Below are 111,917 nucleotides of genomic sequence, written 5' to 3'. Positions count from 1 at the left end.
TATGTTGCTTAACTGTTTTATTTGAGGGAAACCTGTGTGATTTAAACCTTATAGCTTTTGCAACTTTATTACTGGTTATATACATATGGCAATTATAATGTGCAAGCAATTGGAAAAAGTCAAGTAAATGCTTGTTTTTATAGTAGTTTGTTCATGTTAAACTGTTCATATGATAATGTCTGTACACAGCACCACTGATTACAGTAGATGTTGTTGTAATAAACTGTTTAATGGGGCTGATGTGTAAAGCTGTTCAAGTTATTTGATGTTTACACCTCAGGGAAAGTCTTGTGTTCAGCAATATTTAAAGATAATGTTACAATGAGAACATTGATGCTGTCTTTAAAAACATCGCAATAGTTCTTGCATATGCCTCAACCTAATCTTGCATTCAGTGAGTTAAACATACTAATGTTGCTCTCTCACATTCAATTTTGATATGAAAATAGGTGGATACATAAAACCTTTAATGCTATTTTGCTTTCTAGCAGTGTTTATCTAGGTGGCTTGTGAATTTGCTAATTGACATATAAAACTGTAAAAACTGCAGCTCTTTGGTCTGTTTGAGGAGAGGTGGTCCCAGGTTTGCAATTTTTAGCATGCTGAAAATTTTCTCTCTCATACAGCCTTGATCCCGGTTGACACTACAGTTAAATAAACTTAAACTGTTCATATGAACTTAAAATGTCCATAATAAGGGGTGGAAGGGTTAGGTTTAAAAAAGAAAACAAAACCCTGCAGTTGTTTACAGTTTTATATTAATAGTGCTTGTGTGTGTTCCTTCTCCACCCCCAAGGCCGTAGCAGACTGTACATAGTTGTATATTAGAAATACGCCAGAAGAAACCAGATGTTTCCATTTTTCAGAATTTATGGGTTTGGTATTTTTTTAGTCTTTCGGGGTTTATTCATACGTGCATATAAAGAGAAGGTACACTTGTATGTCCTTGTTCAGTCATGGGCAATATTTACATGTCTTAGCAAAAAGTGGCGCTAATGAAATCTGTCAGATGAGGTTTTGTAAATTTACCTAAAAACAAATTATTGGAGCTCACAGTGAAAGTTGACTTGAAATTTAAGAATTTGCTTTAAATTTCATTGTGTGAAATGCAAATTAATAGAAAGTTCATATAAGTTGCAAAACTTAGTTTCTGGCAGCCTTGTACAAAGGCAAGGCTCACTTTTAGTCTATTGTAAATTGGTATGTAACAGATTTATTCTTGGATTTTTTTTCACTTACTCAAATAGCTGCACTTGAATGTTTTAAGTTAAGTTTCAAGACCTCAGATGGCTTTAAGAGGCAACTCTTAGACAACTCTTGATTTCTTTTTTTACCCTTTTTTTTTTTTTTTTGAAGATTTTGCAGCGACCTAAAATGTTACCCTGTTCAGGAAAGCACTTAAATCCATTTGGTTTTCAACAGCATTTAAAGCATGTGCTTACATTCCATAGATTTCAAGAAATGTAAACGTATGCTTTAAGTACCTTATTTGCATATGTGAGTGATTTTTATGCTTTACTGAGTTGGGACCGGTAGCCTGTGCAACTGCAAAAGCTTTGCATAAGTCTGAAATGCTCGAATATTTTTGTCACCTACCAGTCAGTCACACTACCTGCAGCCAGGTTGATGCTGTTGGACTTGGCTACATACAGCTTCAGACTATCCCCTCCCTTTTTTTGCCCCCCCCTCCCCCCTTAAATTGTGTACCTCAGTTCCTCATGCATGGGATCACTGGTGTTTATTGAACTATTTGCTACTGAGAAGCTATTTGACATGTTTGTTTAATCCTGTTTAAAAATGAAAACTGCCTTTTACAATTTTGTAAAACTGAAAGTTGTATCAAACAAGTCATGATTCATTTCCTGCTTTTTGTGAATAGGTGTTGGTTGCAAACAGTACTGTTGTAATATTTTTTTCTTTACTTAAAAATTGTTTACTGATGTGTGTAATAAGTTTTAAGGAAGAAATAACCTGCCTGTAGCTGTTACATGGGGAATAGCTAATACTGGAGAGGCAGCAGGTAAGTAATGTTCCATTGCATAGATATATTAAATCTTAAAATAAAAAAGTAAATTTGCAAGCATTTTATGCAGGAACTGATATTTTACACCACATTGAAATAGATTTAAGGAGACTGTTACTCTTTTTACACAGAGTGTAATTTCTCACTCGCATATAGATTTCCATTGCTGGCAATGGAACTAGCAGGGAGGGAATAGCAGCGGGGAAATAACATAAGTTAAACTGAGTGATCGTTGTGACTTGAGAGATGAGGTCCTTGTATGAAGCCCCTTATTTCTGCCTGTTCTCTGAATATTTAGTTTTAACTGATAAATGTACCGTGTTGCAATTTATATAATACACTCTTGTTATTGTGAGTTTAGTTAGATGATTTTTTTTTAATGAAACAAAAAAAATGTACAGAAAAAAGTCCAAAGACCCTGATAGACACCAAAAAGGAATATGCCTAATGCGCATCATGTATAACTGGCTCTGTAGAATTTTTACCAGGTTTTGGTTTATTAAACATTACTGGCAATTTCCTGCACGTGCTCAGGAAATAGCAGTTTCATAACTTACTGACTGGTGATGATGTCATGATGGCTACTGCTGTGGTCTTTGATATTCATCCGGTTGTATTTCATCTCCTTTTGCTGATGAAAGGACAAAATAGTCTGTGAGGAAATACTTTATTTCTTTCAAACATTGATTTTATAAATAATGTTGAAAATAATATCTTAAGGCTGTGTCCTTTACTTTATCTTGAAAGACAAAACCAACACGTTGCAGTGCTTTAGCAACAGAAGTTGTTTTACTGGAGGCTTGTTTTTCAAAAGTAGAGGGTTGGTTTTTTGGTTTGGGTTTTTTTTTTTTTTTTAGGTATAATTTCTATAATTTCTACTGGACTATGTGTTTTGACAGGTCAAAATTATTTCTCCAGAAGAGCAGCATTTTGGAAACTGCAGTCTTTTTTTTCTTCCTCATTCCCATTTTGCTTTCCGTGCCAATAATTTTAGTTCTGTTTGCATTTTGGAAAATGCTTATCAGAACTTCTTCAGATTTTATTTACAGTGTGGTTTATAAGCTTGGATAGCTGTTGTTTTTGTGTTAAACAAGATATCTCACTAAATTTAGGCATTAGCTTGAATTTTTTTTTTTTTTAAGGAGTGAGTGCTTTCTGGTTTTGTTCCTTTGAAATTGGTGAGGCTTAGTTTTTCTAACGTATTTTTTTACCTTGTTGTTTAGTTGAATACCCAAATACCCTTGTAAATGTTTTCCTAGTTGTATGTGGATAATTGAAGATTTAAATGTTGTATATACTTGTCATCTGCGTTTCTAGTAAAAATACATGGCATTCTTTATATAAATACTTACTGATTTCCTTTTCTTATCCATTTGCTCTCTGTGTACAGGTTAAACAGACTTTGCTCCTATTTTTATTTATAGAATTTTATACATAGCCTCTTAAAGTTGTCTTTGGTTCTGGTGTAAACTGAGATACAGCCTTAAGTTTCCAAACATAATGCTCATTAAGATAAATTTAAACCATGTGTTTAAGACTGGTACCCTTCAGAGACCCAAGACACTAAATTGCTTCTGCGTTGAAATACAAACCTTCAAGATCTTAGAGGAGGAAATTGTAGGTCAGTGTGCATATACTTAAAGAAAATGGAATTCTTTACAAAATAAGTATTTTGACATAGGAAAGAAGCAACATGGGTTTGTTTTATTTTGGTAATTGACTGCACAGGTCTTAAGCATAATGGTTGCAGCATGCTAATTATAGTCATTGTGTTTATGCAGAAATACTGTCTCTTGCAACTGTTTACCGTGATGCCTTGCAATTAGTATTGCAGAGAGGCTTGAGGTGGGGGGAGTTGTTGAGGTGTTTTTTTGGTTTTGTTCCCTATCCCATCCCCCCAGAATTAAGATACGACATGCTACGTACTTTTAGATTCATTTTAGCTTTAGAGGATGAGTTACAGAGGAGCTGTTCTGAGCATAGAGGTTCCGCAGTTCGAAGTTCTCGTGGGATTTTTTTTTACCCATGTTGGACAAAATATGATAAAGCATTTCATTTTATATGTGTATTATGTACTTGTTAGTTCTTGAATCCTTTCTGTAGCCCCAGTTATTGCAGCAGGTTTTAGAATCTGGTATGACCTATGCCGGTGTTTAAGTCTTTTAAAGCTTCTTTCTTTGGAAATACACTAGTTTTACTGAAGTCTCTTGAAAATAGTAAACAGTATACCATTGATCCCAATGAAATGGAGCATCTAAGTTGTAAAAACTCCCATCTATTCATACTGTGTAATGTGATTTTTACATAATTCAGTGCTAACACTTTGGAGTATATTCAAGTAATAGACTTTGGCCTCACCCTCTTGTATACTGTATTTTGTAATAGAAAATATTTTAAACTGTGCATATTATTACTACATTATGAAACAGACATTCCCTTGATCTTCAAATGTAAGAAAATGAGGAATGTGTGTGGCTTTTATAAATACAAGTGATTGCAAATTCAGTTTCCTTACTACTGCAGGTGTCCTTTTTTTAAAATTAAAAAAAAAAAAAAAAGGGGGGGGGAAAGCCAGGTGTTTTAAAGGTGAAATACATTCCTATTTGGTAAACCTTTACATTTTTATGAAGATTACCAGCACTGCTGACTTTCTAAACAAAGGCTGTATTGTCTTCCTGTACCATTCCATTTCCTGATTCCCATTTTGCACAAGGATGTATGAGTAAACTATTCAAGAAATGGTTTTGAAATACAGGAGGGGGGCTTGCCTGAGTTGTAACGCAGAATTTCAATGTAAAATGTAAGGAAATGGATGTCTGTCAGAATGCCTGACTCCAAAGGATTTTATATATTAAGTAAACAGTTTCCTGATACTGGCAGGCCAAAGAGTCTGTTGAATACTTGAGTTTCTGGAGACCTATATTTCTCAACAAGGTAAGATGGTATCCTAGCAAATGCGGATTTTAATACATTTTCAGCAGAGGTACTTAGTTAAGTTTAGGGATCATTTCATCTTTTTTAGATGTTATACTTGAACAGTTGCATAACTTTCAGCTTTCATGGGTTTCTTTTTTTTCAGCCTTTAGGAGACTGTTAAGCATTTTGCTGTCCAACTTTTGTGTTGGTCTTAAACTGCAATAGTAGTTTACCTTGTATTGAAGAAATAAAGACCATTTTTATATAAAAAAGAACTTTTGTCTGTCTTCATTTCAGCTTGTCTGATATCTTTACAGTGCTCATTATGTCAGTCTTACCAAATACTCAGACATTAAAACTCAGTGTGGACATTCTGATGTAGTTGTAGCTAGATTCTGTGCTATAATTATTTCTGAATCTAGATTTAGTTTTGTTCATACTAGCTCTTGTCCTTCTCATCTGGTCTTTATTAAAATCAGTGAGAAGTGCAGAGTTTTTTTAGTCAACCCATGTGTAATGTGTCAACCGAAGAAAAAAAAAAAAAAAAGCCTGCTGTGTCCGAATTACATTTTTCAGAATCAAACATGTACGAATATTTGGATCCGTGGACTTGCTATATAGGAGGCATTAAACCAATGATGGTAAACCTTTGTATTTTAATCTGGCTTCTTGAGTTGACTAAATCTGCCAAATGTTAATCATGACAAAGCATGTATGTGTTAAACACAGCAGTGGTAAAACAGCTGCATGGCAGGTTGAACTGTTGTCTGCTCATCTCATGCAGACAGTTGGTCTGGTACCAACGTCAATATCCATCCTGTAATAATTTAAAACTACTTTGGGCACTGTGGTTTGATGGCCAAATGTTTTACTATCCTGCTAAATCAGAACACTGTATATGTGAAACACACCTGTATGTTACATACAAAAAGTCAATAGCATTGCCATAGGTACTACGTACCATACTAAGGGTGAACTATTCATAATATTTGTTGAAGTTCATTAACTGTAGATCCATTGTACCATCTTAGATCACTGGTGTCATTTTGCAGTGTTGTTGGCTGCAACTTTTGTCTGTGACAAGCTTCCGGCATTTGGCAGTGGTAAGATTCTGTGAGAGTGCTGATTTTTCACTTGGGAAATTTTTTTTTTTTTTTCTAATCTTTACAGCTTCAAAAAGAAATCTGAAATGCAATCTGGTTGTTTTGGAAAATCACAACATTCATGATTTTATTTAAACATGATTTTTGAATGAATGAAGGTGGGTGACGGTATAGGTGTGTGTAGAGGAAACAGAGCTCGTTAGAAAATGAACCTGAATTTCTTTGGCTAGTGCTCTCAACCTGTAATAAAAAAAATAACATTCGTTTACTCTAAAGGGCTCAAATTTTACTTGTTCAAAATAGCAAGCAACAGGATAGGAAAACTAACTTGGCCACTGATTTACTGGACTATGTCCGAATTTCACAGTTAAGCTGGGTTTGTAACAAGATGATGAGTTGTAGCTCGGCCTCATTGACAGGGCGAGGGTTTGGACAGAGATAGAAGGAGTGTTGGGCTGTGGCTGGTGGGTTTGGGGGATTCCAGGCTTCCTTCTGGGTGGAAAGGACAGGGAAAATCACTGTGAACTCTCTTTTAAAATAACTTGTTGCAATTTTCCTCTAGGTTAGGGTTTTTCTGTTGCTGATTAGGAGAGAGTTGTAAAGCATCCCGTCCTCAAAATACAGGATGTATACTCTGAGATAAATGTGAGGATTCAATAATACATGGATGAATTTCTTGTGGAAGCATTCAAGCGTAGGTTAACTAGCCAGGATGCCAGATCATCAAGGTCTGATCTGAAATGGTATCAGAAGAACAAGGAAGGTAAGCACTGAATACGGATTGTTTTGTTTTGTTTTTTCCCATGTAAGCACTGGGGAAGATATCATCCCTTGAATTAGAGACAAGGAAGTTGATGCTTTTTAGGAAAACTGTTTCTTGTTCAATTCTGTTTAAAAGAACCTCGCCTCCAGTCTTGTTAAGTGTCCTCTTCATAGCTGCTGCAGGTTGAAAGGCCTGGAACCTGAGGTGAGCTGAAGGGTGAGATCCAGCTGGAATCCAGGCTTCAGCAGAAGAATTACTGTCCTTGCTTGTTCTGCCCCCCTGCTGCAGTGCCCAGCAACGTGGAAACTGGTGCCAAAGCCTCCTCTGTGCCACCTCTTCCTGCAGGCTGACTGGCCTCAGACAAGAGAACTAACCCTTCCCATCTACCCTATTCTGTCAGGGTTGCAAACAAGAAGAAAAAAATGTCAAAAACCAAAATGACCCACACCAGGATAAACCTGTTCTTGAGCACAGCTGTACTTGGCTGAGTAACATCACTGCGTGGCCTTTAATACTGACTGGGAGTTTTTGCGGAGGAGAGGGAGGTGGAAGGCATTTGTGGAGTTTAGCAGGGGAGCCTAAATGGTTGCTTGTGTGAGATAGCTCTGGAGTTTTTGTGCTGAGGTCTGCTGGTTTTGCAGCCCCAGCAGTGGGACAGTGAAGTCCCCAGGATGTCTTTATGCAGAGAGGAAACCTTGCCTTCTGCTGCTGCACCTGTTTTGACCCAGCCTGGCTGAAGGCACTTACTGAACTTTCTCTTCTTGCAGAGCTTGCAGCTTGCTTCATTTCCTGCCCATAGAAGAGCGCTACTGATCAGGGAGAGGCTTTAGTTTTTGGAATTTGTCTCTCTGGAAATGAAGACATCTAAGCACCTGCTGGGAAGCAGACATGGAGTAAGCAGTTAAGAAGTGTCCTTTTTGACCTGTGTTATGTTTGGGGTGGGAAGAGATTTTCAGGTTCAGAGTATTAGTGCTGTTCTCCTTCCTTCTTCTCCCCTCGTTCATCTTTCAAACCATTTCATAGTACTGTAGCTGGTTCAGGGGAGTTTGTAAGTTGAGGAAAATGAGCAGCAGAAAGCAGATAAAATGCCAAAATCAGCAAAGCAAAGTCTATGAAGCTGTGAAAGATAAATTTGTCTGTTTCAGGCTGAGTATGGGAAGATAGAGGTATAGGCGTAGCTTATGATCACAAAGATACATTTTTTTTAACAAACGTTATTACAGGAAAACCAGATGCGAGCACCGGAGAGTTTTTTAATACCCAATTTATCAGGAAATGCTAGACCATAACAAATCATGACATGCCAGACAAGGAAACACTGATATTATCATTTTGGGGTCAGAACCTCTGTTTTGCATTGGGAATTACCTGAATCCTCTTCAAGACCTGTAGCATCACACTCAGAAATAAAGTAGTCAACTGAGAGAAGATGTTTGCCAAGTTCACATCTGCATTTTTTCCAAAGATAACTGCCTGATAGCACAGTGTATTTGTTAAAGGAAAGTAGTGTGCACACTCAACACCTCTGACAGCAGGTTTGGCATATCCTAAAATAGTTAAAGCATGACACTACTTGACTTTCTGAATGCACCTTGGCTAACAATAGAGATTACTCCAAACATAGGGAAGAGAGAGATTACTCCAAACATAGGGAAGAGTGCATTGATGCTCATTCATGCCCTATGAGAGCAGGTAAGGCCACTGCTGCTCATGAGAGCATGTCAGTTTAAGAGATGGACAGATTGGCTGGGACTGCAAGAGGAGAAAATGTATTGGTCACATTGAATGTTTATCTATTTTACGTCTTAGAACGTAAGGTAAACATTGCTTTTCTGTCTTCTGAAAAATGTGAGTAAATGGCTGGAAGTGGGGAGACAATAAGCCTGTTCCACATCCAAGAAAAGTAACTTGTTGGGAGATGTACAAGAGAGCCTTTAGAGAGGCAACAGAGGCCAACGTGAGGGGGAGGTGGGAGTGAATGGATTTCCTTTCAGGCTGGGGATGCAAGGAGGTTTTGTGAAAGGTGCAGAAGCAGTTTGATGGCGTGGCAGCTAGAGGAGGGCAGCACATTTTGTTTCAAGGATGTTGCAAGCTGAGAGGTGCAGTGCTGTCTCTGTGTCAAGGGAGCTAAATGGCTGGTACTAAATGGAAAAGGTTAAGTTTTTTTGCTGGACAGATTTTTGCTAGTTAAGTTTGATCTGAAAGTGAGAACAAACTCTTACTATCTATTTAACATTATTATAAATATTATAGTAAACATGTTTATTATAGACTCTATTATATGTCTTTTATACATATGTAACGTATAATATTACAGAAAACATGCTGGTTGGTTCATGCTTTTAATGCTGAGACACAAAGTATATGGTGTTCAAGGAACTGATCAAAAGTTTACTGCCTTTGTTACTCTGCTTTTTTTCTGCTCCTGAAGAGATGGTGTGAGAAACGACTGAATACCATTTTTATTTGTAGAAATACAGGTCTTTTTCCACCCATAGAAGATTACTATCCCTTTTAATTGTCTGAATCTTTTTATTCATCATTTCTAAACAATCTGCAGAAAATTGTTAGCACTCTGCTTCCCATCAGTCTGCAGTAGCTGTAAGTCTTGTAAACCTTGTGCCCTTTGTATAAGTGGGAAATAGAATTAATTTATTCTCAAACACTGTTTTCTAGCTCTACAGAAATTACCTGACCCAGGGTAAACATGTGGGGTTTTTAAAACAAACAAAAAAAAAATACATTGCTGAACATTTTCAAAAACATTTGAATCTACTTAGCACTGGCACTCATTGAGTAGATTTTCTCTCTTTATCCTGTATATTAATGGCAAAGTTAGGCCCCTAGTGTTGTCACAGAAGGAAGGATACATTCAAAATGGTGCAGATGTGCCGAAGTGGTGTGGGAGGGTCTCTTCCTGCCATCTAGTGTCATGAAAAAACCTCTTCACTGCTCTTTGCTTAATTCATTATCTCATTGTTATGCCTGTGACCCTTGTTTGTCCAATTCCTGTGATATCCACACATTGATCATTTATCCCACGTATCCACCTCCTTATGAGTTTGAGCTTTGCCAGCAGAACTAGATGTGATAATCCTCAACCGTCTAAATTTAAGAAGATGGCAGTTGCATCTTTGCCTTTTTCCATAAAATAAACAAGCTGTATTTTTTTTTGTCCTTGCTTCTTGCCTTATTTTCTACATATTTTGAATGCCTTGTGAGTGTGCTGCTCTTAAATTCCCATGCATGTTTTCCTATATAATACACTTGGAGTGAAACAAATATTTCAATACTCAGAAGCCTTTCTTTGACCTTGAAAACACTGGAAGATCCCATCCTCACAGGCAAAGAAAATGTTGGCTGTTGAACACATCTCCAAAACCCAGCCGAAGATGGGTGGGTTCCCGAGGGAACTCTGTAGAGTTACTGTATTTCAGAATGGTGAAACATATTTCTAAAGCTTGCTGGTATTCCCTTTCCCTGTTTAGCTGACTACTTCTTGACAGGCAGCTACCCTTGCCACCTTCTACAATCTGGAGACTGTGCTTCATTTAAAAATATGTGGTTCTGCCTGGATGTGTTACAGCTCCACATTGGTGGGAGGGGATGAAAACAGAGACCATTCATCCCAAACAGAATCCTTATTCATGGATCAAGCTGTAAGGGACTTGGGCTCCCACCTCAAAAAGTTAATTGGAGCCTATACATAATTAAAACTGCAGTTCTCACTTTCCTAAATCATTTAGCCTGGAATCTTTGCAAGATGTAGGTCCACAGCCCTTGTTTTCTCAAAGACCTGTAGTATAAGGGTAATGAAAATGGTCAACAGTGTAGAATGGCCAGTAGAGCCCTGCAGAAGAAACTGCTGGAAATAATGTCTCAATTGTGTGGTGGGTTCTTTTTTAATACATAAACTACTTTCAGTGAAAAAGGTCAGAGAAGGCCAATGTTTTATTAGCAGTTATAAAAACAGATGAGAGTGATTAGCCTTTTTCTCTGCAAGAAAAGCTGTATTTTGAGCTTCTTTGTGTAAGTATAAACTCTCCATAATGATTAAAGCTATCTGCTGTCTGGATTCCATCACGGCTGGAGAATTTTCTTGGGGTTTCTTTTACAGTGGTATCAGTATACTTCAGAAAAGTAACTTTTTTTTCTTTTTTCCCTGTCATGTGGGATTCCTCCTGTGCCCTCCTAATTTTAAGTTATCCCCTGACTGTTCCATTTAGTTATTTATAATATTTTAAAAAGTAATTTTATGGCTTTTACTTAAAATTAATTTAGAAATAAAATTCTTGACCTCCTTCAGCATTTTTTGATTACACCCATAACTATCTTTGATTTTTAACTGTGAGGGGCTTGAGTGCATTACTTGAAGTTTTAGAAACCTTGCCTTCTTCAATTCTTTATTTATAAAACTGGCAAGTTACCAAAACCAAAATGCATTACCACAACACTGAATTAATGGTCTGTTAAAACCATTGGGGCTAGCAAGAGGGCAGCAGCACAGCGTCCATCGCTGGAGCCAGGTTTGCGCTACCTCCAATTGCGCCTGATCCTTGGAGCGGGTGACCTCTTCCCCCACTTAGGTCTGTCCTTTCCAGGACTGGAAGAAGCTTGAGGAAAGTCTTACATGGCACTTCTGAAAGGTCAACCCTTGTGAGATTATGTGTAATCCATTTACAAAGAATAAAAATATTCCCACCTCTCTTTAACTTGGAAAAAAATGGCAATTTTAAATACACAATTAGATCTTGCATCGACCTAACCTGGGAAGGATGCCAAGGCACCTGCTCATTTTACTGAGAGTGTGGAGTTGGAAGTTGTTTTTTATTGAATGTGCCAGTATCCGTGTGCTGTCCGAGAGAGCTGTGAAGTGTAAAGGTGGCTGGCACGGGAAGGACTCAGCTCTGTGAGGAGCAGCCAGCAACCTGTGCATGGCTCATTTCTTTCACTACAGTGGCATATGATAAAGCTTCACCTAAACTGCACACTTGGGTGGAGGCTGGGTGGCAGATCACGTGCAGCAGCCCCCAAAAATAGATAGGTAGAAGCAGGTTCAGCACCTGTGTTCAGGGTGGTCCCAGGCCTTTGCTAGAGACAGGAACCAGAGTAACATGGTCTAGTTCAAAAAATACCATTCATTTCCAGTCCTTCCACCATCATCTCATTACACAGAGTTTTTTCATTCTATTTGTTCCTATAAATTTTTTTTTCCCCTGTAGCTGCCCCTGTGCCACAACTTACTTGTGACTCTGAAAGTGACTGCTTTGAAGACTGCCTCAGTTGAGGTGATTTCCTTTATTTCAGTAGGCATAGAGCATGCGTCCAGTGCCAGGTTCTTCAGTTCCTCTAAACTAGTGCTTCCATCTTGGTAAAAAAGTTCAAGTAAGTAGTCTCTTGGTGATCAAATATTTGCATGAGGTTTAAAAAAAGGAAGTTATTTCTTTTTCATTCTTCCATATCAGTCTTCTCTAGGACAAGTCATGTCCCACATGGCAAATTAAAGGTAAAAGGGGTTGGGAGTGGGGTGGGTGTCTTCTACCCTTGCACACCTCATTGCAAGGCCACCAGAGAAAGCAAAGATGCAATACAGATGGGAATATATTGCCTAGGATATGAAGTTCCATCCTATTCTGGGGCAGCAAACTGCATCTTACAACCCCTTCTGAGATTTATCTTACAACCCAGTAGGGTCTGACTGGAGTGGTTGCTCCTGCTCTTGCTATGGGAAGGCTGTCCCACTCCTCCTGTGCTCCGGGGGTTAGAAACCTTCTATGATGCTGCCTGATTTTTTTCTTGGCTAGATTACGTTAATTGTGCTGATACTGTTCCCCATCTAGTTATTTCCCTTCACCTTGTACTTAACCCCTTAAGGCATTCATGAAACTAGTTAATACATCCTCTGCCTTTATTCTGGTAAATTACTTTAAGGAAGCTCTTGCCTTCTTTAGGACAGATGGTGTTACGCTCACTCGTCCCATTCTTGCATATTTGCCTTTCAGTTCATTTTTCATATAACAGGAGAGAATATTTATTCACTTAAGAGAAGCATGGATGCTTTTCCAGATGGGGCCTTAACAGGGTTTGCATGGTAACATTAGCAGGGAAATTATCTTCCCTGCTACAGCCTCCTGTAGATACTGTCATCAGTTGGGGTATGTAGTCCTACTAAGTATTTCCAATAGAAAAGTTTGTGATGCTCTTAAATCCTATTCTGTTCCTGCTATGCCATTTTCTAGATCATTCAGTTGTTCCTATATGAAATCCTTGTCCTCTACTAATTCTAAGTTTTTGTATCTTTGTCAAATACTAGCCTATTTTTATGTTGTCTTTAGCAGCCCTTTAATTCTTCGATCTCTTTTTCCTCATGTTCTGTTGATAGCACTGCAACTGGAGTTGCTGCAATTTTGCCCTGAAAGATACTGGCTGAAAGCCTTCTGCTACTTGCTATTTCTGCCAGTTCATCTTGCTGTTTGGAGTAATTTCTAAAATACTATAGAGAAACATCCTTGTCACTGAGTTTGTGCATTTTATTGTTCTTGCTATGTAGTTACTTTGAAATAACCCATAGACTCTCTAATAAATTCTGGTGGGGTTTCCAGCACGTCTTTGTCCTTCACAAAGCTTGTTTGAAGTATCACACTTTTTTATAATCTTGGCAAACTGTTCAGCTGTCCATCACAAACCAAACAGGAATGTTTGGGGGGGGCAGGCTGACATCAAGTGAGAGACAGATGACATGGTTATCTGGCTCAACAGAGCTAAGAAATAAGAAAGCTGCAGTGAACAGTGTTGCAGGGTTTATATAGGCACACCCTAAGCAGTTTGCCAAAGCCACTCCACAGCATTTCATGTGTAAAACAAGTTGTAATTAACCTTCCCCATGAATTGCCTGCAGAATTGTCATAGAGTTTCTTGCTGCTTTACTACAGTGAAACGATAAAGTAGGAGACAGCAGAGCACTTGTTGCTCTAGGTGCTCTGCTGTCCAAGCAGTGCCTGCACTTGCGTCTGCACACTCAAAATGAGGAATGCTCTCTGCTGATCGGTAGCAGGGATGGTGATGTTTGGTTACTGTTCTGCCCGTTCACTAACGTCACCTAGGAGTGCACCAGCCCATCCAAAGAACGTGCCCAAGGTGAAGCAAAGCTGCTTATTTTCTTTACATCATCAAGCTTTTGCTGCCGATCTGACTGATGCCTCCCAGGTGCTTCCATGTAATTCATTACATCTTTATTTGTCTGTGATTTGGAGTCAGAACTGCCAGGTGCAAAGGGAACGTGTAGTCAGGAATTTATCCATTAGCTCCAAGGCCAGATCTTCCTTGAACGATGATGCTTCTTGCGAGCTTTTCTTTGTGAGTGAATGTAGAATTGTTTTTGCTGTTTTCTGTCTTTTATGCACTCAGGAACGTTTTCAATAACAGAGAAAGAGAGGAGTGCTCTTCTAAGCACAGGGAGAGTTGTCACACCTACAAAATAAAGGATGAAGTCCCAAAGGTTCATAGCCTCAGGGTCTGAAAGATGGTCAGAAATTGCTTATTAGGCCTCTTTAAATGCAACTTTTGAAAAAGAAAGTTGTTCCTGGCCTAAGAGACTACTAGGTAGTATTCTCATGGTACGAGAGTGTTAGACTGACTGGGTGAGTGACAATAAATGAAGTCAGTTTCTCCTCTTTTGCTTTCCTTTCTGAGCCCCAAAGAAATGAAGGAGAAAGTGGCATCTTCCATCCATCACAAAGACTAAGGCTGGAAAATACTCTATGGCTTCAGCCGCAGGATTGACTTCAAGTGTCTGTGGGCAGTGAATGCAGTTGCTTAGCCATGACAAAAGCATATTCTTAATAACATTTCAGGTTTATAGAATCAACCTGAACTGGAAGCAAAACTAACGCTTTCAAGTATTATTTCCTTTGGGATGTGTTGGGGTTATTTTCCAGCTCAAAAGGTAAAGTAGAACAACTATACAGAAGACCTGGAAAGGGTTAGTTCCCAGATGACTGTAGTTGGAGATAATTTTGGGGAGATTTGCCCATGAACATTACAATTTTTAGTCAGTGCTCTGGTGGATAATTATATTTTTGCTTCAGCTTTCTGAGCTTTCATTGAGAGACAGACAAAACCTTCCTTTGTATCCCCCCAAAAACTGTAGCTTCCTGAGGAGTATGAATATCCTAAAATAATCAAAGTTGTATTGTTTTCCAGAATTTCCCCACAGCCTGAAACAACAGATCTGAGTTGAATGCTGAAGTTTTAACATTATGTTTAAAACATTAGTATTATTAATTACTTTAAATGTTCCTTATTTCAGTGAAGTTTGCAGCCAGTGTGCTTACCCTGCATTCTCATACTGAATTTTTATTGGAAATGTCTGTAGCTACCCAGACCTCCAGTTCCTCCCGTGCAACAACTCTTAGGGCAGTTGTGATGGGCAGGACAGGACCTTTCTTAGAGGTGACCCTTTGTGAAGGAAAACATTACTTTTTCATTAGAGAAAAAATTGGGAGAATAGAGATGTATTTAATTTTCTTCAACAGAAAAGCTGTTTGAATTAAAAAGTGGTTATAAAAGTAGAAATTAATAAGTACCTGCTACAGTAAGAGAGAGAGAACAGGAGCTCTAAATCTATATGGAGGACATGCCATTTTTAAAACAACTCGATGTGTAGTCCTTTACTGCTGTTTCTCTCCTCAAAAATACTGCAACCTGTGGCTGGCGTGAGGCGGCTGATGGCCACTCTGCAGCTACTGTACTTTGAGCTTTTTGCCACTGCAATGACAACTGTCCCCGGGGTTGCTCTTGGGGCGTGTATCGCTGCAGATGTGCCACCACCAGTCCCTCCTAGCCCTTTCCCTCACCAGTAGCCAGAGTGTTCCTGCTGGTGCGCTGGGTGAGTGTCCTGAAAGCCTCTTCCCAGCCCAGCTCACGGCAGGGAGGAATGGTCCTGGCAAGGGAGCATGGAGCTCTGCTTCCCACCACCAGTGCTCACCGACCCTGCTTCGGGAGAGCCCTTCTCCCTCTCCTAGCCGCAAGCACGGGCTGAGGGATGTCCAGCCCTGTGAAGAAACAAGGGGAATCCAGTTACCCGTGAAATACCAACAGAGAAGGGACAGATTAGAGGACGACCCTGCAAGGCAACTCCCTTCCACTGCAGCGCTGGGGGCAACAGCAGGGTAAGACCGAGCAGTTTTTGCAAGGAGGAGGTAAAAGGGCCTCAGGCCACGGGAGAAGGTCCTGATGGTGGTAATGGGCTGGCACAGAGGGAGGAGGATAAAGGAGGTTTGGGGGTGTTTGTTTCCTTTTAATTTAAGCAAGTGTGGGCAGGATGATCAGAGAGCATCACCCTTGGAAGGTTAACAAGAACATGCTTCATGGACATTGTGCAAAAATTCCTGCCACACATCGCTGTTTCAACAGACTTCATAGGAATTTGCAGCATCGGTTCAAACAGGAGTCAAATTCCTGCTGGGGCTGTGCTTATTCACCTTTGTAATGGGCAAGGTGTTTCCCCTAGTCGTGCTGCAGGCTGTGATTTAAAGGCATTCATTCCTGTTTGTGGCCATAGCGGGTGAGGAGCGAAGCAATCTCTGATTACAGACGTTTGCAGGTTGGCAGAAGGCGAGGTCACGGGCACCAACTGAAACACAAGAGGTTCCTCTGAACACCAGGAAACACTTTTCCACTGTGAGGGTGACCGAGCACTGGCACAGGCTGCCCAGAGGGGTTATGGAGTCTCCATCCTTGGAGATGTTCAAAAGCCATCTGGACACAGCCCCACAACTGGCTCTAGGTGGCCCTGCTTGGGCAGAGGGGTTGGAGCAGATGACCTCCAGAGGTCCCTTCCCACCTCAACCATCCTGTGATACCCTAAAGTTCAAAGCATGGCTTCAAGCACCACATTTGTTACTTTGCAGTAAAACCAGCACATCAGCCAGGGTTGGTACATGTGCAGTTGGCAGGCAACCACTGGCAGGGGAATGAGGCAGTAACGGTGAGTATTTCTGTCTGGCCAGTAAAAAGCTACCATTTCTGCACTGGTATTTAGAAATACTAATTGTGGATTGCAAGACAGGTGACAGCACAGTTCTGGTTATTAGAGTCAACTTATGAGGATAAAAATAATGAGGATAACATTTAAGTTTGAAGACTAGGGTTTTAGCTGCATTGTGAAAAAAAATTGAGACCTTTACTGGATAGCTATGGTATTTAGGTGTCCCTTTCCCTAGTTACTTATTGCCCTCAGCAGAAGTCAGATAAGAACACAGGTCTCCCAGGCTACTTCATTGACTATGAGGTAATGTTAATCCTCAAAAAGAGAAAAAAGTACACTTTACAGTTGTTAAAGTGACCTAGCTGATACCGTGATGCAAACAGTATCATCAAGGGGCTTGGCATGGAAGGTGGCGTCTAGGGGCAGTAGTAGAAGCTGCTGTTCTCTAGCAGATTTGCAGTTTGAAGTGGGACACATTGGAAGTCTGAACTCTTAGAGGTTGCTGAACATGACAGAGACTATTTTCCAGCCCACCCATCAAAGCTTCTGCAATTCCCTGTGCAAAGGTGTCCTAACAAAGCAAATCAAATAAGACTGTATGCCGGCATATTGTTTCTTGCCAGGACTCACCTTCTGAAATGAATTTAGCAGATCCGAATTTCAAAGTCTTAGTCAAAAGTAACCAGATTTGAATGTCATTAGAAAGCAGATCTGTTTGTGGTAGTTCAGCTTCCTTATGCCCACTGAAACAAAAAGCCTGTACAAGCTGAACCTCGGGGCTCCAGATTAGCTGTAAAACCCATTTCTCCATATTAATTCCACTATCAAAACATGAATAATACATAGGTGCTGGTGGCTAGTGCAGAGAGGTTTTCATGCTTCACCATTTGGGGAGATCTTAGATGAGGGTTGATTGATCATGGCTGTTCAGGAGGCTGCATGTGCTGCTTCTTCCCCCATTGCTCGTGTGTGATGCGACTTGCTAGCGACTGGCTCCACGGCCTCCTTGCACCCTGAGCCCTGATAAGCCCAGCACTGCTCCCAGTGCTGTGTAAGAACGCACAGCAAGCAGCATGATGAGGCTGCTCATATTGATACGCAAATGATGTATTGCCATACTTAAGCACTCGACTAGAAGAACCACCTTTGCAGAGCACAGGGTAACGTAGTAATTATGCCAATTAAAATTTCTTTATTTCCTAGGGCTATTTTTGTTAGGTTGCTAATGGCGATAGATTTGTGGTGAGCAGTAACTGTTCAGTAAGACCAGGACTCTGATAATAATTTCCTAACAAATCTGAGTAGCAGGGTTTAGATAGCCAACTCTCTCTTTGGTAGGCATTGCCAGAGTTTAAACAAAATTATTCTGAGATAACGTTACTCTGTTCTCCTGTTGCCTAACACATTCTATAAGAAATTTGTCAACTGTGGAGTGATGCTTTAAGTACCAAGAAATGCTCGTGTACTGAAGAGGCTGCGTTCCTGGTTACTGCAGAGCAGAGGAACCAAAGGGAGGTGGGAGAAGGTTGAGATGAGACAAGCACAGGAGAGCCTGTGGTCCCGCTGTTAAAGGCTGTGTGCATCACCCTGGCAACATCAAGTCTCTGCTAATCCTTGCATTTTGCCTCCTACCATTGGCTGCCCTGGGGAAGGTCTGTGAGAGGTGTGATCTGGCAGCAGCTATGAAGTGTCTTGAACTGAATAATTTTCGGGGACACAGCCTGAAAGTCTGTAAGTCCAGGAGGCACTTGGGGTGGGAATTTCCATTTAGCAAGCTTTGTTAAAGTGAGCAGGTCGATGTGAATGCCGGAGTTTAGAGGTTAGGATTCCACTGGGTTAGTCCATCTCTGCAGGCACAGTCTGAAGCTATTTTCTACAGCTTTTCTCTTCACCATCTCTTTCCCTGCCATGTTTCCACAGTCTAACTGAGCTACAGTCATCAGGAAGCCTTTCCTAGAGGCAGCCCATCATCATACCTCCCCAGTTCCTAATTGCTCTGCTTCTACTTGCTGCAGTTCCTTCCTCTGCTTGCCATCTGCCAGTGGTGGCTGCGCTGCTGGAGTGGGGCAGGAGTGGGAGGGGAGGGCAGAGGCACTGCTGTGGGACCTAGCAACAAGGAGTAGTGGGCAGTGGCAGTTGTTAAACCCATCTCCTTTGGCCCTAGGGGAGGCTCACGGCCTCTGATCCTGGGTCTGGGGAGCAATCTGTGTGTTGGTGATGGGACATCCACATTTTCAACAAGAATCACTGTCCCCATCCCTCTTCCTTCCTACTGCCCTGACACAGACGCAGTGACGTGTCAACAGGACAAAATAGGGCAGGTAAGTCCAGACAGGAAAGGCAAAGCCCTGAACACAGCCTCTCATCAAAACCTCTGCTCTTGCCTCTGTGAGCAAGAAGCTCCGCAGAAGCATGCGTGGCAGCGGGAGCAAGGTGAGCAGGTCTGTTTGGACACGTCTGCAGTGGCCAAAAGCACCCCCCCCGGGGTCAGCCGTGAGAGCAGCTCTGCCTGCTATGACTACTGACAGCTTCAAAGCGTGCCAGGAGCTGCCACTGCAGAGCACACCCTGCCTGCCACAGCCCACCCACCAGTCCACATCCCTGAGATGCGTGTGCAGCTGGGCCACCCACACCCATGGAGGCAGGAGCCGGCAAGGAGACAAGGTTATCTTCAGCAGAGTATTTTTTTTGGCCGTTCCCAGTGTCTGCATTTTTACCCTTAGGGCAGTAACAATGACGAGAGGGCCTCAACACTGAGCTGGTTTCCGAAGTTTCCTTTGTGAAGTCTTACTTACACTTCATTTCTGTCCAGAAGGCCAGCATTGATTAAATACAGTCAGAACCACTGCATAAATTGGACATGGTAGTATTTTCCTCAGTTGTTTTTGTGGAAATATATGTTGAGTTTGATTTGTGCTTCTATATAGAGCGAGTAATGTAGAGAAGCATGCTGGAATTTATTTTCAAGAGTAGAAATCCTGTGTCGGGTTTTCCAAGGACATGTTGAAGTTAAGACATACTGCATGTGCTTTTCATATTTGGTTGGATTAAAGAACAAAAGGACCAACCCCCCCCCCCATCATGTTCATTCCCTATACAATCATCTTTTTGATTTTCTGTATCAGAATCGCGATCTTACAGAACAGCAGCTGCTGGGTGGTGCAACGGTGGCAGGACCCCAAGTGCCAAGCACACGTGCAATATCCCCTGCTCAGGTGAGCTGTTTCTACAGGTGGTGCTGTGATGGGCTGCCCTCTCATATTCCAGCTGCAAATAGATTAGCACAGGTTGGTCACGCCTCTATCTTTAAAAAACAAAGCAGAACAAAATACAAAGCAGAAGAACATTCAAGCCCACCCTTCCCCCTTTCCAAAGGGAGATCTGCAGAGCAGTCATGTACATGTGGGAGGAAAAGGTTTCTTTAGAACAGGAACTGCGTCCTTCCCTTTTGTCCATCTCAATGTTTCCAGAGTAAAAAGGTTTCCATAGAAGCTCTTCATTAATTAGAAGTTACACTAACCTCAGGAAATCTAATTTTTCTTTGAAGACAGTTAGAGGCTGACCACTTGAAAAAGACTGGTCTACATGCCGGTCTTGTCAACTTGCTTTAAGAGCTATAATACTTCTGAGCTGAGCAGCACTGTCCATGTGAGATCTATTTTGCACAAGGAATGGGGTAGGGAATTTTTGCTTCCCGGGAGTGGGTTAGGCATGGCATTTACCGTCTTCTTGTCACTGTCTTCTTGTCTGCCAGGAGCCCCAGCACATGCTCTGGGTGGCCGTGGGATGGGGGCTCTGGAGAGTGGTTTGCAGGCAGGGTCTGGCCACAGCTCCCAGGAGGAGCCCCCCAGGTTCTCCCATCCATCACAGGAACTGACAGAGCTGGGCTGACTGGAGGGTGCAACTAGGGCACAGAGCAACCCTGTAAATCAGCAACCCCGTAAATCAGCAACCCCCTCAGCCTCATCTCCTCCTGAAACTGAGGAATTCATTACCCTTGGGTTAGCACAACCCTCCCATGTGTGACGCTGCTTAGGAGCCACATGGGCATCACTCCCCAGTCACCTGCAGTCCAGAGAGAGCTGGTGGCCTTATTCAGAGATACCGGCACAAAACCATGCCAACATGGACCTCTGACTTCATTCAGCCCAACAGCCAGGCACACTCCTTGCCCCAAAGTGAATCAATAATGGAAAGTAACTTCAGATGGATGCTCTTCAGGCCTGTCACTTCTGGTAATTAACGTGGTTTTAAGAGTCTTCTGTCCTCTGTTGCCGTTCAGAGTATCATGGGAAGCTGTCTGCCTTCGTACAAGAACAAGAAAACATTTCAAACATATATTCTGTTATATTCAGCTACGCAGGAAAACAATGTAAATAACAGGTCCTGCTAAGACAACTTGTTTTGACAAAGACAAGAACTGCCAACACAAGCTGCTCACACCTAAACAGGTGAAATGGTGTCAGTTAATTTTTAATACCTTGCTCACCCAAAGAACCACCAAGTTCACAGAGCAAACAAAATGGAAATAACCGCAATCTTTCCCTCCCATGTCTTTTTATATATTTTTCATTATGGGTGTTACTTGTGGACAACTTTGTACCAGAAATATAACTTGTTAGCCAGAAGGGTGATACACCTTTTGCTGCACTACAGCACAACTGAATAGTTATCTACCAAGAAGACCAACTGAAAACACACTTCTTAAGCCATGAGCAAAGGAGCTTGGTTACAGATTAACCATAAAATGGTGGCAGAAACTAGTTTGTTGTCACCCCAGTAGCCTCATTCTATATTTCAAGCTTATCTCGTGAAGGTAAATGCAGGAATATGCATCCTCTTGCAGCCATTTGTTTTGCATCATATGTAGAGTTGCTTCACTGGACTTACTCTGCTCATTCTTGTAACTGAAAGTTGCCGGAGGAAAGGCCTTTGCTTTTCCTCAGAAATCAGAAGCGCAGAAATTGCCACGCATCTCTGGCTTTTGGATCTTGTCTAGAAGACAGATGATGTCTTACCAAAGAAGGTGATAGCCTATATATTCCAGAGATGTACAAAGATTTCTGGAGCAGTCAGCCCACAGATTGGATACTTTGAATTTCAGAGCGGCTGCACACCTTTTAGCATGCTTGCCACTTCCTTCTTTGTGTCCTATGTGGGCTTTTTCCCTCCCAGCGTGGGAGAGCAGCAGCACCACAGGCGCCTCAGGCGGCGCGAGCCGCCGCCATTTTGCCTACGCCACGAGGAGCGCCTCACACCCGGCGGGCAAGGGAGAAAGGAGGAAAGAGGGGGAGGAAGGGGGGGGGGGGGGGGGTGTGGCGTCACTCCGCCCCGCCGCCATGACGCCACCTCACCGCCGGAAGTGGTGGGAGGGGGAAAGGCAGGCTGCGGGCGGCGGCGGGGCCGGGCGGGCGGGCGCGCGCGGCGCGGGAGCTGAGCGCGGGCGGCGCGGCTGCGGGCGGCGCCCCTCCGGCCGGGGCAATATGTTCAAGAGAATGGCTGAGTTCGGGCCTGACTCGGGGGGCAGGGTGAAGGTGCGGCCCCGGCGGCGGGAGGGGGCGAGAGGCGCTCCGCGGGCTGCCGACGGACACGGGGAAAACGCCTTTCAAAACGCGTCATCTTTGCTTTTCTTCCTGTTTTGTTTTGGTTTTTGTTTTTTGTGTATTTTTTTTTTTGTTTGTTTTGTTTTGTTTGTTTTGGGTTTTCTTTTTAAGGGAGTTACCATTGTGAAGCCGATCGTGTATGGAAACGTCGCACGGTATTTTGGGAAGAAAAGGGAAGAAGATGGTCACACTCACCAGTGGACGGTCTATGTCAAGCCTTACAGAAACGAGGTAAGGTGTTAAACCGTCGCCGGCCTCACCGTGGGTCGTGGAGAGGCTTAACCTATTGTGTTGATGTAGCATACTTCGCACTTGCTGGTAGCCATGGTTAATAACTGTGCCGGTAGCTATAGTTACCGTGCGTATGGGGACAGTTGCGAGGCTCTGAAGTTTGTTTGAATTGAACTTTGAATACTGATCGAGATGACCTTAATCAGCCATAAGGCTGGAAAATAGATAGACCATCATAGATCATAAGAATATCTGGGACTGACTGTGTTAAGTATGAGTTATTTGACAACCTGGCAAAGTGACTATTCAATTAACTAATTTAGCAACCAAACTTAACTTTTAAAGTGTCCTGAAGTGAACTACCTTCATTGTAATGCCAAAAACCACACCCACAGGTCAAAAAGACCCCTGCCCAGGTCAAGACCCTTCCCTGGAGCATGCGTAGTAGCAGAAGTATTGTGTAAGCAGTATTATAACTGAACATTAATCACTAACCAATCAGTATCTAGTTGGCATGTTTGGAAAAGTAGTAGTCTCTGATTTTCGTGTATAAAAGAAGCACCAAAACCTGCTGTTGGGGTGCTTGATTTGTGGAGAAGTCCACCGAGCACCCAGGCCAGAATAAATACAGTATCTTTCCTGAGCATGTTAAGATGGGCTTATTGAACGTGGGGCACAAATCAGCTTTTAGGGTGAGGATGTCGTGCCTGGGACTGCAGGGCTGTGGGGGAGAGCGGGAGAGCGCGGCACCTTGCCCCGGCTGCTGGGCGCTGTGCAGCACGCTGTGCTGATGAGTTAGGGTTTTAAAAAGCCAGGATTTGAGGAGAAGTTGTAAGAGGAGAAAATGCATAGCCTGGGGGAGGGTTCCAAAAAGGAAAAAGAGGGAAGACTCTTTTCCTCTTACCTTTTTAGAGGGACCTTTCCAGGCCAGGTGAAAACTGGAGCGTGTTCATGGGAACAAAATACTGACAGACTTGCATGCCAGTACTAATTCTTGGATTTACCATCTTGCTTTCCTACTGTGCTTAAAGTCAGTAGAAATACTGTGTTTGTGTCAGAAGAAATGATAGACAAGCAGAGTGGATGAATAAGCAGTAGTTTGGTGTGCTGTATAAATAATCGGAAATAATGTTTCTGTTTTAGGATATGTCTGCGTATGTGAAAAAAATTCAATTCAAGTTGCATGAAAGCTATGGTAATCCTTTAAGAGGTGGGTTTTGCATCTGGGGATTTGTTCCTAGAACTGGGATTTTTGTTAGTTCCACTGAGGTTATATCACGCGTATTAACACCTCTTTGTTTCCTACTGCAGTTGTTACCAAACCACCATATGAAATCACTGAAACAGGCTGGGGTGAATTTGAAATAATCATCAAGATATTTTTCATTGATCCAAATGAAAGACCTGTAAGTACATTGAACTTTTAACAACACATAATTAATTATGGTGGCCTAAAAGCTGCAGTGTGGGATATTGCTGATCAAAATAAGTCCTATCAGCCATAGAAGTAATAAAGCCTGTTCTTGTAGGAAATGTTTTTAATGCTTGGCCATGTTTTCCTTTTTCTGTGCTTTACTGTTGGCATTCGTGACTGCTTTTCCTGCACTTGGCTTCTGTGACATTAACTAATATGTGACTGCATGTTGCACCTTACGGGGTTGAGCACATACTGAGGATTTCTCCTGTATGTAGTTTCCTAGTTCTAGGATATTTGAATTTAATATTTTTGGTTGGTTGGTTGGTTTTTGCTTTTTGTCTATCAGATTTGTTCATAATCAGTTAAAAAGCAGCAAAGATACTCTGCTAGCATTAGTCTCTCCTAAGAAAACCAGGTTCAGACACTACTTTAGTTGAATAAAGCATTGGAATGAGTTTCTTTCTTCCCATCCTGTGTTTTAGACATACCTTGCAGTTTTATCCAAGTTTAGGTAGGAAACTTGATTAGGATATTTTAGGGGAAGGGGGTGTTTATTTCTGGAAGGACTGAGTTCCTTCTGCCACACGAACTACAGCGATCCTCTTGCTTTAGCCTTTTTCTGCCAAATGAGGGGAAGACTGAATTTAATGTTTTTCTTGAATATGTGAAAATTGACACCAGACTAGAAAGGGCTTCCTGCGCTCTTGTGCTCAGTAGCATCCTGACTTGTCGTGTTAACTCCATTCGCAGCTTGACCAAGCTGTTTTAAAGTTGGTTGGGTGTTTTTTTCTTTGCAGCTGTTCTTGGAAGGCTGTTTCGGTGCCTGTCATGTTCTTCCTTTCCAGGAAGTACCAGCCGGAGAAAGGTATCACCCTCTTCCACGGCCATTCACGGGCCCCTTCGTGGAAGGGAAGAACTGTGGGCTGTGTGTCCTCTTCCCGGGTCGTGGTCTGAGCGGTCAGCCCTTCCTCAGGGCTGGACAGGGGGCTCCAGTGCCTCTCCAGCTCCTGCCATTTGCAGTATAGTAATGGAAGAGTAGCTCTGCAGAGAGAAATTTCAGTGAAAAGCTATTCACAGCTTCCTCCCGGGTGGTTTTTCTTTCACAAGAAGGGATGATAAGGTCACAGAAAGCACTTTCTGACAGATTAGTTGGGAAAGTTGAACTAAATCGTCTATTTGGAAATGTTTACGAGAAGGTGGTCTTAGTGTATACACCAATACTAAACCACTTGTCCAGACATTTTTCAGGTATCAAGAAGCCTCTGGTGTGTTGAACACTGAGTATTAAATTTAAGTTATTCTGTTGAAGTTATATGACGTTGATGTTTCCATTCCTAAAAGATTTTTAAATCCTATACAATTGTTTGGTAAGAACAAATACTGCGTGTTGATACCTGGAAGAGGATTTGTATTTTTCTACAATTGTGAAGCTAATAAAATTCTGTCTTTGTATAGGTAACCTTGTATCACTTGCTGAAGCTTTTTCAGTCTGATACCAATGCCATCCTGGGAAAGAAAACTGTAGTTTCTGAATTCTATGATGAAATGGTATGAGAATTTTTAATGTAATCTTCACTTTATTTTGAAGAGTATCAGTGATACCCTGTATTTTTCTTCTTCATTAGATATTTCAAGATCCTACTGCAATGATGCAGCAGCTGTTAACAACATCTCGTCAGCTAACACTAGGTGCTTATAAGCATGAAACAGAGTGTAAGTTGAAAATTAAAATATTTTAATTTTAGAAATTAACAGTAGTTGGGTTTGCTTTTAGTGATTTTTCTGGGCTGTGACAGTACAGTGGATTTGGATGTTGCTGAAAAGTTGTATTTTTGCAGTAAGTTACCTTCAACTTTTGCAAAGTTACTAATATTTACTTGAAGACTTTTAAGATGTTCTGATCTGTATGTCTGCTGAAAAAAAAAAAGAGGAATTATGAATTACACAATATGAAGAGTTATGGCATGATCTGCGCTTAGTTTAACATCTTTAAGATGAGTTAAAACAGAACTAAGGCCACTGTATTCACGGTACAGTTCTGTTCAGCTCATGGGAATGTTAACTGCAAGCAAAGATCATGCTTTAAGCACCGAAATCCGGAACAGTTTAAGTCAAAGCAGCAACCCTTTGGGGATAAAGAGTAGCGTCTGAAAGCTCTTCAGGTCTTTTTCCCTTCTAACTCTTTAACTGTAGGTCGTTTCATAACGTACTCCTTCAGTAGAGCTTAAAGTTCTTTGCATCCATTTTATCTAATCTGTATTCAAATATAAACCAGAATATTAAGGGAATTAAAGAAATTAAATTAAAATACACTGATTCGTAAAATATAATGCATTTAGTGATAATTTCTGTTCTGATCTTCTGGATTTCATCTCTTCTACCCTCAGAAAGCAAATGTGATATTTACTGAGCCCAAATCCTACCTTGTTAGTTACAAACTCTAATGTCATTGTATTCTGGCTCACCTGGCCTTTGGCTAATCTGTGTGTTCCCCTGACAACAAAGCTCAGGTATTTTTAGTCAGTGAATTACTGGAGCTAAGGGTGGTTATGAGTTTGAAACTCTGCAGAGTTAGGGTTCCAATTTGCCTTATGTCTCTTAGGGTGTGTGGACGTGTGAGCTACTTGGTTTTTCTACCTCAGCCAGTCTTGAGGTGGATTTTTGTTACAGTGCATGTTGTTATGGTTTATGTATAGAAAATGTTTAATAATTCAAGTCATAAAAAAGTCTTGTCCCAATTTAAACTTTTCCCACTTAAAATTTTTGAATGTTTCTCCTGAGAGCAGATAGAAACTTTTAGTGGATTTTTTTGTATATTTCCTTAGAATGTGCTGCTGAAGCAGATAAAAACTAAGATTTTTTTGTCAGTGCCCATGATTATGTAGCATATGGGATATGAAGAGATATCCATAGCCTCCATGGATTTGTTGGCTTACCAGCTTAGTCCAAAAACATCTGTACGAACAAATTAAAAAAAAAAAAATTATCTCAGTAAACCAGATTGAGATGTCCTAATGTCAGGTATTTGTAAAAGCAGAGGTAGCACTACTAAATCTTCTAGATACATAGAATTAAAACTCCGGTGGGATGGAGAGTAGGAAGTGGTTATAGTACGTGGAAAAGGGACCCCAGGACGGTTGAGGTGCGGAGGCATCTCTGGAGGTCAGGTCGCCTGCCCCTCCCGCCCTAGAGCCAGCTGCCCGGGGCGCTGCCCAGGTGCCCTCTGCCCGTCGCCGGGGTTGGAGCCCCCACGGCTGCTGCGGGAACCTGTGCCAGTGCTCCCTCACCCTCACAGTGGGAAAGTGTTTCCTGGTGTTCAGAGGGAGCCTCCTGCTTTTCAGCTGCTGCCCGTGGCCTGACATGCTGTCACTGGGCATCACAAATACATTATTTGTAATTCTCTGTAATCTCCCATTTATTTGTGGTCGCCAGGTCAGGGGTTTTTTTCCCACTTAATCTTTCAAAAACTCTGCAAAATGATTGGGTTGAATGAGGCTGTGAAACAAGCTGCTTTTTTTTTTTTTTAATATTCTAGATTTTTATTTGCATACCATTTTGACTACAATTGTTGAATCTTTAAGACTAACAGTAATACATTTTTTTTCAGAACACACACCATCCAAATTAATGTTGCAATTAAAAAAAATAATTTCGACTTTTCATGGTACTTAAATATTTCTTTTTTTTCTCTTATCAACACCACAGTTGCAGATCTTGAAGTGAAAACCAGGGAAAAGCTGGAAGCTGCCAAAAAGAAAACTAGTTTTGAAATTGCTGAGCTTAAAGAAAGACTGAAAGCAAGTCGTGAAACCATCAACTGTTTAAAGAATGAAATCAGAAAACTTGAGGAAGATGATCAGTCTAAAGATATGTGATGAGTGTTGACTTGCTAAAGAGCCTATAATGAAAAAAGGACTTCAGTCATGGAACTGTACATGTTCTCTTCAATTCTGTAACTGAGACTACGTTGATTTCACTTGCAAATGAGTGAAGTATGTGGCAAATAGCTTTGTAAATAGAAGAAAAAAGAAAGGATGTATCCTTGTTTTATAGTTAAAATCTGTGGGTACTTAACAAGTGATTTCAAGTAGAAGGCATCTTGGAAACCAGACTACTTTTTTTTTTTTTAAACTGCATTTGAGTGGTATATGAAAACCTTGTATTAAGTCTTGTATTAGTTCAATGTGATTTTACAAAATGCTGGTGTTTACTTTTTTAACTTGTTTTTTCTACTGATTATATTTAGAGATGCATCTTTAAAGCTAAAAATAAAGTATGTGGGTTTTTTTTTAGTATCTTTTGTCTCTGTCCACTTACAAGATTCAAGAAAAATTGTAAATAACATACCCTGCTTTAAAGCAGGGGTTGAAATACAATGGCACACCACTTGCTTAAGTCTAGTTACAGTGGTTTCTGCAGGTCTGTCCATTATCAGCTCTACAAAGATGTGATTCCAGACAAATAGTTACAGTTTGTGCTTGCCGGGGGTGCTAGCTTAAACACCAGCAATTTATATTGCTGAGACTGACTTTAGACAGTGGTTTTATCCCGGGTGGTAATTGTGAAACACAGATGTATTGAAATTTGCTTTGCAAAGAAGCGGGGGGAGGGGAAACCCCCTTACTGTGCTATAGGTACAGTTTGGTATCGCTGAATTGCACGGTAATTTGTCCAACTGCCTACACTGAAGCTTTAGGCTCCGCCTGAAGTAACCCTTTGGTAGGTAAAGATAAAACGTTGCTTATCTCAGTTTATATTCTTACTGTTATCACTTTTACCAACGAGGAATGTTTACTTCAGGCATCAAACGTGCAAAACTGGTAGTTACTGTCATTGCTGCTTCCACTATAAAGACTTGGGGGTTTTAAGTATTTTAGCTAAGACACATTAGTAGTCACCACAGTAATTTCAGACACTGACTGCTTACTCATTTACTACCAAGTATTATTTATCACTAAATCCTTTTTTTACCTAGGTCCATCTCATTTAACTGCTTTCCTTTGCCTTTGGGTTTGGCACACTGCAGTTTACAATTAGTCTGAAGTTGTTTAAGGCTGTGCCTGGGAGATTTTGCATCAGTGTCATTATCATCTCACAGGAGATGTGTAAATACACTTAATTCAGAGATGTACTTGAGAGTTCTTGTGGTTAGTAGGGATGGGACTGGAAGGAACATTTAAGTCACCCTGTTCCTTTTCTTTCTAGAGAGATGCTGGTAATAATACCAACCTAAAGACATTTTTGCTCCATCTACGTTTAATCCATATTAAATACATCAGTGCTTGTTTGCTTCTTAATGGGAATACAGCTTTAAGAGAATTTCAGGTTGTTTTCAGATATGAGGTTGTTTTCCAGACACCAGGTGGCAGGTATGTCCAAAATATTCTCCAGTCTCAACAGCATTTTAATTGCTGGGATTTTGGCAGATCTGTGATATCTTTGGTTGATCTCATTTGCTTTGAGACTTGATTACCTAATCAGACAACTTGTATTTGTTTCTGTAGAGATGACCAAATTATCTCTTGCATGTTATGAAACTGTTCAGCAGCCTTGTGAGCAAACTGAATGTGCTGTTCCAGGAAGCGCAAAAAAAAAAAGTGTGAATGTCTGTTTGCAATTTTTGTTCATTTGGCAAAGGAAGCAGTTTTCAAAACGCAAATTTCTGGGGTTGTATTTTCGTTGGCTTTTTTTGTTTGTTTGTTTGTTTTTTTTGCTTTTGCAGGCTGAGATTATATGACAATATGAATGTACAAAACATAACTTAGGTACTCTGTTGGACTGCTTGCACTCAATTGCAGGTGCAAAATGGCAGGATTTTCCACAACTAAAAGTAATTACTTTTTTAAGCTTAATGTTGATAAGAGTTAATAAGCTTTTTTGATTACTTACTGCTTAATGAATATTACGAATGACCCTTTGGTTTCCAAGTACGTCAAAACTTTTAATTTTCCTGAATACAGTAGGGAAGAACAGCTTAAGTAAGGGGAAGGAGAGCATTATGGTGGTAAAAAATAATAGTAACAATAAGAAATTCTTGTTACATATGCATCATGATATAATTAGTTGGGGTTTATTTTCCCATTCATTTATGATACATTTATACTATTTCCATTTTTAAATGTTTTAAACTAGAACACGAAATCATGCAAGTTTCTACTGACAGTCTTGCCTATGCAAATAGCTAATACACATCCAAAATTAAAATTTACATTTCAATTTTCATAGGAAAAACCTCCTGAATGCCTAGTGATTCGGCCATAAAAAGAACTCATTAGCATTGGAATATGCAGTATTTGTCCTCCTCCCTCTCTGATAATTACTACACTTTTTAAGGTGTTCATGTGTTAAATGAGTGGCTGGCACTTCTTATTCCCACAGTTGTGGAGAATTCTGTACTTTAGGACAGAAACAAATTTTATCTGATCTACTGGTTTCTGCTTTGCGAATACTTTCACCTGAAGTGATTAACAGCTTTTCTCTTTTATGCCAAATTCTGCAACGTCTGGCAGATGTCACATTTTTTCACACTCTACAATTCAGCTTTAATTCAAACAGCATATTTTATTTAACTCCTGATATGGAATGTTATTAAAGTGCATGTTTTTTAAACATGCTTCTAAGTTTCTCAGAGAAACATTCTGGTATCTTTATTCATAGGATCAAGAAACAAGACATATCGCTAATAAAGGTCTTCTTCAACGGCTGAATTGCTCAGACAAAACTGCAAAATACAAAATCAGACAAAACATTTGAAATAATTTCACAGTTAAATTATACTTTCTACGCTTGCATCTTTAAGCACCAGCATGCTGGGTAAATACAGGTATTAAGAACTGGCAAAACCAACAAGGGTTTATGCCTCTATACATGTAGCGAGGGTGACAGAAGCTAAATATTACTGAGAAGACTGAGTTTGCATCTCACAGTTTTAGAAGTTCTTCACCATGAGGTCATGAGAGTAATCTCCATGGCTGCTATTCCCAGTGGGCTGTAGACAGCTCTGCCAGACTTCTCTAGGACTGGACAGGGACCAGGCGAAGGGAAACCATAACCCCATTTCATAATGAGAGCATTGGAGAAAACAAATTGAGTGCTTTTTTCCAAGCTGAATACAATCACCATCTCAGAAAAGGGTTAGATCCTTAGAAAATGAACATGCCTAAATCAGATGGAATTAATTTCCCATTACCTTCAGAAATTACACACCTTTTTAGTGATTGTAGAAGAAATTTACATATTGGACAACTTGGAACCCTCTTCCTTCTTGCTGCAGGTCAGGCGCATTTGCATGGTGAGGCACGACACAGGACAGGCACTTAAACTAGACAGACGGGACTCCACCACCCTCCTACCTTGTGTTTGGAAATGATCACAGCATCCGCTGCTTTGCAAAGCTTTGTGATTGCTCTGAATCTTCCTCCTTTAGTCCTTATCAGCAACAGCCAGGAACTGCAGCGTTAGATGCACACGGGCATGGCCCTGGATCACGGCAGAATGTCGTGGGCACCGTCACAGGACAAAACTGGTTTGGTACGCGCTCAACTGCCGGGCCCGCGAGTCAGCCTGTGGCTGCTCCTCTTGGGTACAAGTCTGCGCTCTTTGAGCAGCTCATCACTGATGAGAAACTCTTGTTTCCTTCTAGATTAATTTTATAGCATTTAAAAGTCATGAGTCTACAATTTCAAATAGCTAATGCAGTCTAGCCAAACTTAAAATAAATTGGTTTTAGAGTTTTGCTTACTTTGTATTAATAAACAAGCAATGAGTCCTAGTCCTTGTGCATTTGCTGAAAATTGAGAAGATACATTTCTAAGGCTGTGGATTCTTTCTGGTGTTTTGTTTGGTTGTTTTTTGTGTTTTTTTTTTTTTTTTTTTTTTTTTTTTTTTTCCCTCAAGGATAAAAGGCAGAAACAAAGTCATGGCTGTAAAGACGATTAAATTGTGTGAGTTTCAGTGTTACTTTCTTGGAACAGGGTGACACAGTATGTGTATTTTAAAATGGAAAAGCAGTAGAACTTTTCATGGTTTAATTGTTTGAAAAGTGAAATTTAATTAAAGTTTGTTCATCGTCTAATGTGACCCTGTACGGTACTAAATGCTTGCAAGTGCCCTGCGTCTGCATTTGGAGCTCGAAATGCTTAGTACTTCACTAAATAAACCTGACCTTCAATCCTTGTGAAGTCAGTGGGTTTCAGTCAGACCTCTGGTGAATGAAGGTAATAAATCAGTAAATGAAGAAGCCACATTTTCTTAGTAGAAGGGCCACTTGAGAAAAGGGCCACTTTAGTAGTGTTTTACATTTCATGACAGGCATTACAGCAATCTTTTATAAGTATCAGACTAAGGCTTTTGGAAGTCTGATAGATACCTAAGCATAAATTTAAATAAGCCATTTTTTTAATTTGTCACCTAGCCACTGCTACTGTATGCCCTCTTGATGACTCTGCAGTAAAATTACTTTCTTGTAGCACATTTTGTACATTTGCCCAAAGATTTGCCCTTTATAAGTTCCATCTCCTCAGTTTTATGCTACAGCTCCTTCACCACTCCACAAGGAGTAATAAAGTCAGACAAATGCTTTATAAGACAAAAAGCAAAGTATAACTCGGTTCTGCTGCTGCTGTTACTTCCAGAGCGTTCTCTGAAACTGAAGCCATGGAGTGCTAGCTTCTGAGTCTTACCTAAATCTAGAGTTTGTGTGACAACTCTGAATACATTTTGTAGTCATAACAGCTATCTGCACACAAGCATGTTGAACTTGGTTAGTGGCCATTATACCTGGGTCACCCCTCCCTGGTCTTGTGTAAAAATGCCCCCCAAAACGAAAACCTTGTGGCAGAACCGTTACTGTACTGTTCCTGACAAAAAATAAAATTTCCTGATCTATAGTATTTTAGTAATAGTAACATTTTGTAAACTGCATCGAGTGCTAAATCATTGATGCACTGTGTCAGACACTTATCACTACAGCTTTGGCTGGAATTTCTGCCTAAAAAACCCCACCATCACATAAATCAGCTCAGTTACTTGGGTGCATTCTGATCTCTTTACTGCTCCACAGTCATACCTGGGTTTTGAGGCCTGACTGTGGTTTATTCTACTTGGACTAGAATTGCATCCAAACTAACTTCAGTAAAGACACTTTGTAATTGTGAAGCAGAACTGGATTTGAAATAACATTCTCATGATCAAAGATTCTAAGAAGCTTTTGTAGTAATTGGAGAATAACAACTATATAAAATGTGTTTGCTTCTCATATTTAAATTAAGCATAAAGATAAAATGCATGAGAGGCTTATTAAACGAACATACAGATACTGCATCTGATAAGATCAAAGCAATTGAGTGGTATTTTAATTTAGGCATTTGACTGACTTTGTCTAAAAAAAAAAGTTTTTGAAGTAATGCTGGCCTTGTTCCATAATATCACTCAGTTGTGGATTGCTCCACCGGGCTATACCCTCCACTGCTGATATATTATTATTATTTATATCATATCCTGAGAATACTGTACATGTAAAATGCACAGGCGGAGTTCCAGGCCCGAAGGCCTTCAATCTAAATGGGCAATATAGGATGGGTGGTATAATAAATCGCAGTTCTTTACTTGAACTGTAAGCAATGTCTTTCAGCTCTAAAATTACACCATTCACTTTGAACTGAAGAATCATTCGGTACAGTTCTCATCCAGTGGCAACACAACTCAGTCTGACTACACTGGATTGTTGTGGTTTGAGCTCAGAGGGCAACTGAGTATCACGCCGCCGCTCACTCCCCCTTTCCCCTCCAGTGCTGAGAAGGAAAAAATAAGCAAAGGCTTGTAGTTTTGAGATAGGACAGGGAGGTATAAATCACCCATTATGGTCATGGGCAAAAGGCAGACTCGCTAGGGGAAGAAAAAAAGAACAGAAATTTTTTACAGACATTAGCAACACCACCACTTAACAGAGTAGGACAGTGAGAAGCATTGCCACATCTTGAGAACACCTTCCCCCCACCCCTCCCTTCTTCCCGGGCTCAGTTCTGCTCCCGATATCTCTACCTCCTCCCCCAGTGGCGCAGGGGCAGGGAGTGGGGGGGTGCGCTCAGTGCTGCTGCTTCTTCCATCTTCAGTGGGGGGAGCTTCTGGAACTTCTTCCCCCTGCTCCATCGTGGTCCCCCTCTCACAGGAGACAGTCCTCCACAAACTTTATCCAACGAGTCCCTCTCATGGGCCGCAGCGTTCCCCACACTGCTCCGTCATGGGTCACTAACTTCCTCTGACTGGATTCCCTCCCACGGCTGCAGCCCTTCCCGAGCTGCTCCGGCGTGGGACACCCCCACATGCTGCAATCCTCCCAGTGCTGAATTACAACAGCGGGGGCTATGTCTTCCCACAGGGGCCCAGCTGCCTTTGGGCACAGTCACCTTAACTGTGCATGCGATGCCCCTCACAGGCCATAAATCAATGTCTGCTCCACCGCAGATCTCCATGGGTGGCAGGGGGGGGCCGCCCTGCTGTCTCCCCACAGGATACAGGGGGGTCTCTGCTCCAGCACACCTCCCCCCTCCTTTCTTCCTCTGTTCCTCCACTGACCTTGGTGTTCACGCAGCTGCAGCAACTCCTTCACACAGGTCCGACTCCTCCTGACCATGTCCCTTCTTAAAAACATTATTGCTGATTGTCTCAGTTTTGGTGCAGAGGTGGAGCTGACTTGGAGCTGTGGGAGCTTCGAGAAGCTTCTCACAGGGGGTCACCCATATAGCCCCCTCCCCTGCTATAAAAAATCCCACCACTCACTCAAACCTAGGACATGCATAAGTGAACTGACTGCTGTCTATGGGTTTCCCCATCTTTAACAAAATTGGCTTCTTTTAAAAAATTAGTATTCCTGGAATGCTTGCATGAAAATTGTTCTTATGGGTTTAAAAAAGGAGAGATGAAAATAAGACTTGGGCCTCTCTGAAATTTCTCCGAAATTCTCCCGCTTGTATCAAAAAGGGTTTGATTTGAGGGTTGGAGTGGGCATACAGTTGTTTGGTACAGAACTAAGTAGCCTTTCGAAGAAAACTGAAGAACAAAAGCTCCAAGCAGCTTGCTTCATTACTTTGACAAAATAAGCCTGTACCTGCCAACTGTGAATGCAGAACAAAAAACTCAAATAATTCAGGCTGCTTCATAGAGGTTTGCAGTGACAAGTGGGTCTTAAATAAGATCAGAACACGCAGCCTCCCCTGAGCTCTAACACAAAGAGCAACTATTTGAACATCTCAGGGAAGGCCAAGCATATGACAGGCAGAGAAGGAAAAATAAATCAGAAGTCATCTACAGTCCACAGTTACCAGTTTGATTCTTTTGTCATAATGAAGGTCTCTTCTGTGAGAGGACTACAGCTTTCTCATCAGTGGAGTGAACCTCCCCAAGTCAGACTCATAAACTTCAACTTCTCTCACTTCACCTTTCAGGTCTATTTCTTTGGGGTTCTTTAATGTAAATATAAACCATTTTTAAAAATGCCTCATTAAAGCAAAACCTGTTCCACTGTCTTTCTATCCTGCCAAGGGGCAGTATGGAATAAGAAACACAACTGGAATAAATACGTCTCTATAGTAGTTAGCTAGTCCCATCTGAATCAAACTGCTTTGGGAAAAACTTCACGCGCAGGACGTCCTTGGTGCCTATCCTTCAGAATCTTCCCCATACTTGTGTCTGTGTGAGAGAATAATGTTGGTATACATTTTGATTCTCTGTCCCTGATTTAGTTTACAATATATGCTATTAGATGTAATTGAAGGGAAATTAATTATTTCTGCTTAAAATCATTATTGCTTAAAATACCATTAAATTAACAAGTCTGGTTTTATTTCCATTCTTTCAAGTAATTATGTAGTTGGCTTCTACTGGCTTTATGTGTGAATTTAGACAGTCCTAAAAGTGAGAAATAATATGCTGGCTGCAAAATGAGGCACTGTAAAAGCAGCTTTATATTCCATTACTAATAATTCTGCTTTGCCATACTTCATCTTTTCTTCATCTATGCCTCTTCTGGGTGAACATACCCAAAGTTACCTCATAGACTTTTATGTTGGCTGTCTCAGCAATAAATTTAAAAGTTATTTTTTCAAGGGCTAGAGTGATTCCTCACCTTGTTACCCTCACTTAATGGTTTCTGCCCACACTGTAAGAAGGTTCTTGCTTTCCTGAAGAAGTCCACTCCCTATATACTGGAAAAAAAAATTTAACCCCCCCTTGGCGTTTCTGTTTTTCTTCTCTTAAAATGTCAGGCTACAATCAGTAGTTCAGCCACAGCTTCCCCCAAGCAGGGGTGAGAACCTTCAAGAGAAGGGTAGGTGATACCTTTCACAGTCCTCCAATTTTCATTTGTTTGTATAAATCACAGTACCCAGTTATCCATTCACATCTAGATGTGATTTTGGAGTATGTGGGACAAAGGCACATGAATGAAGGAGAGTGAAGCCTGCTGTACCAGTGTTCAGAACTGTTGATCTTGCACTTTATTTGACCACTGTTTTCACTAACAAATTATGATTAAGAGGTAGGAAAGAAGAATAATCCTGCCAGTGTGAGCTTGGGTTACCTCTGCAGATTTACTGCTGAGTAGGCAGAGTTGCTTTGGAAGACAGAAAGAGAGTGGGTTTCTGTGTTTTTCAACATGACAATTTGACTTCTTCAGAAAAGCTTTTATTTCTTGCATAAAGTAATATATTGACCCCAGAGAAACTGCACAAGGTCATTGTGGGTCCAATTTACTTCACCATTTACATCAAAGTTAACTTGATGTATTTTATCTTTCCTACTCCAGATAGAAAAAAACACTGGATGAAAAGAAACACCATTATATCTGATTTTGCTAAATCAGATCTATCACTGCTAGGGGAAAAAATCCAGGTTGCAACTTTAAATGTTCTTCCTGAGCACACCAAAAGGCAACTTTCTTAAAAAAGCCAAGGTATCTCTCTCATTGCACAGGATACAATAACATGTGTGTCAGAGAAAGGAGTTTCAGAAGGGCAGATACATAACTCTGGTATGCAGTGAAGATTAGAGCTTTACATTAAAGACCATTTCCCAAAGACAATTCAGTCATTCTGCCAACCACAATGTCCCTTAGTTATGCAAATGACCAAGTAGAGCAGCAATCACCTGCTTATGCCAATGCAGGTCTTTCCACCACTGCTAACTATACTTTGTGAAGGTACCTGATGCCTCTTTAGGCACTGGGCCCCCTCAGAACCATTTTAACAATCTCTGAGCATGAAAAAAAGTTTCTTTAAATGCAGTCCGGGAACCCAGAATGATTAATCCATCCATTCATGCAAAACATCAAAAAGATACTTTGACATTTTTATAAAAAACATTCTGTAAGTCATTCTGTAAGTTTATGGCAAAATACATACCAGTAACACCTGTTCCAGTAAAAGTTACATCTATTTGCCAGTTTTGCTTTCTCACTGTCTCAGATCCCACATGCTATGGCTGGACTTTCTGCTACTGCAATGCTTTTCCCGACTGAAAAATGTATCAGGACACATTCTTGTAAGGATGCAGGTGCAAGGAAAAATTATTGTTATTTTAAATATTTTCTCTCCAGTAGTCACCATTCATAACTTACAACATATACTGTGAAAAGACTGAGAAAACCATTGATTGATTTAAATCTGCCTTAAATTTTTACCAAAGGCAAAAACTCCACACACTGGTGCTTAATCATACTCTGCATCATGTACAAGCATGCAGTTTTCCATATAAATTCCATAAGGTGTTTAATCTGCTATTGCAAAAATACTTATTTGCATACAATCACACCCTGCTGTGGTTTTAAATGTTTTCTGAGAATACATTTTGAGCCTATTATCTTAACCTCACTGCCTTTCTACCCACATATAGACTAGCAGACATGCAAACCCTTTAATTTTGATTCAGGCCTGACTGTAATTAAGTTGAAGCGCATTTGTTCTTTAAAACTATAGGACTCAGCTTATTTCATAAGTATTGTCGGTGAATACACTGTTGCTAAGTTGCTGAGCTGTGGCAGGGTCTGCAGTTTACAAATAGAAGTTCTTATTACAGGAGAAAACAGATGGACAGTTTTGGGTACTTTCGTAGTTTGTTCATCTCCTGCATGTCAGCTTTTGAACAGAAGCAGTCAGTCACAAACAGCACTATCTTATTTTTCAAAAATCTTAACCCAAATACCAAGAAGCACTGACTGAGAAATCAGGGTGAAGAACATCTTTTTACCAGCCTTCTTGTTGGAGACAGGTTTGATCCAGATGCAGAGAATATGCACTTACACAATCACATTGTGTGACATGGCAGCACATGCTATGCTAGGTATACTCTTCCTCATCATTCAGGGTCTGACAAACTAATTATATATAATTTGTTTAAAGAAGACGACATTGTAGGCAAAAAACAAAAACTGTAAGCATGGACAACAGTACCATTTATGACTCCTGCTATAGCTGCACCCTGACAAATAATCCCTCTTCTTGATGTATATTTACAAAGTATTTTAATGACTACTGTCAAGCCACTAGACAGAAAGTACCATAGCTGACTCTTGCCTTCTTTATGGCAAATCCAAAGTGTCTTGTCCCCACTGTGTTCTTGCATTGAGTTTTATTATATTAGTTAATCCCAATGAAATATATTTCATTTTTGTCATTGAATTAACCATATGAAATAATGTATAGTTAGGGCACAAGCACATGGTAAGAACCCATCTTGAGAAGACAGAACCATGTAGGCTGCAGTGGGCCTCAGGAGGACCACCTACTGCTCAAAGCAAGGCCAGTTAGATTGCTTAGGATCATGTCTAGTCAAGTTTTGAGTATCTCCCAGGAAGGAGGTCACACAACCTCTCTGGGCAACTTGCTCCAATATTTCATCACCTTCATGATAAAAATCAATCAATCAATCAATCTCTGTATCTAAGCAGAATTTCTCATGTTTCAGTGTGCGTCCGTTCCCTCTCAGCCTATCACTGTGCCCTTTGAGAGGAGTATGGCTTGGTCTTCCACGCAGACAACAGCTGTAAGATCTGCCCTTAGCCACCTCCTTAAGGTTGAACAATATCGGTTCTCTCAGTCTTCTACAATACACCATTTTTTCCAGTCCCCTGACCATCCTGATGTTTCTCTCCTGTACTAGTTGCAAAAAGGCCATACTGTGTCAGATGACACAGGTATGCCTAACTTGCTTCTGCACTTAATGACCAGGACTAAGCATTCAGGAAGAGATTATAAAGAACAAGTTAGGTACAGCAAAATCCTTCTTGATATATATTCAGAGTTTTCGGTAAACCAGTGGTTAGGGAAAACCTGAACCAAAGGCCACTCTATTCCATTCCACTTATCAGCTGCCAGTGCACTGCTTCCCTTTTGAGTTTAGTCCCTTTTTGAAAGTAATGATAGTTTTAGCTTCCACATTTCTGGAAGTAGTGAGCTCCATACTTTAGTTCTGCAGCATCTGAGAAAAAGACTACCTTTTGGTTGTTTAAAAAGTTGTTTAAAACAACCAAATGGTTTAAAAATAGTTTTAAAAGTGTTTTGGTTTGTTGTTTTTTTTTTTTTTTTTTTTTTTATCCAGTGTTTCCTCTGCGCACCCACTTACCAGAAAAAGTGAATGAGAGCTCCCTACCTTCTCTTCACAAGCCATCATTTTATAGAATTTAACCATCTTCCCTCTCTCATCCAGGCATTGTCAATTTTGTCTTTTTCAAACTGAAAAGTCCAAGTGTTGGCAGTCATGTTTTAAACAGAAACCATTCTCTGTATTTTATTATTCTTTTCTACCTTTACCTTCTTTCTAACCTGGGAAACCAGAGCTTCATATTGTTCTCTATATGTGGCTATACCACTGATGATGTACACAAAGATGTCACAACATTTTCTGCTCCATTCTATCTTCCTTTTCTAATAATTCCTGATATTTTTGACTTGGAACTGGAAATAAAGTTTCCAAAGAATCACCTATAGAGACCCTAAGAACTCCTTCATCAGCAATAACAGCATATGTAGAACTTAACACTAGGCACATATAATTAAGATTGGTGTTGCCTGTATGTATTACTTTTCAGTTATTGAGACTAAATTTCAACTTCTAGTTTAACACCCATGCTGCTCAGCAGAATGAGATCCTTTTGAAACTTCTTGCTGTCAGCCTCATACTCTACTTCTGCAAAGGATTTTGCATCAGCAGCAAACTGTGCTGCTTCCTTACTCACTCTTTCCAAGACCATTTGTGAGCATGCTAACTAGTGCAGGTCCCAGCATGAATCCCTGTGGGAGTCCAATTGTAAGTCTCCCGCAGTGTAAAAAATGACTATTTATTGCTACCCCATTAACCTTTCTCTGTCAGCTAGTTACTAATTCACAAGAAAGGCTTCCTTACTAACCTGTGACAGCTAGTGTTCTTTAGCAGCAATGGTGAGGGATTGTGCCAAAAGCTCTTTTGAAATCACTACAGTGAATCTATCACCCTGGTTTATCAGTTTGCCGATTTTGTCAAAGAACTCTGTAATTATGACAACGCTTCTCTATCTACAAAAACCCATGTTGATTTTTCCATAGTCTGATGTATCTGTGTGTATGCTGAAGCCTCACTCCAGCTCTCTGTCATTGATTTGCTTGTGTGACCCAAGACAAGTCTTGGTGACTACAGCAGTAAGAGGACTCGGATGCTGAAAATTAACCCTTATGATCCTTAAATCCAAAATGACCGTCTTCAAAATTCTCACCTAGTTGCTTTCTAGATATGGAGGTGCTTACATTCCATACGTTTTTATTTCAGTGAGGTTCTCAAAACATCTCCAATTGCTTCAGCATATACTTCCCAACAAGCTAATTCTACTCCTAAAGGTCCACCCCAGACAGTCATAACTAAACAATCTGAGTGGCTAGGATTAAGGAAGCTGTAATAACCATATGATGGTTATAGAACACTCTGAGTGAAGAAAAATATTAATTTATATGTTCACAGATGGAGGATAAAACCAAACCCAGGTCTCCCACAAGCTGAGTTTTCGGGGTTTAATCACTGAACTACAGGAAAAGGACAGGATGGTTTCCCCCATCCCTTAAATATTCACATCCTGTGTAAAGCGGATCCCTTAGGCATCTAACATGAAAGAGTTTACTGACGTGAACTCCAAGTAGAGCAAGCAGCTCCTTCCAACTCAGTTAGTTTTGACCACACTCAGTTAGTTGAGATGCACACTTGTAAGTTCTGCAGCTGTACTGGCCTGCCTGCTCTGCCTCTGCATGGAAATACCCGCCACGTAGCTGTGTTGACAAAATGGACTATTTGTCAGTGTCCTGGTTATAAACCTGCAGTATGGACTTAACATTCCTGAATTAGCACTGTAGTGTCTGAGACAAAGGCACATTGCTCATCTGCCAATTTTCCAATAGCAGTAGCAATACCTGCTCATGGGACACAACAGACGCAAGCCCAGCATCTTACAAGATTCTTTAGCACTAAGCCCTGGTCACTGTGGCTTTGGTCACACAAATGTCATTGGCCTTTCACAGTGAAAAGTGTGGCCAGCTTCTTATTCAGAGTGGATCCCACATAATCCCATTCTTCCACTTGCTTCTGTCCCCTATCATATAGGAAACCTGGATAGAGAACAGATTGCGATTGATTTCAACCACCAGCAAGGTTCTTCAATGTTAACTGCCACAAATGCGAGCCGTGCAGTACCAAGAGCCTCTGTAGACCTAATCCACACTCCCTTTTAAGGAAAACGGAACTTTATTTCTTCTCTTGTAAAGAAAACACGGAAATAATTCCAGTAATGCTAATGAAATATCAAGTAACACAATGACAAATGCCCTAAGAATATCTAAGTAGTTATTCACTAGTGAATAAACAAATAAGGCAAAGGGCACTTGCTTCACGCAGAGATTTAAAATAACCAGCTGTTTTCTCCTGTGAGAGGCATCTATACTGTCCCCTGAATGAGGAGGGGCAAAATAGAAAAATGGTGTCTGTTCGGCTACTTAACTCTATCATACTTTGTGCCCACAAAGGAGTCAAAATTACAGTTGCACAGGCTGCTTCATTTTTAGAAGTCTGACATTGTGACAATGCTCTTTGAACACTGTTCTGTACATAGTCAAGTGTGCACAGTTCTGAGGCCCTGAATCTCTGAAATACAAAGGGGTGAAGTAAGGACATAGCAGCAATCTTCACTTGGAATTTCCTTGCTTTTGTCAGCTGAAGTCAGATCTTGAAGGTTATTGCAACACACTGTAGCTCTTTTGCATTTAATTAGATTTGCATCTCGCTTGGTTATCACAGGCTAGTTGGAAACAGACGTGTGTACATTCTACAGTCAACACATTGATGCAAGAAGTTACAGGAACTGCATGGGGCAGCCTTTGTTAGGGGAACGAAAATAGTTCAATTTGGTTAAGCAGAACATTCATTTGTGAGGAGAACTGAATTAGTATATACTTGGGAGGCCCAAAAGGCAGCTTCACTTGCAATGGTGTTTTCCAGGCTTTCAATATTCAAATGGTAAGGGACCAAGTATCTAGTATTTCAACGAGTAAAATGCATAGTACCACAGACAGCAAGCTCAGCTTAAAATGAGTTCAGAGAAAATACCTAAGTTTAAAATTATGTTTCTGCAGCTCACTGTATTATCTTTAAAAGTCCATCAACCAGCTGCAATGGTGAAAGTATCCTGTCCATGGTACACTACTTAGAGCTCATGGATCCTTTAACCATGTCAATAGTATATTTGTACAAGAACTAGACAATTTATACAATGGAGGAAAACCAAACTACAATACAAAGAGTCACCTCAGGAATTCCTGAATGATCATGTCTGCTCTGCTTTTCCCTGAATACCACAGGAATAAGAGCAGATCTATCATATTCCAGCAGTCATTTCCAGAAACGTTTCATTACGTGAATAATGCTACAAGGCAAGATACCTTTATTTACTATTGGATTTTAACACTTTTTTTTTTTTCACTTTTAACTGAAATGATGACAACTTAATTAAGGATGACAATGAATTAGTGAAGTACTGGTTTAAATTATTGGCTTGATCTTGTACTTCCTTCTGAAAAAAAGAAAAGACAATTAACTTTACTGGGGAGGTGTTCTTAAGAAGTGCAGGATCAGACTGTAAGTGGCTGCTATATAGTCCTTACCTCATGCAAGGGCTTTGTTCAATTGTGAAAACAAAATCTTCTTGATTTAATATACAAAGGGTAATTCCACTTTGCATGCCACACATATCTACTGAAATGTTGTTACAGACTGAATGTGTGGGGTTTTTTTAGAAAGTTTTTGTTACAGTGTCAAATGGATTTTGGAAAGCGGGGGGGGTGGGGTGGGGTGGGGTGGTGGGGTGGGGGGCAGAACAAAATTACACTCCAGGTATCCCCTTACAGCAGAGAGAGAACTTCTGTACCACGTTTCAACCAGAAACATGCTTTGGCTGCTGAGTCATAAACCTCAAAAGACAGTGTTTATAATAGAGCCCTCACCTATAGCTAGGTTAAGTGCTATCTATAGCAATGTCAAAGGCCTTTTTTATTGCAAAACAAAGTGATTGCAAAGTTCTGTGATTTGTCATGAGGCTATTGCTATGGTTCTATTTTTTAAGAGAAACTGTTTACTCTCCTATGTTTTCTTCAAGGGTAGAATTTATAGTTGAAACATTAAGGATCTGAATCAGTATCCATCTTGAAAAGCACATCCAGGCTTCATGCTGGGGTATACATATCTCATACTGACCAGAAACGACTTCCCTGATGAGAAGACAAACTATACATGAAACAGGATAGGTTTCAAAGTTCTTGGGAAGAAGAAATATAACTCCTTCACTTCATACCCTTGAGAAGTTTGTTGCCATGAATCTCTGAACAACATATGAAAGGAAATCGCAGAAATACAATGCAGAATTTGGAGTTCTATTCCCCAAGAATCCCCTCTTTGTCAGGCCCAGGCATTAAGATAGAATACAAGATAAATAAGGAGTACTTTCTTAATTTGATAAATCTGCTGTTAAAACATGTATGGCTGGACTGCTCTCTTGCTTACAGAACTGAATACTGCCTAAATCAATGTAGGTCACAGGCAAAAGCACTTGGCCTCCAGAGTCCAAATTTAATGATAAAACCCACCACAAAACGTTGGTACCATTTTGTAAGAATCCAGGAACTGGAGCAAGAGGGATCTATGAACTGACACTGAAATACATTAGGACACTAAAATGAGAACTTCTGGAAATACAAGCTACAGTACATATGATACAGTTCAATTTTATTTCCTCTTCAAAGACTAAGAATCTTTTAAAAAAGATTCATATGACCTGATTTTTAAATAAAATGGTGTTAAGCTGAAAATTTTCATTTGGGGTGGAAGTTTCATTATTCATAAAGAAGTTAATTCTAAGTAGTACTAAAATTTAACACCTTTAAAGTGAACATTTAATTAGGTAAACCAGATATGAATCAGAGAACGATGAAATGTATGATTACTTTTGTTGCCTCAGAAAAGCCATGCATTTGGCACACTCATTAGCCACTGTATAACACCATATGAGAAAAGCCCAAGCAAACACACTGAAATGTTTAACTACAAAAATTATAATTTTATAAATTTTAGCTATAGGCTAACCACTTACGGAAAAGCTTTAAAGGTGGCAGCAGCATCTAATTTTTAAAAAGAGAGAATATGAGCTATAGGGAAACAACAGAGGGGGTGTTTGACTTCAAAGTTGATCTAAAGAAAGATTTGGAAGATCTAACAAAACTGATGAAGCCATCAAAGGACTTAAAGCAATCTAAATTCAAAATTTGCAGAAGTCTGCAAATAGCTATGCAATCTTCAAAAGACTAGTAATCTATAAGCATGTGGACAGAGGTGCAATAATCTCTGTTTGGGACGACAAAAATGATTGTAGATACAACCAGCAACCACTGTGTCATGGATCTAAAATATCTACAAAGCAACAAAGAGAAGGAACAACAACATGACCAGTTAGAAATTCTCAACAGGAACATGACACAGCAAGGTTTTAAGAAGCCAGAAAACCACCTGGAGCAAGGTGTGTAACAGCCAGAGGGCACAGCAAAGTTCCAGTATCTAAATGCAGAACTGGTCTGTCAGTAAATCTGAGTGAGCCAGGTAAGATAACACTGAGATAAAAGGTGAAGATGACCGATTTCACAGCACTTCCCCTTGATGAAAACATTGAACTTGACTGTTGAAGAGACACTATGCTATCCAAATTTAATACAAATCCTGACCTACAGTTTAAATGCAGCTGTTTACATGAGCAGGTGAAGGCCTGGTAAGAGCTAGAGGGAGTAGAAAAATAAAAGAAATGACCCAGCAGAAGAGACACGTGGAGACTTTGTTCCTTGCTCATCCCGATGCTGATGAGGTGGCTATGGAAAATTGCAAGGTACAAATACTTAGTTGGATGTGGACTCACAGATTGAGACCAACAACTGAAGCCAAGCAGACTTTAAGGCAAGTCTGCATAACAGGGCCCTGAAGGTCACAAGGAATCCTGCAGATGTTTGTCTTAAGAGCAGCTCATTGCTTGCTAGCCCACTGATATATTCCATTTATGAGATATAAGCATATACAGTATGTTAGATGACAGTTTGCTATGTGACTTCACATATTACATGACTCAGCTATAGCAAAATCCCATTCACTCTGCTTTACCCATCCAACTCTCTGAGCACTGACTCACACGCACAGAAGCTAACAGCTGCAACGCTACAAACGTTAAACCACACTTGTGCTCCCTCTCCCTTTTTCCTTCTAGATATTGTAGTCTTTCCAGCATGAACATCTGAAGAAAGTCTCTGCATGGACTTCAGCTCCTCCAACTCTCATACAACCTACAGATTAACTATCATCCATTTGCTTCCATCACCTCTGCTACAAAACAGTAACTGTCAAGGAAAGGGAAGAAAGGTGAGCAACTAACAGAGCAAGATTCTTTGTTCTCCCTGTCAGAGACTTTAGGTAACTGAAACACAGTCAAAACATGAGTTGCACAACCTCTGAGAAAGTAAAATACATAGACAGACCAGTTCTGTGAGGTAACTTGGTGCTAGGCAGTTTGGTGGAGAGGTCAGAAGTTAGAGCAAGGCCAAAGAAGCTAAACATGAGGGAAGCGTGTGCAGCATGATCTGAGACATAGCTGAGAGCTTTGTGCAGGCTGCTCTAACTGTGAGCAATGTGTCTGATTTGTGTGTGTGTTGGGATAATAATTACACATTCAAGAATAATGGTAGATGACAAGTTTTTCTGGCCCAAGACCTGTCACACATACTGGTCTGTAAACAGGCAACAGGCAAGATGACGCATGGGTAGTGATAGTAGGAAGAAACATGGTGTTTTTTTGCACTAGCTAACTGGAGTGTTAAGTGTTTCCACCAATCCGCACAGCATGTGGGTGCAGTACCTCTGTCATTCTTGTTGTTTCCCACTCTTCTTTTTGATGTATCTTTAATACACACGCCGGCTACCTTTGCTTTCCATTGAACGTAGCATCCTTTATGAAAACAGAGCAACTTCAAAGGCTGTAGGCGAGTTCCCATGGCAGTGCCTAAACTAGCACCGCGACACACCGTGTACGGCACAACTGACAGAGGCTGCCTCGCAAAAAATTTAAACGAAGCCGACTAAGCCAATCCTTTGCAAAGCTGTGCGTGCGATTACAGTTTTGTTTTGTTTTTTTTTTTTTACCTGAGAAACCAGTACGACCCGCTTCGGGGCCGCCTCTCCCTCACAGCTGGCCCCTCCATCGCTCTGAGGCGCGCTCCCCGCTGCCTGCCGCTTCCCGGGAAAAGTCCTGCCAGCTCCCCAGCCGGGCGGGACAAGGGACACAGACACGGGACACGGACACAGACACCCGGGACCGGGACCGGGACCGCCACGGCCTCCAACGGTTTCCCCTCACCGCGCGCGCGCGCTCCCCCACCGCCGCCCTTCAGCCCCCGCCCCCTGGCCGTTGCCCCCGGAAGGCGCTCGCGCCGCGGCCCGGAAGTTGTCGCGGGCAGGGTCCGGCCCAGAGCGCGGCCCTGTCGCTGCCGCTGACGGGAGGCGCAGCCGTTACCCGCGGCGCGACGCGGGGCCGCCCGTCTCGCCCCTCACAGGCGGCTCGGCGGCGGCGCGGGGCTCATGGCGGAGGTGGGTGCTGCTCGTTTCCCCACCACCACCACCCCCGGCTCACTTCTCGCGGGGTGCCCGGCAGGCTCCGCTGGGAGGAAGGGGGCGGCAGCGGAGGCTCCCGGGGCCCGGGCTCGCCCGTGGGCGGGAGCAGCCCCGTGTCTCGCCTCCTCCCGTGGGAACGCGGACCGGGCCGTGCCCTGCGGTAGGACCTGCCCTCCTTCCCCGTCCTGGGGTGCGGGGGCTCGCTGTGGGGGCTGCGGGCCAGGGGGTTGTTTGTGGGCGGGGAAGGGGGTGGGTGCGGGTGAGTGGGGGGATCACCGCTTTGCTGTGGGGCTGAGGCGGGCGGGAGGGAGTGGGGGTGGCTGAGTGGAGCGTGAGTTTAAAAACAAAAGCCGAGCCGTTAAAGTTGTGCTGGCGGTTGGTGTGCCGAAGGCAGGTCTGGCGCGGGGTGGGGATCCCGGCTGCCCGCCCGCCCGCCCGGCGCTTGGCGCGTCTGGTGGCTCCCTCTCATCTTGTGGGACCTGTCAAGCGCTTGCACCTTCCTCTGAGTCAGCTGCTTCTGTCACATGCCTCGCAAGACAAGTGCAGTTTCTGCCCTGCGTCTCCGAGCAAGTCCAGGGGCTTCCGCGGTGCGAGCCCTGTGACTAATTAAGAGCTCTGTCGGGTCAGCGCCTTAGGGTCATCAGCCAGAGCCTCCCGAGGGGAAGGGTGCCCTCTGGTCTTCTCAGAGTGATCCTGCACGGATGAGTGGAAGTGATACCTAGCTTGCTTGCCTGTCATTTTAAAATTCCCCTCCTCTGACATATCCCAAGATGCGAATGTAGCAAGAATAGATCTGAACAGTTGCAAAGGTCAGAAGGTGTGTTGGTACTCGTTTGACTTGGTTCTCCCTCTAAACTTGATTTTCTGGAAAATGAAAGCATTTTTTCTTATCTTCCTGGTCATTGTGTCTTGATCGATGTTAATGCATGAGATGTGATAATCATGAGTAGAAATCACTAGAAATGTTGTTGGACTGTGGGTTGAAAATAGTATTGTTATGGCAATGAATGCAAGCGGTAGAAATCAGGGTTGATTTTAGTAAGTGGTGAAAAAGTAGCCAACTGTGGTTTTATAGTAATATATTTTAAATTATTAATAACTCATTATTGAGTTATTTGTGACTTTTTTGAATAGTCTTTGAGTCTTTTCTAGCTTTTTTTTACTTAAAGTGCTAGTGGCAAAATGACATTTACTGTAATGAGCAAAAAAGTTTTGCAAATAAGTATTTTTTAATCTTTCTTTAATGGTGTTAATGTTAGCAGTAATTCTGTATTATGAATCTGACATTAAATTTGCTCTGCTAGCTCTACAACATATTTGTAGTTAGGGGAATGAAAAACTGGCTTTTTAAAAGATTTATTGCTGTGTTAAAAGTGATTTGGTATTACGCGTGAGTTCAGATCTAATAAGCATCCCGTTTTCTGGTTAAACTTAGCAGAACTACAAGGGAAGTTCGTTATCTGTTTTCCTCAGTTAGCAAGTGCATTTGAAAAGCACACCTGTCTATGCCTGCTTAAAAAGAAACCTGTACCAGTGTAAATTACCAGTTCAGGTCCAAAAACTGTTAACTCCATTCCAAAATTGAGAACATTATTTGAAACTGAGATTCCCTGAGCTTATTCGTCTCTGTGTCAAGAATGCTTTGAAAATTCTTGTTGAAACAACACACCACCAGTCATATGTATATCTGGTTAAATGGGTTTTCAGGGTTTTGCTTACTTTCCAGTTCAGTGTCTTGTCTTAATTGTTGGTGGTGAGTTGTAGTCAAAATAAACTGGTCTCATTTCTGTATAATTCTTACAGAGTAGTTTGGAATGCTTTTTCATCATACAAGAAGTTTCTGTTAAAGAGAAGAAAGATTGTCTTAAATTGTTGCAATGGGCAGGTGGTAGTTTGTGGAAAAATTTATATTTGCAAGAAAAGAGAGAGTTTCATAAACTGGAAAAATATATCTGGCCCTTGGGAAGACTGTGGGTACATGAATCTGATTTTGCACTTCAGTTATACAGTTCAAGAACTGTAATGTTGACATGTTTTGTCTTTTGAATTGGCATGATTATTTTTCTTTGTTAACTGGGTGAACATAAATATATTTACTTGTCATGGAAATAATTCCCTGCTAAATCTAATGATCCAGTAATAAATTCAATGGTTTGGAAGTTAGAAAGATTATTGCTAGCAGTCTGTCTGTACTCCTACTTGGGATACTTTACTGTTAAAAAAATTAGCTTGAAAGTAACTGTATCCTTGTTTATTAGAGGTCTGAATCTGAACTCACTGAAATTAATTTCATTCACTTCTGTGACCACTAGGTCTTGCAGCTTAAGCAAAACTACTTTTTGAATAGCAAATGAAATTTACTACTGAGCAGAGAAGTTTGTAAGGCCACCTGAACCGCTGTTTAAATTCCTTGTAAATACTAAACTACAGTTAAGTTAATACTTAACGTTACTGCATTGGTTTTGTTATGTGCATGCTCTTCCTATGCAAATATCTGAAGTGATTTAATCAGTGATATTTAAAAGAATATCTGGTGAAAGTATCATTAAGTTAGAGTAACTAATGCTCTGTCTTCATTTTGTTTAAACACGAAGGGTTAAATTAGTTAATGCAGTGAACTGGCCTCACTTTCTGCAGCTTGTGCCCAAGTAGACTATGGGTGCTTAGGTTTCTGAAAAAAAACTGGGACAAGGTTTAATCTTAGAAACAAATTAATTAAAATAATCATGTTCAGCTGCACTGGCAAGTTTAAATTTAAAATGTGGAGGTGTATGAGTGTGTTTCCACAGCATCACAAGCTGATCAAAATTGGACCTTCTGCCTCCCCGGCCTCCTTCCTCCTCTTTCTTCCTTGTGCTGGTGAGGATTGCACTGGGAGTTGGTTCAGGAAGCTGAGCTGGCTGAAAACTAGCAACTTTTTTTTTGACTCAGTGCCCCGAACCGACTTGGCCTGCAGTTGCATACCTGTCTGTGGCGGTGTGAGCGAAGAGGTGGGATTGCAGAGAGGAAGAGTGGCACTGCATTGACCTGAATGTGAGACTGATGTCACGGGACTCCAGCCTGCACCCTACTGCTTTGCATAGGAGTACAGCTGGCATGGACCAGCTCCACCATTGAAAAACATGGTCCTGTTTGCTTCCACCCTGCTCTGCTGCTTCCTCCTTTGTGCAGGCAAATACTTGTATGGTTATGTGGTGAACTGGGTTGAGGTTTGAACTAACTTGGGGGAGGGGCAGGGAGGGGAGGGTTAGGTTTAAGCTGGATCAGTTTGCTGCACAAACATTTGTGCTGGCTCAAAGATGGGGGTGGAAGCAAGCAGTAAGGGGAGCAGGGTGTGTCTGTTTCTTTTGGTGACAGTGACACATTATGCCAGTTTAAAGTGTATTTGATACTGGCCTAATTCAGTGAGGTTAAGCTCATACGCCACTGAGGGTTTGAAGACATTGTTAAATTATGGTTCATGGGCATATTTTACATCTAAGACCCCTTAATCCATGTCAGTGTGTCTCTGATTTCATTAAGTACTTTGAAGGGATTATGTGTAGTAACTAATTTTTTTTTACTATTTTTATTTGGTACCTATTGTTTCATTTAGCGTTACTTAATGGGAAAAATATGCTCCTGTTTATAATGACCATTCATCCATCGAATTCTTGAAACAATGAATTTGTTTAGCATGTATATTGAGTTTTTAAATGTAAAGACTAAAATCAGAGAAGATAGTGATCAGAGTGTCCACTAAGAAAACTGCAAGGTATTTTGCAGTAATAAGTAGATTAAAAAAAAAAAAACAACAAAAAACAACAAACCAACAAACAAACCCACAAACAAAACAAAAACCCAAAACAAAAAAAAACCCAAATCAACAAACCTATTGAAATTATGAGGCTGACCTAAGACATGTATTGTAACTTAAGACAGTTTCCTAGGAGGCAGTGTGTGTCTTTTCTTCTTGAGTAACTCTTTAATGGTTAGTGGTTTTCAAAATCTGTCTTAAGGCTTTCAGGCTATCACAGAAGTTGTACTTAATGTTTCAGGATATGGATAGACATTTTTTTTTTCAATTATTATTATTTTTTTAATTATTATTTTTGGCAAACATCTGTGAAAACTGTAGTGTCCCCCAGCCATTTGTCTCTACTGCTCTGCTGTAGATTCCACCAAAGCAGCTGTATGCAGTGTTAGGTGCTTTAGGCATAATCAGCAGCTAAATGGCCAGTATTAGCTCAGTCTGCCTTCATTGGTCAGTTACCTTAATTAATTTTTCCTAAAGTGGATTAGTGTGCTCTTACAGGATTCACTCTGTTGCAAGTCTGTATGGGTGGTAACCTCTCTTTGCTGGGTGGGGATGAGTAACTCCAGGCAGTAGCTCTTGCTGGAAGATAGGACCTATTTACACCCTTTCAGTGGTGTTTTCTGAAACAAATTCAGTGCATTTTATTTTTGTCAGCTACTGAATAACAGTTTTTTATCAGAGCTATTTGAGGAGCTCTTGGCTGAAAACTGCTGTTCAGAGATGCGTAATTTCATGCAGCATATGCATATGATATTTTAATTGTGCTCAAGTTGTACAGCAGTAGTTCTAATAGAACAGACTTTGAATTTTCCACTCTTGAGCATCATCTTTTTTTGTTGGTCCTTCTGTGTAATCGGTGTTAAATGTGAACGTTCTTTTTGAACTTGAACTGGTGATGAGCTAGTGTGCAGTGTTTTCTCATGTAAGTATGTATGCATATAAAGATGAGTGCGTACATGTCATGCATCCTCCAAGTATAGTGTACTCTTCAGCGTCTCCTCTTCACTGCTACTGGCAGGGGGGCAAAAATCATGACAATCAATTTGTTTCACTCATTATTGAGGCCCATCTTTCTGGAGCCATGTGATTCTCCACAATTTCAGTCTTTCCTTCAAGCTTGAAATGACAACAGCAATAATTATCCTTTGGCTTTAGTAAAAAGAGCTAATAACTTATTTCTGATGTTTATACAATAAAATTTCATGATTATTGCATGTTTGGGACTGACTATATGCATTCTTTTCTAATTAGTGGAAATGGCATTGTGATTACTAAGTGTTTCCTTCTCTTGTCTTAGAGTACTTTAATATCACGTCTTATTTGTTCTTCTAAAATGCTTTCACATCTGTATGTGGGGTAATGAAATGAGAAGCTTCTCATTACATAAACTGTACTTAATCTGTCAATGATTTCTCAGGTGGTCCAGGATAATCCCTAAGATTTTTGCCTGAATCTCAGTTGATGAAGTAGTACTAATGTCTTTGTTAGGCAATGTGTCCCTCTGAATTACTGCATGTGTAAAATTGTGTTGCATGCAGTTGCTATCATAGCTGCCCCTGCTGGATGGCTACCTTTATTTACTTCAGCTTCCAGAATCTGCCACAGTTACTAATCTGCCACTTCTCACAGATTTTTTTTTTTTTTTTTCTGATGTAAATGTTCATGTTCAGTATTGGCTGTTGGTAGAAGCACCTCTGGGTTGGTATGTTTTTGAACTGAGATTTTTAAAACAGATCCCAAATGTAGGTTTTAGCTTATCATTTTTTCTTTTCCTTTATTTACGATAAACATATATCTTATGGTGATGGTATTCAGGTATTTCTTGCTATTCAGCTTTTTCTTCTAAATGTGTCTGTTAGAAATACTGTATGAATTGTCTATGCTTGTAATAAAAGCTGACAACTATAGGGCAGTTGGCATATCTGAGACAGTGATAGTTTTCCTGGACTGTACTCCAAACTCAGGGGAGACTGGGGCGCACTGTGTTTTTAGTCGGAAGAACTGACTTCTTTCCCTTGGCTTTTCTTCGTAGTGATTTTGGTCCTGGCAGGGTTGAGATGTTACTGCTGTCATTCATACAGTGGTGACGGTTACTGTAAACCACTGATCCGTTACTGTGTGCTGAGTCAATGGTGAAAAGTTGCTTTAATTTCCTGCCTTTTCAAGGGTAAAATAGACTCTCTATCCCGTATGCCGGTACCTGGATTCCTGTGTTTCTAGTGGAAGATACAGAACTTTGATCTCTCACTGGAGCTGCAGTTTAAACTGGTGTGTTGATATTTCCACCGTTTTCTTGTGGCTGCTGCCGAAGAACTTAAACTGCATGGTAGTTCTTATCTTCTGGGATTACTCATCTTGACACAAATGAAGCATTTGTCTTTCAAGCAATTTTTCCTAAATGCTTTGCACAGAGATACTATCATCTTGTGTGTTAGTATGACACCTGGCACAATATGCAGGTGAGGACACTTCATTCTTACCATAATTTAGTCAGTAAAAGTGTTTGTAGTAATACTGCTTGTGTGGAATCATAGAATATTGTGAGTTGGAAGGGACCCATTATGTGAACATTGGGAAGATGTTCATCAGCACAATATTAGATGTATATCTGAGATGGTGTGTCTTTATTTCATGATGTGCAAGATGTTTCACAGGGTGGAAAGTTGACTTGTTTTGCCATGCCTTAGGACGGTGTGACATCTTTTCCAAAATGGAGAGTCTGAAGCAGTAGCTTTAAAGGGGAGACTCCCACTATTTTTTTTTCCCCATCAGAAATGCAAACTTCGATTTATATATAAGCTTAAGGTGAAAAATGAATGATGTAGTTCTTTGTTCGATCTTGGTGGCAAAGTATCTTACACTCAGCTTTTCTGAAATAACAGCAGTAGCTTTTTGCTTAGCTGCACAGCAGAGTAAAACAGAGCTGACTGTGCAGCAGTTATCCTTCAGACATGTCTAAATTTTTCAGTCTATTTATGAGTATCAACAAACACTTTGTGCATACTTTCGCCATGCGTTGAATGCTTCTATTTTCCTTTAATTTAGCTTAAAACTAGTAATGGAATTCCTGAGGTTTTGAAAGGAATAGCTCTTGGCAAGCCTAGAGTTTTGAAACCAAAGGCAAATTAAGATACCAGGCAAACACAAGGAGGGCTACTTCTTCAGGGAAGTATGTTAAGATTCTTCCGACATCTTAGAGTTTGTTGTATTTATGTTTTATAAAAATACATATCTCTTTGAATTACTCCTTTAAAGCACAGTTGTTGTTTTTCTTTTAAAAAAATCTTACTGAAACACAAGGGGACTTTTTTCCCCTTGATGTCACTCAACAAGTTTACACTTTTCAGCCAACCATTAGACATAGAGGGTGTAATACTCCTTTCTTTCTAGCTGTCTGTATTTTTTGGTAACTCAAAGACTGATTGAAGCATGTAATTAGATTAAATATTTTAGTTTAAATAAAATATGCTCTTGCTTTTAAATCACAGTAATTGCAGTTGAAAGTAGTTGTTGTTATACATCTGTCAGTACAGTAATACAATCAAGAAGTTTACTTACATTTTCAAAGTGTAGTTGTGCTTTTTGTAAAGCATATAGCTAAGCCACTTTTAGCTTGGTGGGAATAAGAGGAGATACGACATAGGGAAACTTGTGGGGCTGTCACAGCCTTGTCCCTCTTTGGCATTTGCAGTACGGCTTGCTGCAAGCATCTTCCCTCTTTTGTACTCTCTTCCCACTAATTCCGAGGTGTACAGCATTTGTAGAAATCTTGCATGCCATCTCCTTTATTTAGGTTACTGCATTTCTTTGTTGTCTTGGCTCTACGTGCCTTCATTCAGTCCTGCATTTCCTTGCAGTGTTTCTTATTATCATAAGCATTTTGAATGTCTCAGAGCTCATTATCATCTCTCTCAAACTTAACTCATTTGCTTGCCATTTTCGATGCTGCTGACAGCAGTATAATTCTCTCTTGCCCAGGGCAGTTATTTGGGAGTAACCCTCTTTTTTTTTTCCTCTTCTCCTTGAATCCAGTCATGTATTATTCATGTGCTTCTTCCTTGTCCAAACAACATTTTCAAGACCACGTTTTCTTTTTCTGTCTTTACAAATGAAGTTTAGGCCTGCATCTGTCATCTGGCGTACTTCAAGTACCTCCTCCCTCTTCCCCTGATACTCCTATCTCTACAATCTGTTTAAAATACAGCTGGAATGATTTTTCAGTAGCCTGACTGCTAGCTTTTCTCATCAAGCCAAAGCTCATTGTCTTTGAATTTGAAGACCTGCATCTCATATTTCTGCATCATAATCTTCTTTTTCCCTGCTACTCTTGGTGCTCAAATATATAATTCCCCCACCCCCAGGGTCTTATGTTTCATGTCATATTCCTCGCTTTGATTTTGGTAACTTTTGAGTATAATTGTATGCTATATACATTAATGCTACTACAAGAGAAAATGAATGCACCTCTGACTTTTCTTCATGGGTATTGGAGTATTCTGTTGTCTCTCTGCTTATACAGATGAACTATGTTTTTATCTACCAAAGCTGACAGGGATGCATGTTACCTTTGGATCTTTTCTTACAGAGACCTGTGAAATGTATGTTGCTGTATGTCCTCCAAATCTGGTTCACTTTGAATATGCTTTTTACTTTTTAGTAAGTGAAGAGCACTGGTGGCATGCTTTAAACTCTGTTGTGTGAGCACAGTGTCAGATTTTGTGGACTTGTACTATCATACATGATTTCAGTTAGTAAATATTTTTTTCTGCGCTTGACAGGTTTCTTTTGTGAGGCAAATCAGATGTAATCTGCAGCTTTTATTTAAATGATACACAAATTGAATTAAACTGGCAATAAAAGTGGTATTAAGTGCCATGTCCTATACTTGATTTATTGCAGAACTAAAGCTAGTATTAACATTGGTAATACTTTTTTTTTTTTTTAGTAAGGAAAGCCAAGTGACTCTTGAATATTTTGTGTTTCATGAAGCTTGGTCACAAGATTTTTTTGTGGCATGTGTGTGTTTGTGTGTGTGTGTTTGTGTGTGTGTGTTTGTGTGTGTGTGTTTGTGTGTGTGTTGTGTGTGTGTGTTGTGTGTGTGTGTGTGTGTGTGTGTGTGTGTGTTTGTGTGTGTGTGTTTGTGTGTGTGTGTTTGTGTGTGTGTGTTTGTGTGTGTGTGTTTGTGTGTGTGTGTTTGTGTGTGTGTGTTTGTGTGTGTGTGTTTGTGTGTGTGTGTTTGTGTGTGTGTGTTTGTGTGTGTGTGTTTGTGTGTGTGTGTTTGTGTGTGTGTGTTTGTGTGTGTGTGTTGTGTGTGTGTGTGTGTGTGTGTGTGTGTGTGTGTGTGTGTTTGTGTGTGTGTGTTTGTGTGTGTGTGTTTGTGTGTGTGTGTTTGTGTGTGTGTGTTTGTGTGTGTGTGTTTGTGTGTGTGTGTTTGTGTGTGTGTGTTTGTGTGTGTGTGTTTGTGTGTGTGTGTTGTGTGTGTGTGTGTTTGTGTGTGTGTGTTTGTGTGTGTGTGTTTGTGTGTGTGTGTGTGTGTGTGTGTGTGTGTGTGTGTGTGTGTTTGTGTGTGTGTGTGTGTTTGTGTGTGTGTGTGTGTGTGTGTGTGTTTGTGTGTGTGTGTGTGTTTGAATGCTTTGGGCTGGTCACACAGTGAAAAAGTAAAGCAATTTTATAATAGTTTAAATAAATTTTATCATATAGCTTGTACCTGTTTTAGGAATGTTTTTGGAAAGTAGAGTTAAATCATCATGAATCTGTTCTGGATCATGACCCTTGCCTTACTGTTTCATTCTCTAAAAATCTACTGAGTAGACTTTCATGACTTGAAATTGAGAGTGCAGCATACATGTTACTCATCAACCTGTATTGCCATAAATGTAAAAGGATTAGGGCAGTTGTAGTTTTAGTGTTAATTCACTCAGGAGTACAAATGTTAATGCTAAAGCAAGCTGGATGTTTCATATCAGTCTCTACAGTATTTGTGCAGCTAGACTGGAGGTAGTCTTAAATAATTGGCCCCTACTTTAAGGTTCTTTAAAGGATTTAGTTGGCAAATATTTGGATGCTCTGTGTGAATGTGAATGCCCTCCTTCTTATCTTTCTGATAGCTGTCTCTTTCTTCATTTACTGTGCAAGTTTTAGGCAATGGTATTCAGTTTCTGAGAGCTTTCTCTGCACTTCAGTTTTGCTAGGACAGATACCATTATGTTAATCTTAGTTCTTAAAAGGCATTTGGTTAAGACATTTTAGATCTTAAAAAGTAACGAACAAGCTAATATTAAATACAATATTATCCAATAAATTATTCTCTAAACTTAAACTTTGTGGTATTTATTTAGCATTATTATAATAACATTGTTGTGCCTATATTTAGAGAAATTCTGAGTAATACATGCCAGTTGGTCAGTCCTTCAACTCCAGAGAGTGCTCCATTCCTGAAAATTGTTGAACTAGAAAAGAATGTAACAGGAAGGGAAAGGGAGAATGTGCTACATAGGCTTCAGACAAACAATTTTCTTTTTTTTTTTTTTTTTTCTTTCTTCCTCCTCCTTCTTTTGGTAGACAGGTAGATGAGTGAACCTTTCTTATCCATTTCTTACATCCTCCCTCCCCAAGTTCCAGAACTTTTTCTGGTAACAGGGGTGGGGAGAACATTTCCAGCCTGTCCTCTGGGTCTTTAGTTCTAGAGCAATGTAATTTTTGTCTCAGAGGTACAACATATACCAGAAACTTAGATAAGCTTCTAGTTTCTGTAAGACTCTTTGGGCTTAAGTGTATATTATGGCTGTTATTTTAAGATACTTATGGCCACTTAGGGTCTTGAAATATTTCTACTAGTAAAGGGCAACAAAGTGCCCTTCAAAATCTAAAGTTCAAGTTATTTGTCTTGGATTTTCTGTGCCTACAGCGAACATGGCTCATCTGACCTTCACAAATGTGTTTTCTTTTACAATTACTTTAGTCTGTAAGTGTCAGTACGTTTACTTAATAAATACTTAATTCTTCATGCTTCAGGGTTCTGTGTTAAATCCCTATAAACTGGTCTCAGAGCACAACTTCATGTATGTCTGCTGAATTTAAGTTTCCTTCTCTTTAAGAGTTTGTATTTCTTATGTCAGCTGTGATATAGAATTCTGTTTGTTAAACGTACGGTAATTTACTAATTTTAAATGGTATGGTTTTAAAATAGTTTCATATCAGAGTAAGAAGTAATTTAACAGTGTCAGGAGTGTGAAATTTGAAAGAAAACTACTTTTCTGAAGGTTTGATTGTGCCAATACCATTTCAGTTTAGCATTCTTCTGTGATTTCTTTACTGCTGATGTTAAAATAGATCAGTAACACCTATTTATACTGAAGCCTGTTCCCTATCCTGTCTACCCTTCCAAGGACACAAGTGCCTCTGATTTACTCTTGGGCTCAGCCTAAGTCAAGCTGTGAATGTTTGTGTCCAGATTTAAATATTTGTGAAATGTTAAGGTTCCCAGGTACAAGCATGTAAAGAATTAATTGGCAAGCTGTTAAATGAAGTTTTATGTTCACATCTTACCTCTGATGGCTTCCTGTGCTCTTATCTGTTCATAAGTAAGTTGGAGCACAATTTAGAGCAGCTCTTTTAGATCCTGATACGTGTAAGATTTTTCTTAGTGTTTTGACTTCTCATTGAACTAGCAGTGACAAAATTTAGGGAGATCTGTAGGAAGAATAAGGTTCAATTTAAGCATATGCTAGTCAGTTTGGAATTTACTGGTTATAAGCTCTCTTTAGGAAGGATGATTTCTTTGTCGTTCGGAGTAGCAAGAAGTCTGAAGAGGAGGAAACCTGTTCAGCTGAGGCTTTGAGGACAGACTGAAGTTACCTAATAAGTAGTGTACCCTAGGGAAAGTTCTTATTAAAATGATTAAATGTTGATTACCAGGAGGTACTTTATGCTAAGAGTAGAATTATATTAGCCAGTTGTTTTGTGATACGTCAGACTGTTCTTGCAATGATTATAAGAAGACTGATTGCAGTGGTACTATGAGATTAATTGGCTCTAGTGCTGACTTGTAAAGTGAGCAGTCCATTCAGGATGGTGCAATGGATTTTTATGAAGTGTTCCATCATAAGCATATGTTTTCATATTGTACATGAAATAGGTAGTTTTAGGCTTTTGCACCAAAAAAGTATTTGTTTCAACATGCTATGAATTTAGTAGCTAAGTAATTTGAAATTGTCTGACACAGGTTTTTTATGAACTGCTGTAGTGCTTGATTGTATACAGTTAAAGAAGTTTTTCAAGAAAATAAACATGTTTGAAGTAAGACCTGTTTTCTAATCCTGCTGTCCAGATGTCAAAATGTATAGAATAAGCAGATTGTATTTTTTCATGTTGCTTTCCAATGCCCCCCATAAAAATGTGTGACCTAAATGTGTGTGGGTTTTGTTTTTTTTTCTTTTAATGGAGTTATTCAAGTTAATGTAGCTCTTACTGTTGATTAACAGCTAAAATTACGGGGCGGGGGGGAGGGAAGGGAAGGGGAAGGGACATCAAGTGTTCATTCTTTTATAGAAGGAAAATCATCAGCTCTCTTCTATCACTCGGCTGCTTTCAGCTTTATGTTCTGCTCCATCATTAGTCTGTAGAAATGCTAGTATTCAAATTGCCAAAAATTGGACACAACCCAGGAGCTGAAAGGAATGTAAATTCTTTATAATGAAATATATAAAACTTCCTTGTCAGCTAAAGAGCAATAAGTGAAATACTGTATTAATGAGTTTTTTAAGTAGTTTTTTGGTTTGTTCTGTATGAAACGTTATTTCTCCAGTGTGCTGGAGCAGGACTATGCCAAGGAATGTACCAACTAAATGTAGCTTCAGAAAGCCTTCTATATTATTGACATCAGAACAAACAGGGAAATATCACAGAAGAATGTTTGAGATGATTGAATAATAAAGCCTAGCAGTGTGTGCTGAACAGTAGAAGTATTATACATATTAATTTGAACAGCAAATATTGTGGACTGACTGTTAGTGATTTGAGGGAGATCTTGGTTTACATTCATTGTAAAGGCTTTCTATGAATTAATTAATTCCAATACCAGATGCAACTTCAGTGAAGTCACATCATTGATTACCTTTTGTAATGAATGGAATATTTTGAGGTGGGTAGTTATAGGAAATTTTGTTAACTACATAGGGACATGTGAAAATAATACAAAACTAGGAAGAATAGGGGGGTGTTATCTTGGAAGTGCAAGTCTAGAGTTATGAATAAAACATAACTAAAACTGTCACCAAAATGTTTGATGTTAAATTTTGTATGTTAAAAGCTACTTGCTGAGTTACTCATAGGCTAACCCTAACAACAAACTTTATTTAAACTTTCTTTGGGTTTCAAGTCTGTATTTGTGAATATATTGCTTTTATGCTACTGGTAAGGTTAAAACCACTGCTGAACATAAATTTGGTAAACATCTTAGAAACCGAGTTTCTTTTGTTCTGTGCTAAAATCCCATCACACTTTCTTTCCAAACCGAGAGACGGAGAAGAAAATTCCACTGCTTTTTTTTTTTTTTTTTTTTTTTTTTTGTTAAATGGTGTGTAATTTGGGACTGGGGAGTTTTGCTTTTTTTAAAAAAAAAATCTTTTATAGAAACTCATTATTACTGAGACTACAAATTTTGTGCTGGTGCAGATACGGAGTAAGTAGATCATTCCTTCCAACTTCCTCTAAATATATTTTTAAGTTGTTTGGCACAGTTTTGCCCAGCTGCTTTACAATTGTGTGTACATAAGTGCTAACAGTTAAGATGTGATGTCAGTAGGTTTTGTTTTTTTATTTTAACTCAAAAATAGTGACAGCATAGCCTGGGGCAGGCAGTGCATTTTTTTTCTAGAGTTAGCTTTGCACAGTCACCTTGTACATACCATGATTAAACTATCTGTAAATCAGTTTACAATATGCCTTACAGGATATTTTGTTTGTTTGTTTGCTTTAAGAGGCCATGATGTGAATTGCATCAATTTAACAGTGTTCCTGAGTGGTTCAGTGTTTGTCTCCTGAATGAGGCAGGGATTTTGCTGGGAGGCTGGCACCTTGTGAGGACAGTGAATTATCCACTGGCTCTTTGGTGATGGTGGTTGCTACTTCCCAGAACTTCATTTTATTTCCAAGAAAACTGTAAATGCTTCCCTATGAAGTGTGTGCATTCATAGGCACACATTAGGCCTGTGTCTAATGTAATGAATTGTACCAGTGGGTTATGTGGTGCCCTGCAATTTTTCATGCAGGTTTCATGCGTTATTTATACATCTATTTCAGTACTTTTTTTTTTTTACTAAGCTATTAGATGTGCCTCATCTAAGGGTATAATTGACTGTTGATGGCGTAAGTCTATAGTAGTGACTTGGCAGAGATTTTAAACACTTGCAAATGTAATGACACTTTTGAGAAGTTTAAACTATAGATGATTCTCTAGGGAGACTCTCAAATGAGTCATGTACAGTACCACACAAGTAGCAGACTGAGTTCTGAGGATCTTACGATTACTTCTTGCTCCCTAGGCTATCTGATGGCCAGTGAGGAAGCCTAGATGTGCTAGAGATTAAAGAACTCTGTGATCGCTTCAGTACATAGTGAGTTACAGAAATGGCTAAAATTAACATACCCATACAAATTTGTTCTATCTACTTTGGCCCTCATTCAGTAAATATAATAGATAAAATGTATCACCTCAGGAGCCAAGAACTAATGCCTTTTGGGTTGAATAATGTAAAAATGATACCACTGGGGCTAACTGATCCACGTTGTCGCTGAGTAGGGCTGTTAGAACAGGGAAAGGTAACATGCTGGTGATCCTGCTTGAACTAGGCTAGTGTGATAGGACTGCCTGCAAAAGTCACTGTCTCTACTGAAGCAGAATTTGCATCAGTCTGCAGCCCTAGGCAGGTTTTAGAATTTGACAGCAACTCTCCTTGGAGCGTACCCCAGGGTTTCGTTGGCTGGCACAGGAGAAGTGAGGGATGAATATAATCTGGTTACGGCTCCATCATGTATTATTTAAAAGTCTTCCTACTGTTTGTTTTCCCTTCCGCACTACAGTTTTCTGCCCTTTCACTTGCGATGTTATAGATGTATATAGGGTGACTGAAATCATGTAAATTAAAAGTTGTCTCTCCTTCCCAAGGAAGGTAACATTAGTACACGTGCTTTGCATAATATTCTTGCTTCTCTAGTTGTTTTACAGAATGCTTGTTAAACAGTATTGACTTCTAAATGAAAACCAACAATTTTCTCCTCTTGTAATTTACAGAAATTGATCTGCATACTTAGATAGACAACATAAATGGGTTAGAATTTATGAAGGAAGATAGGGACGTTAGGTTAATAATCTTTGAATTATTCAGAATTAAATAATTTACTTGAAGTTGTGCAACAGTATCAAAGCACACAGGATGTTTAGAATAAGCAAATTATTAGTGTGTTGTAATGATCAGCTATTATAGAGATTCAGATGTAGAACTGGACTTGTGGAAACCTGGGATGTTTCACATAGGGAAGCAGCCTAAAGTTCGGTGTCGTTAAACAGAAGTTGTAGGAGCTGGGCAAGATAAAGTAGTGGATGAGCACAGGGAATTGAATGGGAACTGGTAAAGAAAATGGGACTAGAAATGAGTTAGGAAGAATCTCGATTTTTGGAATATTTTGAATTTTGGGTCCTTGATTTAATTTATCATAATATCACCTATTACATACAGAATTTGAATTAGTGTTTTACTGTCTTAGCAGTATCTAGTTACCATGTTTCTTAGTTCTAAATTACTTTCAAAATATCTGCAATATTATTAGGCAGTGTTAAGCGGCTTCTGTGCTTTTGTTTTGGGGTGTCTTCCAGTGTAGACAAAGTGCAATAAATGGGATGGAGTATCTGGGATTAAAGTGCACTAAAATTAGCATAGTGATTATTTCACACTGCTTCTGTAACTGTCTAAATGTTCTTCAGTTCCTTTCTATTTCTGTTCTAGAAAATAACATAGCTTTTGTAGATTTTGTTGCTGAATAGCAGTTTCTGTAACATACTGTTGTTGACTAGTTCAATTACTGCTGGATGTAATGTGTTGCTTTGACAGAAGCTTGTGTTTTATTTGCTTGTACAGTCTGAGACACACCATTTTCATTTGCTTTTGAATTTTTTATATTAACTGCAAAAGTACAGAGAGAAAGAATAGGAGTCATGGTTTATCTTGGATTACCCAAACTTGCTTTGGAACATTATTGCCAAAGGCTATTACGCTTAGTGATTATTATGTTTATGAAGCTGTTGTATTTTCTCAAACCACAATTCTTGTAAAAGGATAATTAAGTTAAAGTTTGGGCTATTCTTTGCAGATTCTGTGCCAGCGCCAAAATATTTTCAAACAATATGTAGTTATCATTTCAAAGATATCCTTTGAACTTGAAATGTTAAGTAGTGTAATAAGTTTTTAAAACATACTATTGTCCTTCTAGTTTACTGAATATTAACTTTAAGGTGAAAGCAAGCCATTTATGTTGCACTACCATTAGAAATCAGATGTGAAATGTGCTACTTCATATGAAGGCTTAAAGGTTATCTTCTTGCTCTAAATTAATCTTGCTGCTGTTCATTTTTTGCGGAGGGGAGGGGAGGGAAAGGGGGGGCACACAGGAGATAAAAACCTTGCTGTTTGTAGTTATTGTTGCTGAACGCTTTAATTATCAGGTTTAGCAAATTCTAAAATTCCAAAGGTTTCATGCTATGAGTTTATGTATAGTATAATCTAATACTGAGTTAGATAATGCTTGAGCTAGGGTTTATAAGGATGCTTGACATCCGTAGTTGACTTTGAAAAATGATGGGAATGGCTTCCATCAGTCAGGTGAAACAGCTTAAATGTTAGGAGCTTAATCTTAACTTGTACACTTAACTGAAGTTTTATGGTCTTATTTTAAAGAAAATGCAAACGTGGATTTTTATTTATTTTTTAAACAAAGTCTGTACTGGCTAAATGGTCACTAATCCTGTTCCTAAACATTTAGGAACTTTTGAAGCTGTATTTGTGCAGAACTGTTGACACTTACTTTTGACACTTTACTGCAATGTAAATGGAAGTGAGAAATAGCACTGTTAGGAGCTGTAGAGTGACAAGATGCTGCTTGTGTAAGCCTAGATTTAATAAGCCTTATCAATACCATTCTTGGTGTTGCACCTGAACTAGTCTGCTTTTTATAAGAATGTTACTTTTCCGAACTTTTAAACAGATATCAGTATTTGACTGAAATTATACTTCTCACACATAACTGTAGCTTTATATGAACTTACCTTTGCATAAAATACACTGAAAGAAAGCGGTTTCAGAGGCTACAGCCTGTTTTCTTTTCCCTTAGGTGTTCTATAGGTTTCTGTAAAAGGGATAGAGAAGCTGATCTGTTTTAGCAGATCCCTGTAATATCTTTTTGTATTATAATGAAGCTGTGTTTTCATGAACACTTCAAAATGGTCAAAGCATGACCTGTTGCCAAAAAAGAAGAATTAGGCTTCACAGTCCAGCCTCCCTTTTGCTGGCGCTAGTAATAGTGTGGCCTTCTGATCAGCCAGATCAGTGCACTGATTTGGGCTGAAGCTTGTCTGGCTAATTAGAAGATAGAGCACAAAAGACCATGGCTCTCAGCTGTAGTCATCTTTAGATCAGCTGAAGGTGACACAAAATAGCATTCTGAGAAAGAAGAGCACAGCAGTTAATTTAAAATATCTCATCTCACAATGACTGTTCAATTCACAAAAGGAAAACTTCACACTACTTGATAGCCACGCACCTATTTTCTATACCTGGGAGGAAACAATATGTCCTTGTTAAAAATTGAATTTGTATTATCTTAGAAACATAGGCTTGGTTTTGAAAGAGGTGTGTTTGTTATCTCTTACCGCCTGTCAGTTCTAGTAGACATAATTCTAGTAGGGAATTAAAAAATTTTAATAGTGATTTATTTTTGGCATTTTTCTGGGCTTCAGTGTCAACATATGAACAACAAGTCGAGTGGGACATAGATATGTAAATACTAGTAATTGAGTCATTTTGGACTTCCACGATTTCACAACAGTAGTAATTTTTTTTTTTTTTTTTTTCAGGGAAGCAAGTAAGGGTTGGCAGTGTAAAAGTTTATGGAGTAGCCCAGTATTTAATCTGCAACATTTAGAGTGGCCTTTAGCAAGTGTTATACAACCATTTTGATTATCAGTATTCACTGTTTTAGGTTTGTTTTTTTGTTTTGTTTTGTTTGTTTGTTTTTTTAAAGGTGTACAGTCATCTTAGTTATTTTCTTTATGTAACTAATATGAAATGTTCTGGTTAAAGTACATAGGTGATAATCCTAATGGAAATGATATATCAGTAGAATACAACAGGATTTCTTCTGTAAATGGGATTTTTTTGCATCCTTCTCCCCACCTGCCAGTCATTCTTTTACTGCACACACTTAAATATGGCTACTGTGACACAATTAATGTAGTGGGTTTTTTTTTTTAATCATAAAAGAGAATATTTGAGAGAGGCAAAACTTTTAAAAGTTTAGCTTTAATATTGAGTATATGGTTAAAAGAACTTTCACGATTCCAACTGTTTCGAAAGCTGTCTACCTCCAATGTTAAAATCTTTGACATAAAACGTGACACTTATTAACATGAGCATCTGCTTATGAGTAGAAAAAGCACCCTTAACCTTAATATTTAATTTTCAGTATATATGCTTATTGCTACCTATAAAATAATTGTGATTCTAGTTATATTCTGCCAAGATTAGTGCTGTTCCTTTGATGTGCAGAATAAATTAAGATGCAATATTATTTGGATTTTTTCTCACTATTAAGGTAAAAATGATGGAAATGTTATTACATAAAGCTTAAATTCTTAATGATAATTTATAGCTTTACTGACTGTGAGGGATAGTCTTAGAGCTGTTCACAGGAATTTTTCTTCCTGTTCTCCCCAGAAATGTCTTACCTGTCACTGTTGCTTGAAGACAACAGAAACCCCAGGTTTCTGGGGTTGCAATGAATCAGTAGGAAATCTGTGATGTTAATTAGACATTAATAACATCTGATTTTGCTGATCATACTGCTGTCTTTTTATGGATAGACCAAAAAACCAAGAACATTTAAATACTTTGAATTTGAAAACATCTGTTTCTGGTAATTGCAGATGGTGCTTTTAAGGAATGACTTGGAAAATACATGTAGTTCTTAATGGCATCCTTTAATGGTTTATATTTATCCTGCTTTTATTTAAAATATTATTGTATTGTACATACAGGTAAATTTCTATGGGAAAACATGCACAGAGTATGGCATATGTGCCTGTGCAGTCATTAATTTGTCTGACTGTTTTTGGTTGTGGCTTGAGGGGACTCTTTGTTAACTCGAAATGATAATCTGTGTGTTAGTCCTCACAGATCTGTTATAACCTTTTGAGAATCTGTGTTTATTTTTACAAGTAGCATGATTTATCTAGCTAGCACAGGCAGCAATAGCACTGAAGAGGAGGTGGTGAAGGGAGTTTGTGCCTTAAAGTTTCTAGAAAGCTCAAAGAGACAATTTGTTTTTACAAAATGAATACCAGCCACCTATTTCAGAGTTAGTGGAGCAAATACTGTATTAGTGTGTTGTGAGACCACATGTAAAATCTGTTCTGCTTAAAACCAGTCATACTGGCTAACTGGGGGGTTCTCATATGTAGTAAACCTTTGGAAAGGAGAAACAGTATGCTCAGGAACTAGCTGTGTCTGTATTACCATGCCAATGGGTACAAATGATTGTGTCCTTCTGCCAGTTTATTGTGCAGCTCTGGTAAAGACTGAATTTTTTCCACTGGAGGCAGTTAACTTGGATAATTCTGTGTATTTTGGGACTAGGTAATTAATGGATGTTTCAATCTGACTAATAACCAACATTATTTGAACCAGTCAAGCATACTTGCCCTTGTGTTTCCAAAAATCCAAAATTACAAGCTTATCGGGCCACTTAAGCAGATTGCTGAGATAACTTTCGTGCATTTGGTAGAAATAAGTTGCACCATCCTAATGACTTATTAATTGAATTTCTCACTTGTTTACAGTGTAATCCATACTGATAAATGCTCAATTTCATTTACCATGAAGTAACAGTTTTTTGAGATGTTCTGACCCATCTTCTCTCCTTGCCACATAGACTTTCCCTTGTATAGCCTTTAGATATTTAAGAGAATGGTGGGAGACTTTTTGACAAGGTACACTTTTTGCCTTAGTATGTATGAGCAAAGCTCTAAAAATGGTTACAGAAAAGATTTTAATCTCACATGATTGAGCCTCCTATGGACCTTTGGCCTCACTAGTTGGATTATCTCTAAGAATACAGTTCCTGTAGGAAAAGTAAACTGCTTTTGGTACAGCATGTCTTGAGAATGTCTTTATGTCAATGTCTTCCACTGTTACTTTTTTTCCCCTTGTCTCTTGTACTACTGCAGACAATGGTTTTAAACATAAAAATTAAAAAGTGAATTTGTCGGCGCTGTGGGCTGACTGTAAGTAAGGTATAGCTGGAGTTCCTTAGGAAGCTTTGACTAAGTCAAGTTTACCAACAAGTTGTACACTTTCCCCTTTCCAAGCCTGTACTCATCAGCTATATGTTTGATGTCTTTATAGTTGTGGGCTTGAAGGGTTATAAGCAGTACAATATCAAATAATACCTCTGTAAATATAGAATTGCACATAAAAACTTGTACTCAAATTAAGGTTGAAGTGCAAGGCACTTAAATTGTATCATACGCAATAGCACTGCTCTAACATAATTGAAATGAGTCTGCTTGTTGCCAGTTCTTGAACAGAGAATATTTTCATTGCACGGGAACAGACAAAAGCAACAAGATAGCTGTGCCATAAATCGGGGATGCCAGTTTAGACTGGTAGATGTGTTCCTGCCAAGGAATTGTGGCTGGACTTAGAGTTTTCATGTCTGTTACAGTGTGTGTAACGGTCAGCTGAAATTACATCTCTCTTGTGGTACCTGCAGTATAAATATTAGGGCAGGAATTACCAAGAGTTTTTTAGAGTTTATAGTCTAAATGGATAAGACAGGCATGCAAAATAAGAAAAATACATGTATTACATAAGTAATTGTAGGTTGACAGCAATGGTAGTATCAAGGTCCTGGATATGGACTAGGGATGAGCTGAACAAAGAAAACGAAATGAGGCATGTAGCTGAGATGAGGTGTGGTGAGAGGAGAAGGAGCAAGGAAGTGAGATGAAGACTGTGACAGAAAGAAAAGGTCAAGCCAGTGTAGGAAAGGCAGTGACATGTACAGAGAACCTTCCAGATGTCCTGGAAACCAAAAGTCCTGGCTTTAGTGTACTTTGGTCTTGTCACCTGGGGTACTTGTCTGGCCATCTCCACTGGACAGAATAATTGGCAGCGTGGTGACTGATACTCATCACCCTGCTGATTTGGGGTGTACTAACCTCAAAGTTGGTACAAAAGGGCCTGTCGTGGTTTAGGCCTGGTTGGCAGCCAACCACAATGCAGCAGCTCTCTCTCCCTTCCCCTCCGGCAATGAGAAGGGACAGAGAGCCAGGCTTGGGGTTCGAGATAGGACTGGGATGGGGAAAAATTTCCCCTTTATGATCATGAGCAAGAGGCAGACTCGTTAGGGGAAGAAAAAAAACCATACATTTATTACAGACACTAACAACACTTAACAGAGTAAGACAGTGAGAAGCATTGCCACATCTTGAGAACACCTTCCCCCCACCCCTCCCTTCTTCCCCGGCTCAGCTCTGCTCCCGATATCTCTACCTCCTCCCCCAGTGGCGCAGGGGCAGGGAATGGGGGGTGCAGTCAGCGCTGCCACTTCCTTCATCTTCGGTGAGAGGAGTGTCCGGAACTTGTTCCTCCTGCTCCATCGTGGTCCCCCTCTCACAGGAGACAGTCCTCCACAAACTTTCTCTGACATGAATTCCTCCCATGGGCCGCAGCGTTCCCCACACTGCTCCATCATGGGTCACTAACTTCCCCTGACTGGATTCCCTCCCACAGGCTGCAGCCCTTCCCGAGCTGCTCCGGCATGGGACTCCCCTGCACGCTGCAATCCTCCCAGCACTGAATTACAGCAGCGGGGCTACCTTTTCCCATGAGACCCCGGCCTTCTTTGGGCACAGAACCTTGATCATCAGAGCAGAAGCCACAGGCCATAAATCAATGTCTGCTCCCCCGTAGATCTTCATGGGTGGCGGGGGGGGGCCGCCCTGCCGTCTCACCACAGGATACAGGGGGGTCTCTGCTCCGGCACACCTCCCCCCTCCTTTCTTCCTCCGTTCCCCCACTGACCTTGGTGTTCATGCAGCTGCAGCAACTCCTCACAAGTCCCCCTGCCCGTCACCACGTCCCTTCTTAAATACGTTATCGCAGAGGTGCAGCTGATTGGCTCAATTTCCCAAACAGAAGTGGAGCTGACTTGGAGCTGTGGGAGCTTCGAGAAGCTTCTCACAGGGGGCCGCCCCTATAGCCCCCTCCCCTGCCACCAAAAAACTCCACCACTCACTCAACCCAGGACAGGGCCAATCGTTATTTTAGGGTATTTCTCAGTAGAAGTCTCTGTGGCAGGAGTTGGAATGCTGTAGGAAAAACAGGGAAAAACCATTAAGGTAGACAGAAAAGGAAGGAACTCTAGGTTCAGTAATCATGCTTTACAAATCAATTGTCATATAAAATTGTTACCTGAGCTGTGTCCTTCTGGAAAACCTCCTCTTACACAGTACAGTGAGGATTTTTTTTCTTTACTGAATAGCTGAAACTCATTATCAAAGACACTAGATCAAAAGTACCACTTACGTTAATGAAACCTTAAAGTTTACACTTCAGACTTTGTAGCTTTGTTACATAGCAAATGGTTTGATTTTTCTATCCAAAGATGCACATACTTTCAAACTGTGCATGTTCACTGATGTTATTTTCACTGTTCCATGTTTTAAGATACTCAGTAATCACTTCCGTAATTTATGTCAGTCTTGTATGTAATGTGATGATATGATAAAATGTAGTCCTTGGCAGGAATATATTTCAACACCAAATTCAAATGTAGTTTTTATTCTAAAACTACTTTTGAAAAATCTTTAAATATTGGAGAAAGGGGTTTGGTTTTGTTTGGTTGTTTCTTTTAATGCCAACATTCACTCTTAGTTGTAAGTTACTTAAGGCTAGAATGGAGGAGCCTAGTCTGACTCCTTTGTGTTCTGATAGGATACTACGTCTCACCCCTTTACTCTTGAATGGAAAGCAGTTAACTTTCTACCTAAATAATGTATTCCAGAAAGTTTTCTGACCTTTCTTTCTTTCGGAGCTACTCAAGACATTAAAGCTCCACCAGTTTTCTTGTCAGCTTACAGCATACATTATTTACCATATATTTATTATATTTTTAATTATTTGATGTTTTTTTACTTAACGTTTTTTTAAAAACTTTTTTTTTTAATTCTCAAAGGTTCTATCAAATTACCTCATCTTGAAGTGTAAACTTCCTTTCTTCCATTTGATCAATGATTTTTGGCTTTAAGTATTTATTAAACTGTAACTTCTAAACCTGGAAGTCTCATCTTAATCCATTTGTAATGAACCTACTTGCTTAGGATAGCACAACTCAGGTATCTGGCAGTATCCGACATCTCCTGAACACAAGAGAGCACCTCAAAAATCATTACTGTGTTTCTTCACAGAATAAAACACCCTGCAGATATCTCGGGTGACAGGATGTTCAGCTAATAAAATATATATGAAATAGCTCCTCAGAAATTACGTTTAAATTATTGTATTCTTTTATGCTAACTAGTGAAACAAATCCTCTCTGTAGACAGTGGTGGTTCAGTTTAGCTGGTTTAGAGTTTTTATATATCATTCCCTGGCTTTTCCTGAGCAGTTGAAATGTGTTGTAGGGAGTAAGAAGATCCTTTAACTACTTTACAGGAGTTTGAATAGTAACAATGGTAGCAAGCAATTTCCCTTACTTAGACAAAATAACTCAATGAAATGTATAGGTCACCACAAAAATGCGAAGAAGGTGGAGTAGAGAAACATAACAAGGGAAGTCAGTACGTTATACAGATATTTTACTGCTTTGAGTTTTCACCTAGAGAGTAAATCTAGAAGGGATTTAGTAAGTCAACTTAAATATCTGTTGGAATTGATTTTTAACTTGCATTCATCTGTACTTGAAGTTTAAGTTGTTGGATCATATAAATTTGTACTAAATTTAAAATAACAAATCTAGTTCTTAGAAATGAGCGAATTAGAATAGATTTTTATTTTCTTTCCATTCTTGTCTAAGTGTGTGCCAGAAAGCTTTACAGGCTTGTTATTTAAATGGGTTTTATGCCAAAATGTTTTACATCCCATGTTTTTAAACAAATTGTACTGTTTTTCTAGAGTCCACAAATTTTTCACACACAAAACGCTGTAGTTGTAGAATCCGTGAATGATTGTTTTTTGTATCATCTTTGGACAGACTTCTAGAACCCTGAAGCAGTAAACTGGCTGTTTAAACTATGTAATTAAAGTTATCTGTCCCCTTCTAGAAGATTGTTAGATTGGGGTTGTATCCATTTTGCTTATTTTACCCACTTCAAAATTAAGCTGCAAGTCCCATGGATGGGTCAGAATCGTAACTTTTTAAATATTTCTGTTAAAAAAAACCTGCCTAAATCTGAATTCTTATGTGTTCTGGTGATTCTTTCAGGTTTTCTGTGAATTTTTATTGATAATAAAGTCTGATTGATTATTTAATTGCAGCACAGAATAGAGTAACTACAAAGGTGTATCTGTGGGTGTAGTTTCAAAGAGCATTTCTCTTTGTGGTCCTGTTGGTAAAAACAGTGCCACCCCCTTATTTGTGGTTGGGTGTTCATGTGGTGAACCTGATCAGGAAGCTGGTCCAGATTAAAAAAATAGCTGAGCAAGGAAAATACTATTTTTAACCCAGATCAGTTATGAGTGACATACTGATGTTTGGAAGTGATGGGTAACTGAAGAAATATTTCTAGAAAATAAAACTTGGGATAGCTAAAAATTCAAGTGGGTACGGGGTTCTCATTAGCTTTTTGTTTGTAATTTTTTTCTTAGTAGCAACAAAGGGTATTTTGCATACCTTTAGGTGGAGATGTACATAGTAGCTGGAGGAGGAACACAGGTCAGTTTATCTCTGGTCAAGCTGTGCTAACAGAAGCTATGATCCAGGTATGGCTTGAAGTCCCAGCTGAGCTAAGGATGCAGCTAGTTGTAATCCTGCTCCCCTCTGCACGTTCCTGCCTTCTCTGAGTTGTGCCAGCTCTGTCACTAGGCCAACAGGCAGTCAGCTCAAGAAGCTAAAGTGGCTGAAATGTAACCTTCCAGAAATATATATTCTTCTGGCCTTGCTCCGTGAAGCAGCTCACCATGGGGACCAGTGAGAGTGAGAGCTCACCCGTGGCCGGGAGCAGCAGGGGAGCCCAGCACTGTACCTCCACTTTGTAGCCTCCAGGCAGCAGGAGTGTGACCTCCTGAAAGGTGGCTGCATGTATTCTAAGCAGCCCTGCTGTCCTGCTCCCACACTCTCCACTGCCTCCCTGTTCCTCCACGCTACCGCTGCATCGCCCCTGCCTGGTTTCAGCAATCACCTCTCCCCTGGCACCTTTGCAGTTCTCCAGCACCTCCTGCAAAATGCTGCTTGAACTGGAGGGGACAGGGGGAGGGATGGGAAGGTGAAATGCGCCTTGAGCTTGTGGACTTCAGTTTGAGGAATGCTGGCTTAGGAGATGTGGTGGCTGGTGCATGAATAGGGACCCTTCATAAAGGAGACAACTTGTCTGCTTTAGCCAATAAAGCAGTTAACGTCAAGAATACTTCAGAATTGGCAGCTCCCGTGAAGGTCTGCAGGCCTTTCAGAGCATCAGTAGTACATTTATTTTGGTTTCTTGTTTGCATGGCCTTTTTGAAGCTTAATAATAAAAAATGTAACAGAAGAGCTACTGTTTGTACCTTTTAAACTAATGTACTCTACCAAGTGGTACTACTTCAGTATCCATTAAATAGCATAGCTGGCACAAAATAACAAGAATGTGATCTGTTAGTTAGTGTTATTGATGAAAGAGAGTATAATATAATTATGGAGAATTAATGTAGTGTAACCTAGGAGCACACATGTTGGTTGGTGGTGTGTCCCAACCGTCAATGTATATGTTTTCCACTGTGGAAGTTCAGCAGGAAAAAGAAAGTATAAAAGTATAGCTGTGGAGGGTAAATTTTGGAGACTTTAGTCCCGAAGAAAGACAAGATCCTGTTGTGGAATTGATACAATTTTCAAAGGGTGCTATGTGTGCTGCTTTGACGTAATTATGGCTAGTAATAGTAATAAAGTCTTGGCACCTTCATCAGTCTGTAGAAGTAATCCTTTACAAGAGAAAATGGGCATTCAATACAGCCATCAGATGTTAGCAAAATGGATGGGCAAGGACAAGCTTGTCCATGCTAGCTATAAACCAAATCAGCTTGTTTTCCATATGCAAGAGTGTTTGAAGTTTTAGTGTGGTATTTTCAAACTACATCAGCCTCACTCTTAATATCTAGAAGCTGCAGAAGTTTACAGCACAAGAGATTCTCTCATAAAATAATACAGAAACATAAAGCCAGTGTGAACTCGTATGTAGAGATTACCACTGAATGCATCTGGTAGAAAAACAAAAAATCTATGTGAAGGCTTTGAGGGCTACAGTATTTCAGGTAATATTTGACACTGTACAGTACTCGGAATTCCCCATAGCCAAGGAGGGATGAAAGTATGTGAGGTTTGTTTGAGGCTGAAAATTAAGGCTACTGTCCCAGCACCAGGAAAGTTCAGTGCACTTCTTAGGCCTTTCATTTAGGATTCTTTTTTTTTTTTTTTTTTTTTTTTGATCGTGTCACTCTTGCTTATTCAGAGGGAATTATAGCTGAGTCCTCATACGTACTAAGGAATCCTAACCTTGGATATGACTGCTGTGTGAGAGCATGTGCTGCACATATTCAGGCATCCTAGTTGTTGATTAGAAAATATGCATGTGTTATCAAGATGAGAATCTAGAAAGGTTATTTTTTATCCTTAAAGTTTATTTGCCCCTTAAGATAAGAGGTGATAATTTCAGTACAATAAGGTGAATATGACTTATGCGTGTAGTTGAAGGTGCCAATGCTTATAAATGTCATGTGACACACACAGTTGACAGTTTAATCCTGAAAACCTTCCACAGAAATGGTTTTCTAAAGGACACTGTGACGGTCTGACCAAAATCACAGTGCCTCAAATGTCCAATGAGAAACTCTGGCAAAAGAGACGGTCGCTATGGGAATGCCGGAGTTGTGCAGGTAATGACAGGGAGATGTGGCAAGAAGGGTGGGGGGTCCCATGGAGGTGGGCCCCCACCTTTCCAAGGCTGGCCTGCCTTATCTTGAGTGACTCTGTGAAGAGCCAATGGAGAGGCTGTTTTCACGACGCATGCACTGAGAAGATGGTGGTCATGCCTGCAGGGAGGTGGGGACTAACTCCCCAAAGAACCCCCATGCCCACCGACCCATTTCCAGGGAGCTCTTGAGGGTAGAAACTCCACGTGCACTGGGGCCTGGAGGGTTCTAGAAGCATGAACCGCGCATGACACTTAATTAGCTTAATGAAGCCAAGTACCTGCCCGTAGGAGGGACAAGGAACTATAAAAGGACACAAATTGAAGCCCCTTGTGGCACCCCTCTGGGACTGGGCCTCTAGGCTGGCTGGGTCAACACAGGGACCAGGACTGGTGAAACCTCTCTTCCCCCCACCCTTATTTTCTCTCTCTCTCATTCTCTTTTTCTCTTTCTCTTTTCCCAGTCTCCATTTTCCACATGTCTGGCTCGTTGGTACATGTTACAAGATTTAAGGCTTGTTGGTATGTGTTACATGTTGTATGGTTTGTTGATATGATTATGGTTTGTTGGTGTATGCTGTAAATTTTGCCTCCGCCACTGTTTTCATTGTATTTGCAAATTTTGGTTGTTATTGGAGTTTTTGCTTAGACGCTGTACTGTCCGTTGTGCCACTGTCAAATTTCAAGTGAAAACTTGCTATTTGGAGAAACCTTTTGGGTCACTGTCGTCACTCCTCATACCACACAGAGAATTAGAAATAACCTCACCCTAGCCTACAGAGTGGGACAGGACAGACACATAGTCAAACTTGTTAATGGAAGGAATCTTGCGGAAGGACTTGTTTAAATAAAAATATATATAACATTTTTTGGTGAGGGAAGCTTCATTTTAATGTAAACTTACATTCTTCAAAATAAGCACCTTCACTGTCCAAACAGTCTTTCAAAATATAAATTTGGGACACTAAAATGCCTGAAGGATAGGCTTTAGTAATGTTTTGGGAAGAGTTAAATCTTACAAAAAGAAGAATAAAATTAGATACATTTTTTTTTTTTATTTCCCACAATCTCAAATCATTTCACCCCAGGCGATACTCTTCCAGATAATAAAGATTTATTGGTAATAGAGATTTAGAAAGGTATCTCAGGGAAAAAAATAATTCTGTAAATAGTAGCAAATCAAGAGGTCCACAACTGATGCTATTGAGGAATTTTAAAATGTGGCTGAGTTTGCAAGCCATGTGTGCATTGTTACGTTACTTTCCATTATTTTGAAAAGTAAAAGAGTAATGGTTACTCGAGCTAATTTTGTAATACAACCAGTGATTGATTCTGTGACAGTTATTTTACAGTGCTAATTAAAGATAAAATTAGTTTATATTTTTAGGAAGAATGGTATTACAAAATTCAGTGCAAGATCCTACAGTAAGACAAGGTGATATTTGTTTATCTGATCTCTAAGTTACTTGACACTCATTGCCTGACAGATCTAATTTGCTTTCACTCTTGTGTCCACTTGTTCAACAAGCAGCAAGACTCATGCCCCAGGATCCTCTGTGAGTGACACAGGACAAGAAAAAAAGCTGTCAAATCCTCATGACATCTCTGGGCTCCTTATGGACTGATGATGCCAAACTGATTTTTGGGTGATCTTTTATATCTTTTAGCCGTCATCAGGTGGTGTAGTGTGGTTTTTTCAATCTTCAGCTTCCATAAATCCTAGGAGGGGGGCTGTTCATTGTATGATTTTTTGGTTTTGTTTGTTTTTTTCATTTTTTCTGTTTGTTTTTTAATTATGTGTCAGTAGTCTATTTTGAGGATGCGCTAACAGGAAAAGGAGAGTTACATGGAGTGTGATGTAACCTTAGTGCTATCTTCCTTATGTTAGGCTGCAGGCTCTTCCACTGGAAAGTGGTCTGTGCTGCGGTCTAATCGGAGAACTGGCCTTACTGCTGGGAGCACCGTTGTGGGAATGCTGCTCTTCCTTATCAGCACATGTTAAGCTTTAATCTTTGTTCTGTTGCTTGTTCCAGTGTGTGTACACTGACGCACACATACACACACAAACAGCCACATTTCTATTCGTGTTGAATGTCCTTCTCATACGATTTTTAGAGATCTTTACAATATTAGGAAGAGATTTATAGAAAGCCGACAGTTCATTTTGGGTTCTGTAGAAAGGCATGTTTATTCTTTGCTAAAAGGAAATGCTGTGTGATGTTAATATTGGACAGGGGTTGTCTAACGCGATACAATAGTCATCCAAAAGAATAAAGCTTTGTAGGGCTCAGTATTGAGACATCTGGGTTGCTGCAGAGATTTCTGTAGTATTTCAGCAGTGTTCAATATTTTCTTCCCATCGGAAGTACCCCTGATGGCCCGTTCACTTTATAAGACCCCAAAAGGAGCTTTTTTCAAAAAATGGAGATATAATACAAAGAAATGGACCTTTTAGCCATGTTAGTTGTAAAGGTTTAAGAATAAAGATTTTTCATTTAGTGAAACTTTGCTCTCTACTTTACAGGTAGATCAAACTATAGTTTTTGGTGTCTTCCGCCTCAAATAGGAAAATACTTTTTAGGTCATGGATCAGCTGGATCATCAGCTGGGGAGTGTGTAAAATCACTAACAAAGGAGTACTCAAAACTAAAGATGATGTAGTTATTTAACTGCATAGAAGTTGACTGTAAGAGATTCAGCAGTGAAAAGAAGAAAGTGGTTGCTTGGATGCACAAATAGGATTATACTGGGGTTTTACTTAAATCTGCTGGGCAGATCCTAGTAATCAGAATTTTAATCAGTTGGTGTAGCCCAAAGCACGGACAGGCATCTACATAGTCAGGTTACCATGGTTTAATGAATCAACCACACTAACTAAACGTACTTATCTTTTTAATTGCAAATGCAAAGAAAAAAATTTTAACCTAAACCTGCTTTTTGGCAGATGCAGTTCAGTGGTGACAAAAGATACCCTAAGATTGTGGATCTTGCTTCTTTTCAGCTACCAGTGAAGAGGCTACATAGTTTTGTTTTAGAGGACCAATTAGCTATTGTTAATCTTTCCCTTTTATACATACAATGAATTGGGGTCCCGGGGGAGGTAAAATTAAATGATTATTAGACTTTCTCCTTAAAGTGGGAAGAAAAAACGTACAAGCAGCACATGAGGAGGCATGTAAACAACTGAGAAAATCAGGAGTCTTTCAAACGTGATGAAGAGCTGTGTGCAGAAAAGGGAGAAATGGTAAATACAGAAGAGGAACTATTTTTAAAGGAACCCAGATTCAGTGGTATCTTGGGAGGTTGGGTTTGTCAGTTTTCCAAGAAACAAAAACCATGTATAAAAACTAGGTGTTCAAGTAAGGTCAGGTTCCTTGTATCCAAGTGCTAAGAACTTGCTGGTAGCAAAAGAGGAACCAATGAATGAATGAAGAAGGGCACATATTGAGAATGCATACTGAAACTGTATTTATTTATTTTTATAAAACACAGTAGTGTGATCTTGGTTTTGATAACATCTTACTGAGTCTGCTTAACATTTTGGTAAGAAAGACCTTGTAGGTTTTTGTGGTGGGTTGACCTTGGCTGGACATCAGGTGCCCACCAAAGCTGCTCTGTCACTCTCCCTCCTCAGCTGGGCAGGGGAGGGAAAATACAACGAAAGTCTTGTGGGTCAAGATAAGGACAGGGAGAGACCACTCACCAGTTACCGTCGCGGGCAAGACAGACGACGTGGGGAAGTCAGTTTAATTTATCACCAGTCAAATCAGAGTAGGATAATAAGAAATAAAACTAGATCTTAAAAACACTGTACCCCTACCCTTCCCTTCTTCCTGGGCTCAACTTTACTCCAGATTTCTCTACCTTCTCCCTGCCAGTGGTACAGAGGGATGGGGAACAGCAGTTGCGGTCAGTTCATCGCCCATTGTCACTGCTCCTCCTTCTTCCCCAGGGGGAGGACTCCTCATGCTCTCCCCCTGCTCCAGTGTGGGGTCCTTCCCAAGGGAGGCAGTCTTCCATGAATTTCTCCAACGTGAGTCTTTCCCACGGACTGCAGTTCTTCATGAACTGCTCCAGTGTGGGTCCCTATGGGGTTACAAGTCCTTCCAGAAAACCCTACAGAAAGCCCAGCGTGGGCTCCTCTCTCCACGGGGCCACAGGTCCTGCCAGGAGCCTGCTCCATTGTGGGCTTCCCATAGGGTCACAGCTTCCTTTGGGCTCTCCTCTCCTGCGGAGTCCTCCATGGGCTGCAGGTGAATATCTGCTTCACCGTGGACCTCCATGGGCTTCAGGGGGACAGACTCAACATGGTCTTCCCCAGGGGCTGTAGGGGAATTTCCACTCTGGCACCTGAAACACCTCCTCCCCCTCCTTCTCCACTGACCTTCGTGTCTGCAGAGTTGTTGCTCTCACATATTCCCACTCCTCTCTCTGGCTGCAGTTGTCCTTGCACAGGTTTTTTTCCCCTTAAATATGTTATCCCAGAGGCGCTGCCACCATTGCTGATGGGCTCAGCCTTGGCCAGCTGTGGGTCCATCTTGGAGCTGGCTAAGGGCTCTGTCAGACATAGGGGAAGCTTCTGGCAGCTTCTCACAGAAGCCACCCCTGCAAGCTCCCCTGCTACCAAAACCAGCCATGCAAACCCAGTATAGCTTTTCAGTGTTGTTTCTATTGATGTATTAGAACACTGTGTGCAAAAGATGTCAAAAACATAAAAGCAAAATTTAGCCTTTCCTGAAACTTTTGAATGAACACTATTTCAGAGATTAAAATATTACAAATTATAAACTCAATGCTATTTACTTAATTACAAAGTTTGGCACTTTGCTAGCTTTGAAGACTTGGCAAGAGCTGTGGGCCTCAAGTTTTAGGAGGCATTTGTGGTTAGGTATTGGAGAGCTGACTCACTATTTAAACAGTTTCAAGCCATGCATCCTTTTCAAGAATTAAGCTAGATTCTCTCTTCCTCTTAGGCCCCACTACTTGACTTAATTGTTGTAGCCTTCTACTTTATTTTCCCATCTCCTTGCTTTTCTCCTTGACCCTATATCCAAATAGCATTTCCATAGCAGTGATGCTTAGAACTTCGGTTCTGTTTCTGCTGTTTTGTTGAATAAAAGTGATGCTTTTTGTATATGCTGTTCCTCAGAGAACATTTTTAAAGATACTCAGAATTTCCAAGAGTAAAATAATGTAGTAGTGCTTTCTTGTTTTAACCTAATGTCGTGGTTTGGAGTTTGATGTTCTGGCTGTTTCTTTTAAAAGGATGTAGTTAATCTGGCAGGCATTCACAGAAAACAATATGGTGATGTGGATTTGAAGAAACTGTTTTAAGAAGAAACTGAAAAATATTTGCATGTGTGTAAGTTGTTTTAAAAATGATACCAAGTAAAATATAAGTCTTGTTTCTCTGGAAGTTTGAGTAAGAGGATCGGTTTCTGGAGAGCGATAAAAAAATAGAACAAGGAACGTTGTCCCACATCCTTAGAAGGATTAATGGGGATGGTGGACCAAACAGCTTATATGCTCCTATTCAGTATGTATGTTCATTAAACACCTAGAGTTTTCAAAATGTGCTGAGGTGAAGGTATGAAACTGCATTTAATTCCGTGTGTGTGTGTATATATATATGTATATGTATGAACCTATTGAATAGGACAGTTGCACCAACCTAGTACCTGGATGAAATGTGTGATTATGTTTTATATTACATTAGGATAGTCCAAAATATGGGGTGCCACACCTCAGAATAAGGGAATGTGGTTCTTAAAATGTCATACTAGAGTGAAGTGGAGAGGTATAGGATCAGTGTTACACAAATCAGTGTTAAATATCATGAAGTATTTAAGTGTTAGCACAACTGCTGCCTGCTGCAGTTCTCTCTGCTTGTCTAACTCAGCTGTTTGAGTTGGTCTTTAATCTTCAGTTCTACTTTAACTGTGGTGAATATAAGAGCATTTCTGTCAGAATAAGCATGTTTATTTAAGGAATTACTGATGAACAGTGTTCCAACAAATGTTTAACTAACCTAATTTTAAGCATTTGCTAAAATGATCACTTTTAAGGAGAACTGTAGAGAATTAATTTAATGCCATTTCAAAATTTTACATAATGACTCTTCAAGATCAGTTGGCAGTCCTGAATTTAAACAAACCAATGTGGCTCCTAATTTGCTTTTCTTTATGGTTTTGTTTCTGTTTTTCAAGTGGCACTGGGTATTTTTATATAGCACCAAGGTGGGGTGGATGAGGGGGAAGAAGTTAAAAGTTGCCGATTGCTTTGAATCCAAATATACTGAAACATATACAACAAACCAGCTCAAGTCGTGAGGATCTGGGTGTTAAAAAGGAGGAGTAAGAAAAGAAAAGCAAGGCACCTGTGGGTCTGAGGAGCGGGCGGTTGGCAGCAGCAGGAGGTGCCGGCGGAGGAATGCTGCTGAGAAGGCGAGTTCCCGGCGCGATCCTGCATCAGCCTCCTCGCCGCCTGTTCAAAGAGGCCTCTGAGGGCGGCACGCCGAAATGGCAAGCTTGTGTGCCGAAGCTTGTGTGTGGTTACAATAATTTTGTTTTCATGGGAGCCAGAAGGCTTTACAGTTTAGCTTGAGTTTTGCCAGTTTTGGTTTTTGGCTTTTTTTTGTTGTTTTGTTTTGTTTTTTTTTTTTTTTTTTCATTTGGAAAGGGCTAAAGAGAGAAAAGGAGCGTACGTTTATTACTGTATTTTAATCATAAGTCTGACAACATGCTCATTTAATAAAAATGTTGAGGTAAAACTCCACCTGTTAGTATAAGCAAAGTTATAAACTAGATTCTGCAACTTCACCTCTACCATTCATAGTTTGTTTTCCATAATTGCAGCCAGCGGCACAAAACTCTTTCTCAGCATGTTTAGTTTCTTCTTGAATCCTCCTTCATTGTCGTTTTTAACTCTGTTATGGTTTGTTAGCACTGCTGCTTTTTCATCCTTCTAGTACTTAAGCACCTTCAATATTAACTTTCTTAACAATTGTTGCCAAGTGGATGAAGGGCAAGGATTATGTCTGACCTTAGTTCAGCTCAATTTACTATTACAGTGCCTTCTCCCCAAAATGCATTTGCTGTTTGTGGGGGAATTCTTATGTCATTGTTTGCCAGACTGCACAAGGCAAGGGCCTCCCAGGACACCTGAAGGAAGAGGAGTTGATTTGAAGGATGATGGCATGCATGGCCATGCAAGGAAAGGGTTTCATGCCCCTTTTGCTATATTTCACAGAGGTTTCTTCCTGTTCTGCTGAACACTTTAAACTGCTGTGTTTCCATGGGAGAACATTCCAGCTCTGGCACCTCTTATATCTGTTCTGTCTCCAAACATTAAAGCAAATTAGTCAGTCTTTGCTGATGTACAGAAATATCTTATTTTTTTCCAAATAATTATAAAGTGAAGAGGTCCGTTTTGTGACCGTTGGGGGAACAAGGCTGTTGGAGCTGACCACACTCGGTAATTACTAGTTCAGGGCAAATGCTTTGTTTTGGGGTTACATCTCTTATGTGCATGTGAGGTCTGGTACGCGGGAGTCCTGTGTTCCAGAAACCTAAGTTTTGTTTTCCAATTGCAAGAACTTGGCTTCACGGTGGTGAAGACATGCTAGCCAAAATAAATAGAAGGTCCAAGTATGGGCTATTTTAAGTCCTAAGTAGGATACCAGGATTCTTAAATCATATAGAATTTGCCACCATGGATTACATCACAACCCTGAAGACACAGGATTTGCCACATCAGAAAAATCATTTATCCATTTAATCCATTGCATTAGCCAGTTATGAGATGGGCAGTATTTGGCTACAAGCAAAACTCAAAGGACTGATTGCAGTAGCATTTCAGCCGCCTTCACCTATCTCCTGGAAGGAATAAAATAGCAATAAAACAATCATTATTTTTCTCAGTAACATTTCTCCTCTGTGGTAAGTTGGTTTCTGTGTTTATTAGTCTGCTGTCTCAAATGCCTTTAGAATTTCCACTTTCATCCAAAATTTGTTTTGTGTGGAAAAATTAATGCTGCTTTGCTGTAGTGACAACTCTTTGGTTAATAAGCAGAGAATGTAATGAATTACTTAAATTGTCTATGTATAGCCTAAAATGCTCAGATTTATACTCTCAGTTTGTATTTAATCTCTGAGGTGACAGTATCCAGGTGAAATTATTCCATGCTGTAGAATAACACCATTGGCATCAACAGTGCTCAAACTCTGAGCTGAGAAAATTACTTATCATAATGTATCCGTAGGGATTTGGCTGTACTTCAAGTATTCTTCAAGTGTGCTTTCTTCAAGTATTTCCAATTGTGAGAGTTTAAAAGAGGAGACAGATGTACTGGAATGAGCTTCAGGGAGGGGCAGGTTCTGTGCTGCGTGGCTCATCATAAGGCAGACAGAAAACAGGTTGAGTGGAGTTACTTGATTCCACTGAAAGCTAGCATGTAAGCCTCAGGTTCTGTCATAAGAAGATTTCAGTCTGGTAAAGGTAATGCAAATTTTCCATTGTTTGGGTGAATTTTTAAATAGAGGATTTAATCCACAATTCATGCAGTATCTCTTATAGTATGTTTCCCCTTTGACATATGTCCTCAGTATTCTTCATGAAGGATCTAGTAAAACAGTCTGCTTTATGAATTGCATCCCATCCTTGCTGCTTATATTTTTTCAAAATCACTGTTAAATCTAAATACACCAGTTACAGTCAAATATCAAGCAATATTTGACATGGTATGCAAGGGTGGAAATGATGAAACATGAAGGATGCAAAATCTGAAATAATTTATATATAGTGTCATTTTGTAAAAAGTCTATAAGGAAAAATAGGTCCTTAAGGGAAAAATGAGGGACAGGAAGAGAGATTCAAAGTAAGTTGCAGAGTGGTTTGTATCTGTAAATGTTTGACAATGATTTTGTTACCATATACTGAAAGCCATAAAAAAAGTTTAAAAATAACTTCTGTTCTAAAAGAAATCAGTGGTAAGAAACTGTAACATTCCTATAAGAAGCCACTCATCCAGCTGTAATGAAATCAGATTTCTTGTTTTGAATGGGTCACTGCTTTCACCAAGTATTCTGTCGTGTGAGATCAGTCTTGCATCACATGCTGGGTGGGTGTACCGATGGTCACTGTAATCCCTGCTGTGAACTGGGGATGCTTCTGGTCTGAAGCCCTGTGTAAGTGTAAACGTCCAAATGCTTGCGGGCCACAGATTTTGAACTTCAAGAGGAAATTATCAGTTAGTTTTTCCAATTTCAGTGTGTTCAGTTGCCTAGCAAATTACTTGTGATGTTTACTAGTGTCTAATTTAAATGCAGTTTATACGACCAAAATTTGGGCTCTGTTTCTTGCACAGTAAATGGAAAAAGGCCAATCTCTCTGGGGTGGAGGCACTGATTGACAATGTTCAGTTTAGTGACCTAAAACACAGGATGAATCTCATGTCATACTGTAATAAAACCTTTTCCTTCATGCTCCCTAGCTTTTCCTTTGAACTTTTCCACTCAAAGTATTTAGTTTGTTGTTTTGTTTTGGTTTTGTTTTTTTTTTTTTTTTTTATTTTTCAACTCCAGGTGAGGTAGGAAAAAAATAAAAGGTCTGTAAGAGGCAAAATCTAGAAATGTGATGGGTCTGTTCCTGCACAAGGTTTTTTAAGTGTTAGCTACCTTAAGTAATAGTTTTGAGGAGAATAATGTTTGTTTTTAAGTTTTATAAGAGGTGATGACATTAATATGCCTGGAGGAAAGGAGGGCAGGGGGGAAGACTTTTACTTAATACCGAGCAGTTTGTGCATATTTTTGTACAGATATAAATAATTTGCCATTGGCATCACTTCTGATAATTCCTGAACTGCAAAGTATCAGGAGAAGGAGCCCTTTCTGGGCTTAGGATGATCCTTTGTGGAGAGCTAATTCTACCTTTAAGGTGCAATGACAATAGACTTAATGTTTCTTAGTGGATACTTTATGGGCTTTGAGGGGAAAAAAGTGATTTTGTTGTCTCCCACTTGATTCTGTAGTTTGAGGCTACATCCTCTTACCTGAGAGGAGGTTAAGGGGGTAACACCCTCAAGCTCTCCCATTTCAAATGGGCTCACACAACAGGTGTCAAGAAAAAAAAACAGCTCACAGCTTTCCTGTGATTCAGCATTGTCACAGGAAGACATGACTGTTCTGGCATAAAGTTTAGATCCACAACAGGGCAATTGTAAAGGTTTCAGGAAATCTTCTCTGGGGCCTCCTGATTTTCCTAGAAGGTCTGGACCTTACTGCTGTTACAGCCATCAAACAGAAAGAAAAAATTTGGCTTTCAGTCGAAGGTGTTCCACTTTACACAGGTTATTTTGTCTGCAAGGTCACAGTTTCTGTGAAAGTTACCATTTTTCTAGGTCTTCAAGTAAGCTTGAAGCCTGGTCTGTTGTCAGTTATTCTTGAGATGAGAATGCTTTGTGCTGAAAAGTGCACAACATTGATGACCTTAGGATAGAAGTTCATGTATAAGTTAAAAATATTTCCTTTGGAGGTAGTGTCTTTTACATGGCACATGTAAATTGAAACCTGGTACAATTTGAGTTTGAAATAACTTGTAGAGTCCTTTTTTTTTTTTTTTTTTGAAAGTTTTAAGAACTCAGGAAGAAAACGTGCTAGTCACTTTTAAATTTCCTTACTCCCACAAACGTTGGTTTCAGCAGAATACTTATTTTTTTAAGTAACGGTTGTCTTTTTATACATGTATCTCATGTTCCCAAATAACTTCCAAAGGCCAAAGAGAACCCAAAATGGGGAGGAAAATTGGTTAATCTCCTGCTTTTTCACTGTTGTGATCAGGTAATATTAAATTGAAAAGAGCTACCAAACAAAACCCTGCACTAGAAGCACGATTTGAAAAAAGTGAATTTGAAAATATCTGAGAACTTATTTTTTAAAAATAAATATATGTTTCTCATTCTGACTGTCCGCTAGGCAATAACTTGAATTGCACAGAAGGAAGCTATGATATTGAAACCTTCCTAGGCTTGGTACAGATGATAATTACTTTGTGTTTTCTCTCCACTCCCCTCCCAGGTACTGGATTTTTCCCTCTCAAAAATTTAAGGATTTCTCCTGAAGCTGTCAAGTACAACTATTTTCCTTTGTTCATTTCATTGATCTGAGCGTTAATTATGAAGTTAAGAAAGCAGCACATATTTTTTTGTTTGTTGCTTGGTGAACAGTTATGAGAACCCAATACTGTAGTTCTGAAATATTCAAGTATTAGAATGTTGGTGCAGCTGAAAAAAAATCTTAAATGGACTTAATTTTTGAGCTTACTGAATTGTAATGCTTAATTTCGGTGTTGCGCTAAAGCACAGCTGGCTAACTTGTTTCAAGCTTAGGTAAACCACGGTTAACACTTTACAACAGTTATGGAACACATTTTGAGAAACATATTTTAGGAAGTGGCAGAGCTTAAACTGTGAGAGTTACATCCTTGCATTGTTATTGAAGAAAAAAGAAATATGAAGTGCCAGGTAGTTTCAAATTTAAAAAATAATTAACAATTTGAAAAATATTACTCTACTCACTATGCTAAATAGAATTGTTGAAAGAAATGAATGAAGAAGGTGAAATACTGTTTCTGATTTACCCATTTGTCAATGAGTTTAAAATTTTAATATACCTCCAAAACTCGCAGCATTTCTGTTGGTTTGGGTTTTTTTCATAACCACTTTATTTCCACAGAAATTGATGTTAAATGTAGAGGGTTTTATAACACTACTTTTTAGTCTACCTTTTTTAGCAATTATTTCAGATAACAGTAGGAAATAAAAGTTCAGAGGAGTTTGGTGTTCTAGTGGTTTGTATTATGTCCTTTTTTTTTTTAATAGCATAGAATAGCATAGCCCAGACAAGAACCAGTCTTTGACAGTGGTCAATGGTGACACTTTAAATTTAAAAGTAGATGTAGTTTTTCTAAATCAGGCAATTTAGAATAATATATGCAAAAGTGACAGCATAAGTGTGTGTTTTTATCTCTTAACCATGATCAAAATATTATCAAGTGCTTGGTAATATGCTTGATAATATGTGAACAAATAGGTTCAAGTGCTTGTCAGCTTGAGCGCTAACAACTTGTACACAGACACCTTTCTCCAGTTACTGCATTGTATTCACTGAGCTTTCCAGATGTTAAAATTTCTGAAGGAAAAAGCCCCAGTCATCTGTTTTTCTTTAATAACTACAATTTTGTGGTATAAACCTTAAAATTATGTTAATGCACTTTAGTTATGTTTTCTGCTCTCTGCTTCTAGTTCTTAAGAGCAAGACAGAGGATCTAGCACAGTGGCAGCTGTTGGTTTGAAAGGCCACTTTTTAATTTGAAAAGAGTATGTGCAAAAGATCAGTTTACAGACCAGGCACCTTTGCTTCTCCCTACCCCTTCTGAGGTGTGCTATGGTTTGGGGTTCTTCCTTCCCTCATTTTCCAAAGGTGTGTGCTAGTAATTAATGCATACAGAAGATATCCCCCAAAGTTAATATTTGATTCTGCAACCAGAGCGTGCAGAATGAAGCTAATGCTAGTTTTTAGATCAGTTTTGCAGCCGACTTTAGTGGGGTAACCAGTTATCATAAGTGAAAGGAGGAGTACAATTGCAGCTTGTCCATGTGGCCTTTCTTACACAAGTGGAACTCACACATTGTTCATACTATTCCCAACCTGAGGAGATTGCAGAATTGCAAATGTTAGAATTTCTACAAGCTTTTGACTGGGACTTTAAAAAAAAAAAAAAAGTAGTAATATCTCCTGTGTTTACACTGATGCCTTGTCTTTGATTTTTGAGAGATTAGCGTAACTTGTTGCCACTGCTTAGTCTGTGAGGGAAAGAGAGATGTTTTACTTTACAAAGCCAGGTAATAAATTTTACTGAAGTTACAGCAGTTCCTAACTTTCTCTCCTGTTAACAAGGTTTAGATAAGTGTTGGTCCTGGGATTTTTACCTTGCAGTGCAGTAATGAATGTGTTAGGGAGAAGCAGACAATACTCTTCATCCCCTTCCTCATACATGCATGACTGCATCCAACAACCACTGATGCTTCATGAACGGGAAATTACAGCTCCTAAATTTGACATTGTAGACATAACTGAAAAGATTAACTTTTAGGGTTGTGACTGTGAAAATATCTACTTCTCCTTGTATGTTTAAGTTTGGATAAATATTTTGCAATCTGGGAAGATTTAAGAAAGTCCTTTACAGAGTAAATAGCCAACTTGTAATTGGAAACAGCTGGTTGGAGAATTTTGTTATTGCTTTACATTTCAAATACATTAGGTGCTGTAAATTTGTGTGCTTTCTTTAATCCATTAAAAACTCTGTTTAGATCACTTACAAATCATTCTTAGGTAACCGAAGCAGGCTAGTGTGCTTTAAGTAGCCAAACCATGTGAAGGCTTTAAAACTTTGCTAGAAAAATATCAGGGTAAATACCAGTGCAAGCACACCTGCATTTAGTGTAGCTTGCCTGTGAAAAATTTTAATTTTATTATTTTTCTACTGACTACTTGTAAGATTCCACCAGAGTGGGTGGGTCAGGCTTTTTGCTCTCTCTCTCCTTTCTGCTGTCCTGAAGATTTTAGCAGGGTATTTGGTAAACTAAGTAAATCCCAGTAATTAGTGAAGGGGCTAAGTTTTCTGAAAACTGAGTAGAGGTGACTGAGGCTGTGATTTTGTCTTCAGCTGGCTCTGCCACTTGCTAGACTTTGCTGAGCTGGTTTGGCGTGCTAAACCAACAAAAATCTAATACAATGAACAAACACAGTTACGTAATAGTAGCTAGATTGGGTAGGGCCATCACAGGACCAGAGCCTGTGCATGTTGCAGAGGAATAGATCTTGAATACAACTGAGTACAATTTTGTCCAAGATCAAGAAATCTTATGGCTAAAGGGCAGATAAATTATAGGAAGGTTATGTGACTTGCTTCAAGTTCCTGATATTAAATGCCACTTACGTGCAGCAGAGAAACTTCATGTTTAGTATGTGTATGCACATACGCATATCTGTCAAGCGGTTCAATGAGTTTATCCTTCGGTATCTTTGTGAAATCTAGGGTTTAGTTCAAGTTAAATACAGTTAATTATATTTTTTTTACTGTCTTATGAAAGTGCACTCAAAAATTTATCCTAAGTACACATCATCCTTTTATGTTAACTAGAATGGTTTTATTGGGTCAGACTTGAAGTATTGGTTTGTCCAGTATCCTGTTTCTGACAGTAAACAGTAAATTCTAACAGCCAATAGTAAATATACATGGAAGGGAATAATAAGAAGGAGCATTTTATGATCATTCCCTAAGACCCTTCTAAATATCTGCAGCTTACAGACTTTTTGAGCAGATGTGACATCCTTGAGTTTGAAACCTCTTCATAGAGTTTGCATTTGTCCAGTTATTTTCTGAATCTTTAAAATTTTACAACTCATTCCCACAAGATGTTGTGAATCACAAAGTTTAACTACATACTATGTGCAAAAAGTACTTTTGTGTAGTTTGTTTGTTTTTTAACCTGCCCCTGAATGTCAACCGCTGTTCCCTAATGCTTGCATTTGGAAAATAGTTGTGCTTTATTTGTCTTCTCCACGTCTCCTATAATTCTGTACTCATCTTTTCTGTTCTGTGTGGTCACTTTTTCCAGGCTGAGCAGTCCAAGTAGCATATTTCTGGTTTTACTCTGTCCTTTTTGACAGGGGGATGCACAATTGCATACATTACTAGAGCTGTGGGTGCACTGTGGATTCATACAATATAATTGTCTTTTTGGTTTGGCTCTTTTAGCTATTTCTGAAAAAATGTTTCATTTGCTTTATGATAGCTACTGAGCTAGTGTTTTCATTGAACTATGTGACTACATGACTGATCTCTCCTAACAGATGGAGCTCCTTTGCTAGGTGCATTATTTTGTAATTACCAGTATTGAATTTCTGCCGGTCTCTTGCACAATCCCTCTGCAGTAGGAGTGTGCTGCAACTGTTACCATGATGGCTAGGGTGTGGGATGAGTTTGGGACTACATTACACTTGATACAATGCAAAAAAGAGTGCTTTGGGTTCCCAAAATGCTTTTAATCTAGGTGCAAGGCAGGAGATAGCAGATGAATACAAAGAATTGCGGCAGTATTAATAAGCTGAGTTGCAGTAGTCTCAAACAAGCTTGCATAGACATCCTGGAAAGGCTGCTGATAATAATAAAGTATTTTTTCTGAGAATTTAGCCCTTCTCTCAAGTTTAAGAAGCAGCATTAAAGCAAACATCAAGTGCTTGTTTGTCAATTTTACAAAACAGAACGGAGGTTGCCAGCTGTTAGCTTGATGGAAGCAGCAGTTGAGTTTTCGGTGTTAAATGTGAGTGGGTAGCTAGTATGAAAGTTATCTTGGGGTGTGGGGGAAGTGAAAGCAAGCAATTTATGGATAGTGGCATGGAGCAGGAATCACGAGGGAAGCAGAGAAAGGGTGATGTGTTAACCATACAAGTCAGCATTTGTATATGTTCAGCAGGATAAGCAAGAGGGAGTTAAGCAGACTAAGTTGTATGTGTTCTTCTGTTTGTCTGCTCTGGTTTAGTTTGACATGTGGTAAGAATAATGGGAGCTTCTCATCTGTCATTTCCACACACTAAATTGGGTATGTAGTGAGTGGAGAATGAGTGGAGTCCCCTGTGTGACAGGCTACACTGCAGAAAGGGTACCAGATTATTTTTTTTCAAGACCCACCTAGGCACTGAAATACTGGGGAAGCTCTAACAGATCCAGTCTCTTGTATAAAACTCCACTCAAGGCGCATCCTAACCATGAATACCTCACTTGACATAACACTGCCAACATATATTAAAAAAAATAATAATTGTGTGTACTTTTCTTAGTTTACTAACTGGCATCTTAAAAATGTAATTTTTCTTTTTTTTGTGTACTCTTCTAGTTCTAGGTCAAATGATTAGTTCTGTGACAAGACAGCATGACGCTTTGAGTATGACAGAAGCCCTGATGCTGCAGCAGAGGCTGGGAATATTAATGGCCAAATCTAGGTGAGTGATTTTTAATTCTACCAGTTCCCTAGCTTTTTCATTTCTTCCTCATAGCCTTGATTCACATCTCTCCTTTGAAGCAACATTGCAGTTCTTGGTTTTCTGAAGTATTAATATTAGAATATATTGGAGACAAAATAACAAGCTTGTATGATTACTGATTACATACTCTGTCACTCTTGAGATACAGTGGCTATACTTTATACATCTTCATATACTACAGTTTTCTGCTTGCAACTAGTATTTTTCCCAAATTACTTGGCAGTTAAGGGGTTTTTTTGTTTAACTTTGCAGGCATCTGCCTCCAACAGATTTGATCAGTTATTTTATGCTGAATGCAAAGAAAGTCATGGTACTATAACAGCATGCTGCAATCTAGTTCTGTTTCTACTTTGTCAGAATGTTTGGAGAGGTCTAGGACTGGGCTTTATTAAGTGCAAGCATCTGTGCCTGAAGGCTGCTAGAAGGATCTGGAACTATGACTGCTGTATGGACCAGAGCTTGAAAACCTTTTCTGCGAATTTATATATTCATTGTTAATCTGCACTGCAGCTATTGTCACCTGTTGCTCTTTTTAGCAGTGAATTTTCAGAATAAATAGAGTAATATCAGTAGGCTAACAGGACCAACACCTGAACATTTCTGTAGTGAAGCATTGTGGGGTGCCAGGCTAGGAAATTCGTAAAAGGTGTTATTACCTGTATCTCCCTTTCTAAACAAACCAGGCAGAAATCATAGGCAAAAAAAATGGAATAGTTAAAATAGCAATGGGATGTATGTGTAAAGACTATTAACAGTACTCTGTAATTGAGTGATTGGACTGATTAATAAAATAATAACTGTCCTCACTGTGCAAAAAAACAGTTGTGTGTAGCATAGCTTGCCTCTGCAACAGTAGAAGCAAACAGTCAACCCCCCAGTTTCTTGTTGAGTTGGGAAAAAAGGTCTGTCAAATTAATGCCTGTTTTCATGTTATGGCCAGATATGACATTAGAGAATCTGTGATTTTGACTACGTCTGGCACACTGCCTCTCTCTTACTGGATTCATCCAAGCCATGTTATTACCCTTTCTGTTAAGTTCTCCATTTCATCTCTGCAGGGATTTGGTGGCAAATTTATATAATCTCTAGGGTAGCAGTATTTATTTTGAGTGGGTTTTCTGATCAAGATGAGGGGAAGAGTTAGCTGTTCTTCATTGTATTGCTTGCATCTTCTCAGCAGACTAAAGTGCTACTTGGATACCACTTCTGCATGCTAATATAATGCCTGTCTAGAAAGCAAGTCCCAGTTTTCTTAAGGTGACATCAGATAATTTACCTGGCTAAAGGGGGAAAAAAAATAATCGGGCAGTTCCATTTTCCTTCTTCTTGACTCCTAATGTCATATCTCTTGTTGGCTTACTATCTCTCTTCCAAGATTTTGCCCCACTTTTCATTTGTGTAGTGAAAATTTTAGTTCTTATCCAGTATAAAGATGATGTAAATGGGTTAAGTTTTCATTTGTCTGACTTTCTTGTATTTAAGAAATACAAGACTTATCACCCTCTGCAAGGTGGTAGAGGGAGAAGCAGCAAGTTGTGAGACTTGGTTCTATGAACATTTTATCATATTCTTTTATGAAAGTTTTACCATACATACAAAAATATTTAAATGAAAACATTAAAAGTACCCAATATTTTTTTTTGTTTGCTTCCTTAATTTAGCCATGCTGTTGTGGGTTAGTTTGATATTTTACTGTTTTATAGCAAATGAAGTAGACAATCCAAATGGAACTTAGAAATTAAAAACAAAACAAAACAAACAAAAAGCAACCAACCCAAGTTTTAAATTATTTGTGTTGAATGTGAGTTTTATTTCCTTCATTTGACTTCGATCACATAGTTTTATGTATATTGCTATATGAGAAATATTTAACAGTGGAAGCACAGAGCCTCACTGCATGGCTGCCAGCACAGGGCTGCCTCCAGGCCTGGAATGCCTCCACCCTCCATCACAAGCCAGCCCTGGAGCTGCTGAAGCCAGGGCAGCCTTTCAGGATGGCCATGTGGGCTCTTTGTGTTGCCTCTGCCTGGTAACCTCCTACAGCCCAGGGCTTGTACAGGCATCACTAGGGCTGCGCTGGGCAGTCTAAGCTGGGGAGCACTCATACAGACGGAGCTGGAATCCACGTAGTTGCCTTGTGTAAAGGCCCTGGTTTAGGAGACCAGAATTGCACCCAGTAAGTCATTGGGTTTTGTTTTCCCCCAAGCTGCTACCATGGGAATTAAGGTGACAAATCAAATGCATCTGTTTGGTAGTAACCTCAAGTTGAAATACTGGTAGGACTTTAACAGCTCGGTGTTGCCACTCTTTAATGCCAGATCTAACTTAACTATTTAAAAATACTTGTAATACTTATCTTGATTTTTTTTTTTCCTATTACTAGTGACTGCAAAATTCATCATGAATAATTGTAATTTCAGAGAGCAATTTGTGTTGCGTTGTTTTGTTGATGATACTCTATTTTTCTTCAACTAAATGATCATTTTGTTTTTTTTTGTTTCCCTCTTTAGAGATCACATGGTCTTCTAAAGAAGTCATGGGTAGCTGTTGTAGCTGTCCAGATAAAGAAACTGTCCCAGATAACCATCGAAACAAGTTTAAGGTAAGCAACTGATGTGGTATGCTGTGAATTATTTTGTTGCTTTCTTGCAGAGTAGGTCTGTGATGGAAAAAACTTAAATGAAAATAGAGTGACAATTACTGAATGGCTAAAACATTGCAGATTTACAGGTGTCTGTGGCTACAGGTTTCCCTTGCCCCTTTGAGAAATCCTTTCTTACTAGCAGTGGTGGGAATTCTCTAGACAGAATATGCTTTTTTATGATAGTTTTGATCTTCAGAAAGGAGAAGCAGCCCTGTGCTTTTGATTCATCTCCATTTCAGTTGTTAGGCCCAAGTAAGCGTTGTTGCCTCTGGGAGGTTATAGAAGCTAGGAAGGGAGTCATAAGCATGAGGGAAGAGCTATTGGAGAAGTGTGGTTATGAACCTGGATGTGGGGTCAGCAATGGAAAATTTTAGAACTGCTGATTTTCTTTGAAGATCAGTACTGATTGTAGTGTTTTGAGAACTTCTGTCCTTCACTTGAAGAAATTTTATTTATAAATGTGCTTCTGCCCCTTATCCCTGGAATTTATAAGCTTGTGAACACTTGTTCATGTGCTTAACATGCTTAGCACGGAGCTGCTGAAGTCAGTGACTTTAAGTAAACATACCTTTGCATAGTCACACAAGTCAGGTTTGCTTCTGTGCTCCAAACTGTCTCTGTGAGTTGGCAAAGGTATGTAATGCTTCCATACTGAAAAATGATTCATGTGTTGCCTTAGGGCTATACTGAAATGAGCTTTAAAGCCATGGGAATTTCTGGACATGTTTAATATTATCAGTACAAAAAGCTGAAGGATAAAATGTTTTTCTGTTTTCTTGCTTTGTATGCATTTGACATCACTTTGTATAACTAGTTCCTATTTTTCTCCTCGTAGAATTTCTCCATTGTTTGTGTGGGTTGCTGATTTAGCAGCAAGGGGGAGAAGATGAAAGAGTGTAATTTGCAAAATTAAGACAGTTGGCATAAGTCTCAGTAGCAGATGAAACTATTCCTAATTCTTTTCAGTTGACTCGTTTTCAAGTTGAAAATGTCTCTTTAAGGAGTAACATGAATTGATACCATGAGGAAGATTTTTTTGGTAGCCTTTTTATTGAGTAAGAAAAAGTCCCACTAGAAGCAGCATTGTGAGATAAAATGCATGTGGAAGAAAATACACATTGTCTGCATTCTGTAAGGTATGCAGATGACCTCAAACTGGTTTAAAAGCAGAAAGAATAAGAGTTGAAGCTTTATACACGTTTTCATGCAGGATAACCATAGGGTATTTGAATTATTTGTTGACTTTAAAAAGGCAGGAAAAAAAAAAAAATCTAAACCAGTCTGGTGATTCAGCACAGTGCAAGGCTATACAGGTATGTGAAGAAAGCTTTATCTTGGAGCCCCTTCCCCTTTTTCATTCCTTTTCCCAACTGTAAGTTGGGGTTATATGACAAAGCAAATATTTTTTTTTTAGAAACGGGGCTCTGAAAGATTCCGTTATCTGAGGTATGCCTTATCTGTGTGGAAATACTAGAATATGTACATAAATCCAGTTTAAAAAAAAATACTTAACTTAGGAATCTCTTCTATTTTAAATTTCCCCTCAGACTTTACAATAATGTGACTCAATCTCACTCATGTTGCTCTTAAATATGTATTATTTTAATTCTGTATTGGGAGAGCAAATGAACTGGTTTGATAAGGTCCTGGGTTTTGTTGTTGGTTTGTTTGTTTTGTTTTTTTTTTTTTTTTTTTAATTTTACCTCAGGAATAACTAATATGACAGAGCAGATGAGAGCGCATCAATGAAACATTATTAGTAGTGGCATTGGTGCTCAAAAGAGTACTTACCTAATGCTATGTAACTTCCTTTTTATAGGTTATTAATGTGGATGATGATGGTAATGAACTGGGTTCTGGCATAATGGAACTTACAGATACAGAACTAATTTTGTACACCCGTAAAAGGGACTCTGTAAAATGGCACTACCTCTGTCTCCGTCGCTATGGCTATGACTCAAATCTTTTCTCTTTTGAAAGTGGCCGAAGGTGTCAAACTGGACAAGGTATGTGGCTTTTTTTTGTATATAAAGCTCTTTTTTGAAATTTATTTGATGTTGGAAGACAATTTTGTTTAAAAGAAGTATAATTTGCCTGTCCTTTGGCAAGGGTTATAAAGGCTATAGTTTTATATGTGAGTCTGGTTTCTGGAAAAAAAAAAGTTACTTTACGAGGAATGGTCTTAAGGTAAAATTAGGGTTTGAGTTGCACATAGTTTTTGGCATTGTAGGTCTGGAGCACTTCATGCTTGTGTGGATACTTTTGGTCAACTTAGGTGGTTTTGACAGAGAAACTCTCCTACCTCAGAGGTTGACTTGACTTTCAGGGAGGGGCAGTGAAACCTGAAACTGTGGAGGAATCTCCTCAGAATTCAAAGAATTCTTTATTTTTAGATTTTAAAAGATCAAAGCATTGGTATGAACTGGATATCCCTACCCTATTATTGTCTTCAGTAACACATTTGTGTTTCCTTCTCTTCATAAAACAAATACCACTTTCATTTATATCAGTGACAGTGTTCTCGAATTTTGACACATTTTCATATGGGGTGTGTAAACTCCAGCTATGCTCAGTTATTTTCCGTCCCGCTTTAATTGGAAAAGGATGGTTACCTTTCCGTTCCCTGGTCATGCCTGCCATGGCCAAGTTTGGCTCCCAGTGAGAAGATCTAGGCTTTTCTCTCTCTTCACTGCAGCGGTCCCTGAGGAAATAGCTGTTTTGGTTGAGGTCTCAGCCTCACTTTGCATCTTCCTACTGGGATGTAGCTGCGTGTAGTTGGAATTCTTATGTATTCATACTTTGTGAAATTAAGCTGCATTTTTATTTTCTTACTGATTTTTAGCATTTACTAGTGATTTTATCAATAATGCTATTTAGCAATTGCAGATTTATTATTATTTTTTTTAAATTTCACCATAAAAAGTCTGGAAGATAAAAGAACTTGTCATAAACAAAGCTGATCAATCTTCATTGCCATTACCTCTGCTTGGACAAATAGATCCTTCTGATAAGAGTTTAGAAGGCATTCTCAGTTCATTTCCTAATGAGAAATGGAGATGTTTTCAAATGTTACAGTATACTCCATACTAAACACATCTTCAGACTTTTAAGAAGAAAGTAATAAATGTTGTTTTGAAGAAAATCACTTTAATTGATTTTGCTGGATTAATTTACTGCTGCTTCTAAACATGTAAAATAGATACTAATAAAATTCAATTGAAAATACTGTTTTGGAGGTTCTTTTCCATGGCCTATTAGAAAGTCTGCAAAATTTTCCACAGAGTCTAATTGACTTCTCTGTTTCCCTCCTAATTTCTTTTTTCTCTCTCTTTTTTTTTTTTTTTTTAATAAAGAACATTAAGCAGGCTGTGTAAGCAGCAACCCTTTCCTCCCTCTTTTGTTTCTTGCCTTCCTTACGTAATATTAAAATACTGTGAATATTGAGAAAAAAGAAGTTTGGCAGAAAATGTTCTCTCTGCTGCCTTTTTGCAATGGAGCATTGTTCCTGAGACCTACACTGGGTTTTGTGGGCACAGTTGCAAAACTTCTTCACTTGGTGAGATGACGGAGAAGTTTTTCATTTGAGAATACTCTGAATACTGCCCAGCAACTTTTACTAATTACACTAGTCAATATTTTTGTTTGTGTTTTCAATTTAATTTCAAATTATATTGATAAGTTGTCAGAATGCACTGAAGTCAAAATGTTGAGTTTGTGCTAGGTATTAAAAACCTTGAAGACATGTTCTGGGAGCAGAGCTAGCAGATAATTCAGGATAGAAAATTTGGAGGAGCTGGTGTGTCACCATATTGTGTAAGTGACAGATGTGTTTAATGTGAATGCATTTAATAAAAACTAAGGCTTCATCAAGTTGTTTTTGCTTGCAGTATCTGTGCCACTTTGGTTCACCTCATATTTTAAGGAATCAGCAATTTGGAAGCGTATTTTTTAAACAAAGGAGTAGAGGCAGTTCAATTTCTCAGAAACACACTGGGAACTTTTTAAAGCTTGTGAACCTAGATTTTTTTTTTCCATTTTATTTTTTGTACATTAAGATTTAAGTGTCTGGTGTGAATTTTCAGAAATAACACAAAAGATTAAACATGGACTATTGTACATGAGCTGCGTCATGGGTTGGAGAAAGGCAGTAGAAGCAGCTCTACAGCTGCTGTGTTGCAAGCATGAAGTTTATTCACTGCACCAGCTGAATATTAATTGTTGAGTGTCATTCCTTGTAGTCCATTTGGTATATTCACAGCTGGGGTTTTGTGAACTTCTGCCATGTGGAGCATTGGTGTTAGTTCCAATCTGTCAGAGTTCTGCGTCCTTAAATAAATATATGATGATAGTGATTGCCAGCATATTAACATAATTGCACATAGAGAACTAGCTATATCAGTAGGTAGCTTTTAGTAAAGAGTGTTTTAAGATTGTAATACTCACTTTAAAAAATGAGCACCTGCACCCACGTTTAACAAGCATGTCAACTTTAACTTCATGCTTTCAATGGAAGAATAATCCAAAGCTGCGACTTTGCTGGTGAGGGTAAGTTGGGGCGCTCCCTGCTGTTTAAAGGCAAAGTGGCACAATACACACTCAAAATACATGGTATTGCTGCTAACTTTGTATTCTGTGTCTATCTTTTATCCTAAAGCAATTGGTTTGTTACTGTCCGTTTCACACAGTTTGTCTTATTAGCTTTTTAATTTTCTTAAAGAAACCAAACATTACCCAGTGTTTAAACCCTTCTTTCCTGTTGTGCAGGTATCTTATTTTTATGGCAATTGAATGGAAATCTGGTTTTAAAAATATTACCTTGTAGCACTGCAGTAGTTGCATTTAGTGTTTTTAAAAATTTATTTATTTAACAGGTATTCTTTTTAAAAGTTTTAAAAAAAGAAAAAATCTTGCCCTGTTTTCTGGTTTGGGTTGGTGGTTTGTTTTTTGTTTTTTTTTTTTGCCCCTCATTTAGCACTCAGAACTTAGTTTTGCTCTTAACTGAATCAGTTTTTTGTTTTAAATTAACTTTTGGTGCATGGGAATCTCATTCTTCTATTAGATAAACAGTTTAAAGGTTCTCACAGTAATTTTGTGTGTTTTGGTGCAATAAAAATTTCTTAACGTTTTTGCTTCTTTAACAGGCATTCATTACATGGATTCCAGTTCTATTTTTTTTTGAAAGTATATACATGGTAAGGCATGTTTCTTATGTTAAAGGATTTTGATTTTTTTCTTGTGTATTTATAGGAATCTTTGCCTTTAAATGTGCCCGTGCAGAAGAGCTATTTAATATGTTGCAAGAGATAATGCAGAATAATAGCATAAATGTAGTAGAAGAACCAGTAGTAGAAAGGAATAATCATCAAACTGAGTTGGAAGCTCCAAGAACCCCTCGAACACCTACCAGTAAGTATGGTTATACTCTCAGATGACATACCTGAATGTAAGGTGGTACTTAGCTGAAAATAGCATTTCATTTGCATTAAATCTTTTAAGTAATTAAAAAGAAAACTAATTTAAAGCTAAGAGGCTAATTACCAGTAATGTGTTCTCTTGAGGTACTTGCTGAGGGTTCTCTTTCAAGAATCCTGAGAGCTAAAACTGCCATAATCAAATTATTCAGCTTTAAGAAATAAGTTTTGGGTACTTAGTTGTTGCATAAGAACGCCGCTTCACTGAATTATGAATGTACCTATTGAACTGCTTTATAATATAGCACCATATTTTACTTGTAGCATTTCTGGAGTATGTTAATGTTGGGCAGTGTTCCAACCCTTTTATTAGGCAAAAAAAAGTAATGGTAATACCACATCTACAGTGGATTTGAAATCTTTCTTTTGCTGTGAGTAGATGGATGAGTAGAGTGAAGTCTTTTCAAAAATACTGGAAGATTTTAGGTAATCTCAGGCAGATGGCTTGATATTTGAAATGAAGAATTCCAGGTTATTGATGATTTCAGAGAAATGGAAGCTTAAGTAAATAAGTCCCTGCTTCTTAGCAATGGTAAAATGAGAAGTTGGATGGCGAATTTACTGGGAGGACTGCAGTCTGTAATACACATAGATTTCAGTGGTTGCTTCAGACATGTTTCCCAGTGAATACATGGATGCTATACTCTGCAATTTGCTTTCCCTTTCCTTCCCCCCAGCAAAATTCAGTCTTGTTTTACTATTTTAATTTCTCTTTTGAAAATTTAAGATATAAAGCATCTTAGTCATATACAGTAAAATGTTCTATTTTAATATGGTTTTGCTTGCTTTCTAATTGAATCAGCTCCTGGGTTCAATGCACAAAGTCTACCTAACGGGTATCCCAGATATCCATCTTTTGGAGATGCTTCATCACATCCTTCCAGCAGACATCCTTCTGTCGGAAGTGCACGCCTCCCCTCTGTCGGTGAAGAATCAACACATCCTTTACTTGTAGCAGAGGAACAAGTGGGTATTTTTCCCCCTCATATAACTTAGGTTCTACCTAGTTCAGATTTTTCTAATGCTTGTTCTGTAGGCTTTTTTTTATATTTTTCAGTATCAGGTGTAACATATTTCTACCATGTGTTAACTACCTTAGAAAAGTGTCTGCTATGACTTTTTAAAATGACAATTTGTAGGATAGCTTGCTGAGGGAAAGGAACTGTTTTAAGTTGCTCTTCATACTTACATGCAAATAGAGATATAGAAAGTATGTATTTCCATATAATCTTTTCAAAAGTTTCAGTAATTAAAATGTACTTTATAATGAAAGATCCTTGTCAAAAAGCTTGTTTGCATGTAAGTCTTCCATTTGGCGAATAGGAGTCATGGAATAATTTAGGTTAGAAGAGATCTCTAGAGTCTTCTAGTTCAGATTTTAAAGTTAGAGGTGGCTGCACAGAGCCTTGTCCAGTAATGCTTTAAATACTCCAAACAAGGATTCCACAGTGTCTCTGAACCATGTGTTCCAGTGTTTTGCTACCTTTGTTGTGAAAACATTTCTCCCTAACTTGTAATCGGATTTTTTCCTGTTACAGCTGGTGTCCATTGCCCTTTAGCCTTTTGCTGAACATCTGCAAAAAGGGTCTGGCTCTGTCTTTATCTATTAGGTAGTTGAAAACAGTCCGGTGGTGTCCTGGCCTTCTTTTAAGACTGAACAAGGATGGTGCACTCAGCTTCTCCTTGTATGTCACATGCTCTAGCTGCTCTAATCATGGCCTGCCACTGGACTTGCTCCAGTATGGTGATGTCTGTCTTGTACTCGGGAGCTCAGATTCAGTCTCACAAGTGTTGAATGGACAGTAATAATCACTTTCCTTAACCTACTGGCTGTTTATTTGCTAACACAAACCAGTGTGCACTTGGTTTTCATTGCCGCAAGGGCATGCTGTTGACTCACTTAACTTAGCATCCACCCAGACTCCTTGGTGCTTTTCCGCAAGGCTGTTTTCAAGTCATTTGTTGCCTAGCCTGTACTGTTGGTGTTGTTCCGTACCAGGCACTGGACTTTGCATTTGCTGTTGCTGAACTTCCTGAGGTTTCTATGAGGTCAGTTCTCCAGGCTGCTGAGATCCCTCTCAGTGGAAACTCTACCAATCTGGGATAGACTGAAAACTTTCTGAGGGTGTGTTCTACCTCATTGTTCAGGTTGCTGATGAAAATGTTAGTCAAGTTGAATAAAATGTCACATGGTTTAGGAAGACTCTCATATGTGACGAGAAAGTGTTGGAAACCAGAGAAAGTAACCAGAGCAAAGTGCAGTGAACTGTCTTGTGGGAAACGATTTGTTAGGAGCTCCCACAGAGGAGTCCAAGTGTTATTGTTGGAGTTACTGAAGAGTAAATGAGTTTAAAGAATTAGTGTAGGAGCTTGACAGATAAATTAGGAAGGCTAGATGAGTGCTGCTGTAACCCATACAGCAAAAGTAGTACTTATCAAGATACAGAGTTGAAATTTAGAGAAGGAATTAATTACTCGAGTCCCCTTCAGCCTTGTGTTGTTCCACTGTGGGAGCTTGGAGGGTTAACTTTGGAGAATAGCCTAGTGGTGTATTCCTGTCTGTCTTAGTGGCATCTAGTGCCAACTTCTCCTCCTTTTTAATTCTGAGTGCCACAGTTCATATGGAATTTGTGTATTTTTCTACTTCAGTTTCTGGTATTAGGAGGCTGTTGGCTCTTGAAGGAAAAATGGACTGTTACTCAAATAGAGCCAACTTCTTACTGCTTGAGCAGTACACAAGGCGAGAGGTTGCTTGTTTTTTTTTGTTGATGTGTTGTTGGTTTGGGGCCTGTTTTTTTGGTGTTGGTTCATTGTGGTTGTTTGGGTTTTTTTTGTCGTTAATGGATCATAAATTTCCTTTGCAGTGTGGAAATTACAAAGAGAAATTTAGACAAAGCAACTGTTGAGCTGTTGGTCACTATCATGGTAAGGGACAACAAAGCAGAGCTCTGCTTCACTGATTTGTCCAAGTGGACTAACCAGTTAAGTTGGAGCAGCCCAAGGTTGTCCTGACCTGAGCAGAGCTGAAATAGAACTGGAAAAGCTGTAACCAGAGCACAACTGAAATAAAACATCAAATCAAAATAATTATTAATGTAGGATGTAAATTCTGGGGTTTTTTTGTTAGAGTAACATTAACAAAACCAGGAACAAAATTTTAGGGGTAAATACTGAGTATAGTTGAGCAAAATGTGAGAGATGACTTTTGCTCTTAAACAGCTGCTATCACGAGATTTGGTTTTCAGGTATTTTGATTAGAAAAGTGGGGAGTTAAGATGGAAAGAAATTTGGAGAGGAAAAAACCCTCACAAATAGCATTTGAATTTCCTTTTTTTTCTTTTTCTTTTAGGTGCACACTTATGTCAACACTACTGGGGTACAAGAAGAAAGAAAAAATCGATCAAGTGTGCATGTGCCACTGGAATCAAAGCTTTCAAACACTGAAACAACTAAAGTGAAAGAAGATCAGATGTGTACTGATGACAGAGATGCTCAGGTTCTCCTGGAGCCTGAAGGAGTCAAGTTTGTTTTAGGACCAACACCTGTTCAAAGGCAGTTAATGGAAAGAGAGAAACTGGAGCAACTTGGGAGAGACCAAGTTAGTGGCAGCAGCACAAACAACACTGAATGGGACACTGGGTACGACAGTGATGAACGTAGAGAAACACCATCTGCTAATAAATTGGTGTATGAAAATATAAATAGGTTATCAGTCCCTAGTGCCTCAGGGGTCAGGAGAGGTCGTTTGACATCAACCAGTACCTCAGACACCCAGAACATTAACAACTCTGCTCAGAGGAGAACTGCGCTGTTGAACTATGAGAACTTGCCATCCTTGCCTCCTGTTTGGGAAGCCCGCAAGCTGAGTAGAGATGAAGATGACAGTTTAGGACCAAAGACCCCATCTCTGAATGGCTACCACAATAACCTAGATCCAATGCATAATTATGTCAATACAGAGAATGTAACAGTACCAGCAAGTGCTCATAAAGTAGAATTTACACGACGTCGGGACTGTACCCCAACAGTCTTTAACTTTGACATTAGGCGTCCAAGTTTAGAACACAGGCAGCTCAACTATATACAGGTTGACTTGGAAGGTGGTAGTGACTCCGACAACCCTCAGACTCCAAAAACCCCCACCACTCCACTTCCGCAGACTCCAACCAGGCGCACAGAGCTGTATGCTGTGATAGACATTGAAAGAACTGCTGCTATGTCAAGCTTGCAAAAAGCACTGCCCCGAGATGATGGTACTTCTAGGAAAACTAGACATAACAGTACTGACCTGCCTATGTGAGCCTGGGAAGCATTAAATCATTTGCACCTTTTGTGAAGTTTATAAAATTGAAGATGCAAGTACTTTGCATTTCTTAACACTAACGCCTTTTATAGACTAATAGAACTTTTTCTGCATACTTCATGTACTTGTCTAACTAAAGGGAATTAATGTAGAGCAAGTATTCATTTAGGTAACACTATTTCATTCTACAGTAGTAGTAATTACTGCATAGCAGCATCACCACCTTTCACAGTGCCTCTTTAAATTGATTAGAGTCTGAGTGACATGCCAGTTTCGAATTTATATATATTCTGGTCTGGTGCCTATACTTGTTAATGGCATTTATACACTTTTTAAAGCCTCTTGATATGTGCATTATTAGCAGGTAAACCTAATCTTTCAAGATACCTATTTTATGTTCATTCCTCATTGAAGTGGTTCCTCCAGAATGATATGCATTAATTCACTCAGTTTGACGTACACAAGATACATTGGTTCATCTCAAGGGATATAAGCACCACACCTTTTTTGTCTATGTGTTGGTTTGTTGTTTTTTTGTTTTGGTTTTTTTTTTTTTTTTTTTTTTTTTCCTAAAGACCACATGGGCAAGAAGGCTTCTGATTCCCAGTAATTTTCTTAACTTGTGTGATATTTGAGAGGTCACATTGAAGTTGATTGATCAGATCTATAAACACATCTAAACCCAGCCTTAAGCTCTTTCTGCTAGAAGAGAACTCTGAGTGGCGTATCAAGTTTTCTGTGAAATCTGACAGAATTTTAATCTCATTAGAGTTTTGGGGTTTTTTTGTGAAGGAATTCACAGGTTGGCTGTATGAATTAAGGCTCTCTTGTAATTTCTTAGTTCAGTGTGCCTTCCTTTCTTTGCATTTGTGTGTTTCTTTTTTATCTGTTCCATAATGTCTTGTTTTAAAAGTCAAAATTTTTGTACATATCTTTAATTATTGTTCCGGGTCATTTATGTGTTTGTCTTACTCTCTGCGTTTGACAAAGAAAGACTCTTGAAGGTCAAATGGTTGTCTTTGTCCAGTCTTCTGCTTTTTTATGCCTGACAGAAATACCCCAGCTCTCCAGCAGCATGCATTATTGCACAACTGGAAAGGTTTATTATGCAGTTATTGTCTTCCTATAAAGCATCAGACACAGGTTACACGGGAGGCAGGGTACTGGACTTGATAGTTCTTTATAGAAAATTGTACATTCTAGCAATGTGCATCCATAGTTGATAGTATAATTTAGATATGTAGTAAATTATCTGAAGGTAGTATTGTCTACAAGCATACTTCTTTTCCTTTTGCAGTTGGTGAACTTGGTTACAGTGATGGCTGCTCAGTGTTACAGGTACATCCAGGTAGAATGTTGTTTGTTGAATATGCCAGATGCACCCTTACCAGAAGTTTTGGTGTTTGGTTTTTTTGTTTTTTTTTTTAAATACTCTGAATAACTTTAGAATTCTGGCAGTATTGCAGGTGCACCTTGATACTAGCAGCAGAAGAGATTACTCTTGAGCCTGTGATTGCAAAGGAACTGACACTTGTGTGAACTGGTGTGATGTAAAATAACCCTTGAACTGTGAGTGAGGAAAAACATGCAAGAAAAGCCATTTGGAGATCTGAAAAAGAATTAAGGGTCTTCATGCAATATTTGAATTGAAGTTTTATAAAAAACAAACTACGGTTATTCTCAGTCTTTTAAATTGGAGTGTATTCCTGTTCCTTTGTTAACTTTTTCCTTTGGTCTTACCTCAGTCAGTAGTGGTAGCACCTGAAATCTTGACACACCATTATGGGATATCAGGCAACCTTTTCACTCTTGACTTTCATTATTCTTCACAGACTGTATGGTACTGAACAAACAGATGCACAAAGGACATAATTTGCAGGAGTAAAAGATGGGAGTCATTGAGACCATTATGAGGAACTCAAATGAGATTTAAAAAAAACTCATTAATGATTTCACAGTCAACCTATGCATCCTGTTGTGATAGACCCATTGACTAGTAAGAAGACCCGGGTACTCAAGAAGGTGATGACTACATAGAGCTAGACATTTTACAGGTCTGCAGTGTTAGTGCTCCTTCACATCTTTGCCATTGCCTCACCTTATGCTATGGACCAGTCTTAGTATGTACTGAAGAGAAATTGCCAGGTATTGCAAAATACTTACTGAGTGAACGATACTGGTGTGATTCTTGTTCTTAGATTTTTATCTCAGCTAAATCTGTGAGCCTAACTAGTGCTTCAGCATGTGTTTTGAGGCAAATATGTTTGATCTAGCTAGCTGCCTAGAAATACTCGGTCCTCATCTGTGTAGTATGGGTGTTTCAGAAATACTAATTAATTGGACCCTTAAAACATACAGGGAAATAATACTCTTAATAGATAAATAGGGACACAGAGGCTTCAGGTAGATCCTAAGTGACCTGCTGAAATTACAACCACCAACCATATCCCTCCTTAGTTCTGGTGCACTGTCCTATGCATTTATCCTAAATAATCTTAGATACAGGGGATGATCTCAGTAGTTTTTTTTATGTTGTTGCAAGTTTCACAATACTTCATAGGGGGTGTTTTCTTAGCTCCGGTCCCCAGAATTGAGTACATTCCGAAATTTCACTTTCTGTAGCCTTAATTAATTAGCAAGCCTAACAACTTATTTTCCAGGTCTATTTTTTTACCCTCTTACATTTTACAGGTGGGATAATGCTTTTTTGTTTTGTGTATGCTGCAAACATACTGGGTAGTCCCTGTTACCTGCGCTACTCATCCTTAGCGTTCCTTATTTTCTGCCCCTTGAAGTAGATGTAGTTGCAATGCACTTTACCCTTTGAGACTTGGTAAATATTTTTTCAATTCAGTCTCTTTTAAAGGCTGTGATGTTAAGTTTAGTGTCTAGTCTAGGGTTCAGTTTTTAGCTGAAATCTCCCCACAGTATTTAGATCATATTTATTTTGGGCCCACAGGTGTATAGACTGAGAAACTACAAATATGTAACCATTTTCTTTAGTAACTGGGACATCTTAAGTTTACATAAACTAGGTTCTTCAAAAATGGCAGCATTTCCATCGGTTCTACTTTTCATCCGTAATGTGCAGTTGGCTGCTACCCTTCAAGCACATTTGACGAGGGAAGGCCTTTAACTGTAGGTATTACTTTAATGCAGTGATTTGGGAAAGACATACATTAGTGTATCTTTTAAACAAGGAAAATGAGTTGATAAAAAAGATGAAACAGCGACCAAAAGTACAAAATAAAGATTGTACTAGAAATGCAGTTAGTGAGAACTTAATTCATTGGTTATATCAGGAAAATATTTTTTTTTCTCAAATTCATGTCAAGCAGAGGACCAATTTTTTTAATTTTGTGGTGTTTCTTGGTGACTCTATAAAACAATATAAAAAAGACCATTCTGAAAACCTTAACCTCTTGGAACATTTTTTGTTTCCCCCGATAAGTACGTTCTGCATATGACAGGGGTTGAATGTAATGGTGTGCGTTGAAGCACTATTCCTGTTCCTATTAAAGTTTACTGAACTTTTATAGAAATCTTAAGTGTTCAGATAGACATTTTGTATCATAAACTGCTTAACTCCTCTCCTTGTCCCCTGCCCCCTCTCCAATGTTTGGATATGTGTGTGTATGTTTACACCTCTGACTAGGGCTTCGGTGTGAAAGGGCCATGGAAAGGTGTAAGCTGTACAAAGTCCAAACCAGTGTCAAAACAGGGCTGCTCTTTTGCAAGTGACAGACCAGCAGTTGATTTTGCTGGTTTTGTAACAGCGTGTATTGGCTCAAAATCTGGCTATCGTTGTTTTTGTTTTATATTTAACCACTTCTCAGTAAGACAGAGTCAGGAGAGAACATATTATCTTTATTCACCATCGGTGAAGTAAAAATGCAAGTTCTGATTAATATCAGTTACTACTTTGAGCATATAATGATGTATCTGATTTAGACCTCTATTTCAAAGCAGTATTCTCTTTGTGTAAGGTGGGATCAATGGTGAAATTCCATTTCTGCACTGTACTAATTTATTTAATGGCTGCAAATATGATGAAACTGATTTAGTAGGAACTAATAGTGGACTTAAATCTGAAATTCTCCTGTTTCCCCTAAAGAAGTTTGGTCATTCAGTTTGATAGATAGAATTAGGTGTTTTTGGAATTTAGTGATAAGATCTTTCCCATCTTTTCCTTGAGGTAGCAATTCAGGCATTTATATTTGACAGTATTTACTTAATATAAACATATGTTCATTTATGGTATCTTTATTTTAAATTCATATACACTCCAAAAAAAAAAAAAAATCCAGATGAAATTCCACCACAAAAAACTGCGTTAAGATGGAGTCAGGGTTGCTGATGTCCTTCTTACAGAGCATATACAAAAAAAAGACAGGAAGTCATGAGTTAAGGTTCTTTCACAATCTTTAGGAATTACTTCCTCTTTTGGACAAGATAAGTGACTAATAATTAAAAAATAGCAAGTGTAACTCTGACCATGTGTACGTTATTTCTTGTGATACTGTGCTGTAAGGTATGTGACTAAGTCTGTCAGATATTATCCTAACACGGTGTTTACTCCAGATTAACGCAGTATTTTGTTTGGAAATATGTAGGTGTACAGATAGAATATGAGAGATAAAGTTACCTTTAAAGTTGATGAAACAAGTGTTGGACATTTCTATATTTTTATATATTACAAAGGGCATTTTGAAATTTTTCTTGCAGTTGTAGTAATTATTTAGTGTGGTAATATACATATATTGTGACAATGTTTTCTGCTATATCCATTACTTTGGTGTAATTCTATTTTATGTAGCAAATATGTGTACATACAAAGGAGATTATGTAAAAAATATGATTAAGAAATAGGCTTGAGCCCTTCAGAATGGGGACCGTCTTCCTCTGTGTCTGCAAAGTACTTAATGCCTCGGGTCCCAGCCACAGCTCACATCTGAGGCCTGTGGTGACCGAATTGCCAAGCGATGAGCGTGGAAGAGCAGCTCCTCTACTTTCCACCAGAAGCCTTAGCACAGAAGGTGCCGTGACGCTCACCTTGCCGCTCCCTGGCTGTGTGCTGCGCAGTCGTGCCCAGCGCCACCTCCCAACAGCCCAGCGAGCCCAGAGCCCGCATGTCCTTTGCTCCAGTCCTTCCCTTTGGCAGGAGGAAAGGAAGGCTGAGGTGTGGGAGCTTTGATGTCATCAGGGAATCTTCCTCGTTAGCAGGGCGATCCTTCCGGAACTTGTTTGGGCCTCATGCAGCATCCTTTGGAGCCAAACGAATGATTTGTGTTGACTTCAAGGGCCGTTGGATGTGTTCCTACAAGATCAAGTTCTGCTGATGTAATAGCTCTGTTACACCTGAGGACCTGGTTGGTCAAGTTCTTCAGGAATGGTCTAAAAATACTGTAAAAATATAAATATATTTAATTACATGTACTGAGAAAAAAAAAATCCTATTTGTTGTGGTCAGAGTTCAGATTATTATGTGAATTTTGATTTCTTAGTCATACTTGCATATATATTGCTTTAACTATTATGTGTGAAAGAGGAAGTGATTCTAAAGTGTGTGAAAGATCAGGATTACACCTGTTTTTAATGGTTATGTTATTTAGGAATGGATGTCAGCAAATTTAACTCCATATTAATGCAGTTTTTTTGCATTAGAATATGTGTGTATATCATACACCCACATTTTATATATAATATATTATATATTTGGTACTAACTTTGTATTTTCCTTGAAATTTTGCCAAATCTCGAGCACAGATGTTCTCACTTGTAAGACTTTGGTACTTAATAACTGAATGTATAAGAAATGCTCTGGTATGTGAAAGGGAAGAGTGTTGTATGGTGTCCCACAGTACTGATGTCTCAACAAGCAGGCACGATGCCTTTTTCACATCTCGCTTCATTGCAGCATCACCTTTTGTCTCCTGAAAAACAGTCTGTTTTAACTAAACTGCAGACCTGCCATTACAGTACAGCTGAATACCGCGCTAGCATGAAAACTGACTGGTAGTAGTAAGAATACAGTAGTCACCAGTGTGCCACAAATGCATTGATTAAATGCAGAAATAGACATTTCTACAAAGGCCAAAATCTTATGTTGTATGTTCCTTTCTTGTCATTACATTGTATGATACTGTAAGATTATTGTATGTCCTAATTTGCATTATAAAATGTTTTTTCCTACTTAAAGGCATAAATATAGCAACTTTGTATAAAGGTAGCTTTCTAGATTTTTATTTCTTTTATATAAAAAAGTCTAAACAGTGGGAGTACCATTGCCAAATTTTTTATAAAATTTCAATTAATTTGCCCTATTCAATGAATTTGTTTTTACAAACATTCCATATTTCTTTTATGAAAAAAGTGATATTATACTATGCAGAAAGAGTGTATTTTTATGCCATTCCACAGTAATCTTAAAAAAATTTTAATTTCACTTGTTTTAAGCTGTCGTCATTGAGAAAGCTTACCAAATGCGCATTTTTAAAAAATGTATTATGACAACATTTTTCCCCTTTAACAGTGCCAACCTCATTTGGAAAAAAATAAAAATTGTAGCATGGCAATAAACTATTGATTTTACATTGAAAATAGTCTGTGGGTTACTTCAATATTTTCCCAGTGTTAGTGACATTGTATTATATTTCATTAGGAAAACCTTTTTTGCTTTTCTTTAAATCATTGCTTCAGGTACTTATCTTATTCCCTTTCCGCCCTACCTTGTATTCCACTCATTACTCAGTGGTTAAAAAAAAAAAAAAAAAAAAACAAACAGGATGACTTGAGTCTGTAAGGGTTTTTTTCCCAAGCTTTTGTTTCATTTCTACTAGTGTCCTGTCACATATTTCTTATGTAAGTAGACTTAGAATTTTTTTGTTGTGGTAGTACTGCTGCTGCCAGCTACTGGATAGTGAATTACATGCCAGCAGTCTGAATGTGTTCCTTTAAATAAGATTTCACAAAACCCAAATGGACTTTGTTAGCCTAGTACTGATAAATTCAGAAATAAAATAGTAAGAAAATACAAGGTTGAAGTCCTGTCCTGATGGTCTTTTTGCTTTCTTCTGGAGACTATAAAGTACGCAGGTGATTTATCAGAATTCAGTACTTTCTTTTCTCTCCCTCCTACGTCACTGTTTAAGGCGCAATTTAAATAATGATGTTACTAGCCAGCGAACGAACAAAACCCTAGAAATGTCAGGAGACGTTTTGTTTCCAGAATCTCAGCACAGCAGAGGCGAGGGCACTGCGCAGCTTGAAGCGAGAGGCAGGAGTTCAGAACTAGTGCTGGGCTCTTCCTATTTGGGTGTCCCTACTTTTACACATTATAAATCATAGCTTAGCAATAGTGTCCTGGGTTTGAGTGAGTGGTGGGGTTTTTGGTAGCAGGGGAGGGGCTACAGCCATGGCCCCTGTGGGAAGTGTCTCGAGGCTCCCCTGGCTCCAAGTCAGACCCACCTCTGCACCAAAGCCGAGCCAATTAACTGTGCCTCTGTGATAACTTATTTAAGAAGGGACCTGAGAGTTGGAGTTGTGAGGAAGAATTGCGACATCTACATGAACACTGAGGTCAGTAGAAGAACAGAGGAAGAAAGGATGGAGGACGTGTGCTGGAGCAGAGACCTCCGTTTCCTGTGGTGAGACAGCAGGGTGGCCCTCTCCCACCTCTCACGGAGGGCTACAGTGGAGCAGATGCCGACATGTGGTCTGTGGGGGGCCCCACACCATCTCAGGTGACCATACCTGAAGGAGGCTGGGATCCCGTGGGAAGAAGCAGCCCACTGTGTTGTTATTTGGTGCTAGGAGGACTGCAACATGCGGGGTTGTCCCACACCAGAGCACCTTGGGAATGACTGTGGCCCATGGGAGGGACTCAAGTTGGAGAAAGTTTGTGGAGGATTGTCTCCTGTGAGAGGGGAACCATGCTGGAGCAGGGAGAGAATTCCAGAAGCTTCCCCCCTCCCCAAGATGGAAGAAGTGGCAGGATTGACTGCACACCCTATTCCCTGCCCCCTGTTCTGCTGAGGGGAGGAGGTAGAGATATTGGGAGCAAAGCTGAGCTGAGGAAGAAGGGAGAGGTGAGGGGAAGGTGTTCTCCAGATGTGGTAATGCTGTCCTACTCTGTCTGTTAAGTGTTGTTGTTGCTAGTGTCTGTATTTATGTTGTTTTTTTTTTTTTTTCTTCCCCTAACGAGTCTGTCTTTTGCCCATGACCATAATGGGAGATTCATCCATCCCCGTCCTTATCTTGAGCCCCAAGCATTTGCTTCTTTTCTCCTCAGCGCTGGGTGGGAAGGGGGAAGTGAGCAGCTGCGTGGTGCTCTTTTGCCCTCTGGGCTCAAACCATGACAAACAGTCAAAAGGCTCTTAAACCAAACTTACACATTCTCTGTAGGAAGTTTTTATATGAGCATTTGATCTTCCAAAGGCTATAACTTGCTTAATTGTCCAAGGCACTTTAAAATCTTTTTTTGTCCTGCTCACACCACAGCAGAAGCAAATGTGAATTAATGCTCTAGTTCTGAGATAAAAATAGTTTACATCGGTTTAGTTGGGTTATTAGCCCTAGCCAAAACTTCAGATACTTTTCTGTATAACTATGAGGAAAACCGAAGACGTTAAAGTTCAGGTGGTCCTCTAGTTTTCAGAAGAGGGTTAGAGGGAAAAACATATCTAACTCTTAGAAGAAAACAAAGCAAAAAGCCTGAAGAACTCAAGAAAAATATTAGCCAGGTATTGACATAAAACCAGAGTTAGATGTGTAAAGCTGGCAGGGTTTTAGCCACGTTCTTTTTTGCTGTCTCCATCTTTGGTGTTTCAATTTAGAACAGCTTTGCATATATCCCAAGATACTTGTACCTGGCAGCAAGAAGAATACTAGCTGAAATGAATCCTTGAGTAACAAGTCATACAAACCA

The 111,917-nt window shown here is 39.4% G+C and overlaps 2 protein-coding genes across 6 annotated transcripts; both read left to right on the top strand.

The window, feature by feature from the left end:
- The first annotated feature begins 22,188 nt into the window (after positions 1–22,188).
- On the top strand, positions 22,189–28,331 carry LOC104365511 (YEATS domain-containing protein 4). Its single transcript, XM_032999900.2, has 7 exons — positions 22,189–22,327; positions 22,508–22,627; positions 23,771–23,837; positions 23,939–24,033; positions 25,500–25,592; positions 25,670–25,757; positions 27,750–28,331. Exons 1-7 carry the CDS (start codon positions 22,277–22,279, stop codon positions 27,917–27,919), a joined length of 684 nt encoding a protein of 227 aa, XP_032855791.1. The 5' UTR covers positions 22,189–22,276; the 3' UTR covers positions 27,920–28,331.
- Positions 28,332–47,101: 18,770 nt separating this feature from the next.
- FRS2 (fibroblast growth factor receptor substrate 2) lies at positions 47,102–109,591 on the top strand. Of its 5 annotated transcripts, XR_004408119.2 has the most exons (8): positions 47,102–47,222; positions 90,426–90,531; positions 93,084–93,175; positions 95,037–95,223; positions 98,465–98,623; positions 99,491–99,654; positions 102,038–104,339; positions 104,458–109,591. XR_004408119.2 is itself a non-coding variant. In XM_032999861.2 (7 exons), exons 3-7 carry the CDS (start codon positions 93,110–93,112, stop codon positions 102,986–102,988), a joined length of 1,527 nt encoding a protein of 508 aa, XP_032855752.1. In that variant the 5' UTR covers positions 47,102–47,222; positions 90,426–90,531; positions 93,084–93,109; the 3' UTR covers positions 102,989–109,591. The 5 variants fall into 5 exon arrangements, 4 of the variants coding, with proteins under 4 accessions (XP_032855752.1, XP_042648734.1, XP_042648735.1 ...); XM_032999861.2 differs by having other exon boundaries at positions 102,038–109,591; XM_042792800.1 differs by lacking the exon at positions 47,102–47,222 and adding an exon at positions 47,242–47,406 and having other exon boundaries at positions 102,038–109,591.
- The last annotated feature ends 2,326 nt before the right edge of the window (positions 109,592–111,917 follow it).

Source organism: Tyto alba, unplaced genomic scaffold (assembly GCF_018691265.1).
Source record: "Tyto alba isolate M040663 unplaced genomic scaffold, T.alba_DEE_v4.0 Super-Scaffold_2, whole genome shotgun sequence".
In the NCBI taxonomy this organism is placed as follows: Eukaryota; Metazoa; Chordata; class Aves; order Strigiformes; family Tytonidae; genus Tyto; species Tyto alba.
Note: the sequence above shows the minus strand (reverse complement) of the source record. Positions and strands in the feature narration are given on the sequence as shown.

What these genes read in the sequence shown, in the direction of transcription:
- FRS2 (XM_032999861.2), top strand. Translation starts at nt 93,110, where the DNA reads ATGGGTAGCTGTTGTAGCTGTCCAGATAAAGAAACTGTCCCAGATAAC. An exon ending in ACCATCGAAACAAGTTTAAG is followed by an intron (nt 93,176 to 95,036) that starts GTAAGCAACTGA and finishes TCCTTTTTATAG; the next exon opens with GTTATTAATGTGGATGATGA. An exon ending in TACTTGTAGCAGAGGAACAA is followed by an intron (nt 99,655 to 102,037) that starts GTGGGTATTTTT and finishes TTTTTCTTTTAG; the next exon opens with GTGCACACTTATGTCAACAC.
- LOC104365511 (XM_032999900.2), top strand. Translation starts at nt 22,277, where the DNA reads ATGTTCAAGAGAATGGCTGAGTTCGGGCCTGACTCGGGGGGCAGGGTG. An exon ending in TTGATCCAAATGAAAGACCT is followed by an intron (nt 24,034 to 25,499) that starts GTAAGTACATTG and finishes GTCTTTGTATAG; the next exon opens with GTAACCTTGTATCACTTGCT. An exon ending in CTGAATTCTATGATGAAATG is followed by an intron (nt 25,593 to 25,669) that starts GTATGAGAATTT and finishes CTTCTTCATTAG; the next exon opens with ATATTTCAAGATCCTACTGC.